This window comes from Diplotaxodon limnothrissa, linkage group LG13 (assembly GCF_057381915.1).
Source record: "Diplotaxodon limnothrissa isolate DT_005_m linkage group LG13, D_limnothrissa_male_GT1.1, whole genome shotgun sequence".
Taxonomy (NCBI): domain Eukaryota; kingdom Metazoa; phylum Chordata; class Actinopteri; order Cichliformes; family Cichlidae; genus Diplotaxodon; species Diplotaxodon limnothrissa.
The window spans coordinates 10,862,733-11,006,911 of NC_140608.1; the positions used below are offsets into that span (position 1 = coordinate 10,862,733).

General features: G+C 39.8%; 3 protein-coding genes across 4 annotated transcripts in view; 2 read left to right on the forward strand and 1 right to left on the reverse strand.

Moving 5' to 3' along the window:
• The first annotated feature begins 5,899 nt into the window (after positions 1 to 5,899).
• Positions 5,900 to 102,524, forward strand: LOC146619880 (cGMP-dependent protein kinase 1). Of its 2 annotated transcripts, none has more exons than XM_085369790.1 (18): positions 5,900 to 6,523; positions 17,817 to 17,983; positions 44,669 to 44,782; positions 70,867 to 70,972; positions 75,977 to 76,040; positions 80,622 to 80,699; positions 82,285 to 82,379; positions 90,650 to 90,715; positions 93,604 to 93,678; positions 98,018 to 98,114; positions 98,216 to 98,355; positions 99,436 to 99,525; positions 99,738 to 99,879; positions 100,342 to 100,505; positions 100,707 to 100,829; positions 100,918 to 100,980; positions 101,065 to 101,131; positions 101,224 to 102,524. In XM_085369790.1, exons 1-18 carry the CDS (start codon positions 6,267 to 6,269, stop codon positions 101,320 to 101,322), a joined length of 2,007 nt encoding a protein of 668 aa, XP_085225916.1. In that variant the 5' UTR covers positions 5,900 to 6,266; the 3' UTR covers positions 101,323 to 102,524. The 2 variants fall into 2 exon arrangements, with proteins under 2 accessions (XP_085225916.1, XP_085225915.1); XM_085369789.1 differs by lacking the exon at positions 5,900 to 6,523 and adding an exon at positions 9,883 to 10,396.
• Positions 102,525 to 105,962: 3,438 nt separating this feature from the next.
• Positions 105,963 to 107,160, forward strand: LOC146619881 (dickkopf-related protein 1-like). The gene is made up of 4 exons (XM_085369182.1): positions 105,963 to 106,178; positions 106,307 to 106,451; positions 106,634 to 106,768; positions 106,895 to 107,160. Exons 1-4 carry the CDS (start codon positions 105,963 to 105,965, stop codon positions 107,158 to 107,160), a joined length of 762 nt encoding a protein of 253 aa, XP_085225308.1.
• A 36,704-nt stretch (positions 107,161 to 143,864) lies between these two features.
• Positions 143,865 to 144,179, reverse strand: part of LOC146619882 (protocadherin-15-like) — a 222,817-nt gene continuing 222,502 nt past the window's right edge. The window contains exon 35 of the mRNA XM_085369792.1: positions 143,865 to 144,179. This exon is cut by the window's right edge and continues 383 nt beyond it. Coding sequence (XP_085225918.1) covers positions 143,948 to 144,179 — 232 coding nt within the window. The 3' untranslated portion in view covers positions 143,865 to 143,947.

The following is a 144,179-nucleotide window of genomic DNA, read 5'->3' on the forward strand; positions in this document are numbered from 1 at the left end:
TTAAGGCTCATTTACGTTGTATGAGAAAAATGCAAAAGGAGCCACATTCATAAGTCTCGTGTTTTTTTCCTTCTTTTTCTTTTCAAATAGAGACATGTCAGTGCTACAAGTGGGAATTATTGGAGAAGCAGAAAATAATCGTGTTTTGACTGAGTTAGCAGAGCAGCACAGCAAAGAGAGGCTGACAAAGGAGTCATTTCAAGTGGATTTGGTGAAATGGACCGGTGACAATAGCTGTCTGTATATTTGTATGTCTTCTCCTCGTACCGTCTGCCCACTCTGCTCAAGTGAACACTTGTAGAGCCACTTATTTATCACAACTAGAAAACCTAACAGACAGTAAGAGATTGTAACCAGAAGAAATTATTATTATTTTTAGCTTGATGTTTGCTAGTACCACTTCTCATAGATGATGCTCCACTGTCAAGAGGTTTAGGATAGAATCAGCAATGGTGCCCGATTGGCCTCAACAACAAGAAAGCAAATATGTGTGTAGCAAAACACATTTGTTACACTGTAGCTGCTGAGTGTGTTATTTCTGTGGTAACTTTTTTCCTTCATGACCTTGAAAACACTACACAGAAGTGCTTTTTTATCTTGCTCCTGTATGACAAAACTGTTACAAATCACTGCTAGTAATTGATTTTTTTTTCCCTTCGCAGCAGCAAAATTATGTATTTATCTTCCTGAAATGTTTTGGTACTTTGTTAAGTTTAACTTAACTGTCTGTCTTTGCGATTATAAACATACGTTTATGTTTCAGTGACACGTGGGGCCAACATTTAAAAACAAATGAGACTGCCTCTGATTATTTTAGGACCTCAGTGGGTTACTCAGTGTTATGCAGCACGTGTGATTGCTTTTCTCTCTTGTGTTTTACTACTTACAGCTGTTCTTTTCCCTCCTGAGCTTCTTCTCTGCAATATCAAACTGGAAATTATGTTTTCTTCATCTGTCTGTTTGGACAGTGCTTTTAAACTCTTAGAGTCATCATAAATGTGTCTGGGGTCATCAGTATTTACAGTGTTAGTCACCCAGCACACCTGGTAGATCTTGGGAATGCAGCATTCCAGCCAATAACTCCTGACCTGCTGTTCACCTCTCGTACACATTTTTTTCTGTCTTTTCACACCCAGCGCATTGTGACTGTCTTCATGTCAGCACTACAGTTACCTGTTTTTAACAGTTTTCAAACTTTATTGGTAGAGAGATCAGAAACAAACTGACAAGCGTAAGAATCTACAGTATGTGCGGATGTTTTGAACCACCCCTCGTTGCTTTATTTATGTTAATTACAAGGAGCTAGTCCTTGGATCGTCCATTTTCTGGGAATGTTTTTTTTCCTTCTGTTAAGTCATTTAGACTGACCTATGAATCATTCAAGCATAAAAAAGACACCTAACTCAAGGGATGAACCGGTGCTGCGTCTACACATAATGAGAAGACAACTTAAAGAATTATTTACATTTTAAATTGTACTTTGTTACTAAAAGCTGGTTGCAAAGACAGATGACTTGTTCTCATTTCTTTAGTTGGATATATGAAAAATGTCAAATATAACACATTTTGATGGGCATAAAATTGTATTTTTGCACAAACAAGGTGATTTCCAAAGAGCTATTAACAGAAAGCTTGGCGGATCTTAGCATGGTGTGACAGTCTGTCCTTAATTTGAGGAAAAGTGGAGAACAAAAAACGTGTTGGCATAAACAAATTAAAAGAAACTATCAGCAGGTGAAATGTATGCCAAAGTCATGTCCTTAAGAAATATCTGGCTAAGACCTGACATAGGAACCGAGAGATCCCTCTGGCCCTATCTATTGTGCACTGACACCACATCTCAGTGGAAGGGTGCCTATCCAAAAGCCATTCTGGAAGAAGGGAAATGCCAAATTACACAAGAACTGGACTGAAAATTGGAGTTAACAGTTCTGATGGAGTGATGAAGCCAAATTTGAACATTTTGGTTGTAAAAGTGTAAAAGGGAGGTTAGGGGAGGTACAACGGTGAGCGTCTACAGCCATCTGTAAAACGTGCTGGAAGCTCTGTCATAGTTTGGGCCTGTATTGCAGCCAGTGGTGTTGGCGGTCTTCTCAAAACTGCTTGAGTTATGAAGACAGAAAAGTAGCGTCAGATTTTGATCTAAAATGCAATACCATCTGGAAAGCTTCTGATTGGCAACAGCTTCATTTGCCAGGATGACAATGATCCCAAACACACTGCCAATGCAGTAAAAAGCATACCTGGATTGAAAAGCACACAATTGAGCACCATCAGTCATGGATTTGACATTATTAAAGTGGTGTGGGATCATCTTGACTGAGAATAAATGAAGAAACCGCCCACATCTAAAGAAGAGCTTCGAATGTCCTTCGAGAAGCCTGGAGAACTATTCCTGAAGACTACTTAAAGAAAGAAATTTAAGATAGTTCAAGCTGTGTTGAACAATAAAGGTGGTATTACCAAATATTGACTTCCAGGCTGGTAAGTATTGTACAAACTCTGTATTAAATAATATTAAATATTAAGTAGTGAGGAAATTTCACGACTGGACTTGTTGCACAGGTGGCATCCTATCACGGTACCAGGCTGGAATCCTCTGAGCTCCTGAGAGTGACCGCTCTTTCACAAATGTATCTGGAAAAAGTCTGCATGCCAAGGTGTTTAATTTTTTAGACCTGTGGCTATAGAAGTGATTGGAACATCTGAATTCAATGATTTGGATGGGTGAATGAATACTTTTAGCAACATAGTGTACTTTAAAAGATTAACTACACTATTATTTGACTGACAGGTTGATGTCAGAAGTCATTGGACTACTTAAACAAGTAACTGTTTTTTTCATCTCTGCACTGAAAAGAAGCTGTAGACACAACATGAACTATCTTTACCTATAAGGCTATTTTCAAACAATGATAAGGCACACTTATTCAACACTAGCACCCCATTATAGCTGTCTCTCTGTGCACACACAGAATATAAGCCTGGCTTTAACTCTCTGTAAACTCTGGCTGGTCATATCTGCCGTTTTGGTTGCTTCCTTTTGTGTTAGGAAGCAACTGTAAAATGCTCTTGTCTTGTGCTATTTCTCTGTGGGTTGATCACATGCAAGTAGTCATGTGATCCACTGTAAATATCAAGTACTGACTGTAACATCTTTAAGAATTTCTTAAACAAATCACTGCACCTGACTGAGTATACACTGACACACTGATCAATATTAAAAGTAGTCCTTATTTACAGACCTAGCAATGATACAAAAACACACAAGAAACACACCTTCTCACCTATCTGATTTTGACAGTACTAATGCAAGAAGGCAGGAAGGAAGTATCACTATTGCGTTTGCTAAGTCAATTTCCTGCGCTCTGGTTCAGTCCATTTCCAGTGTGAGCCGTGCGATCAATCTGCAGCTCTGGACATGATATCATGTTACATTGCGATACTACGTTGAATACAACATGAAGTTGCCATATTGCTGCTGAAGTGTATATTTGGCGGGGTATTTTACAGGCCTGGAGATGCTCAGAGAAAGATTGCTCCGGGCTAGAGCATCTCTCCTGTCCTCGGCCCATGATGTCTCACTGTCTTTTATCCTCTCCCTGAGCCTGTGCCACCTCTCACGGGACCGCAGACCCAGGCAGGCGGCCAGCTGGTGGAGGCTCACTGGGACCACCAGCAGAGACACGAACAGCATAAGGGGCTCAAGGGGGAAGACACTCCATGTAACAACACACTGCGCCTACCATTGCACTTAGTAATCACTTCTAAGGTTTCCATACAGGCTGCTGGCATGATCACTTTTGTGTGTCTGCAGGGATTTTAGCTTTGTGAATAGTTACATCAATCTTTTTGTGCAAACGTGTGTGTGCGGGTGATAATGATGTGAAAGCATATGTCTGGATATACCCAAGATGCCTCTTCTCTCGTATTCTTCAATGTGCAAACTGTGTGTGTGTGTGTGTGTGAGTGTGTGTGTGTGTGTGTGTGTGTGTGTGTGTGTGTGTGTGTGTGTGTGTGTGTGTGTGTGTGTGTGTGTGTGTGTGTGTGTGTGTGCGCACACGAGTGTATTACAGGAAAACAGTGACTAATGTCTGCCCTCTTCTCTTCCGTAAGCTGATCTGTCCCTGAGGCGGACAAGAGGGCACCGGATTTTCTCTTCCAAGAGACGCTATAGAAACGCTGCAAAGACAGAAGCACATGAACCCTTTATTACTGCGCGGGCACACTCAGCACTCATGAACTCAGTGACGCCCATGAGCGGCCGTTCTTGTGTGCCGTAAGAGCATCCATCTCCGAGTGCCTTAAGGTCAACTTGGCCTCCATTACCTAAGCCACAGCATCCAAGAGAGATGACCCATGTAGTGCTCAGACAACACAAGCTGAAACTGGTAATGCAGCATTGCTCCCCTCCATGTAAACATGGAAAAAGTGGCGTTGGGACAAACAAGAAAACCTACACAGTTCAGGCTGATGATGTCTATACACATTAGGTTATGGTAGCAGTATGAGATCAAAGACACTTTAATTAAAAACTAATTGATGATGCTCTGCATATTTCTTTATTTTCAAATGCATGAATGTCCTTTTTTGTGAATAGGAGGTCAGTAGCAGTCTTTCAGTGCAGTCATATTCTCCATTCAGGGGCACGGAAGGTAACACTTATTTTACCACTATTATAATGGACACAGTATCTGCTGCATACATAATTAATCGATCACTGTTTTCCACATTGATAACAGCATGACCCTGGTTCTCATCTCGTCTTTGCTGCTCACAATTACTGTGAAACATGTGACACACTCACAGAGCTTCAGAATCAGAAGTGCATCATATGTGCTTCGTGGTTAGAACCACTGCAATCGGGCCCGATAACTCTCAGGATAGTTATCAAGCCAGGCAGGACTTACGCGGTTTATCACAACTCTCATATGGATACATGAGGGTTTGCAACATGTTAATGTGGTTGTTATTCCGCTCCAAGACTCCTTTGAAGAGCTGCAGCTTAGATGGGAAAGTAATTTTTGAATAATGCGCAATAAAACTCCTCAAAAGGTTCTGCAGAGCCACACTTTCCAGCAACAAGCACTCTGCTATAGCCCCTAAGAGCCGTTTGGAATAATAAGAAGGCAAGCAATAGTCAAGGGTGAGACATGTTGAACTGCGCCGGCAAAGTGAAGATCTGTTCGCGCTATTTTTAACTCAGAATCTTAATGAAACAACCCCCTAGCACCCATGAGCTCCCCTCTTCTTTCCCACTCAATGAATCCATTCAGTTGAAACACGCTCAGGCAGTAAGATGAAAAATGGTGCTTAGAAATGGCTGTCCAGCTTCAGTGATTAATATTAGAGTGAGAGAAGTGATGATCTATTATTGAACTCCCAGTCTTCACAGTGCAACCAGGATAAAAGTGATAAGCAGTGGTGCCACAGTGTGTAATTACAGATTACTCTCATCATTAGAGCAACCCACTTTGGAATGTGTGTTGTAATTAACTTTAATTTAGGTGCAAACTCTTTAAAAAGCCTTTATTCATATCTAACATTGAATCAATTGCTATTTAGATAGATAGATAGATAGATAGATAGATAGATAGATAGATAGATAGATAGATAGATAGATAGATAGATAGATAGATAGATAGATAGATAGATAGATAGATAGATAGATAGATAGATAGATAGATAGATAGATCGATCATACCGGGTCCACTGTCCCGTGAAGCGAGTGTGGGACAATTGATTTTTGAAATAGGTTAGGTCAAGGAGGTGATGTGTGCGCTTTTGTCGCGCAAAGGGAGGGTCGGGGTTGTGCAGACAGATGGTAAACAAATATTTGACAGCAGCCAGCAGCAGCACTGGGCTTCCTCTGTGGTGTGTTTGCAGGGTGAGCGGGCTGAACTATACAGGAGTTGTCTCGGCTCTCCAGTGCCCAGTTCTGCGTCCTCTGAGAGGAAGAGCTGCTGTAATTGGTTTCTCAATGAAGGATCATCAGCAGCTCCCCGGAGGCTTGGTGGACTGTAGCGCAGCGCTGCTCCATCAATCGTCCGTTTCCCGGATTTGAACGCTGCTTTGCTCTTTTCTTCTGAAATAAACAAGTGCGCAGTGAAGGGGACTGTCGGAGCATCATCACCCTGCGCGCTTTAGACGGGGATCTTTTGTGATCTCTTTTTTTCCTCCCCCAAACCTGCTAAACGAGTATTGGGAGTTAATCGTTCTGTCCACCTCGGGGAGAATATCGACAAAGTTTAACGCAGATTTTCGCCATGAGTGATCTGGAGGACGACTTTGCCAAGATCCTGCTGCTAAAGGAGGAGAGAATAAGGGACTTGGAGAGGCGGCTTGCCGATCGGGAAGACGAGATTCAAGAACTGAAGAGAAAATTACACAAATGTCAGTCTGTTCTGCCAAGCGCTCAACTTATTGGACCCAGGACCCGCAGGGCGCAGGGCATCTCCGCGGAACCTCAAACGCACCAGGACCTGTCAAGGCAGGCGTTTCGAAAATACGCCAAGTCCGACTGGTAAGACAGTTTACGCAGGCGGTCGTACTTTATTGCTCTGTTATTGCGCCCATGTGTCTGCTTTGTGTCCCGTCTTAAACGATTTTCTGGGTGTTTTTCTTCTGAGTTTATTTTTTCTGGTCATAAAAACTATTCATCAGCATTTCGTTACGAGGATGTACAACTCTGTTTCGAGAGGAGAATACATGTGGCGACAAAAAACAAAAACTAGAGGCTCAGACACACACGGCTCACTGAGGCTCCTCTGTGCTTTGTCTCCACATAGTGTTTCTGTCTCTTTATGATCTTCTTTTTTTCTAAATGGGAGACTCAGAGTTTTGCCATGAATGGACGAGCACTTCCATTCTTGCGGGCCGATGACGCAGCTCCAAGGCAAGCTTTAGAAAGAGCTCCTAATTGATCAGATCCATCATGGCAGCCCCACGGGACACAGACAGGAGGAAGTGCGATGCATTATTGGCTTTTAGTAGCTGGACGCTGAGGACCCGAAGTGCATGTCTGAGGATATTTAATACTCCATTAGAAAACGCTTTGTTTGGCCATATGCTTCCTTCATCACCTTCAGGTGCTCGTTTTAGGTTCACAATCCTTATTTTGAGGATTTCATCTGAGGTATGATGTCTGTATAGATAAAAGAAACTGCATTTTTATTTAGTCCTACTCTGCTTAGTTTGGTTTTGCTGTGTTTACTCGAAAAACCAAAAAGTTAGCCAAAGAACTTTTTCTTTTAATTTATTCTCACCTCATTTTCTATCATCAGAACCCCATCAGAATAAATTACTTATTACACTGACATCACACACACGCACAAGCAGACATCAGCCTGTTGACTCGCTTAGTGCAAGAGACAATGGGGTTAATAATATTAACATGGCTAGACTATTTCCAATCTTCATTTGCATTAATAAACTGCAGGCAGGAAAGTCCTCATTTGCAGTCATCAACGGATGCTCGCTGCGCTTTCAAAGGCAAACAACCGCAGGCAAACAAACACAAGACAGCCCAACTTTAGAGGGATGAAAAAGTTGCAAACGAGCTACATTAAAGTTAAAAATAAAGTATCTCCATCAAATTGTCAGCCTTCCAGTGGAAGCATGGCTCGGTCTCAAAGTGATCAAATTATGAGTTTATTTTCAGCTGCTGAGTAACAGTAAGTGCCACAGTAAGGCTGCAGGAGTTGACAGACGGGAATGTGCCCATGCGCTCTGAGGATAAACCGGAAGTAAACCTAGAAAACGTGCAAAACGGCAGTGACATGAAGTCTTTGTGCTGCCGGGGTCTGGTGGAAGGCGCCCACATGAGCTGCTGGGGGTCTCTGACCCCTCTGTGCGCCGCAGAGGAGTAGGAGACGGTGTGACCCCCCTCATCCACCACCACCACACACGCGCACCCCACTGAATCAGGACGTGGCACCAGGCGGCGGCCCGCCCCGCTCCTCAGATTACTGCAGCATGGAGCTCCGGATCCTATTTCTATTGATCCGCATAGGAAAGGGGCTCACTTGAATGGCTAGAGAGGTGAAATTTAAAGCGCAGAGGTGCTTTGAAGGACAGTGGGAGGGCTTTTTGTTGATGGGAAGATGCGGGGCTCCAACATCGAACCTGAAATCTCCGGACGTCTGCAGTTTCAGGTGCTATGAAGCAAACTTTGCTGCTGCTTAAGCTCTGTGGTCTGCCCCCATCCCTTAACAAAGATAATATAAACCATGATTTTTTTTTAATTAGCTCAGAGAATACTGCGCTACATTGGATTATTTGTATGGTTTTCTTTTGTTGTGGTTCAATGAATGACTTAAACAGAAAGTTGGGTTTGCTGGTTGTTGAGCAGGTCTTCCTCTCATGTTCAACTTTCACAGATTACCTCTGTTGTGCTTTGTAGCTTGCGGTTCAGGTAGTAGAGCAGGAAGAGCAGGGTTCACGGTTCACTCCATGGCTTTTCATATCGAGCATCCAGACTATGCTTGGGTCTCGTGCTTTTACAAGGCACGAGACCCAAAGTTGCTCTCCATGGCAGGCGAGTTTAACAGCCTCTGTTTAGCAATTTAAGCACAGTCTGAAGAACATTTTTCATGCTACTATGCAGTTTCAATACATTTTCATTTGATCTTTGTAAACCCCGATTACCCATTAAAAATCACAGACCTACATGTTATTACTTTGAGTGATATTACTAATATCAATTCCTCCGATTAATCGCATACATCCCCCAAATCCTACATTTTAATGCTCTCATGATCCAGTATCACTCACTACATGCTGATTTAATGTCCACAATCATCCTCAGCCTGGAGAGCAGTGCCATGCCTCATTCTTGATTGTCTGCGTTGATCCTTTAAGCCGCCACAAGAGGGCAGCTGATATCTTTTTATTAGACCATCTGTCTCCATTTCGGTTTGTTTACATGTTTTTTGTCGGGAAAAATATGTCTTAAACCACCGCACCAAAAACACCTATCTCTGCAGTCCGAGAAATCTCCTCGCTTTTGTCCTCACTGTCAGCCGGTGACGCTTCATCCTCTCAGCACAGTAATTGCGATTTCAGCCCCAGTAAGTCCTCATCCTATCAGATTGTTCTTGGCACTTTGTCCTCTTCTGAATTTGTCCAGAGAGCAGGAGGCCAAATGCTGTTCGCTGAGCTTCGGATGAGTCATTGGGATAACGTGGACAGGCACCAGCGGCGCTCGGAGTGCATACAACACCAGATTAGATGAGAAACGCGGAGCTGCGCCTCATTAGCTCTGACATTTTTTTGTGTGTCTCTGCTGCTGCTGTTTGACACTTTTTTAAAAATATGAAATTTAGCAAACTGACTCCATTTTGCAACAAAATTTAATTCAGAAAAGGGTTTGGGGAAAGTTTAATTTTCTTCACACCCAACACAACATGAAAAACAACATTCAGGTTCAAATGAAATATTGAAAACATCTTCATTCATATTTTTACACCGAGGTTCATTAAGTTTTCCATCACCTTCAACTTCTATTAAGGCTCCTGTGCTCATCTATTTGTTACACGCAGCCTCAGGGTGAGATGCCGAGGTATGATGACATGGTTCTTAGAGCAGTGGCTTCATGGGAGACTCTCTCTCTCTCTCTCTCTCTCTCTCTCTCTCTCTCTCTCTCTCTCTCTCTCTCTCTCTCTCTCTCTCTCTCTCTCTCTCTCTCTGGAGTGGCAGACTGCACTGTGCTTCAGATTCCTGTAGGCGCCCTTCTCGCCATGCGCTCTCACCGGGTCGCAGCCTGACGCACTCGGGGAGGACGGTCCTCCGCTGTCACAGCACCGTGGGAGGGAGGGAGTGAGCGAGAGAGAGGGAGAGAGTAAACTTTGCATGATTGTGGCTGAGACGCTTTCTGTGCTTACCTTGACGATCGCGTGCCACGTTCTTTTTAATCCCCAAACATCTGCTTCTGACAGACAGAATCAGCCACAGCAGAGACAGGGGTTCCTTCCTCTCAAGCTTTTCATGACGAATAAAGTTTGTGAGCCGCGTGGCAGAGCAGAAAGGATAAAGACTCGGCTGCATACCTTGAGATAAACTTCCTGGGAAGTCGCTCATTGTCGCCGATTAAAATGGGCACCTTGCGCGACCTCCAGTACGCGCTCCAGGAGAAGATTGAGGAGCTGCGCCAAAGGGATGCCCTCATCGACGAGCTGGAGCTGGAGCTCGACCAGAAAGACGAGCTTATACAGAGACTACAGAACGAGCTGGACAAATACCGCTCCGTCATCAAACCGGCGACCCAGCAGGTCCACAAGCAGAACGACTTGCAAGAGCAGCAGCGAACGAAGAGGCAGGCAATTTCGGCCGAACCCACTGCCTTCGACATCCAGGATCTTAGCCATGTCACCCTACCGTTCTACCCCAAAAGCCAGCAGTAGGTGTTCAAATTCTACCCACAGTCTTTATATTTAATATGCTCGATATTTTTGCATTCACTGTCATGCTTCCGTCTGAATTGATTCAGTCTTTGTCACCTTTTCGATTCTTGTGCGTAATGATGCGTGTGGCGCAGCAGGTACTGTGGCGCAGCAGGTACTTCACCTGTAGCGCACACTGGGATAATGAGGCAGTGCTCTCCACGTACTCATGCGCGCGCACCAAGAACCCCCCCACACACACACACACACACAGCGGATGTTTTTGCAATGACACGATAAGTCTATCAAAATGAGACAAATATTAAATATTAAAACCTCAAGAATCCGTGAAGCTGTCCCTAGTGACGCCCATGAGCAGGATTATGAGCAACATAACGATCAAAAGTTGACTGTACATAAACTTGATCATAGTCAAATATGAGGGAGAATTTGCATGTCATCCCGGTTTGGAGAACTGGTGGTGGGGACTGTGTAATGTATCAGTGCCTGTTTTATACAAGCTGTGATCCTGTGACAGGCAGTTTTAACAGGCTCTCTGTGCATGTTTACCTTATGATTTCTGTCTTTCTCACTCCCTCTGTCTTTCCAAACTCTTACGCAAATACGGCTCTCCTGCTCGACGTGGTCTGAAACAGGAGGTCTGGATCTTAAATGTAGGCTGGCACTAAATTTGCCTTCTGTTGTGAAGTAATCCATCTCTCTGTTGGTTTAAAGGTTGAGCTATTATGAATCAACACTCCCCTGGTTGACAGGGAGAATATTTACCTAACATTTCTTTAAACATATTAAAAACTGCACATATTGAATTTAATGAAAAGAAAATATTGCCCTAAATGCTTAGCGGGATACTCGAGTTCCCAAAAATAAATAAAAGGGATCATTCCTATGGAAGTGATTGGAATATTACGAGTCCTGGAGCTAAGTTATCTTTTTCTATTCTCATATTGATTTTTTAAGCCTAAGAGGAAAAAAGATTACAGCCTTCAGATTTTACAGTGAGATCAGTCACGTCAGATACGAATGTCATTATTCGACTGACACGCAAACAAACTCAACAACAAAGATTTCATCAAAGAAGATTCAAAAAATGAAGGGATTTATTTATCTGAGCAGCAAAAAGCCATTAGTCTTTGTTATACCTGTCAGCTCCCTGGGTTTGTGAAAGCACACAAAACGCTCTTTTCTTATGTGTATTTTTTTGTTTGTCTGAGATCCTGAACACTGGTTTGGAAGGTTAGCTGAGGAAAACACCAGAGTGACCAATTCTTTTAATAACTGGCGTAATTCTGAGACTTCATTAAGTGATTTTCTTGAGACTCTTGTCAAGACTTTTAGCACTTTACTTCAAAAAGTGGTTGATTACCCCGTGATTTAATATTGGAACAGATCAGAGAGAATCTCCAGTTAAGAAAATATCAATTATGATGGGAAAAGACTATTTCAAGATTTCAAAAGAAAGAAAAGATGAGTGGCAGCGGTTTCTTAAATAATTTCTGATGATGATCCTCAAAGGAAAGCTAAAAATTAACTCATTACAATGAGGCTGTTTGAACTTCCATCAAGCCTCTCTCAGCGACAGCTTCAATTTTCCATTAAACGTCTGCCACACCTTTTCACACTCCTCATTTGTTAGAGAATGGCATTTTCTCTAATATTGCTCTTCTAATAAGCATAGAGATGAAAAAAATAATAATTGAAAAACAGCCAGTGTTGAATGCAAATGACTGTAGTGTGTTTTTGCGCTTGTTCTCTTATTAGTTGAGCACTGTTCTTATCTTACTCAGGCAAAGATGTCCAAACTGGTTGGACATCTTTGCCTGAGTAATTTGGAGAAGTTTATATTTTTCTGTAGAAAAGCAGTTCATTTAGATTGAGTTTGTTGTTGTTGTTTTTTTGTGCATGTTAATTTATACTGTGGGCTAAAACAAGTTCACTAACTCTTTATTTTCCTTTGTTACTGAAGTTTACTGATAATATCTGTTAGATCTGGCTAAGTGTTTGTGTTTTTCTTTCATTCTCCCCGCTCTTTATCTTCTTTACAAGGCCCATAGAGCACTCTTTACTCGTATGCTATCCATTCTTTTCCCTCTTTCTGACTTTTATTTCTCCTGGCCTCTCCCACTTTTCTGCCATGCCTTTTTTTTCCTCCTTAAAGAGCATAGTTTCTCCTTTTAAGGAAGACTGAACTTGCTCAGTCTAAACTTCTGTAGTGGATGAAAGAAAATATATCGCTCTCACAAAGGAGACGGAGGCAGATGTTTTCATAAGGGTTGGATTTGGAAGATGTTGCTCAAGAATGGCCACGATCATGTCTGGTGTAAATCGAACAGAAATAGGGTCAATGAGGCACATTTCCAGTGGACTGGAGGTCAGCCTTGGAAAAAAAAAAGATTTCCAGCTAGTTCCTGTTGAGCCTTTTTCACACATGTACTGCAGGCCTGGACTTTTGTAGATGGTAGATGTAACTGACATACACTACAAGTTAAAAGTTTGGACACACCTTCTCATATAATGGTTCTTTATTTTAATGATGATTTATGGTGTAGATTCTCACTGAAGGCATCAAAACTATGAATGAATACATATGCAGTTATGTAGCAAACAAAAAAGTGTGAAATAACTCAAAACATGTTTTATATGTTAGATTCTTCAAAATAGCCACCCTTTACTTTGATTACTACTTTGCACGTTCTTGGCATTCTCTCGATGAGCTTCATGAGGTAGTCACCTGAAATGGTTTTCCAACAGTCTTGAAGGAGTTCCTTGAGTTGCTGAGAACTTGTTGGCCCTTTTGCCTTTACTCTGAGGTCCATCTCATCCCCAACCATCTCGATTGGGTTTAGGTCAGGTTACTGTGGAGGCCAGGTCATCTGGCGCAGCACTCCATCACTTTCCTTCATCGTCAAATAGCCCTTACACAGCCTGGAGGTGTGTTTGGGGTCACTGTCCTGTTGAAAAATAAATGATGGTCCAACTAAAAGCAAACCGAATGGGATGGCATCTCGCTGCAGGATGCTGTGGTAGCCATGCTGGTTCAGTGTGGACTCATCAAACCAAAGCTCAGATTTCCACTTGTCTAATGTCCATTCCTTGTGTTTCTTGGCCCAAACAAATCTCTTCTGCTGTTGCTTTTTCTTAGTCGTGGTTTTGTAGCAGCTATTTGACCATAAAGGCCTCCTCTGAACAGCTGATGTACAGATGTGTCTGCTAATGGAACTTTGTGTGACATTTATCTAGCCTCTCATCTGAGGTGCTGTTAACTTGGTATTTCTGAGGCTGTTGACTCCATGAATTTATCCTCAGTTTTCAGATTGACTGACCTTCAGTTCTTAAAGTAATGATGAACTGTTGTCTGTCTTTACTTAGCTGATTGGTTCTTGCCATACTATGAATTCTAACAGTTGTTAGCTGTGTACTAACCTGACTTCTGCACAACACAACTGATGGTCCCAACCCCATTAACAAGGAAGGAAATTCCAATAATGAACCCTGACAAAGCTCACCTGTGAAGTGAAAACCATTTCAGGTGACTGCACCATGAAGCTCATTGAGAGAAGGCCAAGGGTTTGCAGTGCTGTCAACAAAGCAAAGAGTGGCTACTTTGAGGAATCTAAAATATAAGACATATTTACAATTATTTATCATTTTTTGTATGCTACATAATTCCATATACTGTATTTTGCCTCATATGTTTATGTCTTCAGCATCTATCTACAATGTAGAAAGTAGTAAATGAGAAAGTGTGTCCAAACTTTTGACAGGTAAGTGCAGTTGTATGTGTGAGTGAAAATGTCAGATTCAGACCTCAAGTGGTCTCTACCAGCTCACAAAGGCCATGTAGCGTCTAATTGCTCCCAGGTGAGAATAGCTCAGGTCATAGTGAAACCACTGTCATTTGTCATATGTCCTGCCACCTGCGCACCCTACTCATGCAGCATCCTCACCTAATACAAAGGAGTGCTGCCAGCTCTGAGAAGCAGATCATCTTCTGTTGCACGCTACACGTGAGCTGGACAATATCCTGGCTCGATTCTCCTAAAATTGTTTAAGTTAGTCTGTGAAAATGCCTCGAGTTAATTATGCGTAAAGTGTGCTGTCTTTTCATAAAATGAAATCTATTATGAAATATCAGTCCAAAAAAACTGCGCTTCACACCATTACTATGCTCCTTTCAAACTAATGAGATCTTCTCTTCCTGCAGACAACTCCCCCCCAAAAAAATTACAACTCAAGGAGCAAGGAGTCAGATCTGAACATAGATTGTGGAGTGGGAATAAAAAATAAGTGCAACACCTCAATCCTCCCTGTTTAAAATTCGCACAGCAGCATGTTTAGACTCTCAAGGGCAGAAACAACTTCTTTATAATCCAGGTTGCTCAGTTAGAGCAGCTCCATTTACGATTCAAGTCTATTAAAAAATCCAGTGGATTTGGAAGCTTGTTAGCCTGAAGCCTCTCGCGTTGGTTGGTTGCTCTTGTTATTCTGTAAATGATCTAAAATTTGAGAAGAGATGACACGTATAGGGATCGTGGAACATCTATAGGAATGCACATACATGATCTTTGTCTTTAAGATTATAGAAATCCAGAGGCCACATGTGAGAATTAAGGTTCTTTTGTGTGCTTTCAAAAAACCCCAAAACGTTATTTGGGTTTTCCAGTGAAATACGACACGTAGCTAATGTTGTTCTCTGGTAATTTAGTTTCTCACGTTTATATGCGAGTGTGAAAAGCATCGCTGGTCGGAATCCACAGGCTTCAGACCCTAATTTGGTATTCATGGTCATGAATGAAAAGCACAATTTATTAGAGCCCCGCTAATAATTCAGCTGGTGTAAAAACAGTGCAATAAAATGTGCAGATGTTGGTGAAAGCTCAAATGGTAGCTGCTTCTGAGAAGAGACTGGCATCGCTCTTTTAAGTGTTTTGGCATTTAAAAAAAGAAAAGAAATTTGAAACAGCACCACTGTCTCATCCCAGACTCAATAATGTGTTTGAGGATTTATTGAAGAAGCGTTTGAGTGACCTTAAAAGTTCAGCATAAAGAGAAATAAAACACTCATTGTGCAGTGAAACATGGCCTCATATACACTTGAATCTGCAGAGGAGGTTTGTAGAGTTTGCTGTTCCAAAATAACAGACAGGTTGAAAAACATAAATCTGAAAGAAGTAAAAAAAAAAGGGCACTGTTGATGTTGTAATTTGAAGTTTTGTTTATGCACTTTTGTTCCTTGGCGAGGACTTTGCTGCAGGCTGGCAGTGGAGAAGAGAAGCCTGCGTGTTGTGGGAGCACTGATTCATAAATGCCTTCTAGGTTATTTGCCCTTTTAGCAATGAGCTCTCCAGGTGATCAACAATGCACTAAGAAATCCGTTTCTGAAAAGGGCACTGAGCACAAAAAGGCAAGAGGCAGTTCCCCAGTGCCTTTGAATACTACTTGCGGGGCATAGTGGGCTGCTTTTGTGGATTTTTTTTATGAATTAGGATATTGGCCTCTCTTCTCAGTGTGAGAGGTCTCTTTAATGGTTTAACCCTGGTACTAGAGCTGGGCGATATATCGAGTTTTTAAAACATATCGATATATTTTTACACGAGATATAAGATGTGACAATATCCTTTATATCGATATAGTCTATGTTACGTTATAATTATAGTTGTGGAGCCGCAAGTTTGCCTCTCTTTCGTCCACTTTTGTCTCTACACAACGTTACTCCGCCTCGCCTTCACTGAAGACAACTCCCCCTCCTACCCCATCGCTTCACGTGCAGGCAGCGACAAGACGGACACGGCAAATCTCCGTTAACGAGTTACTGCGCATCGCCCCATGCGTGGGGCTGGACGGCGTCAACGTGCTAACGAGCTAAACATGCTAACGAGCTAACCGCGCTAACGAGCTAACAGCGCTAACCCTAAAATCCTTTCATTCTCTCAAAAGTTGATAGCGCGCCTTATGTATGAATTCTGGTTGTGCTTGATGGCCGCGAACCGATTTTATGTAGTACACGGCGCTCAGCAATCTGTCAAAAATGTTTGAGTACGACTTTGGTAAGCTAAGGAGCTGCACCGCTTGATAGATTGTCGGCGCATTACGGCTACCGAAGAGCTTCGCGGAGTGATATGTACTGTGCATCAACGTAATATTACCGTATTGTGTGTGTATAAGGACCATAAATGGCACCTGTAAGAGACGTGGTTATGAAGCGGATTTCAAACTCCAGGCTATCAGTCACACAGTAAAACTTGGGAACAGAGCAGCTGTGAAATCTGTCTTTGTTATTACGCTCAGCGTCTTTTAGTTTACATTTTGACTGCACAATTGTGAGCTCTTTGTTTAGCACAAAAACAACCTTGTTTTCTTTTATTTATGGAGCATTATTATTTAATGAATGCTCATAATTTAATTTTGAGTAATTTTTCATGTACATCTGTGCTGTATGTTAATAAAAGTGCCTGTGTGACATCTGGGACACAGCTTTGACTTAGAACTCTCTTTTTGTTCTTACTTTATGGCTTAAAAAAAATATATCGAGATATATATCTTATATCGCCATCCAGCTAAAAAATATCGAGATATGAATTTTGGGTCATATCGCCCAGCCCTACCTGGTACATAACCTCATTCATTTAGCTGCCAGAGAAGCACATACACAGCGTGCAGCTGAGCAAATGGAACTGTGGCGATGCTTCGGTGAATGAGTGATCTTGACTCGTTCGCGATCTGGCCCGCGTCAGACTTCTTTCAACGCGTCTACCTTTCTCAGACAGTCACACTGATGCTTGCTTTCAGGTTTCAGATTTGCTATCACCTGTTGAACAAATATCTCTACTCTCCTCTGGCGCTGCATCCACTGCATGCTGCTAGATTTAGAAGATAATTTATCAGGTCTCCTTTCATAATGTCGCCTGCCTCTCCGTTTGCCCTGTGTTTCCTTTCAGCCCACCTGACAAGCACTCTTGCACCTTGACAACCACGCGTTAGCTTTGCACTTTATTACCTTTTCTCCCGACAGTTGCATAGTTAATGCAGAAACTATTTACCTGCGGAATGCCCTAATGACTCTGCAAACCGAAAGCCGAGTTGGCTTTCAGAAGTAAATCCCTGAATGGAAATAATCTGCATCCATTAGGCATTGATTTTGCTATTTATTGACTTTCCTCAGAATTTTCAGGGGAGGGAGGCGGGTGAGATGGTTTCACCTTGACATATTTGAATTGAGGGTATGTTTTTGAAAAGGCGCTGAGCCGTTAAAGCTAGAATGAAATAGCCTTGGAAATAAGAGACATGCTGAACAGTTTTTATTTGAGATGTGCGCCTGCAAAACCTCTTATTGTGTCTCATTTTGTCCTTCTGCAATGAAGAATGCACAAGTCAGTGCTTGTACAGTGACTGTCTCACATTGCTTGGCTTTGCCTCCAGGTCCAAGGAACTGATAAAGGAGGCCATCTTGGACAATGACTTCATGAAGAACCTGGAGCTGTCGCAGATCCAAGAGATCGTGGACTGCATGTATCCTGTCGAGTACGGGAAGGACAGCTGCATCATTAAGGAGGGTGATGTAGGCTCGCTGGTGTACGTCATGGAAGGTAAACGCACACATGCACGCTGCTAAAACGGGTATTCTTAAAATACTGTGAAACCACAGGTACAATGATTTTAAAAAGACCGTTATTATAAAACTTTGCCTAATCTATGAAGAAGTGTACATCTTATAAACCATTATAGCATTCACAGAGGATAAATGAAAGGGACTTATGTTGCATGATTCACTCATGTCACATCGATGTCATTTTGTGTGCTCTGGTGTGCTTGCCGAGTCCGTTTAATTAGGTTCTTTTTAGTAGTACTGACCAGCATGTGGTTCTTTTTTTTCTTTCATAAAACTAAGAGTTGGTGACAACAACAGCAACACAGCGTCCACTGTGGCGCTGATGGGATTTGTGAAAGGGCAAGCGATTCAGCGGTGAAACGTTCAGGGAGCCATCATCCTTTACAATAGAGTTGACCTCAGGGAAAACGGCCTCAGTTAGTGCCTGCCCAATATAATTCATTCCAATGCAGAGGTAAATCTGGACATTCAAAGGCTGAACTATAGAATGAATATATTAGTATTTAACCGCTCGACTCCTTGTAACTTCACTTTAAAACTCGGCTGAGCAGTGAGAAGCGAGGCAGTAACCAAGAGGCAGTGAGCATGAGTCTTGTGGGCTTGTGCGGACTGTGGCATTTAAAGGATAATATTTAACTATGAAGAATGAATCTAGAAAATTGATTGTTTGCTCTATTGTGGGCCACCGACTTTTATAATTGTGCTAGAGAAACATTTCCCGGATTCCCATTCGGCCAAACATTGTTAAAAATAGATTTGTGGGAAAGGAGGACTAAAATAAGAAGGCGGTATTTCAAAGAAGGAATTATGGAAAAGAATTCAATTATGCCACAAATCTATAATTCTGCTTGTTTGTCTCAAAACTCAGGCAGGTGGGATTTGTCATGTCAGGAAGAAATACCTCAGCTTTTACAGAACTTTCCCTCTGTTTCCCACAAATAAAACCCTACTTACTTCATTCAACCTAAACTAAACTGATTCTCTTTGTATATGATTCTGATAATAGCTGTGTACTGTCCAAAGTTTTATATGGTGACTTCAACATAAAATAGAGTATTTTTTCACTGATGCCGAGCTTACATAAATGATCGGAGTACTTCCTCTATCCTAGCTCACACCCCCGTCATGAGAAAAAAAACACCACTTGTTGCCCTTATCTGTATCTCTGATATGTAAAGAGTCATACAAAACATATGCAAAACCCAACAGTGGACTATACACTGGTAACCAGAAATAACAGTGGTGCTGGGAAAGGGCTGGGTTGCTGTAACAACATTAGGAATTGTATTTTTTCATCTCTCTTACCTTTAATAAAAGAAACTATATGTGTGATAAACCACTGTGGCCTTGCTGAACACAGGTCTACAAAAGTCTGCGGTCACAGTCAGTAGATTTCACTCTGTCCCTGACGAATGCTGCGTGCCAAAGGTGTGAGGTCACAAATGAGCAAGCGCCACACTGACTTGATGAATAGGTTCCTGTCGAGCACAACTGAAAAAAAAAAAAGAAAGATACAAATCTGTAAGGGGCTTTGTGGGTTCCTCTTTGACAGCGATAGAGGCGAAAGCTGCGATGTAATTGGTAGAAGGGCTTCAGTTCAGCGGTGTCACACTAATATTACATGTTATTTAATTAATTAATTAAATTATTTTGCATTTTTGAATCCTTAGGGTAGGCTCAACATATTTATCTTTAGTGAACATTACTGCCTCTCTCTGACTTCCGTTCTGCTCTATGATCGCCTTTCTGTTCCCCTCTCTCGTGTCCCAGCGAGTCCTTTGCCAGCAGCTTTCACCCCGACTGTCCCTGTCCTTGATCTATTTTGCATAAAAGCAAATGTTGAAACCAATAGCTCAAGGCGGACGACTTTGTACCAAGGTCTGTAGAAGCCCGTAACGGTTGGTGACATTTTAATCCACGCTGACGGGATGTCGGTGTCTTATGTCAAACACATAGCTGCATCCACTCAGCGCTGTTCGTCATTTTCCTGGCAAATGAAGTGTTCGCCGCTCAGGCAGTTGTGTCATTTATTATTGAAAGTTGGCAGGGTAGTCGTTAATGTTTTGCCACAGGGCTGACATATCCATTATGCATCATATAGGGATATGAGGCACAAGTAAACAACTCTTATGCCAATAATAACAATAATAACAGTGGTAATATGAATGATGCATTTAAACGTCACTCCTAGTTTATAGTTGCTTTAACTATGAGGGCGCATAACTTGTTTCGCCTACTAGTTATAGATTGAAATTGCAGACAGTTTCACAGCTTCCCAGCTGAAACAACAACAGGACAGTTATCTGTTGTTGCAGATGCACCTGATAATTTGAGATGAGACGAAAATAATAAGAGCTGCAGACACAGAATGAATCCTGGCATTGGCTTGCCTCTATGATGAGTCTGCCTGCTTAGCAATGGCTGCCTTCATGAATGTTTGTTGCGCTCAGCTCACATCTACCGGGCTATAATTGACATCAGTTCTCTTTTAAAAGCAGTGATTGCAACAGAGACAAAAGCTCGTGTTTCCATGGAGATGGGATAGATTTTTGATTGGCTGTGTCACCCGCAAAGACCCACACAGGTGGATTGTAATGATAATAACTCGCACAATCACGTCCAATTACTATGAAGTATTTACTTGAGAGGGGGAAAAAAAGCCATTTGAGTTCTTTCATAGATTTCATTCATCTTAATCTAATGACTATGTGTTTGCTGCAGTAGGAAGCAGTGTTAAGTAGGTTCTTGCATTGCCGTTTTGTCTGTCTTTTTATTAGGTGGAGACGTGGAAACTTTTAAACAGGTGCAGATCAAGGACTTCAAGTATCGCCTAATGCAAAATGGAACAGAGTCTAGTCTCTAGTTTCCAGAATAGAGATTGAATCATTAAAAGCATTTTATTCCCACATTATCAGATACTGTCAGATGGTGGGCGAGGTGACGGCCCTCTTTTAAGGGACCAAGAACACTCCAGCGCATGTTTCGTAGTCTAACTTTGATTGAGACTGGGCACAAAAAAAGACTTGTGTTGTTTTTGCTTTGTTGTGTAATTTTTGGGGTTAAAATGTGGTTCTGGCTTACTGACAAATGATGCTTTTGTGGGACGTGTCTAAATATAACTCCAATGGGTCCTTTACAAGGATTGCTAAAAGACAAGATGAAATCTACATCACCAAAAACTTTAAAAAAGTGACATTTTGTACAATTTCGAGAATACAATTGTTAAATTAAACAGTTGAATAGTGGGCCACAGCAAAACTAAAGCAAAGACTATTAAGATCACATGACTGGCTTACAATGTGAATATTGATTACTTCAGCTGCCAGGTGAGGGATTCTTCAAAGTGACATAGTAAATGGTTTTGTGTTGTTCACCAAAGGTCACACATGAATCACGAGAAGTTGCAAACCTGCCAAATCTGAAGGTTACCTGTGGTTTCTAAGATTAAAGATATTTTCAGGGCTGCAAGTAATGATTTTTTTTTCATTTATTGACTAACCTGTCAGATCTGGTCTCAATCTGTCATTCGGGCCACAAAAGGTGACATAAAGTCCAATCTCACCACTGGTCCAAAAATCTGTAGACTTGCAAAGAATAGCTAAAAGAAGACATTAATTATCAAATTTGTTGCAGATCTCTGTTGAACAGGTGCGCTAGTTTAGATATAAGTCTTAACATGGTTACATTTAATGGTTTGGTGCTTAATGGAATGGTAAAGAATTGTGTTTTTCTTCTGTGATTGCACATAATTACTATTTGAATTGAATTACAAACCAGAACAAGTTTCCTCCACTTGGCAGCTTTTATTAAGACAACAAAATATATTCAACCTCTCCTTACTACGTTTCATCTTGCCAACTTTGCATTTATATTTGAATATTACTTAACATTCCTTCTTGGTCTTGCATCTTTCACCCTGTCTGAGAAACAAGCGCATCCAAGGAAAAAAAATGAAAAAAGAGAACGAAGAAACATTGAAACATACGTGGCAAAGAATCTGAATTATGTATTTTTTTTCCTCTATCTGTCATCTTTTAGGTACAACTAGATGACTGCCCTTGCTGTATATTTTATTAGTTTTACTGAGTGTTCATGGATCGCAGACAGAAAAGTGAGGAAAGTGAGGGGAGAGGTAACGTTACAGTAGACTCAGCTCCAAACCTGGAGTGCTCATGGTACGCTGACAGCTACTTTGACAAGCTAACATAGTCAAGGCAGCACTTGATGCACCGTGTGCCATTTTATTCAGGTGGATGTGTTCAGGGGATTTCACAGCGCACCCAGGATTTGACATTTTCTCTACACAAATACGTTACGCTCCCAATTATTTTATTTGACCTGCTGTTAGGCGAGGCAAGTAGAATATCCTGACAGATCAAGAAAAAAAGAATGTGTTTAAGTTTAAGTGGCATACTTGAAAGCCTGAATAAGACAGAAATGAACAATGTGCTGTTTTGAAGCTTATACCGAACCACTTCTGACAGTCACTTCTTTTTCTTCTGCTTTTACTGAGCTATACCTCAGAATAACAATGAACAGAAATGTTTACTGCTATGGCGAGACACTAGTTTCTCTCTACAGTAGAAGCATCTGATGCTTTATCACTCCTTATGACGTGACATTGGAAATCGATCTGTTTGCATGTAGCGTTAATGAAACATTAGCAGCATAGAAAAATGAGAGACACAGGTTTCTGTCTGCATTTTAATTTTATGGCATATTTTATCCTCCCTTCAGCTTCTACTGACACCTTATCGCCTCTCTGGCACACTAGCTCACATGCTGTGTTTTTGAAACACGACGTGAAAACATATCACATATCTCAACATCTGTTTCATAACTCGTAAAATCATAGCATCACGTGTGCCTGTTAACCTAATAATCGTCTTTAATTAACTATTTAGCTGACTAATTAACCACAAGTCAAAATGATAATAATTGATTGAAGTGCTTTGGCAGGCAAGCAGAAGAAACAGCATGACCAAATTGAAGCAAAATTGGGCTAAAGATAAGTTAAACGTAAACAAGAGTAATAATAATGACCAACAAGAAAAAGAACAAGAAAAAAAGCACATCTGTTGTGAGAATCTGCTGGCCAATTTCTGTAGGACTCTCAATTAATTATTATTGCTGTCTGAAAGTTAGACAGATGTTACGGTTTAGGTGACTTTATGCTGCGCGATAGCCAGCGGTCCTCAAAGAGCTGCTCTCTGTTCTAACTGACCAATGAGGCAGAGATGAGGGAGATGGACTCCTTTCATTTTGAGCAGGGCTTAGAGACGTAATCACCAGGGGCACCTGAGTGTGACTCAGTGTCACAGGTGTGAGAGGACACAAGATCTAGGGCAAATACTTTCAGTATTACCACTGCTTTCAGTGCTTTCCCTACAACTGCCAATACCTTCAGTAATGACTAAAGAGGCTACTTCTGGTCATTTTAATTATTTGCATATTAATGACGTAATGTGAAAATACCAAATGCATTTGGTCACAGAAACACAAGTGCACAAAGCCATTGCACTGCATTGTTGCCTGGCAACTTAAATAATGCAGACTTAAAATTGTTGCCGCTGTTGCTGTCAGTGCATCTTGAGGGAGGGCAGCTCAGCCAAGTAAAATGTGGAGGAGCACAAATTTTGGTTTGATTGCCCCCTGAGAATACAGCATGAAGCTAATATTTGATGCAACAACTGCTACACTGAAAAGCAGCCAGTAGTAGGTTAATAATCAAACATAACACACTGCTGAGGCTCGTGCTACTCTTCACCCCTTCTGTCCATCTTACCTTATTTTCATTCAGCCATTCCCTCTATATTCTCTGGGTTTTTTGTTATCTTTCCGATTAGTCTGTAAAAGCCTTTGTTTTTTTCTCCCTACTTAGAATAGGAATTGATCCTCATTTTAACTCCGCTGAGGCCGATGAATCCAGCTCAGAGAAAGAATTAGTGAATAATTTGTGGATGATCTCTGAGCCTTTATCCCCTTTGTGGCCAACCCCGCTTCGAGTGTTCCTCATCTGGAAAGACGATGAAAGCAGAGTCTGTGTGTGACATAAGAGAAGCAGAGAAGGAACCAGGTGGTACTGACAGAGACAGGGAGGAAAAAGGGCTTGAAAGCCTCCGATGAGATGAATATTATGCAAGTGCTTGAAATTACATTCATGTTGGGAAAAGGAAGGCAGAGTACTGTAAACTTGTTGCTGTAAAAGGATGTCCATGTTTGAGAGTGCATGGGGAGGTGGTGGTCATCAATGATGGAAGAAGCATGTGGAGCTTTAAATAAAAGTGAGAGCAGAAGTACTGCGATTTAAGCAAACGTATTACCATCAAGTACTTCAAGTAAGACTTTAATAGTTATTTAAACTTTATTGAGATGGTTATAAAGTTTGAACGTTTGCCTGCATAATCATGGTTTTCTTATAATTTTACCATCTCAGTCTAAAAGTTCCAAAACGTTGCCACAAAAAGCAAAAACCTTGCTTTATTTAATAGCTGTGGCTCTCCTCCACATTGGTAGGAGACATCTGACTAAGATGTTTCCTGGGTGCTTCCTAAATGAAGTCTTCAGGGCATGTTCTACTGTGGCAGACCAGGACATGCTATAGAGATTTTATTTCAGGTGGCTTGGGAATGCCTCCCAAGGCATGTGAATTCCAGCCATTCAAATAGATGGATGGATGGATGGATGGATGATAGATTGATTGACGGATTGATGGACTGATTGAATAACTGCTACCCCCTTCAGGGCTGTGTCCCTGTGCACCTCTGGACTGCTTCTGTCTGGATTGTTTCCTGGAAGCCCTTTTCTGACTAATTGCAGTAGTTGATTTGCCTTTTTACTACAGCTATAAAAGAGCTAACAGAGAGAAATATTAACTTATGTGTCAAACTTTCCCAGACTTGATGTGGAGGGTTTATCACTGGTGTTAAGATCCAGGTCTCCCACACAGCAAACAGTAGATCAAACAGCATTCTTCAATATGAAAGCCTGTTTCGTCCCTGCCTAAAGGAGTGAAATCTGAAGATTACTTGTAGTAGTCGTTGTTGGTGGGTTTTTTTTTTACTTTGGCATTGCACATTATGAATTTGTCTCCAGGGTAAGCTTGGTGAGCTGTCCAAGGTGTATATGACCCCTCACACTGCAAAAGCGGAGACATGATCCAGTCTTGTTGCAGCCGTGGATAAAAGGTTAGGAAAATGGATTTATAGATTGACAGAGTACAATACTACTGTAATGTTCTTCGGCTTCTCAGAAAGAATATTTGCTGCAAACCTTACTTGTGATGCAGATTCTTATTCCATCGCTTGTGCTCACTCACAGTGAAGTTTTTTGGGCTGACAAAGCAATCATCGATTTCCACCCACTTACTCGAGTTGGCTCTCTCCGACTATCTTCACCAACACAGAATTCAGTTTGTAGGAGTTGCAAGTCCAGAAGTAAACCATAAAGAAAGCAGTTTAGATTTTTAGACATTTTATGGATGAAATCAATCAACACAACTGTTTTGGATTATTGATATCAGTTCAGTGTTACTGATAGAGCTAATTTTAATCACTTCATATACTTATGGGTAGCTTCAATAATAATATTGAGGATTTAGTAAGACGTTTTAGTAGAAGAACACATTGGCATAACGTGGAAAACTTTAAATATGACTACATCAGAGTTTTTATTTATGTACCGTACTCAAGTAAATGTATTTAGTTACATTTCACCGCTGGTGGTCTTGGAGTAATGCTGAGTGTGACAGGATAAGCTGTGTTTGTCGAGGTTTAGAATCAGGTTACAAAGTGGGGCACCAGTAATCTGCTCTGCTACAGTGACAGAGTAATCCTTCCATCACCCCGAGACTAACACATGCACACACATGGGTGTCTCTGTGAGTACACACACATCCACACTGAAGAAAATAGAAAAGGCTCTCTCCGACTGTCAACCATATTGCCACCTGTGGATTGTATCACTCTCTAGTGTGTCATTGTTAACTCACCTACATGAAGAAGCCTGTGAGTTTAGGAAAGGCAGATTCATCAGTCGGTATTGGTGGAGTCAAGGTTCAGAGGACTTAGAGTAAAGGGTTTATTAAAATTTTGGTTCACTGCAAACTTTTTTTTATTGATTCCCCTGAGTTAAAATTTATTTCTTTGTTCTCCTTTTGATCTTTGATTGCTTTTGCCAATTACCCTCTGCCTCGACGTGGGAATTCCCAGTGGTTTTCTGCAAGGTACAAAGCAGTGTTACAAACCAGCTTTGTGTGTATTCTGTCTGTTTGTGAGCTTTAATGTTCTGTACGATAGAAGCAAATGGCAGTTTCTCAAAAAAAAGCCTAGTTTTAAACTTGAATACAAAGCATTTTTGTAGATTATCTAAGATGTTTTCAAAGTATTTTATCAGCCAAGGAGGTTAGACAATTCACAGCTCATCAAATGCCATTTAATCTTTTAATAACCAGATAAAAATCTGTTCGTCCACCACTTTGGTCGAGAAAAATCTTAGTAAGTGCCACCCAACAGACAACAGGCACCATCTAAAAGTGTAAATACAAACAGAATCCAATGATCTGCAAAATATTTTAAACCCCACAATCAACCAATTACATCGAATGCTGGCGAATATGTGGCTGTGATATCAGTAATTTGTTTGAAGAAACTCTGACTGGGGTGCAAAAGGCTGTTAAAATTATGTAATAAAAACATAGAATACAAAAAAAGCACTTTAATCCGTAACATGACTGGATATTAAGAGTAAAAATAGTCTCCTGGAGAGGCTGAGTCTTTACTAGGGACAGAATATGGAGAAATCTCTGCACACAAGGTCCAAAGCTGAAATACAACACTGAACAGCCATGACCTTCAGGCAGCACTGCAATAAAAACAGAAATGATTTTGAAGTGAAAATCAATGCACGGGCTCTGGAACACTTCTAAAAACTATTGTCATTGAACACAATCACTGAATCCACCTGATCAACATCCAGAATTCAAGCCACCTTCACTGGCCCTGATCTGCTTTGAGCTCTAGCAGTAATAAACTGGGCTTTGTTCTGCATATTTAAACTGTCTGAAAAATTACAGAGAGCGCCTCCAACTTGGCTAACAAGAGGAGCACATGGGAACACAAGAACGAGTTATCCGCACATCTGCAAAGTCACCATTAATGCTGAACAATGGAGTCGCATGTGCTCCATCTCCTGTTTGTACAAATTTTAACTGCATTTTTTACTGTAATAAAATACTCTCTGTAAACTGGCCACACAGCAGTCCAGACAGATAACAGAGGTCTTCATCAGTCATGCAAAACCAAGAAAGACTAGGTTTGCATAGACTGATAAAGACCAAGATTTGCATTCCCTACAGGTTCCAGGTCAGGCAAAAATAAAAGTGGTTTCATGTTTTTAACCAGTCACAGTTTAAGAACCGGACATTTAGGTTGATTTCAGAAGTGTGCTGCCAGGCGGGAGAAAAAGAGGAAGACCCTAAAGACGATTCATGGATGTAGTGAAGAAGAACATGTGGAGGTTGGTGTGACAGAGGACGATGCTAAGGATAGGGTGAGATGGAGACGATCTGCTGTGGCAAACCCTAAAGGGAACAGCTAAAAGAAAAGGTGTGTATTACTTATGCAGTTTTCTAACAAAAGAGTTAAACAACAGACATAGGGAATACGTCACAGCCAGGCAGAGTGGAGAAAACTACTTATGTTACTCAGGCTGAGTTTTGATTCGACAACTTGTTAATTAACATTAAATTCTGAATAGCAGTGAGCCATGAAATTGATGCTATTGAGTCAGTTATTTTCTTTCTCTCTCAGTAATGGTGGTTTTTGGATTTGGTCATAAATTTTACAACACATAAAGGCCTCCATCTGTTATCCACTGAAAAAACCTTTGGTGCACCATGGCACCAGAAAAATAGGATCACATAAAGCAGCAATGGGAAAACATTTTTTTTCAAGGCTACACTGATTGGTGTCCTCAGATTCTAAATGCTGGCAGAAATTTGTTCAAGGAAGAGACAAGCCCCATGTTCCAACTTTTTTGAAACTTCAGGTGTTTTGCAAAACAGCAAAGTTTATGTCACGGCTGGAATGTTTGAGGAGCATGGACCCAAAAGCACATACACGAGGACTAAAGTTTAACAAAAAGCAAGCTGTTTACTTTGGCTGATAACTAGCCCAAAAACAAAAGCACAGACGAACAAAGGTGAAAAACTAAACATTAACCTAAACTGGGGAAAAACTAACGCAGGATATGGAAAAACTCTGTTGATAAACCTAAACATGACCAGAACATGAGAAAACTGAGACGAGAAAAACATGACATCCATGGAACATGAGGTGAACAGACGACCTGACACTGAACTGAGGGAGACAGAGGACTTAAATATACAGAACGGTAATGAGGGAAGTGAAAACACCTGGGGAAAAAGAGCTGATACAAATAAACCTTAACGCCACAGGGGAAGTACAACTAAACACACTGAACAAGGAACGCAAGACCTTTCAAAATAAAACAGGAAACATAATGGAAGGTAGACATGACAACACAAGTTTGACACAAGAGACAGACAGAGGGAGGGAGGGAGGGAGAGAGGGAGAGGAACATAGAGGAGAGAGACACAAGGGGAACCTACAAAAACAAGGAGGCATAGAAGAAACATAAACCAAACTCAACTATTCATTCACTCTCGCATTCACACACTGGTGGAGCTACGGTTGTAGCCACAGCTGCCCTGGGGCAGACTGACAGAAGCACAGATGAGCCTACCAGTAGGCAGTAGGGTAAAGTGTCTTGCCCAAGGACACAACAACCAGGATGTCAAGCCCGGGGATTGAACCGGCAACCTTCTGGTTACAGATGCGCTTCCCAACCCCCTAAGCCACGGTCACCCAAATAGCAGAACTTAACATTATCACATAAGTAATACACAATACAAAATAACTCAACTATGCCCTCACCTTAAGAATACCACATGAATTTAACATAATATTAACATGAGAAATCAACAATACAAACTAACACAAAATGCAGCCCCTGACAATTTATCTGTGGCAAAAGACATGGGGTCTTTGTAAAATAAAGCATATTTATCTTTGTACCATCACCCATGTCAGGTTTCAGGTTTTTATGCACGTGTACATGTGGCGATACAGTATGTGTAATTTGGTTAAGCATTTGTGTGTCTAACACCCAAATGAGACTTACAATGAATCCACATTAAATAGCTTGTGTCTCCTGTCTGGTGAAACGGCAAGCTACTGAAATGAGAGCATACCGTGGAAATGAAAAGGGCCCAGTATTGTAGCAGTTTGCATGCCATATTAATCTGTATTCCGCTGTCAGAGTTGTCTAATTAAGTCCAGTCTGCATAAAAGAAATGCTACAGTATATTCACACGGCAAGGATGCTAACTGCTAATTACAAGGCGGTGATTTGGTGTGTGAATATAGAATGATCATTGTCACTAACCCCTGCTTTCAATCAGCTTGTCAACATAGTTGCAATAATCTCAGTTTGATGAGTAGAAGAGTAGCAGGGATGGAACCAGGGCTATTATGTTTTAATGAAAACACAGAAGGGGGCTCCAGACAAGTGGATTTAACTGTCATATCTGAGCTCACATTTCCCATTATTACCGCTGAATAAAAGTAACTTTCAGTGTGAGACTGCAAGATTAAGAAAGTAGACATGTGGCATTACAGTATGTTCTTGCAGAATCTCCGTCTCCAAGGTAAAATGATGTAAAAAGGGTGAAACCAACTGTCCTCCATGTCATGCTGGCAACACACTTTTTAGTGGCTTTAGGCCTCTTAGTCGAATATAAAATTGCAGTGTAATTTTCAGCAAAAAATACTAAATGCACTCCAAATTATATTGTTATGTCCTGACATTTACAATGTACTTCTTCCGAATGCTTGAGGTGCAATATCCTCATGTGATTCAGTAACTATAATATACTCAAAAGCATCCAACTGGTCCTTAAATGTAGGTAACACAGAATAAGCAGGATTCAGCACTGGTGACTGGGGGATCTTTCACTTGGGGTAGAAGGTCTGAAATGTTTTAAAAACTTTTAGGTTCCTGCTCATGTTCAAAGATTTCTGTATGTTCAAAAACATACCTTATGTTTTCATATTTTTAGAGAAACAACCCCCCACCTAGTGCCAGTCTTTCTCCCGTGCTGTGCCTCTGTTTTCTCCTGCTTTCTTTGTGTTTGCCTTCTTACATTCTCAACCAACTCTCTCTGCTCCCCCCTCTCCATTTGTCATTTCCTTTTGTTCTTCTTGTTGCAAAAATCGTGTAGGTTGTAGAGATGGACCGATCCGATATTACGTATCGGTATCGGTCCGATACTGACCTAAATTACTGGATCGGATATCGGAGAAAAATAAAAAATGTAATCCGATCCATTAAATATCACGAAAGCACCTCACAAAACTTGCAACACGCCGTAACTCGCCTCAGAACGTTAGCACGTCGGGGCAGTATGCATCACGTGATAGAGCGGCTGTGGCATGCGGGACCTGTCGGTGGTCTGGATAGCATTTGGAGCTTCGCTAGCAACCCGGCATTTCATCTCCGACAAAGTTATCCCGAGAGAAGTAAAGCAAGTGTGTAAGTCCATCTCTGAATGTTTGTAAAGCATTCCTGCATTAAGCTTAACAAACGATATATGGAGCGACTGCCTCTTCTTGCTGCTACTTCAATCATGAAACTGCTTAACGATCAGCTGATCGGCTTTTCTGTCGCGAGTCCGTCTCTCTGGTTTGTTTTTGGCCCACTTTGCACCAGAAAGAGGAAACAAGCGGCTGAACAACAGCAGCACGTTTAAGCTTGATAAGCTGTTGTTAGAATTTATTTAATATTACTTTCTACTCGAGGATCTTTTTCTACGTAGCTGACGCTGGTAACTGTGCAGGGGCGGATCTAGCAAAGTTTAGCCAGGGGGGCCGATAGGGCATTAACAGGGAAAAGGGGGCACAAAGACATACTTTTCTTTCTTATTCTCATTTAAAATGTCTAGCTTTTAATAAATAATTATCTGACACCCAAAGTTTTAATTTGATGCAAAATAAATAGAAGTCCATTACTGTATATAGTAACTATTAAGTCTAATATATATACCCTAGTAAGCTATAGTACTTTTTCCTTTGGGAAGGTACCATCTGTGCAGTCTGCAATTTTGTTGAAGAAAGATGTTGAATCTATTTAATATTTCTTGAAAAATAATTGATTTCTGTGCATTTTTTTTCACACTGCATCAAATTAAGGTTGATTACGTCGATTAAGCATCATGAGGTGGAGCGTGAGGGGTGGTTCCCTATTTTTTATTTATTTATTTTTGTTGTTGCTGGGAGTTGGAACCCTATTAGTTAGGCTGCTTAATATTTATGCTAAGTACTCTTTAAAATACCAGAATAGGGAGGATGGTGTAGGTTTAAGTTTATTAGATTGATCAGTATTGCTGAACTATGAAATATTTTTTTTTGCATACAGGTATAACAGAATAGCTTTAGTGTAGTTGTTGTTTTAAACTTGAGTATGAACTTATACAAAATGCAGCAAGATATTTAAAAAAAAACAGTTTTGTTGATTAAAAAACACTATATCGGATTCATATCGGTATCGGCAGATATCCAAATTTATGATATCGGTATCGGTATCGGACATAAAAAAGTGGTATCGTGCCATCTCTAGTAGGTTGTACCCAAATATGATCCAAATAGCAGTGCAAAGCTGTTAACTAATGCATCATGAAGGTGATGAATAAAAATGAAGGTGAACTGAGTGTACTTCAGCCTCAACAGCTGCGAGTTAGTCAGCAGAGCTTTGATTTAACTTTACTTGAAATTTCTTTTTACCTATTTAGCTAATTTCAAGAGAACGGAGAACAAGGAAGTCTTGAAGTAAAACACCTTATGCAACTAGATTTGTGATTTTCAAAGCGTCTCAAATCAGGGCTGATTTTGGCATCACCTCCTACAACAACAGCATTAGTGGATTGCTATCTGCAATCTCCACCCTCCGCTTTCAAAGCTAAGGCTTCCAAAGCTGCAGAAGGAAACCGCAGCACGAGTTTGCTGAAAGAAGGCTGATAATAATCAACACGCGTCGTTTGTGTCGATGATGTAGTTTCCAAAGAAGGCTGTAGGATTCAGGGCAAGCTTTTTAGACGTGACAGCTGGAGGCAATGACAGAGAGAGGGCAGTTGACAGGCTGTTTAAAGGTGTTGTCAGAGTTGAACTGTATTAAAGATTTACTGCACATTTCTAGCTTACAGCATGGTAGAAAGAAATTCTAGCAATATTTAATAAGCTGTATTCCTCATGTAAGGCGTCATGCTTGACTTTAATATTGCTTTTTGAAATCTGTAGAATAAAATCGGAAAGAAATATACATCCAAGAGTCAAAATGTTTGAAATGGTGGCACAGTGGTGTGGTGTGATGGCAGGTTGGTTCTCATGTGTGGGTTCCCCGCAGATACTCAGAGTATCTTTCACTCTTTCACAGTTCAAACACATGGATTTTAGATTCTTGGTGATTCTAAATTTGTCGCCAGTGTGACCGCCTCTCTATGTTAGCTCTGTGAAATACTGGTGACCTCTTTAGGGTATACCCCACCTCTCGCACTATGACAGCTGGGATAGGTTTGATCCCCACCTTGACCCTGAACAACTATCTTATATAATGCCTCTCTGACCAGCATGAGGAATGAAAGTAGACAAGTGAGCAAGCAAGAAAAAGAAAGGGAAAACTTTATCTCTAAATTGCCCGCAGTTTGTGGTTAAGAAAAAAAAAACCCTTTGCCAACATACAACCAAAAGCTGATGGTGTAGCAGGTTTGAAATACTTCCAAAGTACTGAACATTTCTTCAGCGTATAAGATATTTTAGCTGTCCTGATACCCTTATACTGCCAGCCATTCACAGTTTCTTCAGCTACAACCTCTTTTATTTAGCTTCAGGATGCGATTGGAGTGGATCCCAGCAGGATCTATTTGGCCACATGTTAGTAAGGTCAAGCATAAAGCTTCAGCCAAGCTGCAAAAAACAAGGCATAGAGTCTGGACCCCTATAAATACCACTGAGGATCGCTAAGTGCTTTGCAATCTTCTCTCATTACATACTTATTTTAATACGTTTCCACAGGTGGTTGTGATATCATTAGATAAATCCACTCCCTGTCTATGTGATGGCATTAGTATTGAGTAAATTTTCATAATTAGGTAAATATTAGGCCCTAAAGAGGGGCATATGTGGGGATGGGACTGGTCTGATTGACAAGCCTTTTTTTTCCCCTTTCCTTTCGCATGTTTTCATTAGATCAGTTGTGATGTAATGACAGTTGTTATCTTTTGTGAGTGGAATAGGCAGAGAGAATTTTGATGCTTGTTAGCATGTTTAATGAATTCTCTGTTTACCAAAATTATGTTGTACTTTTCAAAGCTGGACTATCAACTCTTCAGACCATTCTAATATTATTATTTCTTTTTATGTTTTTTTAAATGTTTGTTTATTCTCATACTGGATTCAAACCAATTTCAGTTGAGTTATTTTCCAATTTAGATTTATTTATGTAGCACCAGATCTCAACAACAAAAAGAGAAACCATACAGTTTGACATTGTTAGCTATTTCCGAGTCCAAAACTCCTATCACTTTTTAAAATCAAACAAACTCTGAGGCACTACCTAGAAATTGTTTCACCTCCAGTACAATGACCAGTGTGGCTGTTATCTCACGTGTTACAATAAAGTTTAATGTCCAGGCATGCGTGAAAAAAAATATTTACATTTAGCAAAGTTACAAATCAGCAGGAAATTAGCTAGTTTAGCTAATTTAGCTAAGCTAGTTTTGACTTAGAATGATAAAAAATGTTCTGACGGAAGAATTTGTAAAAAAAGCAAAAGCAAAACTAAAATGTACAGCTCTACTACGACTGACATAAAGAAAGATGAAAGGCTAATAAACAGCAATGTTTGGAGGGCTGTTGTAGTAAGTAAACGTCTTTCCTGTGGTTAGGCTAATATAAATACATTAGCATGTAGGCTTTGATCCCAAGCTTAATGTCGAAGTGAAGTGTTCTTTTCTGAAGACATCAAATAAATATTTTGTATCCAGGACACTGTGAGTACATGTGCTATAGTCAACAACAGGCCTTTAAAAACTTTACTTAAGGATATGTCACAAATGAACAGTGCAGATAAATTCTATTATTATTTATTCTGTTAAATAAAACAACACACAGAGGATTAAAAAAAACATTAAAACAGTCTCAATCATCAGATTTTTGGATCCAGAAACAGGGTTGATGTGTCATCACTTGACAAGTGGCTAGAGAAATAACAATCCACATGTCACCATATGAGCAAGAAGGCCTAGTTGGCAATAATGGAGAGATTAAATTTTTATTTATTTATGTATTTTTTACCAGGGTAAAAGATAGAACCGGGCTACCTGACCAGTTTAAAGTGTCAATCCCCTACTTCTCTCCACTACTCAAATTGAATAGGTCCTGATTCCAACCAGAAAAAGGTTTCTATAGGGCTTGAAGCCCTATAGTAGAAACTCAATGTAAGAAAAGTAAAAACACCCGCGACACATACGGTATGAAATGAAACAAATTTGAATACTGTTATTTGCAGTTAGGCTAAGTGCATGAATATAATTATGAAATTTGGACTTTTCATGTGGACTTTGCTTACATGCATATCTGTATCACAGGCACAGATGGAAGTAAATTACTGGGAAAAATAACAAAAACAATGAGGAGTCCACTAAGATTGTGGTTACTAGCTAAAAATAAGTGAAAACAGGCTTGGGTTGGGAGATATAGAACGAGCCATATTCCAGTAAATCAAAGTCACAGTGGTGTCCTCTTAGAATAAGTCAACACAGTGTGCTACTTTCACAAAATAGCTTTAATAAACTGACAAGCAAGGGCTGTAGACTAGTTATCAATGGAAATGGAGTTTCTTGGATAACTCAAACAGTGTGAAGGACATACAGAACGTCAGCTTCTATTGATGGCATCCAAGAAAAAAAAACAACAAAAACCTTGCTCTTCGGCACAAAGCTGCAAAAGAACATGAAAGGAAGCAGAATGTTAAGTGGATCATTGCTTTCACATAGGTCAAACATGTTTGGCATAAACCTGGCTGAGACTACCACAGTAAATGCATCGTCTTTAAAGTGAACCACGGAGGTTTGTGTGTGATGATACGGGGCTGCATGAGAGGGAAAGGTGCTGGGGAGATGAAATTGATAGAGGACAGCATGAATGCTTGCGGATGTTCCAAAATACTGGCAAACAAACTGAGTCGCAGTCTCCAGAAGCCTGGCAGGAGAGTAATATTGGAGCCTGATAGCGATCCAAAAACACAAGACTGCCAAAATCAAACAAGGAGGAAAAAAAGTGAAAAATAGGACCTGGCAAGTGTGCCGGCTGGCTGAATCTAATAGAGCACTCTTTGGTATTTTAAAAAGAAATAGTAGAGTAACAAACCCCATCCAAAGGAAAGCAGCTGAAAAAAATGGCAGAACATCCTTCCAGAAGTCTGTGGTGTCCTCTGTGCCGAGGAGGTATGAGTCTGTCATCAGAAAAGAAAAAGCTGATCATACACAGTAGTGAATAATAAAAAAAAAAAACCTTTGGAGTGCTGATTTTCTACTGTGAATCATGTGTTTAATATGTCTAAGCTGTTTTAACTGATAAACAGTACTGGAATTTCATTTTTAGGATATATTGTACAGGGGTGTGCGCAGACCTCTTGTACACTCTGTATCTACAGATAAGCCACAGTGTTAAACCCACCTGCCTACCTCCTGCTGCCAAAACAGCTGGCACTGACACAGGATATCTGAGTATGTCCTGTGGTGTCTGGCAACGAGGTGATGGCACCGGTTCTTTTGGGTTCGATGGGTTGTGGGCAGAATCAGGCTTGAGCTGGTCCATTCTGCAGATTATCGGCTGGATTGGGATCTCATGAATTTGATGGATGAACAGCTGGAGCCTTTTATCGTGTTTCTCTAGTCACATTGTCCTGCCGGGTGAGGCTGCTGCCATCGGGAAATGTGTTTGGCATGAGGCTGTTCTGGTATGCAACAAGGCTGACAGGTGGATGTACCTGACAAAGTAGCATCCAAACATTTTCCAGCATTGTGGAACCTGTGGTTGCAGCTTGCTCATTAATCAGAATACAGCACTACAACATCACCAGGTGGAAGGCACAGTTAACCACTCATTTTTTGAAAAACATCTTAACATTTACAAAAACAGCATCTTTCTTTCTACCTCCTGCATTGTTGTTTTTGGCACTCGCTCTGTATCATCCCGTTGCTTGTATTCTTTCAGCGACAGTTATACACGCAGCGATTTTCCGAAACAAAGCTTACGCTTGTTATTTCTTAATTAATTAGGCCTGCTATTAATTAGCTTTTAAAGCAAACACAATAACTTTAACTTGTAGCTTTTTCTCTTGGAACAGAGCTTTAGTAATGAAGTCCATTTCTTGCATTTCTCTATTTTCCGATTGATTTTTTTGTCTTATTTTTCACAAGAAGGCATTTGGTGTTTTTTTTTTTTTAAGATTTCAGGATACGGGCTTAAAGTAAAATAAATAAATAAAAAAACCAAGGTGAAAATAAATAACTCAGAGCTGACGCACTACTAAAGGCTACCATTTCAGGCCGTTTCAGTGAACTGCAAATTATGAACTTTTTCCAAATAGAAAGCAGATGGTGATGTCTTTTAAAAACCTGGAATTTTCTAAACCTCTTTCATTCTCTGTTGAATACATCCCAAGCTTGACCAAAAAAGAGAGCTTTTCGCTTTAGTCCTGTTTCTCCCGCGGCTGTTTCTTTACCAGACCATTAAAACCGTCAGGCACATGGTGGCTGTTTTTCATTATTGCCCAGCTGAAGACCGAAGTGACAACTTGAGTGTTGTACCACCTGAAACTAGTCTTAGTGCTCCTCCATTGCTCTAATGGACAGGCAAGCACTGTGTAATTTGACCCATAAGCAAAGCCGGAAGAACAAGGCCCATCATGACAGGATGGTGGTTGTATGCTGTTTTCACTGGGATTTGAACTCCCTCACATCCTGTTTCTTAATGTCCGCTCTGCGTGGCTTGAAAAAAAAAAAAAGTCAAGCGGTATCCTGCGCCTGACCCCTGAAACTCAACGTTATTTTTGTCCTCGGTGTGAAAAACTCCATGTGAAAACAATCACATGTTCATTTTCTTCAGTGTCCTCGAGTAAATGCTGTAATAGAGAAGTGTGTGCGATGTGTTTTCTACAGGTGCACAGGCAAGTCAGCTTATTACAGAAATGCATTTATCTTTCGCCAAAAGACACATTTCTTAATATAAATGGTCTATAATTTGGTCAGATATTTTTGCAGACCACAGGGGACAATTTAAATCACTCCTGTTAGAGGGTTCGTAGGAGCACATTCATGCTGTTTTTTTTTCTTTTTTTATCTGTGAGGTCTTCGTCACCAGAGTGAGATAAAGTCAGTCTAAAAGATGGGGCACCTTTTTAATTTGAAAAGCAGCCAGAATCCCATCTGATCTTGAGCCAGAGGGAAGTGTGCTCCTAGGTCTGTCCTCATGCCCTGCTATGTGGAGCGCACTGCTGTGTGCATTCAAATGAACAACCATTACCACAGCTACAGAGCCTTAAGGGAAGAAGACATGCTGCGATAAATCGATTGTTGTGCTCAAAGTAAGTTTAAAATGATGATCCAAATGCTGATCTGAGACAAGAAGGTAAGAAAAAAAGGGCTGAAATAAAAAATGTCCAGATTTGCCAGAAGAAAAAAGAAAAATATGCACATAAACACCCCAGACTGAATAAACATGTCCAAGCTGAACTAGTTTAGGGTTTGGAAAGCAGAGTTTTCGTAAACCGATCAAAAGAAAAATTGCACTCTGGATTCAGCCTTCCCTAATTGCACTGGTCGTTCCAAAATTGGCAGCTTCCAAGCCAAACAGGTCCTCTGCTGCAGAGAGTTTGTTTGTAATAAACATAATTAAGAGCGAGACAAAAAGACAACAAGATATCAATTTGCAGGAAGCTGATTAAACTTGTGCCAAACAGAAACAGAGATCTGTTGAAGAAGACGGGCGAAGCACATATTTGCCACTTTTACGCGCTGTGCTGCTCCGATTAATTTCGTTAGCACGTGTAAATGCCAGACCGTATTAAATCAGCTCCCATGTAAACAGCTGACTCGAAGTCAATGGTTTCAGTCGCATAGTTCAAGTAAGAAAAGTCAAGCAAATGTCCAACAGATGTAAAAACAGCAAAATTAATGATAAAAAAAAACTTCTGCGATGTGCAAAGGGACACGAAGAGACATGCATGGAAGGAGGCTGAAAAGCAGACTTGCTGACGTCTAACAAGGAAAAAGAGGATATAAATAAAAACACACACACACGGAAACTGGTTAACAAGCTCAAACAGGAAGTTACTGTAACAGAGAGAGAGAGACACAACATAAACATAAATAAATGGAGATGCAGATAAGAAAGCACAGACAACACTCGGGGGAAACCTAATGATAGTTAACTCATTGTCCACTCATGCCATATTTGATTGCCTTTCCACACAGCACACTGGATCAATGAATGTCAACAAGTATGTTGACATTGTGGAGTACCACATTGATATGATATTGCCAGTCTGGTGGGAGAGTGTATTTGCATGTGGTGTTATTTGATTGAGGTTTGAGTAGCACTTGCATGAGAAAGGTGAATTTCAAGTGTATTTGGAGCTGCTGTGAAAGAGCAGTGTGATAAGACAAGTTTTTACTACGCACAAATGCAGGGAGTTAGCTGGACAGTGTGCTTGTCTGTGCACACTGGGATGCAAGGGGCCCCTTGGAACGAAAGGTTTCTTAGAATAAATCATTTGTGTATTTCCAATAAATGAATAATTGAATTACTTAATTTTGTAGCAAGTCCCTCACAGCCTCACTTATTGAGCTGTCCAAAATAAACGCTGTGTTTCACTGCTCATCCTTCTCAGGAATTAATTACATGGTTCTTCACAGGAAATTATTAGATTTATCCTTAGTGGAGGTTTTGCTACCTGACGTATGCTTGTCTTTGTCCTTACATGCACTACTCAATAAAAGACGTGCACACAGATTGCCCATATTTGCACTTAATAAAGTTCTGTGTCTTACATCCTTTTATTCAGAGCACTAGTTATCTGTACAGGTGCACCTATTACATCATTTTCTCCCTATACACGTCTGCAGACACTTTCTTTGTTTGCACTCCAGCACAGAGTGTCTTCCCACTGAACTCCATTAGCCTCCTCTACTGCTGATGGATCAAAAACCAGGGGATTTTTCTTCACGTATTGTCGTGTGGCAAGGCTCAATAGATACTTTAAAAGGTGTGTGCGGTTAATAACAGACAGATCCCTCCTTCGCTCAGAGACCAAGATAAGCTGTTTCTATGATAAGATAGAGGTAACAAACACAGTGTTGCCTTTGGTCTTCCCTTACGTTTCTCAAATTCGAAAGACATGGCAGCTGCTGTGAAACTATTAGCAGTTTTCTTCTAAAGTATTCCTCTTCCATTTTCTTATCTCTGACACCCAGGTATAATAAGGGCTTAGGAGTTTTGAGAGGTGACAAGTCATCGTTACCTCAGCACAGTTCACTGATTAGTCTGGCACAGTTTTGTTAAGCTCGGTTGATCCTCAGTGGCTTTATTCCAGACGTAACTCTTACACAGAAACAAGCACATTATTTGTGGTCTTTATAGACTTTGTAGGGCTAGATTGACACTACAAACACTTATTTCAGCCAAATTAAGTTAATAAATGTTTACTGCGAGTTTCTAAGTTCGTGGGATGAATCCTCAATTCTCCAGGGTTTTTTTTGAAGGTCTTTCAAAGTTTTTCTTCGGCCATTGGCTGCTTTTGCACTCATTTTTAGCCCAGTCCCTATAAGTGACCATTTTCAGAGGAATGTTTTACGTTTTTCAAGCCACTTAACACCGACCTATGACTCATTCAGGCATTAGAAAGGCACTTAAATTGAGGGTAAACTATTGCTGTGATGACGCATAACAGAAAAAAATGTATCTTTATGCATTTTCTTTCCAGTTCTTTAGGTTAATTTAAAAAAATGCCAAATATAGCACAGTATGACTGACATAAACTATTTTTGTACCATTTCTTGAGATATTAGACAAAAACTTGGCATGGTGTGCAGTATGTCCTCAACAAATGTAAGGAAATTGGACAAGTGGAGGACAAAAGAAGCAATGGGAGACCTAAACACTACAGACCTAAAACTCTACAACAAATTAAAAGTAGCTGTATTTCATGTCCTTAAGAAATAGGGGGAAAAAATTGAGTCTGGCTGTCAGTAAGATGTTCTTAAGGAAACAGAGAGAGCAGGATGAGGTTTGCCCAGTTACATAAGAACTGGACTGAAATCAGTGGCAGCAGGTCTGAGGGAGTGACAAATCCAAATTTGAACATTTTCAGAAGAAAGGTACAACAGTGAGTGTGTAAAGCATCTGTAAAATGCAATGCTGTATGTCAGCTCTGGGCTGCATTTTGTCAAAAATTATCGAGTTGTGTAGAAAAGTACCATCAGAATTTGGATCTGCCATGCAATACTATCTGGAAATGGCTTCATTTACAAGTATGACAGTGATCCCAAACACACTGCCCCTGCAGTAAGTGCATACCTGGATAGAAAAAACACACAACACTATCAGTCATGGATTGGGGTCAAAGGAGCTTGCAAAGAAAAGCGTCTGGACTTCTTTAAGTTGCTTGAAGATGTTTCACCTCTCATCCAAGAAGCTTCTTCAGTTCTAAGGTCAAATGGTGGGGAGTCCCAGATTTAAACCTAGTGGGAGTGTCCCCCCACAGAGGGACAAAAGGACCCCCTGATGGTGTGAAACTGGGTGTGGGTCCCAATCAGCCAGGGTTTCAGGTGAGCTCTTTGTGAAACCTGGCCCCACCTTATCATGCGAATTCCTGAGGTCAGTCATGGATTGGCTTTCCCAAAGCCCAGGCCTCAGTATTATTGAAGAAGTGTGGGATCATCTTTATTGGGAACAGAATAAATGGCAGCCAACATCGAAAGAAGAGCTCTGAATGTCCTTTAAGAAGCCTTGAGTACTATTCTTGAAGACTTTGTAAGAAATTTCACTTGCCTGTGAAAAACACTTACCTAATGGAATTCAGACTGGTTGAAGAATAAAGGTTGTGATACCAAATACTTTTCTTTCGAGCTTGTTAGAATCGCACAAACTCAGATTTTGCCAGTGTTTGAGTAAATCGCTACAGCTATTTCCTGTTTTCCTACTAAAATATAAAGAAACGAGCAGTGGCTCTAGAGTTTTGCACAGTACTTTAGAAGCAGTCGTTTCTTTCATGTGTGCTAACTGGGGAGCACAGTTATCACTATCACTGTCACTTCACACTCTCACAAAAAGGAGATTCTGGGGTCAAAACAGGTTTTTTATTCTCTCTCTTGGTGCTCCAGTCCAAACACATGCATGCTAGGTTGATTGTGTGTTTCTGTATCTCACCTCTTGCCCATGTCAGCTGGAATAGGCGCCAGCCGCTCCGTGACCCTGAATTTAGATAGGTAGCTAAGGAAATGAGTAGATGTGTGCTGAGAATCAGATTTCAAAAGTCTGGCAGTGAGCAACATTACTTTGACACCATTTGTACAAAACATTTTTAAGCAAATCCAAGCAATTTTTTGATCAGGCAGTCGGCTTAATATCAAAAATTGTGCCTGCTACTCTCTGTGAAATTCACAGTTTATACATTTAGGAAAATGAGAAGTACAGGAAGTAGATCATGAATTCACTCTGAAAAAGAAACTCTGCACATTTGTTTTTCAGTCAGTCTAAGAATCCTCTTATGAATTCTTAAGCTGCTTATAATGAAGCATTGCACTGTTAAAAAATATAAATGTGGCTTTAAAAGCAAGATGTCATTTTTTTCCCCCCATTTCGAGCTGTTTCTTCTTTTGAATGGAAAACAAGGAGGGTGCTACTGCAAGCTCTGACTGAAAAAATAAGGCTGTTAAACAGGGACACTGGAAATAGCAGGGGAGCAGGCATTAAGATGGCATTTTAAGAGCTAAAGATTTTCTCTCCGTGTAGTTTCATGCTGGGTGTTAATGGTTAATGTATTGTTAGCCATAGTGAAAATGTGTGCTATAGTACCAATAAGACAGGAATAAGTACAAAATGAAAAAAAGAATGAGCCCTGGAATAATGAGAGGTGTTTTTTGAGGCCTTTTGTCAAATGCGGTCATGGCCCGCTAACAAGATAACGTGTCAAATGGTTATCTTTGTGCTTGCTCTCATCGTCATGCTGTATTTCATCAGTTGCCTAGAGCAGACTTTAGATGTTTTCTCTGGGCTTTTGCTCTGTGAATCAGAGTTATGGTCCTGCTGGAATGCTGAGTTTTTTCAGGAAAACATACATCCTTGATGAGGCTTGTCTAAACACAGAAGCAGGAGCAAACCCCTCCAGTCACAGAGGCACAGAGGCTCTTACAGTGCGAAAGAAAAATGTGTTCACTTATCTGAAGCTGGTAGTTATGTCTCCTGTTGTCTAGAAATCTTTATTTGATACAGTTAAAGCAATAGGGTGCTATTAATTTTCATGATAATGTTAGTTTAAAACATGCATTTGTTTTGTAATATACAGCATTTGGCATTTTGTGTAAGTTACTTCCTGTTTTATTTTAAAATGCATGACAATTCAGTCATTGCTCTGTGCATATATACTCCCCTGCTTCGCTTTTTTCCATGTGCAGTTGAATGTTCCAGTTAGCTACAAGTTTATGAGTGTTCTTTGTGAATTAATATATATAGTTTTTTCATATTTTCAGACTTTCTTCAAATGTGGACATACGGTTTTGCACTTTTACCTTCCCCAACAATACTTTTTTAAATTAAGTGGCTAGAAAAATCTGAAGCTCACTGGTGTCACTCGAACTGGTCTCTTAAACAGGACCTACTAAGGAGCTACTGAGTGAAGGGTTGGGTCATGGAGTAATGGTGTAGATCAGAGTGCTGACACTTAAATAATGCTGTTTATACACCATGAAAAATGTCTTGGACATTGGAAATGTAGTGTTCCTGTGTTTTGGACCCAATGTTTTGTGGGGTGTTTTCTTGCCTCTGAATTTTGGTTTATTATTACCATTTTATATTTTGGTTGTACTCTATTAGTTAATGTTTGGAATTCCTGGTTTTTAGGGGTGTCTTTTCTTTTGTATACATAATATGCCTCTATGCTTTGCCTTGTTACTTTTGTATCCTGAGTTTTGTTGTTATTTATGTTTCTTTTTACTCAGAGTTAATCTAGCCTCCTTGTATCTTGTCACCTACTCTTTGTGTAAGTGTTAGGTATAGAAAGTTTCCCTTTTATGTTACTTCCTGTGTTATTTTACCACTCTCTTGTGTCTAGTATTTAGTTTTTCTCCTCCTGTCTTGTTCTTGATTTTTTTCAGCAGTGTCTTGTTACCCTGATGATTCCACTTCCTTTTATTGCCTCATGTGTGTATTAAATAGCCCGACTTTGCTTTTTTCTGAGCGACTCTGTCATTCTTGTGCGAACCTGCAATTTCTCTGTTATTTTGCCTTACAATCTTTGTACTCTTTGAACTCTTTTGTACTACAATTAACCGCCATTATCTTGCCTGTTTTTGAGTCCTTGTGTTTTGGTCTTTTTGTCCTGTGAACTGTGATAGTGAAGTGACTTTGTGGGTCTTTCCATGAAGCCTGTGCCACTCATGTAGAAAAGTATGTGTTCACAGAAAACTACCAAATCCAAATTTTTTTTGCATGCAGCCAGCAAGCATTTTTCTCATTATTACTAAAACAAATCAATGCAAATAGTAGGAAGCAGAGCTACATTTAGCAAACCTTAGTGTAAACAGATCAAAAGGAATTCAGGAAACTGAAATCAATTTTTATTGCAACAGTTTAACCAAACCTCTGCATTTGAAATGAACTTGATAGAATCATGTTCATGGTCAATCTTTAACATGCTGGAGAATGAGACAATAGTGTGATTAGCAGTAACATCATGTTTGTTGATTAATTTCCTTTGCTCTGGCAGAACACTTGTTCACAGAACACAGTACTAAGCAAAACTACAGGATGAGATACAGTATACACCTAAAATTTAATAGAAAAACAGAAAGCTTTGTAGCCAACCATGCAACCATTGTTTAATTAACCATTAATCCTACTAGATGAGAGGTCAGATTTGGACAATGATCATACTAATCCTTACATACAGGATTATTTGTGATTCTGTTAGTGGTGGTAACATAAGCTGACAGGTTTGTAGAGTTTTTTGTTTTTGTTCATCCACAGGCTCTGGCATGAGTCCGGGAGTAGTTTGAGATGCATGCACTGCAAAATAATCATATTTTTTTTCTAGCCGAGTGAGCATTCAGCCTGGTTGCCCCTAAAAAATGTGATAAAAACCCTTAGACATCTATCAGCCACTCCATTTCATCACTGAATCGCTATTTGCAGCACATATTTAATGTAGTATTGGACTTACAGATTTGGGTAGTCAGGCAAGAAAATAAGTGTCAAATTTGAATATCATTGTTACTAATGGTTTATTTCCATTTTTGTGCATGTTTCAGATGGGAAGGTGGAGGTGACGAAGGAGAGCCTGAAGCTCTGCACCATGGGGCCAGGAAAGGTGTTTGGAGAGCTGGCTATTCTGTACAACTGCACCAGGACTGCTACTGTCAAGAGTGAGTCTCCACAGACACCCGTAAAAACAGCCAAAGTGCTTGAACGTGTCTGTGTTCAGTGTACACCTGTTGCCCAGGTGACAGATAATATCCCGTGTTCTCACACAAATACACGCATCTACACACATCCACTGAAATCTGTTTGCTTGTTCTAGAGGATTAGGGATCTTTCTGCTTCCAGCTGTCATTCCTCTGTTGAAATATAGACAGGTATCACACTGTCACGATATGAATGAATGTTTGGAACACAGCAACAGCATTGTGCCTTGTTTACAGTGAAATATCAGCAGTGGGTTTTTTTCACAATACTCCAGTGAAGTTTCTTGTGAAGCAGGTGAAGTGAAATGTCAGGGTTTACCGAGCCTGCTCTTTCATGTGTCAAAGCTCCAGCTATGAGGGATGCACAGGGGGTGAGTAGGTGGTCTATCAGACTCGTGATTGAAATTTCAGTTTAAAAGAGTAAAGACTGGTGTCTGAGAGAAGACAGGATAGATGGTTTAATCACATTTGAGAATTAGTGTGTTATAAAAGTGTGTCAGGATGAATTGTGTGTTTAAGTAGGGTAGGAAACAGATTATTATAGATTATTAAAATTTGATTTGAGATCTTGTTATAAGTTGTATTTGAATGATGGACGTAGCCTCTGAGGCTGAAAAATGAACCCATTCCAGGAATTCCTTAAACCTTGATTCTTTCTCATGGCCAGCAGGGGGTGTATCTTCTTGGTACAAAAGGGTAACTTTGGATAGTGCCCAAACTTGATTCTCCCAACAATGTGCAGAGCTGAAGTGAAAAAGTACATTTGAGAAAACAACCCATCTGCTCACTTAGTCTATGACCTCAGTAAACAGTTTCCTAATGAGTTTCTCAGAAACAGTTTAAAGCCTAGACTAAAACAGGCAATAAAGTAGTGTATGCTGTCAGGCATGTTTTCTTAACTTTGACAAGGTGCTACTACATGAGCATGCAGTGTTCTCAGTTTCTGAGTCACTTCTTCACTTCTTACTCATGAGCTGTTCCTATGCACAGTCCTCCAATTTCAGAGGCCCAAAACTAAATCGACTGGCAAGCAGTTTAATGGCCTGGTGAGACCTGTTCCCTGATTATTACAAGACAAATCAAGAAGATAAAAGATTCGGGAGTTTATTCCAAGTGTTGAACTTGTATTTTGTATCTGTCCCCTGGAATTCTTAATTTATATGATATGAGGTCCAATAAGATGTCAATCCAAGTGAAGGAGACTGAAAACCCCAACAAACAACAAATAAGCTTTATCATTTGTCTTACCACTACTCTATCCAGCTGCTCAGATAAGCCTATCACAGTGAGAGAGTAAAATGTTAGGAGTGGCCAAATCAATATAATCTTAAAAAGAATAAATGCACCTGGCAGCACAGTTACACTAAAGTCTAGAATACCCAGAAGACAATTAAAGTGGAGGATCACAGAATTCTTTCTATGGTTAAGGAAATTCGCTCAAAACATTGAGCCAAGTGAAGCATATTCTGGAGCATGGAGGTCTTTTAGTGTCAAAGACTACAACTAAAACATGCACATGAATGGAAATATACAAGGTTTAGAAGAAGACTTTTCCAGAAAACATCTTAAAGAGCCTACATAGTTCTGGAAAAACTTTGGATAGCTGAAACCATTTTTAACTTGTATCAGGCTGATGGGAAGAAAAAAGGAGAGAGAGAAACAACTCCTGATTTAAAGCATATCACGTTTTCTGTCAAAACTGGCGAAGACCATGTTATGTTATGTATGGCTGGTAGTGGAAGCTGATGACTAGCATTTATTGATGATATGACTGAAGTAGCAGGGTAATTTTGAAGTGTACAGGACTATACTCTCTTTTCAGATATAGCTGCAAAACTGATCAGACTTTGCTTCACAGCAGATATGGTTAATGACCCAAGGCACATTCTAAAAGCAACCCAAGAGTTTCTCAAGGCAAAGGAAACAGGCTGATAAAGAGCTTAATTTGTCATGGAATAATAAGGGAACAGGCCTCACTTAGCCATGAAACTGCTTGTCAGTCAATTTTGCAATTACCTTTGAGCCTCTGAAAATACGGGACTATGCATAAAAATGTCTGTAATTCTTAAGCGGTTAACACGACAATTTTATTAAACCCCTTGAATTAAAGCTGAAGGTCTACACTTCAATCAGATCCTGAAAGTTTGATTTAAAAGCCATAATGGTGGAAGCAAAATTACAAGTTTCCAAACGAACCTAACTGTATTTACCGTTTATGGGCCTGGTAGTTAAAGTTAGCGTCCACATAAAGACGGTTTAAATTTAAATAAATAAATATAAGACAGTGTATAGTTGCTTTATCTAGCAAAAAGGAATATAGTGTATTATTGCTCAGATATGGTAAATCATTTTATTTACCTTGAAAATGCAGTAATTGTAGTAATTGCAGGCTAGCTGATGTTTCCCTGTGCATTTATTTATGAATGAATGAATGAATACAAGGGTTTACTCAGGCTTGTACTTGAGAGTTCAAGTGTGAAGGAAAGAAGGTTGACGATGGTGGCTACTAGGTTGCACGCCCTGTGCTGACCCCTCTTATGTCCCGTGATCCCCTATTTCTAACCAGCCAACCTGATGAAACTCCCAGCTCCTGTTGCTATGGGAACAAGTGCCCATAGCAAGATGAGCCATCTCTTACGGGTTAAAATATTCCCCTTCCTGCTGGCGACAGAGTGTCTGCTTTTTTTCCTTTTGTATATATTCTCTTGCCCACCGGACTGTACTTCCTGCCACGATCTTAAGAGATGTACGTCAGTGCTGCTCAATAAAAACTCACACATGGAACAAATGATGTAATTGTCTACATAGACAGAAGTGTGTTTACAGTCTAACAGGGTCATTGGTACTGTCTCTGAGAGTTGCTGTCTTTGTTTTAATATATGTCACTACGCATGAATGTAGTGAGGAATTCAGCTGCCACACTGGCTATTAGAGCCGACAGACTCGACTGGAAATCGTGCACCTGCTAGTGCGCATGGAGATCCCGCTTCCAATCAGCAGATTTAATTTCATCATTGCATGGAACCCAGTAGGAGGATAAATCCTTGAAGCAATTTCAGTTTACGTTGCTTGGTCTCCTAAGTCATATGCATGATTAATTACTTCTTAACAGAATTTATCTGAGGAACCTGTTAATGTTGACTCATGGGAGCTCATCCATGAATTGTCTACACCTCTTTCCTTTTACTGTTACTGCTAACTCACAAAATAATGACACCATTGCCAACTGTGATAATGAAGAGATTCCCAGAGTCTGGCACCTATTAAGAATTTCAGAAACAATTAAGAGCCATTAGGTGCAATGATTCGTTTACAGAAAATGTGTGCAATTATGACAGTTCTTTCATCACAGTCAGACTTGTCAAGATAAACCCAAGGATTGCTTAAGATCGCTGACATAATAAATTATTGCACATGTTTTATTCAGGAATTTAGCTGCATTTAGTTTTGCATGAGTTTCCAATAAAACTGACACGTGTTTAAATTTCACTTGAATTTCAATTCGGAATTGAGAATAAAACTTCAAAATACCTTTTGGGCTTTTTTCTTAAGCCTATTTACATACACTCATAGGAGCAAATCAGTAATACTCAGTAAAATCAATGGGACAGGTTTTATTCATTGCCTTTTATTTAAAGAAAAAAATATATAAAAATATGAGGGGAAGTGACGTTAATTGGCAGCCATTTGTGCAGTTATGGATAATTATATGGATCTATTGCTAAATCTGGACAATATTGTAAGCGTATCCAAGTAATAGCATTGTTTATTTTGTTTTTATTGCTGTATGATCATGATTACATATTCCCGGAAGGGCCAATGAGGACATTTCCATCAGTCCTCCTGCATCTTTAGGTGATTTCATTTCTGATCACTCAGTGGCACTCTCACCCACCCCTACAAAAAAATAAAAAATAAAAAATGGATCCTGTAAACTGAGCATTTCAAGTAGCACTTACTCCCAGGCTTTGTAGTGCCCCAATGAACTGCTAAAATCAATATGTTATGTATACTTTCAGGATACAGACACTTATGTGTGGAGCTATGGCCACATTTGGGGTTTGGCTCTGCCAGTCAGGACAAATGAGGTGGGATTTCACATGCAGCCTGAGAGAAAAAATGTTGCCTGAGAATTTTTTTATGAAACAGTCCTCTTGCAATCAACTCTATATCACATTTAAAAAAAAAATTATATATATATATATATATATATATAACAGCAGCTGGGCCAAGGCTGGCTGACAAAGAAATAGAGGAAGAAAGGGTTAGGAGTGAGAGAATAGACAGGTGATAAACGCAGGGCAGCAGTGACAGTAAAATGAGGGAACCACTTCAAGGAGGCTAGACAAATTCTCATCTTGTGTCTGCAGACAGGAGAGAGGAATTGGAAAAAAATGTTTATAGCATAACAATGTAAGTGTTTCTTGAAGACAGCATAACAGAACACCATTCACCATGGTTTGGCATAAAACAATTGAGCAAATTGCAGAGCTCAACAGTACAGCACTGAAAAGAAGAGGAGGCAAACTCAGGAGGAAAATTGTTATGATTCTCAGATAAATGAAAATGCGTAATTAATCTGTAATATTCAAAACTGGATGCCTGAAAACGATGTCAAAATATTTTGATAATAAGACTGCAACAAAAAGCTATGCTTAGTATTGATTAATATGTCTCAATCTTTCTCAACTGATTGCAGAGTTCAAGGTGACATCGAATGTTTTGCTGTTTGCAACCCCAAAAATTCAGTTTACGATGATATGAAACAAAAAAAAGCTTCAGATTTTCACAGGAGTTTTTACATTCTGTTTAGCATGATTTCAGGAATAGCTTAGTTAAAGTTTATTTGTTGTGTTGTTGATTTTCAGTAGAAAAAAAAAGCCAAAAGTGCTCTATATTCAGGCTCTAAAAGACTATTGGGAATCTTGAAATTGATTCAGACCAGTCATCTGAAAGAGTGAGGTCACTACTAACATAATCAGTGTGACTGATTATCTGTATGCTCCATCTTAATGACACTGGTGGAAAAGGCCGTATCAGACGTCATCTCAAAGACTCAGCTGTGCTCTCCACTTACAGTTATAACGCACATGAATGCTTTTGCATAACACTGGATAATATCATTCTTTTCAAATAACAGTTATATAATAACTAATTTTGAGAAGTATCAGGGTGCATAAATCATTTAAAGGGTGCAGAACAATGCATGTGTGCAAGGAACGATACGTACAGTGGTGCGTATTTGCCGCCATAGTATATGTCTTTCTAAAATACCTCATGCAAATATAATTAATATAAATATTAAATATAAATAATATCTCAAACATGGCACTGCCATTTTTACATTGGCTCTGCCTTCCTTTTTGCTTCTTCTTAATGTTTGAGAAATAATAATTTAAAGATACAACTAAATAAATTCCATCAATCCATCTTCTTACACTTATCCGGGCCCGGGACGCGGGGGCAGCAGCCTAAGCAGAGAAGCCCAGACCTCCCTCTCCCCAGCCACCTCCTCCAGCTTGTCCTGGGGGAACACCGAGGCGTTCCCAGGCCAGCCGAGAGATATAATTTCTTCAGCGTGTCCTGGGTCTGCCCCGGGGCCTCCTCCCAGTGGGACATGCCCGGAACACCTCACCCAGGAGGCGCCCAGGAGGCAGCACCAATCCGTCTGTCGATCTCTCGCTTCCTTCTTCCGTCACTCATGAACAAGACCCCAAGATACTTAACCTCCCCCACTTGGGGCAAAACCTTGTCCTCGACCCGGAGTGGGCACACCACCCTTTTTCAGCTGAGGACCATGGCCTCACATTTGGAGGTGCTGATTCTCATTTCCACTGCTTCACACTCTGCTGCGAGCCATTCCGGTGAGAGCTGGAGGCCATCGCCTGATTAAGCCAACAGAACCACATCATCCATGAAAAGGAGAGATGAGATTCTGAGACCACTGAAGTGAAAGCCTTCTGTCACTTGGCTGTGCCTAGAAATTCTGTACATAAAAATTATGAACAGAATCGGGGACAAAGGGCACTCCTGGCAAAGCCCATCACCTACGAGGAACAAGTCCAACTTATTGCTTTTGACTAGGGCTGGGCCATATCATAATGTTGGGCAACGATAAGAAAATGAAATATCGCGATAGAACATGGGTAAAACGCGCATGCGCAGTGCCTTTGTTTTCATACGCACATGGTGGAAAAAGCGTGCCAGCGACAGAGAATGAGAAGAGAGAAAGCGGATCGTTGAATGAAACAGATGAACCAGAATTGGTTTGTAAAAATGCTTTAGTGGTGTGGAACTGGTTTAGCTTTCGTCCGTCAGATACACAACAAAGCACTATTTTTGGTAGCGCATGCTAGCGGGCCATCGTTATTACCGTGTTTATTGGAAAATATGGCACACTTAAAATCAATCCTTTGATTTTTCTGAAAATCGACAGTGCCCCTTATAATCCCGTGTGCCTTATGTATGAATTCTGGTTATGTTTTCTGACCTTGAAATGATTTTATGTGGTACACAGCGCTCGAAAATCTGTCAAATGTTTTAGTACGACTTTGCTAAGCTACGAACCTGCACCGCTTGATGGATTGTCAGAGCATTACGGCTACCATAGTCAGGAGCCTCGCGGAGTGATATGTACTGTGCTTCAGCATAGTATTACAGTATTGTGTGTGTGTATATGTCATGGTCCGTGATTTTCCCGGGTCGCCTTTTGTTGTTATAATAAAGTGTCATTTTCTGCTAACACTTGAGTCTGCGTTTGGATCCTTTTGTGCGCGCGCGCCGCGGCGCATGACAGTATAACCTCTTTTTACGTTTTGTGGATATTATACATGGTTATGCTGAGGATATGTCGGCCAATTTCCGCTGGAAACGCGTTGTGGTTAAACTGTCAGCAAGGAATTTGCATTTGCACTGTTAAATCTTTATATAACTTTAATGCACATAAAAAACTGTTTAAGTGAAAATACGTTGATGCTTTTTTTTTGCACTAATAAAGTTGTGGAGTTGTAAAGTATTTTGTCTAGTGTCAATTATATCGTCAGTTATATCGTTATCGCAAATTTTCAAATGTATATCGTGATAAATATTTTTGGTCATATTGCCCTGCTCTACTTTCGGCAAGCTCTTGCAACTGTTGTATAAGGATCGAATGGCCCGTAGCAATGGGCCAAACACCCGATTGGGGCCCGGAGCACCTCCTACAGGACACTCCGAGGGATACGGTCAAATGCCTTCTCCAATTCCACAAAACACATGTGGACTGTTGAGCAAACTCCCATACACCCTCAAGTATCCTTGAGAGGGTAAAGAGCTGGTCCAGTATTTCATGACCAGGACAAAATCTGCATTGTTCCTCCTTTATCTGAGGTTCGACTAACGGACGAACTGTCTTTTCCAACACCTTGGCATAGACTTTCCCAGTGAGGCTGAACTAAATAAATTTAAAGACTAAATATATAGGCCTCATGTTTGCCATCAAGCGGGTAACTGTACACAGCAAATTCAAAAGTGTTAAATTTTTTGGTGTTAATAGTCTCCTTGCAAAAGTAGAGTTAATTTTACTCTAAGTAGAGTCACATTCTTTTAATGTAACTCTGAGGTGTAAAATGATAGTAGTTAAAATCGAGTGTTAAAAATGAGTGTTTCTCTGTCAAATCTGGAGGTGTTAAAATGGAAACATTAACTCTTGACCTCTTAACTCTGAACTCCTAGAGGGGCTATGACACCAATAGAGTAAATTCGCAGACTCCGCCCTCAGCACGGCTCCAATCGAAGCTGAAGTGAAGCCGTTTCAGAACATTTACTCTACATATTTGAGTTGTTTGCCATGCTTGGTAAGTCATTTTTTCAAAGATTGTTTCAATTGTTATGAGCTTTTACTTCTGTGGCTCTTTGGAGTTGAGACAAAGCTGTGTGAAAGGCATTAGCCATGTTGCTCGCTGATAGCATAATATTCTGTTTTAGCTAGCTGAAAGGTATTGTTTGCGGGCAAATACCACAGCCTTGAAAAAAAGCTTGCATGTGAATTTTCAGTCAAATCTTTGGTCAAATACACCTAAAACAATGTCTAGAATGTGAAATGTTGGTATAATGAAAACGATCGCCCATAAAAAAAAAAAAAACGAGCAAACAGCAGTAGCAGATGTCCTGACTGGATTCTACGTTAGCATAGATCCCTCCAGAGTTTTGTGCACACGGTTTAGGTAAAAATTAAAAAGGTTGAGGTTTTACATTTAGTTCAGTATTACCTGTTGCCTGTGTCCTTGTCTTTTGGGAAAATACTTTACACAAGTAATGGCTCAAAGAGGATTCCTTTTTTTTTTTACTGTGCTGCAATTGTTTACTGGATTATTTGTGCCATTAATTAGTCTCAACTAATTTTTATTCGATCTCCGCACAGGATATGCTTGTGAAGATGGAATATGGGGGAGAGCAGAAGTGCGTTGAAGTTCCACAAAGTGATGAATGAAGGACATGCATATTGTATTGAAGAAATAAGTGTTGAGAATGCTGTTATTTGCATTTACCATGTCAGACCTTTTTGATAAACAAAATTCTAATGAAAGTGAGAACATGTATACTGTTACGTCTTTCAGAAAATGTTTTGAAATTGTGGTGCACAGTTCAGAATAAATGTTTTTCAAAAACCATTGCATCTTTTTAGTAAATGTTTATTTCCAAAAGAAATTTCTAGAAGTTCAGAACAGTAAAATTCCCGCTTTTTAGAATGAATTAGAAGATAACTCTTACGTAGTTAAACTAAAATACTCTTTGAGAGTTAATATATAAACTCTTAACACCAAGTGTTAAATTATCAACTCCAGACAGATTTGGTGTTTAACACTAAATCAGAGTTAACGTACCAACTCTCCAAAAAGAGTTAAATTAACACTCTCTGGTGTGGACCCATATAGACACTTTAATAGTGTTGAAATCAAATCCGACAGTGTTAATTTGGACATGCTGGATTTGCTGTGTACCCCAGTGGATATTTTCACAGTTACAAGACAGTACTTTAATGTTTAAACTAATGCTTAGAAAATTTAAAAACAAACAGAGTAATGTGACTGTATATATATCCACAATAACAGAGTAACTAGCAGTACTGGTGTGCGGATCGATATTGAAATATTGATTCTTCCGATACCAGTAATTTATGTTCTAGAATTGACTCTCATATTAAAATATAGATATTTTAGTACTTTGGGGTAAATTTGTAGTTTTTCATTAACAGAAACACCGTGGAAAGAAACTATATCATTCGGATCGTCTAAATTGGAAGGAACTACTTCCTCTTACGCCTTTCACATTCATATGCGAAATATAAATGTATAAATGTGTCGCAGCCCCTGGCATGCGCACTCACAACAATGGCTGAGTGTGAACGGAGTCATGTGAGTCATATGACCGTTTTTTTTTAATTTCTACATGATAATTCTACATTATTAAGCAATATGAACAAGTAGTCTGATGTCCTGTAATCATTATGAAGCTATATTATTACGATTACATAATACAATTATATACAAATACAATGAAACATTAAGTTTTTGTACAGAGTATCGCTATCGGATCAATATCGTCAATACCACTCTGAATTTTACTTGGTATCGGATCGGAAAGGAAATCAGTGGTGTCGCACATCACTAACTAGCAGCCATGATAAAGTGTCAGAGCTTTGGCCTGATACATCTACATGGTGAACTACATATTAAAATAGGCGTGCAAAAAGTTAAAAATAGACATTCATAAGAAAGAGGATACACTTTTGAAATACTCAGCTGCTACCGCTTCAAGTGCTTGTAGTTTAAGCTCTAATTTGAAACAGAGCATGGACATCAGTAACTCCGGGCAGAGTTGTAGCCTGACATTTTTTATAGAGGTGACCAGGCTGAGACATCACTACCTTCGGGGATGACACATGAAATGGATGTGTTGTTATTTTTTTTTTCTTTCTGTCTGACAAACCCCTCTAGGTAAAATTGCTGTCTTTTGGTGACTCAATCCTGTCGTTTCAATTGAATTAAACAGCAAGGAGCTTTATATTGTAAGTTAAAGAGCTGCAATATTAGAGCGAAAACCCCAACGATAAGACAATCCCTTATGAGCAAGCACTTAGCTAAACTGTCTTTGAAGAGGAAGAGACCTTAGTTATTATGTGCTTATGTAGGCGTGACTGACATTTAATGTACTGATGTTGGCTATAGTTATTTAAATACTATATTAAGTGCTGTTAAAATGTGCCCAAGCAGGGGCAGATCCAAAAGGGGGGCACAGGGGGGTATCAACCCTATAGAAATATAATTGTCCCTCCTGCCCACCAGGCAGAGTACCTTTAGACTTAAAACCTGAGTATTTTATTCTGGTTTAATTTATTCATACTTTAAGTATTCCAACGTTATTCCTTTGCTCATCTATATTTTACAAACACCATTACAAGAAAATCCAGCCACTTTAAAATAAGACTGCTTATTATCATTTCAAAAGAACACATAATGAAGACTTATACTGAAAGGCTCATCTGAAGCAGCTGTGGCATTAGAGTAAAAGGATTAATAACCACTGATGCACTCTGCCTTTCTAATGTATAAATGTATTACATGCATATGTGTAGATTATATGCCGGGCTTTAGATATTCATCTCAAAGTGACATTTCTTTTCACTTAATCTTCATTAGCTGATTTTTTCCTCTTCCCGGCTAATGTGGATATGAAAAAATAAAAATAAAAGCACAAATCATAATATGATAAAAGATTTTCATTCCTCATGAATGACAGCCAAGCCTGAATCTGTCCTTTAAGATTAAAGGCTCAGTTTTCACATGTCTGTGTGTTGGGTTTGTGGGTCTTTGATTGTTTTTTTCTCACCAATAACTTCTGAATGTAGAACTCCAGTGATCTTACTGCTAGGTGTTTAAGCCTGTTTACATGTCCTTGATCATTTTATTTTTCAGCAACAAGTGGATGAATTATACTCTGTGGGGTTCATCTCTGTGTGCAGACCTTCTGAAAGCCACTTTAAACACATAAAAAAGCACAGAGTTGCCTAACAGTGTACTCAGTGGTGTTCAAATTCTAGTGTGCATTTTTACAGGTGCTGTGTTAGAGGTCAAACTGTCTGCACACAATACAGACGAAACAAGACAGTCAGCAGGGGATTAATAATTAGCGATTTTTGTACCCGTTTTATGTGTAGTGCTAAAAACAGCACATGATAATGGAATTACATATAAAATATTAGGGGGCAATTTTCTAGAGACTTCTGAGAATCTTGTGAAAGAGTGATAGCTTAGCTGTATAACAGCCCTTCCTTCCGCCTCGAGTGAGCAAACAGTTGTCCTTCTAATCAGTCTGCATGTGAGTGTGTGTGTTTATTAGACTGTGCCTGCACAGTCTCAGGAATCACCCTCTCCAAGGTGAGTGATTCTTGTTTTGGCAGAATGAGATAGCTTACAGTGTGTGAGTATTTTGACTTCTTCTGTAATTGTTTCCTGTGTTTTTCGTCTCATATTTCCACACCATTTCTTTTTGTGCACCACAGAGAAATACCAACAATGCTTTCGCTGCATTTAAACATTTCCCACATGGCACGGAATATTAAGCGTGGCATCACTTGTTTTCATTTCGTCTTTATTCAGTGTGTTTTCGTTGTGATTAAAATCAACTGGAGGCAGGATTTAAAAGCACCCGTGCAACAGAAATCGTTACTGGTGTGCATTTTGAGAGCAAGAGTGAGAGTGCTTTCATGTATGGTAATTTTTCTGTAAGTCCTGTTTAATTCTAAAACACTGACACAGCTGTGATCAGTCGACTCGGCAAGTATGTTTGCATGCTAATACAAAGATTATGTTGGACCAAGTGTTAGCGTTGGCTTTTCAATAATTCTTACAAATGTTAACAGCATTAGCCATATTTGGCATCTAAGTGAATAGCTTTGTCTTTCTGGGGATATATTACAAGCATAGTCATTAGTTTTTAGAAGTAGTAGCACATAGCTTCTCTCTTATTCCCTTTCCCAAATGTTTATAAGGCAGATGTAAGTGCTACTCTGTTCTCCGTAGTGAGCTAGACAGGTTTCGATGCAGGACAAACTATAACCTCATTCATCTGTGCGGATGTTTAGACACAGCTAGCTGTTATAGTCTTTGCTATCGAGGCTGCCTATTTTTAGTAGTTGCTTGTATCTAGTAACCAGTGAGGTTATGATTCTGTTGTGTAAGATAAAGAAACACAGTTAACTGAGAGGGCTAAGTGTTTGGTTTTTTTTCTCTTAAAATGTTTGTCTTATGTAGCCATGATTTTAAATTTGACATATCATTATGGTTTAAATATAATTTCCAAATATGATAATAGATTAGTTGCAATAAAGCTCAGAAGATGCAAGAAGCAGAGGAAGTGAACGTGGATGAGTTTAAATACCTGGGTCAAAACATCCAAAGCAACAGTGTGCAAGAGAGGTGAAGAAGAGAGTGCGGGCAGGGTGGAGATGAGTGTCGGGGGCGGTTTGTGACAGAAGGGTCACAGCGTGAGTGAAAAGGAAGATGTTGGTGAGACCTGCCTATGATGTGTGGTTTGGGGAGGTTGGCAATAACAAAAAGGCAGGAGGCAGAGCTGAAGTTTCTTTGATTTTCATTGGGATGGACAAAATTACACATGAGTGTGGCATCAGAGGGACCACTCAGGTTGAGGAGTTTGGAGCCAGAATTAAAAAGACACAAGATTGAGATGGTTTGGATGTTGAAGGAGGGATAGTGGATATATTTGTTAAAGGAAGTTGAAGATGGAGCTGCCAGGCAGGAGGAAATGATGAAGACGTTAATGGGGTTTGTGGATTTATTGCAGGAGGACAGGCATCCTCTGCATGTTTATGTGGTGGCACGCATTAGGAAACTAAACATGAAGCTTTAATCACTTCCAGCTTCACACTTTTATCCGTGGCCTCTGCTTCAACAACTTTTCATGATAAAAGTTTGAAATAATCCTTTCTCTTATGCTGGGCCTTGGTGCAACCCCTCCATTTATCCACTGTCTGAAACAAGCTGTTTTAGCTTCTCCCCCTTTAAGGACACATTTCCCTTTGAGGCAACTTTCTGAAATTGAAGGTTTGAACAGCATGTGGGATGGGTTGCATTGCTCATAGCCATAGCTGGTTCATATGTGCATCAAACAGAACTGAGAGTAGAAAAAAAATTTGGAAGAGAGTGTTTAAAGTGTTTAGTATAAAAATTCAGCTTTTGGCTCCCAGGGATTGAGCATATATAAGCTGACCTCAGTATTTCGGGCTTTGGTTATGTTTAATATAAGCACACACAATATATACACTACACCTCAGCAAGGTTAGGCGATGTTGAGACGCATAATGTGCAGAGGTCACCGACTTTCTGCAGAGTCAATTGCTACAGACCTCCAAACTTCATGTGGCCTTCAGATTTGCTCAAGAACAGTTCATATAGAGCTTTATGGAATAGGTTTCCATGGCTGAGCCGCTGTATCCAAGCCTTACATCATCAAGTGCAATGCAGAGCGTAAAGCATGCCGCCACTGGACTCTGGAGCAGACGTGATGGCAACCTGATGGAGAAGTCGACACTGTGACAAGTGTAAAGTTTGGTGGAGGTAGGGTTATAGTGTAAGCTTGTTCTTTAGGACTTGGGCAGGGCCCTTAGTTGCAGTGAAAGGAACTCTTAGTGCTTCAGCATACCAAGACATTTTGGACAATTTCATGCTCCTAACTTTGTGGGAACAGTTTGGGGATGGCCCCTTCCTGTTCCAGCATGACTCTGCACCGCTGCACAAAGCAATGTCCATAAAGACATGGATGAACGAATTTGGTGTGGGAAAAATTGACTGGCCTGCACAGTCCTGGCCTCAATCTGAGAAAATAACTTTGGGATGAGTTAGAGTGGAAACTGCAAGCCAGGCCTTTTCATCCAACATCAGTGTTTGACCTCACAAATGCACTTGTAGAAGAACACTGAAAAACCCCATAGACACACTCCTAAACCCTGTGGAAAGCCTTCGCAGAAGAGTTGAAGCTGTTTTAACTACAAAGGGTCAGCCAACATCTTATTAAACCCTATGACTTAAGAACGCAGTGTCAGTCAAGTTCAAAAGACGATTGAATACTTTTGGCAATATAATGTATTTGACGGAACATGAGGATACTGTTGAATTAGTTAAATATGACCTGTTATCTTGTTTTGAAGAGGCTCTTGGGATTTTTTAAAAAATAGATTGTGATGTAAAGTTTGTTAAAATATGTTGCTCCACATTGTTTTCTGAGGCAGAGTGTCGCTTTGAGGTTATGTATCCTATAGTGCACCGAAATATGGGGTAAAATATGGACCTGGTCCACTGCCAAGTTATTTCACACTTTAGTATTTGAAATTGGAAAGTGAGGAGAGACACACATTTGCTGAAGATGCTACACGCTGCGTTGAATACAGAGGTGACCTCAGAGAGCAATAGAAGTATGTTTATATGCATTCAATCTATAACATGAAGAATTGCTACACCTCTTAAGAGGAACAACAAACGGGGAGGGTGTTGAGCCTGAGCACCATCATTAGGCATGGCTGGAAAGAGAAGGATGGATAACAAGGGTCCTTTGAATCAGGACAGCAAGTGAGCACGTTCTTAACAAGGAACGCAGAAGTGCCATCTATTGTGCTGCTGTTTTTCCTGTCTTCTGTGCTTCAGAGTACTAATTAAAGGTGCATCCATTGACAAAGGCATATAAATCAAAATAAAAACGTGAAATGTAAAAAGAAATGGTAAATGACCGGTATAATTTATGCAGGCATGTGGAAAGCAATTAGACAGGCAGAAAAACGTAACACAAATAATTGTGACTGGCAATTAATAATGAAATGAAAGGGGGTAAGACTGACATGTTCATAATAACGTCAAGCAAATTATTTTTTCTGTAAAAGTTAAGGCGCTATCATCTCATGGCAATGTATGCAGGCCACACTGTGCTGGGATAAAGCATTTCATTGGATAAATGAAAGAAAAGGAAGAAATGGGGACACTGAGAAGAAGATGGAAAGAATGGCTTTGGCAGATAAAATTCCTGTGGGACTGTGTGGGGAAAAATCTTCTCTGTTTCCATGGCTGCCATGGTAACACTGTTGCCAGAGTGCAGCAAGAAACGTGATGGTGAAATGGTGAGGCTGGCTGGGAAGTCCCCGCCTACCTGTTTGAGATCACAGTTGCTGCGATGGGCGCTGTGTGCAGTTTTACCCTGACGTCTGTATCCAAAACTTGACAGCGTGACTTCTTTCAGTTGAATGAAGCCCTCTGAATTTTGACGTACAGTGTGTTAATGGACGCCCGGAGTTTGTGGTTGTTTTTATGTGTGTTTTGATTATGGGCCCCTGCTGGTGTTGTTTTCCTGACTCTCTGTTGGAGCGCAGGTGTGAGCCCGGAGCTAGATGCTCTTCTTGGGTTCTAGATGGCTTAAAAGGTTAAAACGCCCAGAGAGGAAACCTCAGACAGCAGCATTTAGTCAGAAAGAAAACAGCTCTGCAGGTGTGACTTCAGACAGCTGCTTTTCTTGAACATTTTTATCCTAATAGTCTCCTGTGACATTATAGGCAGGCGGCGTCAGTGTTGCTTCCAGGGAATTTTGGCTGATTGAGGACAGCTTCTACTTGTTTTGCGTTATCCAGGTCACATTTGCATCACTTCTCTTTATTATACAAAGAACTAATTTGATTTACCAAATTAGTTATTTGCTGCTGAAGTTGTATGACAGTGTAAGTTCTAAAAATGGCATTTTGAAAAGTTTCTTCAGATGGATTATCAGCACAGAAAATCACAGCACAGATCAGATTTATAAGCTGCTGCTTTTATTTCTCTGCACAAAACTTAGGGAAACCTAAAAGCTAATTGTTCTCAGAGCAAACCAAAGCATATGACTCATGCCCTTGCTTATGTTATGGTCTAAGTAGTTCTATGAGCATGTTGTCTATGGAAAATAAATTTTAAAAGAAAATAATAAATGCGGTCTACAAAATAAAAGCCGACCAGTGTGGAGCAAAAATTCTGCTTTTAAAGGTGATTTATGCAGAGAGGGAAAAACATTTTGGAAATGACAAAGTGAATGACCTAAATTTGAATATATGTATCTGCCCAGATTAAACACAACCATCAAAAAGAGAGGATGCATCTGTTGCCCCCGTGTGCTGCCAACCTGTGGAGTTAAGCTATATGGGTTTCCCCTGGGTGATGCATTATCCTCCCACAGTCCAAAGACTAACTGATGATTCTTAATTGGGTGTAGGTGTGTTTCTCTCTGTGTTAACCCTGTGATGGACTGCCAGCTTGACTGCCAGCTTAATTTGCTCATTAGATTTTATTCCATGTAAACAGGCATAGCCAACATGTCTTCTCCAGCAAGCTTCAATCAATTTATATTTTAAGGAATTTTATATCTTTTCTAATTAGGCAAATGATTATGTATGTTATGTAATGATTAACATTTAGTTGGAAATTTGGCTCATTTGGCCCAAATATATTTCATGTGAAAAGTGCTGCTAATAATCCATCCATACATACATCCATCCATTCTTTACTACTACAGATATCCATCTCTCTATAACAGAGCTTACTGGGTTATTTTTTTTCAATGGCAGGTAAACAAGTGCATTTAAAGAGGGCGATTAATCAGAAATACAACAAAACAGTGTAAGAACTAAAGCTGCCCTGGCTGCTACTAGCATCGCAATAAACCTAACCAGAGGGATAATACATCTTATGAGTTTACCAGTATGTTTGAAATAGCAGCGCAAATGGAGTGTGCAAAGGACTGAGGGCAAGATAATTACACACACAGAGTTGTAGAGAGTAAAGCTGTCATTTAAATGTTTAGATGTTATAACAGTTAAAACAACGATAATTGTTTTTGTTTTTTTCAGATAGGCTGCCCAAACAGAGAAAGACATTTATAATCTTAAGGCAGCTCATTAGTTTGGCTAATGTTTGTATGATTATACTTTTCCCCCTATAATGAACAACTTCTTCAGAGATTTTACAGGACGTGAGCAGGACTCCTGCAGAGTAAAGACTCTGCTTATCAAAATAATTGCAGTTTCATCCAGAAAAAAAAGGAGGACGAATGGTTTCACAAATACACAAGGCAGACTGCGCACACACTTTCTGCCATTCAGGCAGTCTCTCACACACAAACACATACAAGTACTCATCACAACATTCAGTCAAAGAAGGAGGGGTGGGTTTTGAGAGGGGTGGGGGGATTATCACTTGGTATTTTTTTCGATTGATATTTTTGGGTGCAGGGAGTCGATGTTCCTGCCTCAGTGGGATGCAAAACATCAGGCTCGACTGACAGAAAGCCTTATGAATTCCTTGTTGTTGTCAGAGCTAATGTAATAATTTTTGTGTACATTCTAAAATTGTAACTCATTCAGTGGGAAATTATACTGTGTTGTAAAATGACTAAAATAGTTATTGTTATGTCTTTCTCTCAGGATATTTTGCTGCCTGGAAAAAAAAAATGATATTCCATTGTGCAGTTCAGAGAACTAGCTATATAGAGAAAAGTGTCTGATACAACCTGGACAACTGCCTAAAAATAACTTGCTGATGAATAGCAAACACACTTCATTTCCTCCATTTGATTTTCTGCAGCGGGGCCGACTGAAATTTATCAGGTTATTCAAACTGATTTCCTCTGCGGCGAATAATTTATGGTTGATTGTCTGTAATGACGAAGGCAACAAACAATTAAAATTTATATCGCGAACGAACGAAAAAGCAATTTACACAGAAAAGGTTGTTTCCTTTTATCGGCGTTCAGAGTGAGGGAATGAAAATAAATATGTATGCAGTGACATCTGCAACTTATGTAACAGCACTTGTGTCATCATGAGAAATCTGTGTAGAAAAGAGGCGATGAAGTTATTTTAAAGAATGTGTATGAGACAGCAGACAGATCTTAAATTTGATGGGGTTTTTCATCTCTTATGTGAGATACTTCATTTTTGCATTTTCTGAAGGCACTGCTTCCTCCTCACTGCAGGCTTAAGGTTACTGCATGTTTGTTCGGCCTCCACCGTGCACACCTGCCACCAGTGATGTTTGTCAGCACAGCTCAAGCATATGACTCATATCATCACTTTCATCCCATAGTAAGCTCCTCTAAAATCCTCTCACTTTGTCTAGTATATGCAGGTAGCCCTTTAAGTAGTTCCAGCATCTCTGTGATGATCTGACTTCCATCCGTCAATCCATTGCCAGTCCATTGCAAGGCTTATACAGAGAGACAGACAACCATTCACATTCACTTTCACCAATTTACGGTGACCAGTTAAACTCACTTGCATGTCTGTGGACTGTGGTTCTGTAGTCAGAGAGAAAGTTTCTTCATTAACTTGTTAAATATTTAGAAAATTCAAAAGTCAACCATAAGGAAAGACACAAATTCAGGTATAGCTACTAGCAGTTATGTTCCAAAGCCTTCAGTGATCCCTGACCTTTTCCTTATTACAAACATTTATGCATTAATGGAAATATTATCTTGACAGCTTTGGAAGTTGTTCTGCCTTTGTTTCTGACGAGGAAGTAGTAACCTTTTCTCTCAACTTTTTATCTAGAGCTATCGCGTGGTTAAGGTTTATATTGGCCAATACTATGCTCTATTACCAAATACCCTCAAAATCAGTGAAACATTATAGCTGCTAGATGGGCAGAACAAAATGCCAAGTGCTCACAGAGCTCTTGGAACAAATATAGACTTCTTTTCCTCTGATTAATCTAAACATGGTTTGGAAATAGTAAGGAATGACAGTGTCATCCGTCATGACTGACTGTCCACATATACAGCACAGCCCATCTAGAAGCTGTAATACGTCTTTCAAAGAGTATGATGAGGTGATGAGATCACAGGCTTCCAGTTTAAGATGTCAAAGTTTTTAGTGTATGTACCAGAAGGTTTACTGCTTCGCTTCAGGCACAAATACCAAGAAGCCTGCAAAAAGAGAGACAACTTTAAAATGATATAACAGAATACTTAAAGTGAAGAAACGCCAGTCATTTTAATTTAAATGATAAACAAACGTGATCAGTTGTGCCTGAGGATTAAAGCTTGGAGGTGAGGTTTGTTATGAAGATGAAGTGGTAAATGTTTTCTCTGTAAAACAGAGAAAGATAAAGTCACGCTTTTAAGAATACTCCTCTTCAATATCATGACTCCCACATGTTTAGGTGCCAGACGTACTTTTTATCTTAATAAAAGACAGAGATAGCTCTGGTTTCTATACAGCATGGGGTGAGTGAACATTGTGGGTGGATGGCAGGTGGAATGAGCTCAATATTTCTCAAGCAGCTGCTGCTCCAAGTCTATAGACTCCCACATGACGCGACTATTGGCAGAATTGGCAGCTGGAGGTCGCCAAGCCAGTCAGTTTTCTGTGTTGAGATTCATTGAAAACACAGTGTCAGCCTGCAGTACAGACACACAGTACTCCTGCTTCTCCTGCACTGCTGTGTTCCTTTATGCCACTGTAGTGATAACTAGGATTTTAACCATAATTATGAGTAGAATTCCTCTAATATTTTCTTATTCCCTAGGCTCAGTGACATTGTCTGGCATAAATGACCTGTCCTGTTTTCTCACGCTCTAAAGAGCTCATCTAGATGTAATCAGACTCGGCTGATGTTATTAATGACTTGGGGGGGAAAGAGATTACACTCTTCCACCCTGAAGCCTTAACAGCATTACTCTCGTAAGACTTGTAGGAAGACATAAGCAGTAGACCTTACGTCATGTTGGGATTTTAACTGTGCCTGTGACTACGTGTGAGTCAGTGAAAAGAAAATCATTAATCTGCATGTTTGGGTACGCAAAGACAGGGAGTTAAGGAGAAAATGTCAATGACAGAAGCATTTTTAGAGTCATGGTGAAAACCAATTCGATTGCCCTCAAACCCAAACATTACCACAGCATTCCTGCGTGGAAATTCTTATGGTGGGTGCTCTCGCTAATTAGTTTAGAGACACCGCTTATTCTCTCAGAGCGGTATAACCCCAGGTTGATTATCTACAAGTGCTAAAATGACACATCGCAGGCGAGCACGCCCTAATATCCCACATGGAAGCAAAACCATATTATGATTATTATCTCCCAGGTTTTCCAACACAGTTTCTTTGCAGTGTGACAATAAATTGATTATAGGTATGGTAGCGATGTGAAACTGCAAGAAGGACAAGCAAACAAATCTGTGTCTGTGTATACATGAGCGTTGTGTCAAAATACACATCATCATCATCTGTCCTGATCTTAATATGGCTAGAAAGTGTAGATTATAAATGCAGATTTAACACAAAAAAGAAAGAAATAGAAAGACAGAAAGAGAAAGAAAGAAAGAAAGCTAATTTTAGCTCTTTTTCTGTCCAGTGCTGTTTACATGGCCCTTTACATTGAGCAGTGCTTTCTGCAGATATATTTCCTGTCACACTTCACTGCTTGAAACTCTGGTCTAATCTTTAAGTACCACTTTCTTATAGTCCTGAGGTGCTTTTGGACAGGAATGTGGATTTTCTGCAGTGCCAATAGCTAATGCTTTATACTTGATACTAAAACAATTCAAGACTACATTCACAGAAATGGAGAGTTCTGATTTTCCCAAACCCTAGACTGTCTGGCTATGGATTGGTCAGATTCATGACCAGATTTCTCATCATATGTTTATGTATAATTTAATGAGGCAAAAAAAAAAAAAAGATTACCCAAACAAACACACATGGAGCATTTGCATAATGCCCCAGGCTGAAATTCAGTTACATTGAATTATGGCTATGCCAAGTGAATGAGTCTCTCCGCTGCTTATGTGCTTTCTCTTCTATCTTACTGGCGGTATCCATACATGTGTTGTTTCTCAGAGTTTTCAAGCACAGATCCACCTTTTTGGGATTATGCATGCCAGAGGAGGTAGTTAGCCAGTTTTGCAAATCTTCACAATCAAAACTGTTCATCTGTTATCACAAATAATTGAAGGGTGTGGGATTACAATCACTCCATCAAAGAACAGGAAGGAAAGGAGGAGCATGATCGGATGATAACGTCCTCAGCTGTGGGCCAGGAGGGGCGTAAATGGTCATCCTTTATTCTGAGGTCGGATTGCATTCAGCTTAGAAGAGCTTTGAAGGGCAAAGGGAGATATGTGTTCAGCAATATTCAACAGTATATTATACTGAGGTTAGCAGTTTAGTTTAATAATAAAAAATATAGAATCTAAAATCTTTTAATTCAAAAAATTATCAATACATACAAAAGCCAGCTACTGTATAATTTTAGATACAGTGCAACACAAATCAGCTGTATATTACATATATGTGATCTGCACCAGCAAATATGTCTTTTTCCCCCCTGTGTAAACCCACACACTGGCAGATTTCAGGTTTGTGCATGTTGAGAGGCCACTTCCACAGTGTTGACAGGACTCAGTTTTTCACAAAAGCAGCAATTTTACCACACTTGATCCCCACATCCGCATATCCTGGAAACTGTGCCTCCACTGTCTGCATGACAGCATGTGTGCTCTGGGTGTCAATTGACACACATGAAATAGTCCACAAACACCGCCTTTGTGGTGTATTGAAGACAATGTTTTCAGTGCTTTTTTTTTGGATGCTTAGACACCATATTTTAAACTTCTCAGAACTATATCCACTGCAAACTAGAAGAGAACAGACGGGGATTTCACAGATGTTGATATAATCCAAGACTATGATCACAATAAGTGGGCCAGATGACATAACAGCAATGCATTGACTGTAGCAACAGGCTTTTATGATGTACAGTCTAAATTTACCTATAGGCAGTCATTTTTGTCAGGTCAGAGAACTGAATTGAATTCAGCTGTCCACCTCTTGAATAAACACTGCTGAAGCCATGGTGAGCTGCGGCTAAACTCCTCTAAACAATTCCCAGATATCATCCTTGCATGTCTCCAGTACAGCCTGGGGAGCTTTGTGCATCCAGAAAGCGGTGAAGCTAATGGTCGACAACCCATGAGCATTAAGACATTCATCTTCACCCTGAGTACAGGATAACTAGCTCCCTCAGTCTCACCGCAATTTAGCCAAGCCTTCAAATAATAAGTTTACCTACTGCAGTCTGCTGCGGGCCTCTTACATATCTTATTTCCCAGTGCCCTATACTCCCACTTACTGCAAAACCACTCTATTGCACAGTGGGCAATGATTTCAGACTTCCCACTCTTGCTGCTGCTTATGGGTCAGATTAGAAGGCTATTCTAATAATTTCTCTTTTGACCTATTTCCATATGCCAGATTTGACCCATTTGCGGTCTGCTTTGGAGGCATTTGTCCCCACCTCATGAGCACATTACCATCTGGATAAGACACAGTTTCTTCCAAATATGGTTAAAATGTTATATAGTGACACCTTTCTTCTTACAAGAAGAATCGCAGTGCTGTGAAAAAATTCTGTTTATATTTTGCCATCAAGGATTAAATCCACGATGCCAAAAATTTATCGAAGTGTACGTGTTTATGTGAGTGTGTTTGCATCTATGTGAACAGTACTGCATTTGTGTATGTGTATTAATAAATAGACATACCTGTGTGTTTCTTTGAGTATATACATCTTAGGTTTAATCTGTTCTTGCACAGTATGGTTACATAATTATAGACATGTGTTTCTATATATATTTTTTTATTTCACGCTGTGTGTTTAGGAGGGTTCTACTTGTAGAAACAGTTTCTAAGTCTCGAAGTAAAACAGTGTCAGGCTCTGTAATGAGGGCACCTCTCCTGTGGTTTGGCCCGATTTTAAATGGCTGCTAAACTCCTGGTTTGCAGATTGGTGGTGAATGTGAGAGTTTATACATTTGTGTATATATGGTAAATAATAAATGGACAGATACTTACATATTGACTTGCCTCTCTAGCAGAGCAGTCAAATCACTTTCCATTACACAACTTGGTCGCCCGTTGGCACACAAATGAAGACAGGCTTTTTCCTTTGAGAGCTTTGTGTAACATTCACACTCTGATCTGATGGATGGATCAGGGACGACCTGGGGTTCAGCATCTTGCCGAAGGACATTTTGAAATGCAGACTGGATGGGCCAGGGATCAAACTAGTGACCTCTCAATTGGTGTCTAATGTTAATGAGAGAAATTAAGGTGTGAGGAGCAGTCAACTCTCTCTCTCTCTCTCTCTCTCTCTCTCTCTCACACACACACGCACACACACACACACAATCGTGTTTTAATTTCTTAGTAGAGACAGCTAATCGACATAATGCTTTCCCAAGCTGCTTCCCCTCAAAAATAAAAATGAATGCCTGATGCTAACCCTTGGCCTAAACCTAACCATAACCTAATTGTAAGTCTGACACTAAAACCCCACTGTGAGTCCCACAAATGCCTTCAAACTCATGGGGAGAGGCATTTTGTCCCCATAACGCTGTTGGTCCCCACAAGTACACACACACACACACACACACACACACACACACACACACACACACACACACACACACACACACAAAGAGATGCCCTAACTAAAGTAACATTATTGATTATTACCCAAATTATTTTTCATCTTTCCCTAATGGTTAATCCACCAGTGAGCTCTTTAATTGAAATTATATTTTTGATGCAAAAACATCGTCATTGTTGCTATTCATTAAAAAAAGCAGAAAAAACAGTTAATACATTATTATTTTTTGATTAATATGTAAATTGACAGTGATTTTCTTCCATTCTTGAACAGACAAATTAATTTTAGTTAAAGGTTATGCTTTATTAATTTCTAATTTGTTAGAGAAGTCCAGTATGCTAGCTCGAATGTGGGTATAAAAATCTGAATTTGGGTCAGTAAATTCATAAACTTACATGTTTTTATCACTTACAGTTCAACAGCAGTGCAAAGATTGATGTTGTATTGCTGCAAGTGCCTTTGTACTGAAGTCACTTTTTTTCATCATCCTAATAATCTCAGCCATTCTCAGCAGTTCTTGCCTAACTTGTGATGTGTACCCTAGCAATTTTCCTCATATAAAAACACTAAAATCTATAAAATATTCCCCTAAAAAAGCACACTGTTTTGTTGACACAAAACGTTAGTTTCCTGTGTGTGTGTGTCTGTGTGACTGTGTGTGTGAGTGAATGCATATCACATTTATTAAGTGTCACACATACACTGTACGTGTTAAACTACTCCTGCAGTGACACGTTGAATCCTTATTAGCTGCAGACGCGCTGTTCTGCAGCTAAGCCTGCACACTGACTTCTCTGTTAGTGCCAGTAAGTGAAAAGTATTTTGTCTCTAATCAATAAACACAACACCGTTATTAACAAAACTTGATCTTATATCTTTAAATCTCTGCACAGAAGGGTCACACTGCATTTTCAGGCACACACATACACACTGATAAAATACTAAGCCGATTGTTATCTGATGTATTCTTTTCTAATGTTACCACATGTCCCTGTGGCCGGAGGGCTCCCTGGAGATTTACACTATTTCTGGATGGGCCAGATTGTGGATTTCTTTCTCTGTAGTGCTCATAATCAATTGCACAGCTGCACAATTGAAGCACTGAAGTCTTTTCTTGCAGAAGATAATGATACTTGCAATCATGAGAAACCAGTTGTGAAATAATTATCAGGAACTGCTATTTACAAAATGAAGTATTGAATCCTGAGAGTGACTGCACAATGTGGCCAAGCTAGATGAAATCTGTGTTTTTTGGGGGTTTTTTTTTTAGTTTTTGTTATTAATTTTCTGGCCCAACAATTCATTTCTTCTGTGAAACGGGTCTGAATGGTAAAATATAATGACATTCATTGGGTTAGAGGTCCATTGCTGTGATGAAATCCCTCATGGCCTGGTTTTCAACAGAGACTCCTCTTCATGACAGGGATCTGTTGAAGTAAAACATATTCAGATCAAAAGTGTCTACAAAGGACTTCAGAGAAAGAAGCGTTGAAGCTCAAAGCACTGAAAATGTCAATGACAGGAATGGTGAAAGACCCAGGCCTCAATCAATCAACGGCCAGGAATAAACATGGAAAAAGTGGAGAAAAATTCAATTTGATGCTACTTTTGCTTTTTGAAGGTCTAGATATTCTGCAAAAGTTCTGTCAGGTTGCATGTATTATTCAAAAAAGTGTCAAAAAGCATTGCATTGTACTGCATTTGTGCCATCTCTTACACACATCAGAGTACCCATGGAAAGATAAAACAGCTGAAACCACTGCCATCCAAAGACAAATCATCTTAGCTCACCTTATCCTAGTCTCAGAAGAGCTGGATTCTCTGTGGAACAGAGCTCTGTGGTCAAATGAGGCATATTTCTAAAGTTTTTAAGAAAAAACTGCATGCCAACATGTCACCTTCACTCCATGCATTGAAGCCTCAGGGCTTGCGCATATTGCAATCATTTCGGAAACAATTAATTGAGTCTAAACTGTTTCGGTAGGAAGGGTATTGGGATAGCTGCTTGTAATTTCAAAGTTGTAACTTTTGTTTTACAGTTTGATAATTGCCCTTAACACAAAGAGCAATCAGTAACTCTTAAAGTAAAAAAAAAAAAGGGCATTCACATTCCTGACCTTAAACCAATTAAATTCCTGCAGCATGACATCAAGCAAGCCATGCATGTGAGGCATTCCAAAAATACCAATTAACTCCAAATTGCTGAGTAAAGAGTAATTGTGCAGAATAGCTGCTATTTGCTGTTTCTAGATTAGAGGTTAGATAAAACATTTGGATGAAGATTATTTCCACTAAGGTAACTAAGCTTAACAACCGATAAATTGCTATAGCTAGTTAAAATTCACCAACACATACCTCAACACACCTACATTTCCTTCCTCATTTCAAGTGAATACAACATTTGTGATAATCATGTTGCACGCACAGAGCATGAAGCTTTTGCAGGCCTTGCATTATGTGTGCTGTTTTATTATTCTAATTGCTGGAGGACGAAAACTGTCTGCCACGACATTGCTAATGTTCATTTTAATCATGTGTGTTCTTCTTTCCAGCTCTAACAAATGTGAAATTGTGGGCCATTGACCGACAATGTTTTCAGACGATCATGATGAGGACGGGTTTAATCAAGCACACAGAGTATATGGAGTTTCTGAAAAGGTAAGGAAGCAAGGCAAATTTTCCAGCAGCGGCAGAAGAGTGGAACAGGTCTTTGATCTGCAAAGCAATGAATGAATTACCAAAATGAATTCAGGAAAATGTGTGTGAGCTGTTTCGCAGATGATCCCTTACTCCTCCATTTTGCCAATAATTATATAACTCAGCAATTATTTCTAGTGCAGCATAGGGAATGTCATTCAACATACTAGAAAAATATCTTGTAACTGTATCACCATCATCGTTTTCAGTACTTATCTGTATCAGAGGGCCCTGACCAATAATCACTTCTCTATTGCCAAACCTATTAACACTTAAAAGACCTGCGCATGCTTTTTCGGGGTCCTGCATGAGGTATAGGATAAAAGGAAGAGGCATCAAAAGACAGCCAATGATCAAAATGCATGAGATGCAATTGCCTTTTAAATATCTCTCACTCTCTCTGCATTCAGCTTCTTTTTTACTGTCATCCACTTTGAGCTTCATCAACCCAGTTATTAAAATTATATCATACCTTCACTCTGCTGCGTGCACCCCACACTATTTTTTGTTTTTTTATCATGACTTTTTTGGCAGAGTCGGTATTTGATCTGTGTCCTCTCATCCATTCACTCTGCCACAATTTTGTATAAATCTTCCAAATCACGAAGGCACATGTTCTCTCTAAAAGACTTTTCTCCCGAGGAAACCTTGTGAATCACTGTGATCATGATCAGGTTCTGTCAGTCCTGAGAGAGATGCAGTACGAGCTATTTTAAGTATTGGGCACAGTGCACAGGAAGGAAGCTTTTTACAAGGTATTTCTAACAAGTGCAAAGCAAGTTGTATGTCAGTATGTTCCAAAACAATCAATTCTGCTATTGTAGAATTTACTCAACTATGACTGTGCAACTTCACAGTGTACAGTAATGGAAGTATAGTTACTTTAAATATAATCTTTAGCTAAGGCTCAATGTTTTGGATAAAAACAAACAAATTTTTTTTTTTTAAAAAGGTAGAAAATGTTGTCTTTAACAAATTTAATTAGATGCAAATTTTGCAACATAGACACAATGCTGGTATACATTCAGGTTATTTAAAGCATATTTTCCTCAGTGAATAATTATTTGAAGAAATCTTTTTTTAAATTTTAGTTTAAAATGTAATTTTTGAACAGGAAGTCTCTTTGATAGTTTCAGTTAAACCAAAAACATTTTGCAGCTTAACTGTAACGACTGCTTTTTTTCCCTGCTTAAAATAGGACAGTCAGTATCCCTGCAGTCACAAAGATATTGCAAGTCAGCAAAGCTTTTGAAGAGCATGACTTTTTTTCTTTTTTTAAGGACAGTCTCCCGCTGGTCACTCAGAATAAATTCATTTCTTATCTGGAGTGCAGTTTCATGATAAAGCCAGACTTTAAGACAAACACAACCAAGAATCTATTTTAACCACATATGGAGCCCTATTAATATTTCATCTAAGATGTAATCTATTTTAGTGATATCGTTTACTAATAAAGACCGCAAACATTTGCAGTCCCTCTGCTGAGTATATTAGCACACACTGTTCAGTATAACAGCTCTTGCCTGTCAGGAGGACTTATGTAACAGTCCGACTGATAGACTAAGTAAATATTTAATAGGTGTACGTACTGGTTGTTTTGGGATCCCTTGGTGTGTTTGGTTTGTAAAGGGATACCTGGGGGGAGAAATCTGAGATTTATAACAGTGTTTGCAAACTCACAGCACACAGATAATTATGTTCCTGTTTAATTTCCTAGAAACAGATCTAATGAAAGTAATAAACACATATTGGTCACCGTGAGTTTTGTGCCCACCCGTTTAACTGCTGTGAAATTATAGAATTATTCTGACAAACAGAGAAGAAGAAAAACGGGCAAAGAAAGCCCCACGTTGTGCACGGGGGAATTGAGCGCGCTTGTGAAGATTGTTTTATTATTTTTTCTTTACATGTACAGACAGGTGACAAATGAAAGGAAAAACAAAATGATATGTTTAAGTAAGATGATGAGCCAAAAGCTTAAATCTGCATTGATAATGATTCTGAACAACTCTGAATCTCTGGTACTTTACTGAAGGGATGAGCTGCATTTTTTCAGAAGATAATTCCTTTTGATGTTTTAATAATAATGCTATAGAGAGCATTGTCTAACATATTAGTCTCTGTGGATAGTCTGGTAACTATGAAGTGCATAGTACATTAATTATTTTTATTCCCATCAAACCATTTAGTGTTTTTGTATTTCTCAACCTAAGTGAGTTTGTCCTTTAATTCGTTACCTGCCTGTGTTTTAAGTTTCTTATTGAGTCGCTCCAGGAAAAGTAATTTCAAAGCTTAGCTTTTTTGAAAAACTCGCCCAGCTTTAGAAAATGCACATTTCTATGAACTGATGTATTGTGGGCTTTTATTGAGATCTCTGTCCCCTTTCACTTCAGATAAAAGTCCAGCTATCAGGAAAACAGTACCTATTTGTAGGTGTTTACAGGATTCTAATAGAAAATTGTTTAAAATGGTATGCTTTATAACTGCACAGTCCCTAAAGCATGGCAGATCCACGCTTCCCCACAGGCCTTGTGTAATTACTCAGCTGTAACATAATTAAGCTGTTGAATCAGAAATTTACTGCGACAGACGCCTTTTGTTTGTGTCAACAGCTTCTCAGCTCGGGGGATTGAAACTCTCTCTGTTGCATGTACAGTAAGTGTCATGTGTTCATTGCTGAGCTGGTTAACTAGTGCCTTTGTCAGGGAAGCAGTAACACAAGGATCAGCACAGTGGCCGTGACAAGATGGTTTAGATTACTGGAATAAAGCATGGAAAATTAAGGGGGAGGGGAGATGGAGAAACAGAGAGGCAGAGCGAGAGAGTGAGACGATACGGGGAGATAAGCCCTTTGTTCACCAACGCGGGGTTATTTTCTCTCCTCCTTGATAAACATTAGGCTAGTTTTATTTAGCAGGGTTGATAGCAGGCAGCATTCATTCAGGCTGCCAGGAAGTAATGGAACAAACACTACGGGCTCATACTGGCGTATTCAACCGTAGGATGTGATGCCCAGCTGTGTAACTACTCATGCTGCCCATTTATGCTGGAAAATAGTACTAAAATACAGGCCATACAATAGAAAAATACAGATTTTGAGTGTTCCTGCTGCCTATATCTGAATTTGTTTGTTGGTTCTCAGATCAAAGTCATGCTGTGATTGAACAAAGTATGTCTAAAAATAGGATGAAAAAAATAATGATACCACACAGGAAGCAATAAAAAGCAAAAACTTGACAGTCACATGATAGCATTTAGCCAATAGAATAAAACATTAAAAAATATGCTGACAACTAACAATTTTAGAGCCTTTATTTGAGTGCATGTTTTGTGTTGGACCAATGCAGCTGTTTTATGTTCTGCTTAAAGTGGTGGAAAAACTAGCAGAAATAAAAGCAATTCTTTCCAGGAAAACTAACATCTAGTTGATGGCTTGTATAACAAGATGGATTTTTGTTTTTGTTTTTCTAGGTTAAACCGAATCATGCCATGAGAATGAAGACATTTTGATGCTTAGTTGAAAGAGAGTGTCTCTGAGCTCTTTGATTGCTTATGTGTATCCTATCCAAAGGGCACCTCAAACAAAAACAGTCTGAATCCTGGAAGTACTCCTACTCAAATCCTCTATTTCTGGTGAACTTTTGTTGATATCCACTGTTGAAACAATATGACATATTTGGAGAACAAACATTTGACAAGGAGCCTACAGATAAAATGAAATACTTAACACTAATAGAACATTTAGCTTTGGCAACAAGTCATATTTATAATTTGTAATACTGTGGCCAAGGAAGTACACCCTTGGCCTAAGAAGTATTACAATAGTTTCTTCTTAAACAGAAATAACTCATTTAAGTAGGCGTTTTTTTGTGTGCATGCACCAGAATCAAGACACCCACAATTGATCTTTCACTGAGGCTCTCCATAACTCACCTTTTCTTTGGTGAATATGCTAGCGTGCTTAGGATAAGCATCCTCTTGAAAAGGGCAGTTTCAGCTTCAACTTTTGGACAGATGGCCTAGCACATTATCTTAAAGCACTCTTTCATTTGATGCAAAACTGAATCAGTGAATCAATCCCTGGAGCAGCAAAGCAAATCATAACAATTTCAACACTGTGCTTGAAAGATGATAGACAGCTTTTCTCTGTGAACATTCTAGGGCTGCATGACACGTATCCACTGTACCCAAACACCTGCACTCTTTTTCAATCCCCTTACAGCATATGAATGTGTCACCTTCATGTCTGAATGAGCACCCTGGCCACTTTTCTGTAAAAGTCAGGAGAGCAGTTCAACTTTTTCACACTTTGTGTCCCTTTCAGCATGTCTGAACAGCACATAATCACCTTAAATGATGAATATGAGTTGCACAGCTCACTAAAAACGTCATTGTTCAAATTCTTTGTAGCTTGTGATAAAAGTAAGAGATTTTCAAGGCCCCAAGTGCAAGTTGTCTTTTGTACATTTAGCAAATATTGCCCTTATAGGAGATCCCAGGTGCTCTTCCTGACTGTGTAGGTATGTCTGAATGAGCCCGAATAAACCTTTCAGGAACATTAAGTTAAAGTGACTTTTCTCTCTAATGTTATTTATGTTAATGCAAATTTATGCAGACTCATTGTGATTGTAGGCACATGCAACCAACAAACCTGTCAAATGTTTCATGAAATTTTTGAGTTCTTGCTTTTTTAAAAGACATGTAAAATATGAAAATGACAACTTTATGTTTCAGGGGGGTTTTTTTCAATGAGGATCAAGATTTTTCAAATTTATTATTTATTTTTGCTCACAGCTTCCAAAAGGATATGCTTTCTTCCCTCAGCTTTATACTAAGCCTCCAGCTACACTGCTTCCTACAACTTTTTTTTTTATCTAGAAAAAAACAGAGGGCTAATTAGTAATATTCACTATGCGTGAAGCTGTGTATTCTCTCATATAAAAGCCCTTCTTTTTTCTTCTGCAGCGTCCCCTCATTCCACGGCCTACAGGAAGATATTCTGAGCAAGCTCGCTGATGTCCTTGAGGAGGTAAGTACCTTGTTGTGTGTGACATCTGCAGCCTACTTCTGACATGTCAAATGATTTTCATACATTCAGACTCTCCTATTGTGGTGAGAGGGGGGGAGGTGAAAATGATTCTAGAGGATGTGCACAATAGAGATTATTTTGGGTGCTAGGTGGGACAACCTGTACACAGCTGGGACTTCAGAGTACTGCTGCTCTTTGGTACCTGCTCGGTGTGAGATGACTATCTAAATTTTTCACTTACTAGGGGAGGAATTTCTGGAAATCAGTCCAGTAGAAACCATTTCAGTCTTCTCACATGAAGACATATATATATATGAGAAGGATAGGAGGATCCAAGGATCGTTGAGTGCGAGAGGAGCTGACCTGAAGGATAGGATCATGGCCAAGCTTGAAACCTGGATCCCCCATAGCCGGTTACCAAGACTACGTGAAGTACCCTCAGAAGGTCTGCTAGATGATGTTAATGCAGCACTTCGGACGATACCTACAGCTACCATTACCGAGACTAACAAGTTGATCTACAATACGGCAGCAGTGATCAGTGAGATGCTTGGCTACAAGTTGAACAGCCACAAGGGGCAGTACCCTCCATGGAGAGTGAGGCTAGAGGCTAAGATCAAGGTAGCACAGAGGGAGGTTCGCCAACTATTGGAGTTGCAGAAAGGTGCGATGAAGAAGGTGTGTAAGAAGTACAGGAAACTGTCCATACCTGAGGCCTTGGAAACTGCCAAGCAACGACTCATAGTCTTTGCCAGCCGCTTAAAGAGGTACAACAGACAGATAGAAGGCAGGAGAATAAACCAGCTGTTCCCACAGAACCAGCCGAGGTGTACTCTCAGTGGCAGGGGAACAATATGAGAACAGCACCACCAAGGCGGGAGACGGAACAATACTGGAACAGCATTTGGGAGAAGGATGCAACACATAACGGCAATGCTCAGTGGCTAGTGGATCTGAGGGCAGACCACAGCAACCTCCCTGAACAGGGTCCAGTAAACATCACAGTGGCAGATATCCAAGAAAGGGTCTCCAATATGAAGAGTTGGACATCACCAGGCCCCGACATGGTTCATGCCTACTGGCTGAAGAAGCTGACTGCACTCCACGAGCGTCTGGCAGCACAAATGAAACAGCTGCTAGTTGACGAGAGACACCCAGAATGGCTAACCGAAGGTCGGACGGTCCTGATCCCCAAGGACCCCAAGAAGGGACCGGTCCCCTCCAACTACCGACCAATAACCTGCCTCAGCACCACGTGGAAGCTCCTGTCAGGCATCATAGCGGCTAAGATGAACAGGCACATGGGTCAATACATGAGTGGGGCACAGAAAGGGATGGGCAAGAATTTTTTGGAGTTTTTAGTAGAGTTTTTAGTTGGGTAGCATCCAAAAGCTGACAATTATACATTTGTTTATGAAGTCTAGAAATTAGTTCCAATCAACATGACAAGCAATCATCCATGTAGCGCTGCACACAGACTAATTTTTGTTTAAACCCGTGTTTAATTGCTGTCAAACACTGAACTACTTTTAATATCAGTGTCAATTTATTGTTTCGTACCATTTGAAATTCACTAAAAATAACAAACATAACAAATAAACAGTGCATTGTATTTATTTTGAAGCCTCCACTTCATTTGTAATTATAGTCATTGTTGTTATTACTTAAAATGTAAATGTTTGCAAATATTATGCAGAAACGCAAAATTATCATACAGTAGATAATATGCCTTAATATATGCGACAACAAGCTAAGAATAATAAGAATAATTAATATTTTTTAAATATATAGCAACAATTACGAAAATAAAATACAGTATATAACTGTTTGTAGGTATGTGTGTTGATAACAGAAATATTAGTTCATGCATCTCAGCTGATAGCTGTTCAGTAGAAATGATATTTGTTGCTATAGCTGAAACATGAACAACATTGCCCTGCAAAGCAGTTACAAAGCAAATATTAACAGATGGGATAAAAATCATTCCAGAATTTATAACCTCTAAACCTAAAACTGACCTCTACAAGTGAGAAATGTAGGAAAATAAAGATGTAGAGACGATGAGATGAGAATGCACCTGTGAGTTAACATTAACATCAGCGATATTTTCCTTCACTTTAATATATCTCATGAATAAAAAAAACATAAAATAGATATTCATGTAATAAATAATAAGAACCTCCAGTTTCCAAAATAAAGAAACCGGTGGGATATATGACTCTGAATGGATTGTAGTCCTAACAAAACATTTCTGGAGGTTCAGAAATATGTGGAGAGTAACGGGAAAAGATTCTCCGAAACAATATCACAAGATGAAAGGCAGGGATAAATTAAACTCTAATAAAGAGTAAGGAGACAGTTTGTCTACGACAGCAAAGTCAATAAGAAATATTGCACGAATTTATAGTTTACAAGAAAAAAAAGATGGAAAAATTGAAAATATCAAGGTCCAGTACGGTTTTGAGTTTTCTTCCCTTGTGACTGCAGCTGTTGACTTTACAAATGTTTTGCTAATAAAATTTTAGGTTTGGCACTGATTTTTATACCAGACACCCCTCCTGATGCTATCTATTAATCTGGCCTGCACCAGCAGTCAGAGCACACTGTTTGTGAACTTGGGACCTTTTATGTGCTAGCTAAACATTCTAACTATCAAAATACATTCAACTTTCACGTCTATTTATGCTGCTATATTTTTGTCTAAGGAATGCTGGATAAATAAAATGGTGAGGAAACCTGTGAAAGTTGGCAAAAACATTGTGTGCTTCCATAGTGTAAAAGGTTAGCATGTTCACCTCATAAGCAAAAGGTATGATTCACAGTTGGGAGGAAGTACAAAGCCAACTTTGTGCAGGGGGTAACAAGCTAGTGTACAACCCAGGCTGTCCCAAGCCTGGATAAATGGGAGGGTTTCATCTGGTGTAAAAATATGTGCCAAATCAAATATGCAGATCAGCCTGCTGCTGGAAATAAAAAAGCACATGGAAAGACGTTTCTGCTTGTTGATACAGAATTTTATGGCTAACCTCGCAGGAATGTTGTACTTAGGTGAACAATAAAAAAAATCAGGTTCTAAAGCAAAGCTAGCAACAAGTTAAGAAAGCTCGAAATTCTATTGAATCATATCAACTTAATATTTTGTGTTTTATTTATTTATTTTTACAGTGTACAGTGTATAAACAGAAAGAAATGCTGCTAGGATTAACGCTACAGACAGCAGTCTTGATTTGATCAAGAATAACTATTTTGAAATGTAGTTATTTACACCATATTTAAATTGAAAACCAAGCCTATGTGGTGACAGGTGGCACATCTGTGGTGATCCACGCAGCCTTGTCAAAGAACCTTTCCATCTCTTTGATCAAATCACAACTATGTAACAGGCACAAACTGTCTTGCTACCATTTTAAATTATGTGTCATATTTCATTTGGCCCATTCAGGCCAAAGCAAATATCATATTTCACTGGGTCACATATTGATTAAATCAATTATCCTGCCCTACCGCTTAGACTAGTTATGAAAGATTGTTTTGGTTCATGACTGAGCTTTGGTTATTTGGATCTATTTCTTTTTTTCATCTCAACAATAATAAATAAACCTGAACTAACCGACGCATAACGACTTCAACATGCTGCGGACTACAAACTGTTTTCAAATGACACACGGCAGACAGGAATGTCTCTTCCTTAAATAATACACAGCAGACAGGAATGTCGCTGCTTAGTGTAAGGCGTTAGGCACCTTTCCTGGGTAAAATTGTGTGAGAATGAAAATCTGGCAAATGTCAGTCCCACTGTGGAGTCTATTTATGATCTAACAGGAACTATTGAGCTCTGTCTTTTGTCTAGACTTGTGGCCAGATGTGCAGCATTGTGTGTATTTTGCTGGAGAAACAGTTTATTGTCCTTCTGTTATTGTTCTGGATCATACAGCAAACATCATAATTTGATATTCAATTATTTCCATGATGCCAACTGTTATATAAAGTATTTAGTATAACCTAAGAAACTGGCCTTGGAGAAGAAGCATTATCTTCCTCTAGAGGTTTTCAACACAAGCCATGTGTGAGATGGAGCCTACTCAGTTCATGCTGCAACCATTCCAGCACCCACAACCCTGAATAGGATTACCAGGTGTAGAAAAAATGTGATTAATGGACGGATATTCTGTATTAATTTTTTTCTCAGGAAGGAAATGTGATTTCCCTTCATATTCACTGCAGAAACATTCATTTATTCATTCATTTTCTTTACCTGCTTTTTCATATTCAAGGTCACAGAGCATATCCAAGCAAGTAGTGGGTGGAAAGAAGCAAAATACCCTGGATAGTTTGCCAATCTGTGATTTTTAACAAGAAAAAAAGATATCTAATTGTGATTTATATCACTGCACCCAATTCAGGTTTTCCTCCTCTGAAGAGTACTTTTTGTCTCTGGTGAGAGTGTTTCACTTCCAGTATAAGAAAAGAGACAAATTAATTACATTGAACCTGAACTTCACTTCACTTCTCTTCTCTTCTCTTCTCTTCTCTTCTCTTCTCTTCTCTTCTCTTCTCTTCTCTTCTCTTCTCTTCTGACAGACACATTATGAAGACGGAGAGTACATCATCAGACAGGGGGCCAGAGGAGACACCTTCTTCATCATCAGTAAAGGAAAGGTAAGGACAGTGCGGTCCAGACTACCACCAAAACAATCATCAGCTGACATCACAATGCAGGGCATCGTGGTACATGGAGAATAAAAGACCCCTATTTTTTGATAGAATGGGGTGGAATTTTTGGGTGGAAGTTGGCTGTCATCAATCACCATAGGTTAAAGGAGAAGTCAGAAAGAAGCGCTGCCTCTTTCATCATCTCTTTCAGCAGCGACGGGGGTATCTTGGAAGGAGAATGGAGTCATTTGACTCCACTTTTCAGTAATCAGCACTGAGTTTCACACTGAGCACTGTCCTGTCTGGCTTCAACACTGTTGGAGTGCTTTCACATACTTTTCGTGAACATGTTTTGATGCCAGGATGGCTGCAAGTCTCCCTCCTCATTTTCTCTCTGCTTGTTGTCTTCATCTTCTCCATTCATTTCCTGTGCTTCCTTCACAGCTTGTTTCCTGTCTGTTACATCCACAAGCTCGCATGCTGTTTGTTTTCAGCAGGTATGACCACAAATTGATCAATCAGTGACACCTGACAGGGTTTTATAATGCTCGTCCAACAGTTCGCGTCCTCTAACCCCTACTATCACCTTGTTTTTTGGTTCGATTAATAATTTGGTAGAATTTGTTTTATCCAATTATGTTTCCTTCGTCTGGTCCCTTACATCCACAAAATGTAGATGGTACATGGTTTGTAATCTCACCTATACATCATTTGTATCATTTATAAATTGGGTAATGCTGTAATAAGAATGTGTTAGTAATATTTTAGTGCTTTATAATCCTAGTATTTTCCAGTAGTTCACATATGTGAGATGTGAGTGCTTTTGTTCCGTCCTGTTTTGTGTCCTTTTTCTTTGTACCTTACTTTGGCAGTAAACAAAAGCTGTAAATTTCACAAGGTCAGTAAAGTCACGTTGCACAACAGTATGGTCATGGATGTGTGGGTGCAGGAATGAACTCACATACATACATACACACCTGACCTTGTCAATGCTTTCTGCTTAGTTATTTCCACATCGCTCACTTTGGCTCTGTGTAGTCTACTTTACCTATAGGACTTTCATCCAGATTGGACGTCACCCAGCGCGCACACAATCACACTTTGTACCTCCTGTACTTCCTTTCTTTGTTTTGTGCCTGCTCCCACGTGAATAATTACGCTGTCACTCAGGTGTAGACAGTGCGCCGGTGCAGGATTTGCTGCTACATCTGTGCTGACTAATGGATGAAGACAAGATCCTTCAATTGACGAAACAATCGCCTTCATTCCCTTCCTCTAAAATCTACTCAGCTGCCATCACTTTGATTTGTAAAGTTTTCCGGCCCAGCAGAGCCCCATCACTCATGTTTCTTCTTGCTCGTGGCGCTTCCCAGATTCTTCATGGTGATGACAGTTACCTGTTTGAAACAGACTTGCGTTACAGTAGTGCTTCCTTTTTGTTTGTAGCAATGTGATGAACCTGACATTTTAAGACATGATTCCCTGTCTTGTCTTTAAATTAAAATGTTATCCATCTTTTTTTCTTGCTACACATCTACATGACATACATTTTCACTATTCTTCTCCTTAACTTTCCTTTCTGTTTTGCTAGGTTAATGTAACCAGAGAAGACTTGCCCAACGGAGAGCCTGTCTACCTCCGCAGCCTCGGAAAAGGAGACTGGTTTGGAGAGAAAGCACTGCAAGGGTAAGAGTGTTCCTAATAATTCTGCCGCTTCCAATTTATATCTCCCGTCTTCCATTCTTTCACTGCTTTCCTTCTAATTTTCACTCCCAACCTGTCTTTTATATCTTTTGTCTTAGTGTTAACTTGGCACTTAGCCTCCAACTCCTATCAATCTCCTTTCTTTCCGCAACTCACTCTTTTGAACAGCCTTGATAACTTGGCAAATGTTTGGAATTGCTTAAAGCTAGGCCATATTATGATAATTGATTTACTCTAGCTGTTCAAGGCAAATTTTCCACGCATGAAAGAAGAATTATTTCTCTGGACCGAAGGAAGCTTGTTAAATATGATATGAGAAAGAGTTTAAATCCACATGTCTTTTTTTATGCATTTCAGTCTATATTAAGGCGCGTTTTGATCCACAGTTGCTACTGTGAGCATTCTAATTTGTTTGGTTATGTAATAATTTTCCCATCTGCGTAAACAGCAACAACTATCTGCAGATGCAGCTATTTCACCTCCAGCCCCTTTTTTGAAGACCGTATAAATAAGGACATGCAGTGACTGTGGCACATTCATGTTTCTCAAGTTCTATTTTTGCCTAAATCGAGAAGGGGGTATGTTTAAGTGACAGCGGAGATCCCTCACAACAACACCGAGTGACAGCCTGTCTGTGCTATTTTGCACACACTGATGTCACTCAGAAAAACAACAGGGAAAAATCATTTATTGGGAGTAGGGTGGTGTTTGTCACAAAAGTATGCACTACCAATTCAAGTCTCATTTCATTTGAACAGTATTATCTAGCTTCTTTTCCTCTCCATTCTGTTATCAAGGATATCTCCATGATGTCCTTGGCTGTATTAATGAATTTCTGCACTCTTTCGTGAACATTTGCTATTAGCAGCTGTAATTCACACAGTGTATGTCGACTTGGAACAAACAGATATAAAACGAGATTACACACTTCTAACATTACACCACTTTGTACGTTATAAGTCTGAACCAGCAGTGTGGATTCTAGCTGTGAAGATGTCCCACAGGTCAGTTTTAAGTAACTATATTTAAAAATGATTCATGTCTGTTTCTAACATTTGGTTTGCTCAAAGTGCTCAAATACTTTCACTGTAGACACTTAGATGTTATAACAGTATTTTATAAACCTGGCGTCAAGACCGTTGTGCTGAAGTGATATTTTTACCCTGCTGTTTGCTCTTCCTTGTCAGGATTGCACCTCTCCATGGACAATGGATTATTTAACATCAGGGAGTGAAAAGATGGAAAATAGTCTGAAGTGTATTATGTCTATGAGGGTCAGGTAGAAACAGAGAAGATATGCATTCATGCATGCACATTTGAGTGTGTCCATACTTAGACAGCAGAGTTAGAAAAATAATGAAGATGTCGCCATCTTGTGGCTGCTGAATGTGAAAGCCACATAAAAATCAGCGCTCAGACTCATCGGCACTTGAAAACACAGACCGAATCAAAGCAGCGTGCTGTGGAAAAGAGATTTTATGTCAAAATAATAAATATAATGTTTATTATTAAAAGAAATAATTTCAATCAGGTTTTGATGAGTTTTGATGGTGTGCCAACATATAAAGATAAGGGGGTTTTCCTGACTGCACACATTTGTCATTTGTTTCTATCGTGGCTAGAACAGAGGAGTTAAAATTGAAGATGCCTTGATCCCGTGCTTTATCAAAGTATCACATGACCTGTGAATAAATTAATGTAAACTTAAATTTAAATGAAAAGTCTTTTCTTTTAGACATATAACAAGTTAACAAGGGTTGTCATTGGCCTCCAGGCTGCACTTTGAGAACACTGGCTGCTGGATGATATTCAGACAGCAGCTTGAATTGCACAGATGGTTGGGCTTTCCCTAAATGTAAAAGCTAATGACTAAAAGATAAAAGATGACAGAGCATTAAAATGCATGTGGGACATGTTAGGCATGGAAAGCTTGATTTCTTAGGGGAGGGACACGTCTGTTGTTGTTTTGAAGTAGACATTTTTTAATGTTTTACGCACATGCATTAAAGCTAAAAGTGCTGTTTGTTGAGTAAGAATCAAACACAAAGCTCTAACACATCATGAATGTAGCAGCTATTCTGATTTTGAGGAATTCGGCGACTTCTTTTAAGTGCTGCTAAAATTATGTAATGGAAAAAAAAAAGTTTAATCACCCTGATGATTTTCACCATTTAATAATTAGTTATTATTAATCTCTGGGTCTCTGGCACAGCGTGTCTTTTGTCCCGTCTCCTCGCCTCAACCCCAAACAGTCGCAGTCAATGGCTTCGCTTGCCTGATCCTGGTTCTGTTGGAGAGTTTTTCCTTTTAAAAGGAAGTTTTTCCTTCCCACTTGTCACGGTACTGGGTCGTGTGACCCAGTGTTTGAGTTTTATTTATTTTTTTGTATTCATTTTCAATCTAGTTAAATTCTAGGTTGCTGTTCAGACCTTATTTCTTAGTTATTTCTGTCATCTCTGCCTGTACTCAGTCTCCGTGGTTCCTGCGTCTATGTTTCATGTCTATGTGGTTATGTTAAGTTCATGTCATGTTTTATCTCCATGTCTATGTCTCCGTGTTTCCTGTTTTATTTTGTAAGAGTCTGGTGTTCTTTGTTCATTGTAGTTAGTGTTACTCTCCCCTGTGTGTTCTCATGTGTCTCCACTTCCCCTGATCACCTCATGTGTGTATTTAAGTCCTCAGTCTTCCTTTGTTCGTTGTCGTGTCGTCTGTGTACCTCCCCTCTGGTCAAGTTAGGTGTTTTTCAGGAGTCTGTGCAGTTCATGTTTGCCATTTGGTTTATGTTGTTTTTCATGCAGCCGCATGATGAGGTTCCGTGCAGGTCATGTTCATGTCTGTTTTCGTCACGCCATTTGGTTCACAGTTTCCATGCATCTGCACAGCGTTCTGTTCACGGTGGTCATAGTTTTTCCTTTCAGTCAGGTTAGTGTTTTTCCAGTTTAGGTTTTTGGTTAGTTGCAGTCTCTCCCTGTTATGTTTTGTCTACTCCATTCTGCATCAGCCCAAATAAAGGCTCGCTTTCAGTTTAAGTTCACTCCCGTCTCCTCGCCTGTGTTCGCGCCTGGGTCCACCACACACACTCTCCACACGGTCTGCCCCCGCTGGCCGTGACACCACTGTCACCAAGTGCTTGCTCATAGGGAGCTGTCTGATTGTTGGGGTTTTCTCTCTATTATTATAGGGTCTTTACTTTACAATATAAAGCACCTTGAGGTGACTGTTGATGTAACTTTAAATTAATTTAACAGGATTTAATTGAAGTGCAGCATATGCTTAGCATTAATATTATCCATGATTCATTACTCATATCACTCATTTGTTGGGAGTGAGGGTTTTGCACATGGACTATACAGCAGGATAAATAGTCAGTGGTTATCACAATATACTTTGAAATGTTGTGCAGTTTTGAAAGCTCTTCAAAGCATGCTTAAGAGCATCTTGTGCTTTGTTTAATCAAGAGAAACACTTTTGTTCAACAAACTGCTATCTCCGGCTCACTGTCTCTTGTTATAAACACCTTTTGTCTTAGAGTGTCTTGAGCTGGAGAAGCTTATTTGACTATACCTTTGATGGTCAAGGGTGTCTCGCGAATTGAAAGGATGGAGATGCTGGCCATCTTGGAACTAGGCTTTTGATCAGAGGGCTCTTCTGCTGGGCTTTCTAATCTTTCTAATTAGGAGTTAACTGTGCATGTCCTTGCTCATGAAACTCAATAGCCTATACTCAAAGGCTACTCTGTCCATCTGAAGACGTTGCCTTTGATCTGTGAGAACAACATATTTACAAATCAAAGTCAGTTCCCCTGCCAGCTATAATGGTTTGCGAGAGCTTGTGTGAGTGCTGGCGTGAGATGTGTATACGTTAAGGCAGTAGAACAAATATCAAATTATTCTCTAAGGGGCTTGCACATCTATAGGCCCTGAATGACTACAATATATATGTACCTCTTCGCAGTGATGGATGTTCCGGGAAGAGACGCACTTCGAGGGTGATATGTTGTTTGTACTTAAGGAGAACATATCTGATATCACATTCCTCATGTCACTGTGATGTGTTAACTTTCATTGGAGGAGTTGGACCATCACCTGCATAGACAATGTGTGACCTGACCTCCAACTCCTGAGTGTATTTTGTGTGGGTATGGTTGTGGGAATGTTCCAGCTGAAGGTGCTATTTAAAAAAAGAAGTCTGATGTAACTGGGAGAAGTTTGATTGGTATCGGTGTCAGAACACCTTCAGTCCAACAATAGCGCTCTGATAATTCACTGTGAGAGTTTGTAATAGTGTGGATATGTTGCCACTATTGCACAAAATCATCACTTTCCCTTCACTCCAAGCCTCATTCTATTAATAGATTTCCCCCGAGTCACCGCTTTAGCTTCTATCATTCATTTAGTATTAACTACAATTCTGAATATTTTACATTGCTTTGTCTACGTTCTCTCAAATTTTTCACATTTTGGTAACTATACTATATACCCAGTATTTGTTGTTGATTTGGAAGCAGACACATTCATATGTATATGTTTCGATTTATTCACAATGTTCTGTCTGACCACTGATACAGGTATTTGTGTGATTTTGTGTTTCTTTTTAATTTAAATCGGTACAGACAGCTGTTGTGGTAAAGAGGGAGCTGAGCGCAAAGGAAAGGCTGACAATTTATTTATCAATCCACGTTCCTCCCCTCACTTATGACTATGGACTGCAGGAGGTGACCAAAAGAATAAGATTTAACAATATAATTGGCAGACACCCTTTGGAACTTGCTCCAGGGTGACAAGCTTGATCTTTCGGGTAGAGACACTTTTCACATCAAAAGAACCAACTGAAGTGGTTTAGGCACCTGGCTGGGATGCCTCCTGGATGCCTCCAAGGTGATGTGTTTCATGCATGTCAAAGCCCCAGGACCACACCCACCAGGGGAGAGAGAGGTCTAGGTATCTCTGCTTAGATTGCTCTCCCCAGATTAGAGGTATGTGGATAAATAGATGCTGTATTTGGCCTGCCACTTGTTCTGCCTGACTCCTCTGCAAAAGAAGTTGCTACTTTAATCTCAGTGAGACTTTTTATTATTCGAATAAAATCTATTTTTTAACTTTAATAGACACACACACACACACACACACACACACACACACACACACACACACACACACACACACACACATATATATATATATATATATATATATATATATATATATATATATATATATATTGGTTTAAATATTGGTTTAAAATATGTCGCTCATAGGGGGTCATATGATTGCTGGGTTTTTCTCTGTATCTATTATTGTAGGATGTACTGCACAATATAAAGCGCCTTGAGGCGACTGATTTGGCACTGTATAAATAAAATAAAATTGAATTGAATTAAAATAGATATATATAAATATATCTCAAAAAATACCTCAGCCACAGAAATTAAAGCCTGAACCATTAAATAATTGTCACAAAATTCTCATTTTATGAATCTGGAGTGTTTATTGAACATTCTGACAGTGTTTTTTTTTTCTTTTAGAGAAGGCATTAAATTTTATTCTGCATGTATGACTTTTAATTTAAGTCATTTTTACTACATGTATTTTTGTGCAATTTATTGTTTAAACATTTATTCAGGTTTTTCACTAAAAGAAACACACACACACTGATGTTGTAGAGGTCTTACTTGGAACATTTGGTGTTGCAGGGTTAAGCACAAACCAGTGCCTGCATCCTCCACAGTCACCTCTAATTCTTGACCCAGTCTTAACCTGGCTTTTATTCTCCCCCACCCTGCCCATAGCTACTGCCCCACTCTATGCCTCCAACCATAAATTATTTTCATAACCCCTTTCCCAGGACACCAGATCACTGTCCAATTACCATGTTCATTTCAACTGTCTACTGGAAATCAACACCACAGGCTCTTGTGTAAGTCCAAAGGACATTCCAGACACAGCATGCAGCTGCTTTTAGTGTGACACTACTTGTGGAAATGTGTGTGTGTGGCTGCTTTCCAGTGCATTTCTTCTTGTGCCACAATTAACAAGTACTGAGCCATCTTTGGCTTAGGCTCAGCTTAGGCTCAGCAGTGTGAATCACACTGACAGATATTGTTTAGGGATTGTGTTTCAAATAGAACATTGCCAGTATCACTACCATGGCGCACAAAGTTGTTTTCCTCAGCTATAGTCGAGCAGCAGGGGACAGGTGTAAAATGCTTCGTCTAATATGAAACCCTTGAGGTCTCTGAAGGATGATTCATGCTTACATAAACACTTTTTTTTAATATAGCCCGTGGCGTTATGTTGTTTCGTTGTATCACCAAGGTTAGTGAATGACGCATACATTGTACACTTCCTTTTATGAGACAAGCCTTTGTAAAACATTGTGTACAGTTGCTCGTTATAACTGCTGAATTGTGTGTAATTCTAATGAGTTGACCTCATTTATCTTACCTTGACTTCATCCACTCAGGTTTCTCTTCATTTTTGCTCATGCTCTTGTTAAACTGCTTGTGATTGGCTCGTCTTCTCAAACAGAAGGTTTGAACACTAGGTGGGTGGGGCTTTTGTGTTCTAAGGTAGAGCAGAGAGCACTGAGAAAGCCATACTAAGGATACATGTTCAGAAACTGTGTTTAGACAAGTTTGAAGCTGGAGCTTGCTCACAGGGACTACTTGCACAGACGCTGACCTCATTATTTGAAACTTTGGTCATGTTTAATATTAGCATCAATCTTTGTAGCACTATGACAGAAAGATCAAATGTTTTAAAGACAAAGTTGGATATAATGGACAAAGTTCGTTGAATATGGAGGTGCCAAGCAGGAAGAAAACAGGAAATACATGGATGTGATGAAGGAGGACATGCAGAGGGTTGGTGTGATAGAAGAGGATGCTAGGGATAGGGGGAGGTGGCAGATGATCCACTGTGGTGACCCCTTAAAGGGAGCAGACAGAAGAAGAAGAAGAAAATAATTATACTTTCAAGGTTTTCAAATCATTGGCGGTTTGAGTTACAGACCACTATTCTTTTACCCATTAAACTGCTTGCTAATACTGCAAGTATGTCTATGTCAATTGTTTTGAAAAGTGTTGGGGGCAAGCAGGAGAACAGGTGGAGAAGTGTTGGCCAGGGTATTGCATTAAGAGCATGGATGGAGGTCCTTGGAGCTTAACAGAGGTGAATGAAATTCTGTAACACAGCTAGCTTGAGAGCCTCAGTTCTCGTCTGTTAATATATCCCTAGCCTCCCTTCTCCTCTGTAGTCCTCACCTTTCAGTGTTTTTTTGTTCTTCCACCAGCTGTGACCTTTATTCAGACGGGTCAGCAGCAAGAGCGAGGCAGAGTGTGTGTGAACATGTGCGTGAGCATGTGTGTTGGGCGAGGGGGGGTTGTGGATGTGTGTGTTTGGACGAGGGAAGGCAGCAGTGGGAGTTCACATGGCACGAGGAGGAATTGTCACCTCACTTCATTGAAATAGGTTGCCATATGTCTTTGAGTTCAGACCAGGCACAGACAGTGTTTGTCCCAGGCTAGCTTCTGTTAGTGCCCCAGCTAAAATGAATCGACTCTTTTTAAATCTAGAAAGTAGACAGTTTTTGGCTTTTGATTTGCTCCCTTCTGGGATATTATAACAATCTTATAACCAAATCTTCAAATCTTCTTTCTATTTTATTTTATTACTTTTTTTACTTATGGATACAGTTTGAACTAATCTGCTTATGGGAAACCACCCGAAGAATTTTTCACCTGGTTTACATTTTTTAGTTTGTACTGAAGTGGATAACACTATCCTCAAATTGGAAACTTTTACAGAATTACTACACAGGTGTCCTTTGTTAGGGGGGTGCCCTGGGCAGTGCACTGGTTCAGATTTAGAGCTAATCCCTGTGGGGCTCGGTGTGGAAAAGAATTTTCACAGTAAAGGATGGAGTCTTGGGATACGGACTCAGAGGATTCGTGCGACTGGGGTGACTCGTCCGAAGAAGGACTGTCATCAGAGGAAGATGAGCTTGATGTCAAATATGATATAGAGTAATGCAAATTCTGCAGTGATATGTTTCCTGACAGTGAATTTAATGTATTTTTATTATGTGTCAAGTTTGCATATGAAGTGATATGACAGATTTCAATCACCTCCATGATATGGTCTTTAAAATGAATGAAAATATTATTTTATAACTGCAACACACTTTTTTAGGATTTGATCAAAGTTTTAGTTTTGAAGTTGTGCCTGATTGTGTTGTGTGTTCATTTTCTCCAGGGAGGACATCAGGACAGCCAGTGTCATTGCTGCGGGCGCAGTCACCTGTCTAGTCATCGATCGAGAGTGAGTATCAATAAAATCAATCCTCAAGGGAACTAGTGACTTTTCTACACCGTCTGTACTCATTTACATAAAAAAATGGAAGCAGCAATGAAACAAACCTACAAATTTTGATTTTGCTGAAACATCAATCTGAGGCCACTTCTCCTCATTTGTGAGTGACCACGGCAGACGTACGCTTGATTTAGACCAGTGGTTCTTAACCTGGGTTCGATCGAACCCTAGGGGTTCAGTGAGTCGGTCTCAGGGGTTTGGCAGAGCCTCCACCATGACATGCATAGCTCATTTTGTGCACCAGTAAAAAAATCACATTTTATTTTCAGTAAAGAGGGGTTCAGTGAATGCGCATATGAAGCTGGTGGGGTTCGGTACCTCCAACAAGGTTAAGAACCACTGATTTAGACTTTAGATTGCAATGAATCTTTGCAGTGCCAATTGACGTAACCGTAAGCGGCTGACATCGTCATCAACATTTATGGTTGTGTTTCTGGTGCATTATGCACAATTCAATAAATTTGAGAAAGAGGTTGTGTATTGGGTCATGACTCAAGTTAATTAGCGTATCAACCTTTACAAGTGGCCACGACACATTTAGTTGGTGTTTGGCTCAAAACATCAAGGCTTTCCAAAATTCAATAAATTCAATAAATGTGTAAAAAGGTCCTATACTAGGTCATGAGTCAGCCTAATTGGTATCTCTTTTATATTTTAGAGCTTAAAAGGTGGATTTAAACGACAAACATTAAATTATACATTTACAAACTTTAATATATTCAGAGGGTGTGCTGTTGCAGCCATATTTGGTTTGGTATGACCAGTTTATGTTAGCTGGTGTTACATAATGCAAGCATTTGTATTCTGTAATACAAATGTTATTGCTTAAGATTGCTAACTTCATGAGTCTTCCTTTCTTGTTTTATTGCATTACACTGCAATCCAAAATGTACGATTTTAGTCTCTACAGGCACTGCATGTCAGCCGATGTTAAATAGTTCTGCTCTACATTAAATTTTAGAGATGATAAAAGTTACAAAAATGTAATCACGCCATCATCTAAGCCTGTTCAGTTTCTATGTTCAGGGCTCAGCTTGATTGTCATGTAAATATTTTCCACACACAGAACAAAGAAATTAACTTATTTGCATTTGCTTTGTTCAGTTATGCTGGAAAATCAGGTGTAACGTGTCCAGAATCCAAGAATTTAAATATATGCTAGATGCAGGAATGACTAACAGCTGCTATTTTCTCCACTGATTTTTACCTAATCACCCCACAGCACAACTATGTTTGTCTGAGCTCAAACATTTGCTATTTTCCCCCAGTTGCAATAATGCAATTTGACATTTAATTACAGTGTTTATAATGTTTAATAATAAGATTAAGCTATTGTATATCTGAAAAAGTTCATAACCGCTTACTTTGTAAGGAAACAGCCTGTCTAGTAGCATCGCTGTCTCTTGCATTAAAAAGAGACAGGCTGTGTGGGGAGAGGAAATGGTATCAGCTTTCCAAGGGGCTCCCTGTTGCCTTAGGGAACACAGCAGGCACAAATGGGCCATCCTCAAAGCTAGCAGAGGGGATAGTGAGTGAGTCATCCAGTGCAGGTGATTACTGCTGCCTTTCATGCAAGCAGCTAATGCTGCCACGGCCCACAACAAAAGTGGTTCAGTGTGTGTGTTTGTGTCCCTCAATCAGGCTGGTTTTGGTGCAGAATATTTGTTTTTGAATCTTTTGGTATTCTGTGCCCTTCTGTTTATTTTCTTGATAGCCGTGCATGTATGACGCTTAGAAATCAAACAGTGTGCACGCTAAGAGGTAAAATAAGGATAATTACAGGAGCCGTGGGAAAGCGAGAGAGAATAAAAAAAGAAGCAGCAGGGATTTACTGGCTCAGTCCAATAGACACTGTAAGCAGCAAAAAATTTAGAGAAAAGCTCAGCTCAGAAACAGCCCTAGCTAGCAGGCATTATGGTCTCAACAGGAGAAAACACCAGATGCAGTGCATCTTCTAGCTGACAGCTTGATGAGCCCTGCTTGAAAAGTGTCAGCTAGTTGTTCTTCCAGGATGTTTGGAATCGTTATTTTGCATAGAAACCCATACTTCAGGGAGAAATGAGGCGAAACACGGGAGTTATTTTTCATGTACCAAACCTCTCAAGAAATTTGGAGGATTTTATTTCAGCAAGTTATTATGCTGTGAAGCTTATTGTTCTGTAGATCCATCTAATATGCTCTAACTTATTCTTTAACTTTCAGAATTTGCACTTTTCTTCTTATCATAATTAGAAATACAGAGGAATAAAAATATGTTGTTGCTCTGCTTCTATCACCTAAATCACATAACGGATTTATTTAGTACTGAAAAAGATATAAAATATTGTCATGGGAGGAGTTTTACCTTGCATAATATCAAATGATTTCTTTATCACTCAACACAGTGCATTTTAAATTTTTTATTTATTCTCTAAATATTCATGCAAAGCGTCTACTTTTGTCTCAAAAATCTCTCTCACCCACCATCTGCTATCACACTGTTTTACACCTCTTTGGGGTAGATGTGTCTTCTCATCTGTCTCCTCGTCTGCGATTTTTAGAGGCTTGTCTCTAAAAGCAGACTGATGAATATTTAATACTAACTGGGAGTGTGTATGGCAGATTGGTCATACTGTGTGCCAGCTTCTTATACAGATATAAGGTGCTTTGTTCCCTGTAACATAAGCTAACAGTAACAGATTCATATATTCTCATAGAACGAATCAGAATATATGTATCTTTGTTCCTTACACTTATGCTCTGTTACTTAGACCTGCATTGTCTGTAGATTTTCAAGCAAAACAGTGTCAAAAATTCTTCACCAGGTGCTGTTTTAACTGTTACTGTCTGTGTTTCAGTTCATTCAAGCACCTGATTGGGAGTTTGGAGGATGTATCCAGCAAAGGCCATGAGGATGCTGATGCCAAAGCCAAGTAAGACAAAGAAAAAAATCATTTATACTCAATGTGACTGCCTAGCGCCTGCAGTGTTTTGCAAAGAGACATGCTGGCCGGCTGTTAATGCTTCATGCCGTTACTTCTGTTATATAATAATGCAACACTCTGTGGGAAACAGAAAGAATGTGCTATAACCTTCACCTCTATTTCTGGAGGAATTAATATGTACTTTATCTTCACTATGGGAATAAGAGAATGGCTCTATAGAAGGCACTTTGGCATTGAGGTGGGAATCTAGAGGTTCTTTTAGCCATCTCTTGGCATAATCTGATACCCCACTGATTCAGCGCTATGTTGAGAGTCAAGGTGAGTAGAAACAAGAACCCAGTAATGACAGTTTACAGGGAGCCAGAGAGCAGGAACAGCTTATCCCATATGTAGATAGATTTAGAGAGACAGAGAGAACAAGAGGGTGACAAAACAGACTAGACGTCTGCCCGGTGCTGTGGATTTCTAGCTGAGAGTGCCAGTGATCTTTTGCAAGTCAGTGGCATGTTATCAGCAGAGCAGTCAAGAGCAAAACATACCACCCGGGTTGGAAAGAGGCAACAAGAAACCGATGGGTATAACAGGGGGCGTATAGTGCCCTACCTCTGGCTTTCGGCCCTGGCCAGATCTACTTTATGGCTCCACTGATGATTGTTTGGCCTGCCAGTAGATCTATGATAATATGATAACATAATATCCAGTGGCTGTCAGCATGAAATGATGATCAACAAAATATTGTTGTGTTGTATTAGCAGAAGCCTTGGTTTTACGATCCAAGCCTTTACAATGACCCACCATGAAGGGTACGGCATCTTGTGTGGCAAAATAAAAAGATAGGAGAGAATTACAGTGTTCTACATTATCATTCTATCACCTAGATAAGGTACCCGAGTTAATTAGGTCTATGTCACACAGTGCGACTTGCAGACAGCTTAAAAGATTCCTTAAGCAAGTTAGATTTTATGCAAAGGAGTAACAAGTTGTACTTTTGCATGACAAATGTTTATAACTTTATCATCGAGCCAGAACTTTAACTCAAATTAGACCCACTCACCTTCTCTGCTCTCTCAAATCTGTCTCATCACCCTGATTAGGGCAGCTTTCCCTGCTGCGTGCTGTGTTGTCTCTTGCTGGCACTCCCCACTCAGCAGAGCACGTTTGCTTCTTGTTGAGGAAAGCCTGAGTCAGGATCCCTCTGAGATGGAAACTGTCTCTAATTGGTCACAGTGGATAAGCACATTTCAGTAGTGCTGTTGCTGTACAGGAAATTACAGCTGCTCTCTGCGGGGCTGACAGGTCTTTTCTTCAAAGACTAGCTCCCTGTCACATGCTACTGTATATGCACACATTGTTTTTGATCAAGGCCTTGTTTCTCTGAGAAGGAGATGCTACATTCTGCACACTGCTACTGCATTCATAAAAACTTTTATGTATTCTGAGGTGAGGGGAGAATTTAAAGATAAGACAAAGTAAAAGAAAAAAGCTGATTTTCTCCAGCGATGCAGACTTAACAGAAAATGTCTTATAGAGAAATCTGAAATTATGTTGCCTGTATATCCTGAAGCTTTATGTTTACCCTTTATTTTTAAAGGAATAAAATCATCTAAAAATAATCTTCTGCTTCTTGTCGTTAAAATTATATTCGTCATTTAAATGCACCAGTTTTATTCCCCACTCTTTGCTATTAAAATGTTCTAATTGCCCTTTCAAGCAGCTATTTTCACTTACCTTTAATCAGCAATTTGGGCCCTTCTGGTGAAAAAACCCTGAATAACTAAAAATCTATGAGAAAATATGACCCACTATGACTCAGTGGGTCCTGTGTCTTTTGGGAGTGTAGATGTTCAATAAACAGGAATCACCCATAAATAAAAGTGACATTTAAGTCTGGTTTAAGGTCAGAAGTGCTTTCTTCTCCTCTTTCTGCTCCCCTGAGTCAGTCTGATGAAGAAGAACTGGGGCAAAGTAAATGAGGATAATCGTACACACACTCCCACACAAATACTGACACACACTTTAGACACACGGGGATTGCATCATTTTTATGACCTCATTCGTTCAGTGATACAGATTATCACCCACTGGGGTGCTACTTGACCTGCATAGGAACACTTTGTAATGCTGAGCTTGTAATGGATTTTCATGTTAGCAGTTATAAGTAACATCTTATTGCAACCTCATAATGCATATGCTGTCCAGGAAACTGTGTCAGATGCTGCTAAGCTCTCTGTGTTCACTTTTATTCAAGGTCATGGTTTAGACATCTATTTAAGGTGGATGTATGGTTTCAGTCTCACTGGATCTTCTCTCTGGTATCATATTCCAGTTTCCAGCATATCATGGCTCAGTTATAGCGACAGACGAGTGTAGTTTTCTGCTTATCTGAAAAAAACTGTATTGTGTGTCGCTGCTTTAGTGAATATCTCCACCATTCATTGATTCCTACAGAGACTGTGTGTCCTTGATTGAGACATTGTGTTTTGCCTGTGACAAAATTATTCATTACATTGCAAAGTAGCTTAATGGTTTTGTATTGTTACCCGCTTGAAGAAATGTTCATCATCTGTAGAGAATAGAAGAGACATTTATTCTTTCATTGCTTATCTAATAGAAAAGGGGCTCGTTTTGTGCTTCGGCTGTGAATAGCACAGTTTTTGTTCGTCAGCGCTTTGATACTGACTCCTTATAATGAAGCAACACTGCCATCTGCTGGTTGTATGTTTCTATTACTAGTCAACCGTTTTAGCAAGTGTAAAATTCTAAAGTGTAAAATTATATCCTTACTCTCATTTCTTCTATATCTTGACAGAATTTGCAAAACACTCCTTAATTAACTGCAACCAGACACATCCTAGTGTGTCATATTTGATGCGTGCAGTTTTTTGTGGGTTTTTGAGACGTCTATATCATCAGAGTGATCCCCCCCCACCTGAAAAACCTAAATAAATTGTACATTTTTAAGCAATTTTTCAAAAAGCCAGATAAAAAAGCAACTACAATACAAATTAAAATTCATATACTGAAATTAAAATGTAATAATTTTTCAAACAAATTTGTCAAATGGTTCAATAAACTCTTTAATTTTGAAAAATTTGTAATTTTCCTGCAATTATTTTCTATTTCAGGCTTTAAAGGGTTAACAATACTGCACCACACACACTAAACATGTAATCTTGGTTACTTGTCTCCTTTTCTTAAGCAGCACTTATTTTAGGATTTGGAGTTTTTCTGGGCCTGCATCCAGGTCAGGGTCGGGGAGAAAAGATGAAAGGATAACCTGCAAATCTCCCATGATAGTGATAGTGTATACATATACACAAATAAACCATGAGTGTCCTGGTAACCTGATGTGTTTCTGAGAAACATCGTGCTCAGTAACCTGCCAACACGTGCCACCAAAGTGTCCACTGCTGCGTAGCTTAGGGAAAAGGTTTCCAGTGTAACTGATCTGAAACAAGTACAGTTAGGTTGGTTTTTTAACACTTGGAATAGCCAGATAAGCTAGAATGGCATAAAGCAAACATAATTTGACATTTTACTGATTACATTCAAACCTGGAACAGTTTTTTCTGAAAGTGTTTAACCTACATTTTTGTAAATAATCTTAATCCCTGCAGCTCTGCGAAAGAAGGCTGCTGACTTATCTAAACACGTCTTCTGTGGAGGTGTTTTTTGATAAGACGCTGTCTACATAAACATACAGCTGAAATATTTTTGAGAGAGAAGAGGCCTGACGTCGAGGCGATAGTCTGTTATGAGTGACCCAGAAAGGCCTATCCAGGCTTGGATCTGTCCTAAGCCCACTGATCCAGAAACTGAGCTGATGAAACTCTGTCTGGATCAAACAATAACCAAAGAAGACACGGGGCATCTGGGGATAAGGGGTGGACACGTGGAAACAATCTCTACTGCCAGCATGCTGGCATGTTGTGGAGTTCAGTGGCAGAGCCAAGGCATGTCTTCTGAGCCAACTGAGTAGTGAGTAGCCTGTGTCACGGATGTCCCATCTTTGTTCTTTCCTATAAAGAATGGGGACAAGCTGGGGACAGTTAGTCTGTGATCAAAGAGAGGTCAAAGTAATTTGCCAGAAGACTAAACTCAAAAACATCCTGTTCATGTGCTCATATTTATACTCCACATCCTCAACAACATCCTTGATAGATTACTATGAGTTAAATCCTCTAAGATTTGCAAACAAATGAGCTCAAGGAGAGACGGATATTTTGTCTCAGGTTGTTGAAAGTGGATTATGTTTTCTTTCATCCTTCATCTCATCTCTAATCCTGTTCCCCTTCGTTCTTTCCTCCCCTTTTTCCTGGCCCCACAGGTATGAAGCAGAGAATGCGTTTTTCTTCAATCTAAACCTAGCTGACTTTAACATCATCGACACTCTGGGGGTTGGTGGCTTTGGACGCGTTGAGCTGGTATGAAGCGCTGCAGTGTGACATTAACATCAATATTCTGGACTTGTCTGACAAGCTGCACACGTTGCTATTTGAATCTCTCTCTTTCCCTATCACTGCAGGTTCAGCTCAAGAGTGATGAGAACAAAACATTTGCCATGAAAATCCTCAAGAAGCGGCACATCGTCGACACGAGACAGCAAGAGCACATTCGCTCAGAAAAGCTCATCATGCAAGAGGCCCACTCGGACTTCATTGTTAGGTAGCTTCTTAACATTAGCTTCCTTCAAATGCTCAATAAAGTTTGCTTATCTTACTAAATGTTTAATTCTGGTGATCAAAGTAAGAGTTATTAAAAATGACATTCCCTATTAAGACTTATTTAATGAACGTGGCCACAAAAAGAGCCTGTCATCATCACGGCTTTCTCATTTTGGCTTGGTTTGTATGTAATATGGCGTGGCTTAACAATAATAAAGAACTGCCTGAACAAGAATAAAGATGGGTGATACAAGCATCAGCAGGCTAACAAAACACAGCTGCAGCAGTAGTTAGGAGATTTAGGGAAACTGTGCTACCAATAACAGATGGTTCAATAGTCACCCTTGAATAATGAGGGCACGCACAATTTGCTTTCTATTAAGTACTTCTGACTTGGCACAGAGACTATCTGTGGAAGTGTTTCAGAAGTCATTTTTCTGATGATGTGGCACAAGACTGCACAGTTAAAACATGAAAAGGAGCATGACAAACACTGGCAGGGCAATCTTTAGTTGGATGAAATACATTTATTTATGCCAATTTCGGTCCAGCTTCATTGGTGTGCTTGTGGCCAGGAGCACCCTGGTACTGGCTATAAAACATGAAGGTGGGAGAGCGCTGATAAGGCGATACAAACAGTTCAGGAAGGTTTTAATAGAGACGAATGCTAATTTGTGTGCTGGAATACTGAATGACAAGATAACTCACAGGCTTGAGATGCGTGGCCCGGGAGACGTTTAGCAACATGACAATTTAAAAAACACTTTGTTTGGAGAGGTTTGTCCCCTCACTTGAATCCAATTAAACACTGTGGGAGTGTTTTGCTGTACACCGTTTATTGTGGTTTACTAAAATTATTTATGTATATTTTAACAAACGGTTTAAATACTGAATTATATCAAAGGAAATCCCTGGCCAACAACAGACTGCTTTATTTCAGTATTATCATGTGTTCAAAATAGATTATAGGATTTTTGGTTAAGAAGATGAATTCATTGCTTTTTTTTTCTGCCAAATAATAATTGTGTGGTTATGAATTTTACAGCAGTTTGTCATAACAAACACTTCTGTGTGTTTTCAGACTGTACAGAACCTTCAAGGACAGCAAATACCTCTACATGTTGATGGAAGCATGTTTAGGCGGAGAACTGTGGACCATTCTTAGAGATCGGTAAACTCATAAAGGATTAATGTCACACACACACACAATTATATGGCAAAGAAAGGTGTGGCAGTTAAGTTAATTCTGGTAAAATGATATTTGAGTCCCGCTTTGACCAACATATCTAGTGATTTTATAGCTACATTATAGGAAGTGTATCACATTTTACTATTTGATGTAAGTTACAATTTTCATCTTCTTTTGTCCTGCTGTGTTTACAGGGGTTCATTTGAGGACTCGACCACCAGGTTTTACACAGCCTGTGTAGTTGAGGCTTTTGCTTACCTGCATTCCAAAGGCATTATCTACAGAGACCTTAAACCAGAGAACCTTATATTGGACCACAGGGGTTATGCCAAACTGGTAAGAGATCAACATGGAAACACAGAAACCTCTAACTTGGATGTTTGTGTGTTTTTGAGAGATGATGCAAGAAAAGACAAATGCCATCTTTCTCTGATGTATGTGAAATGTCAAAAATCATTTTGAATACTGCCACACAATGGCTTTAAATACAAGAGTAATCACAGTGTGAAGAGAAGTATAACTAAGGCTATGCTAGGTTTTGTTTTTTGAGGTACACCAACATTCCCTTTTCTCATCATGGAGAAACCAGCTTGTCTCTTTTGGCAGAGCAGCCAGCAGCTACTCAGCTCAGCTCCAAACCCACCAATGCCACTATTTCCACCATTTTCATTCCACCATTAGTATGCATAAGAGTGAACATGATCTGATAGGAACCAAAATACCATGAGAAGGATTTTAAGTCAAATTTTTCTTTGCCTGATTATTACAATCTGACAACAAAATCGTTGTTTTCTTTAGGTGGACTTTGGCTTTGCCAAGAAGATTGGGTTTGGGAAGAAAACGTGGACCTTCTGTGGGACACCAGAGTATGTAGCACCAGAGATCATTCTGAACAAGGGCCACGACATCTCAGCTGACTACTGGTCTCTAGGAATCCTTATGTTTGAGCTCTTAACTGGCAGGTACTCACAGGCCCGGGCTTGTCCTTAACAAACTTGTTTATGAAGTTTTTGCGGTAATACATGCAAAACTTTTTGGAAATGTTGAGTCACCTGGTGAAAATTAAAATGTGTCAGCTCATTGCACAATTTATACAGATTACATAATTGTCCACACTTAAGCACGTTTTACTTCAAAGTAATATGTTGGCCTCTGTTGTGTAGTCCTCCATTCTCTGGCCCTGATCCTATGAAAACCTACAACATCATCTTGAGAGGAATCGACATGATTGAGTTTCCAAAGAAAATTACCAAAAATGCTGCCAACCTAATCAAAAAGCTATGCAGGTAAGTGTTTGTGCCTGTAGACATTTATACATAGTAATTCATTTAAGTGGTCTGCGTGCTGAATCATACATTATTTTTTCTACTTCAGGGATAATCCTTCTGAAAGACTGGGAAACTTGAAAAACGGTGTCAAAGACATCCAAAAGCACAAGTGAGAAAACGCATTACTCAGTCCAGACATTTGTATTAATTTGCTCGCTGCACAATGATGAAGTAATGCTATTTTTTCTTTTAGATGGTTTGAGGGCTTTAACTGGGAAGGTTTGAAGAAGGGGACACTGACACCACCTATTATCCCTAATGTAAGTGCACGCTGTGCCCGTTTTGTTTTGTTTTATAGCCACTCAGTTGTTGCTTATTCTTTATGTGAAAGATTATTTTGTGTTTCTACCAGGTCACATCAGCAGTTGACACAAGTAATTTTGACAGCTTCCCAGAGGACAATGAAGACCCACCTCCTGATGACAACTCCGGCTGGGACGTTGATTTTTGAAGTCCTTCTCTTCTCTTGAAACCAGAAGAAACTCTTCTTTTGTTGGCTTTTAATGGTTTGGAGGTCATTAATGGAGGACATGGCTGTGTTGTAAAAAACAAAACTGCATTAAAAATGAAAGAGAAGATATGGAAAAGAAGATTAATAGTTGGATGGCAAACCCTCTGGGTCACCGATATGCCTTTATTTCACTGTGGCTCTGGATCAAGCATTTATAACGGGACTGCTGTAGCACTTCTCCGGTGTTGTTTTACACTTGGGTCTAAAAGGCAAAGAAAGTGCAGGGATACAAACACACACATACACACACAAATACAACAGAGGCTGATAACGGAGCCAGGTTTTCCCATGTATCATGAAGAGATGCTTAGTGGATGGATGAATGTTTTAAAGTTTGTCGAAGTTTTGCTTCGACGACTAGAAAAAGGAACTATATGTTGACAACCGCTCAAAAGAGGAAGGGGATGGTTATTGGTTTTTCTTTTTTTATAGATTCATTTTTCCGCTATAGTTAGTGAAATATTTGGTGGACTCTGGGAGGGGATATGATGATACTGCAGTTGGTCCCTGGTTATCAACATGCAGCTGCTTTCTGCAATCTGTAATGCTTTGTAGACATCTACACACTACAGATGGCAAGTGCAACTGGTACCAAGTGCTCACGACTAATCTGAATGTCACAGATTTTTCTTCTTATTGAAAAAACACAATATGAATGGTACATAGTATTTGAATTTACGAGATCTATTGTCACACATGAACGTTACCGGGCTGAAATCAAATACTTAGTACAATTTATGTGAGATTAATCTACCTTGAAAAGCACAAACACAGTGCATTCAGTGGAAAGAGATGTGACTCTTAAAGTGCCCTCCTTAAAATTTTAATGAATCACACACCGGCACACGTGAAATGTCAGCTAGTATTTCCATGAAGCAATGTGTCCTTATGCACTTCAGACCATTAACTGAGAAAATCCACAGTTATAGCTCATTTTAAGCTTAAGTCGAGGTCACACTTTTCTGTTCTATAATAGGCTTTAAAAAAAATCATGCATACGAATGCTTCTCTGCCTACATCCATCTTCAGTTTGTTTTTCAGTCACTTCTTGAATCCACCCAAACCGGATGTCCTCTCCTGTATAGTACTGACATAACTGTGAACATGGTTTTGATGTCTTTGGTGCTGTTGATAAATTATAATAAGCGATGTTGAGATGACAGTACTGGTTCTTTGTTTTTGTATTGTGATTTCTTTTGTGCTTGATTACTTTGTAACGTACTTGACAGCATTCTTTAGAGAAAATTGGAGACTTGTATAAATTTGTGAACTTGATCGATGATTTATCACTTGTGGTATTGTCGAGGTTTTTAAACAGGTTTCACCAGTTTGAGTTCAGCCATGGAAAAAAAAAAAATCATCCTTCTGTTTATTTGGAACTCAGATTTACCACATTTGCATTATCATAAGACTATCTTGACTTAACATAATCGTGTGGGAATCTTGACGTGTCTCCTAGAGGCAAAAAGAAGCTAAATAAATAAGGTTATATTTTGTGAAATCTCAACTTTGATCACCATGATCTCTCGCCCAGCTCGTCACCTCTTGCGTCCAAAAATCAGAACATGAAGTCAAAAGGAATGTAAGTGCCTTAAGTCAATGGCATATAAAATTTACATCACAAGACCTTTTCGATGCTGCATGAACACATATACACCTCAAAAACGTATGTGTCCTCTTAGATGGCTGCTTTTCATCCTTTCTTATATCTAATAAATACATTAATCACCACAAAGAATTTCTAGTCATTTGATGGCTGACAAAATATATGAAATAAATTTCCTGCTTACGCCTTTGATTTATGTCACGGGAACATTTAAAATGATTAAAAGCTATCCTACCTGATATAGCTGCAATGACATGCTTTTCTCCACATATCTAATGTGATCCTTTGAAGTCAATCACTACTGGCCTGATACAAAACACCAGTGAGCATTAACCATGGCTCAGAAAGACCATCCATCACTTGTTTCAGTCAGTAAATTTGAGCTTTTAGAGACGGCAAGAATGATTTGCAGTTATGAATATTTTGCCAATACAAATATGGAAATATTTTTATCACTGTTGACAGTCTTTGACAGAATGTCAGCATTAATCATATCTCATCACGATTCAAATTCTCTTTTCACTGTTTGGCTCAAAAGCTCAAGTCACATTTCACCCCACTAGCAGGAGAAGTTTGCCTTTCAAAAGCTTTCTTATCCGTTGTAGTTTACGGTCATTGTTTGCTTGTGTCTAGGCAGCAAATCTATGTGGTAAAGCTTGAAGAAACAGTTAAAATTCATCCTTTTGATGATATTAAACATGTATTGCAAAGCCTTTCTAGGCAGAAAGTTCTGAAGGCAAAATTCTCCTATGTGCATTCACCCCAGGAAGCCAAACATACATATTATATGAATCTATTGATGGAGAACTAAACACAAGAAGAAATCTTAATTCTAAACCATAAGTGTTTTACTGTGTCGGGGGAGGGTGGGGCGGTATGTTTTCACAAAGCCTTATGTATGTCATATCTTACCAAACCACTGGTTTTCAGTTTTTATTGACTGCCTTCTGCAAAGTTACCTGATATTTGCCTTGTGTTGTTATTTTTCTGCTGTAAGTTATTTTGCAGAGTGCCACGTGTACGATTTTTAAAATTATAGAGTAAAAACAATACTTTTGAGTCGTGTGTGCTGTGTTCTTTCAAACTTGTGCTGTGCAGAGTTCGCTGTAGTTGCCACAAGGGGGAGCTAATGGTAAGACTAAAACGTCCCTTCACGCAAGTGCCTCAGCCTCATGTGAACCGCTTAAAGTTCCCAGATATCTAATAATCACTCCAAGAGTTTAATGTCATCCACTTAGTGGTAAGTGCGGATGATTCAGCTTTTCTGGCCTCCGTGTTGTTCGCACAACAAATCTGTTTGGGGCACAGCGAAATGGCTTCAGCCATAACAACAGGGTGACACTTCTGTAAGATCAAAGGGGATCAAAGTGCATCAAAGGAGCTCACCTTACCAGTACTGACATTCAGTAAAGTGGAGATAAAAGCTCTACTTCAAAAGATATGCAGCAATTCAAATGCGCAAAGTGCTAGTGTGTTTGTCAGGTGTCTATGGCGCATCGCTTATTCTACATACGCAGACACATTCTCACATTCAAACTTCGGATAAAGGCTCCGTGACCAGCAGATGACGTCCAAGTGCTAAAATATCTACAAGGAGAAACTTAAGTTCTTGTTTTTTATTACGCACTTCAGCATCTGAAGGGAGCTCTTCTTGCACAGCGAAAACTGACTATTCACACACAGAGTGCAAAAAGTTTTGAAATCAGTGTCACTAAAGGTTTAAGGTGAATAAATAAATCATAAGAGCTCACGTCTCTCAGGAAAGGGACGAGAGATAACAACTTAAGGACAAACACGGAGACAAGTCTACTGCGACGTGGGGTTATCAGCAGATTCACGTGGAAAAACAACATTGAGACTTAATTTGAATATTCTCAAATACATTTCTCCTTCTAGAAGTGGTGGAGCCTAAAGGGTCAAAGAGCAGGGTAGATCAGAGTCCCCTTTAATCTCAAAGTGCCAGTCAACCCTGAAAGGCCTCTCCACGGAAGTCCATTAATTCGGCAAAGTTTTCACACCCCTTAATGGTCTGCATATCCTACACATTGATGTCCGCAACTGGTGTAATCAAGCACACGTTGGGGGATAATTGCCCCCTTTGCAATCAGAGGGATCAAATGAAGTAGTTAATCGACTTAAGTAACTTCAATCGCTGTATTCACACAGCCAAAGGGCAGCCAAAGGATGTCATAGAAACTGGAATAAGCAAACGGCTTCTACAAAGATGCGCAGGTAAGTTGTCAACAGCAAATCAAATGTGCTACACATTTAGAAAAACGTCATTGTTTTTATTTTCTAAAAGTATACCTATAATAGTTTGAAAAATATACTACCCGCCTATTTTGATAACTTCACAGTAATTGCGAAAATTAAAATAAGTGATCAATAAAATGGAGAAAAAAACTCTTCCCGATGTGTGATTTATGTGTTTAAAATATATTTTTTTATTTTGTCAAATGTTGTTGAGTGATTGTTTAAACAAAGAGTGATGAATTTATGAGTAATATTTTTAAAACACATCGAAAAAATATTAAAGAAAACATTATTTGTCATCTGTATTTTTTATGTTTTTATTTATTTATTTTATACTGACTGGATAGAGTAAGTACTGACTGGTGGTGGTGGGGTGTGTGATGGGTATTCAGACAGACTTTGTCATTATCATCACAAACACTGAAACGTTGTCCTGTGCAGGGAGCAGAGATGGCCATTTCCGTACAGTGGGTCTCTGTTTGAAATTCCACCCCTCCGCCTTTGTAGTGCACAGCGAGGGGCGGGAAGACAAACAGGTCCACATGTATAAAGAGAGATCACCCCAGGACTGCGAGTCAGGAGACCTCCAAACATCGTTCCGAAACTCTCTGGAAACTTTAGGATTCTGGATTCAAGGCCGTTTTGGACTTTGTCACTCTTCTTCTCAAAACAAAAGGAACATTCTTATCGTGTGTTTGCCGGAGAATTTAAGAAAGGAATCATGAAGATGCCTTCAGTCCGCGGCTTCTTGGCTGTGTATCTCACGCTGTTTGGATACCTTGGGGACGTTTACGCGGGCACAGTCCTGACGAACTCCAACGCGATCAAAAACCTGCCCGGCGCCCCGATTGTTAAAGATACCGATAGTGTCAGTCCGAGTCCTCGAACATCACCTTCTGGTAGCATGGGACACAAATTACCCGCAGACACCTTGCAGGTAATTAACTCAGCCGTGCGTAAAAGTCAAGTCTGTGCACCACAATAGTGGTTCGCTTGTATACGTTGTCACAGAAATCATAGCAATATACTTCCTGAAATAATATTTTTGTTTTTAATCATATATAGACCTCAAATGTTTGCACGGATGATGAAGAGTGCGGAGGTGAGGAATTCTGCAACGATGCTCGAGGCGTCTGCCTACCCTGCCGTAAGAACCGAAAGCGTTGCGCAAGGGACTCGATGTGCTGTGCAGGAAACCGCTGCAGCAACGGTGAGCTCATTTCAAATCAGTAATGACTTTTGGTTTTCTTTTAGTCATCTTGTATCTGTATTTTTGTTTTTAATTTCACTTTTTACTTATTATTTATATCTTAATTAACTAAGGGCTTTTTTCTGTAGTGTTAATTGCAAACCCTTAATGCAGTTATTTATTTTCCTCTTTTACCTTTTCAGGTGTTTGCCAGGCAAATGACTTAGATGTCGCAGATGTAGCCCTCACAACTGGCTGGCACACACACAACAGTACCATGGAGCATCGAGCCAAGAAGCCTCCCACTGCCCATAGCAACCAGCCTCATGCTGTCAAAGGTAAGTGTGCTGTTAAAAATCACTGGTCTTATCTGTTGGGTTCAAGTAGCAGCAGTAGGAAGTTTTCAGGGAGGTCTGTTCCATGTAACATATTTTCACTTTGTTCTCTCCCCCCCTCATCTTCAGGCCAAGAGGGAGATGCCTGCCTGAGATCTGCAGACTGCTCCGAGGGTCTTTGCTGTGCCAGACACTTCTGGTCTCGCATTTGTAAGCCTGTTCTGACAGAGGGCCAGGTGTGTACGCGCCACCGCAGGAAAGGCAACCATGGCTTGGAGCTGTTCCAGCGTTGTGACTGCGGCGAAGGGCTGGCCTGCCGACCAGAGAAAGGAGAGCGAGATCACACTGTCAGCAGGACTGCAGCCCGGAACCTACACACCTGTCAGAGACGCTGACATGAACGAGTGGACGCACACAGAAAGAGAAACCTGCACATTCACACGCCCAGCAAAACCCACAACTCAGTCACAGACACTGACAAACACTTGCATACACAAGAGATGCTGACACACACGCACACACACATGCACACAGACACCTAAGACTTTCTTTCCTGCCAAAGTTGTTGACAAAAACACATCAGCCGAAAGGGTAGACATGATTCCTGGAAAAGTGATACACCCAGAGGGATACAAGAGTGCAAGATGGACTGAATCAATTCCCTTTCAGCAGATGAGGAGTCGGAAGTTAGGAAGTGACATTTCAGAAGTATTAGGAAGATCAATGCATGTCATTGGTAATGGCAGAGCTGTTTTGTTTCTCTTTTTATGGAACTTCATGCCACGGTTATTGCAGTAAATTACTGTATTGTACATATTTCCCTGGATGTGGCACTTAAATGAGCTATTACATTCTGTCAACACCAGTATTATAAAGACATGGTGCTGCATGCATTGTAAATGTGTTATATATAAAGTTTTATAAGAAATGTTATCTATTGAAAATTTGAATATATTTGTTTTATTAAATGTCACGTGATAATCTTAACGCAGTCTTTATATTCCTCTTTTTTATATTTGAATCTACTGCAGTAAAAAAAAAGGGGGGGGGGGGGAGGCTTTATGTAGGATTTGTAGAGGTTTCTTGCAAAAGTTAAAAAATAAATGATTTAGTCTTCATATAGTAGCTGGTACACAGAAAAGTAACAACTGTCCCCTTCTGAAAAGCAAAAGTTGTTTGAAGGATGTCTGCGGTGCTTAACCTGGCCCAGGATCACTAAACACAGTTGTTACAGGAAGAAATACACAGACCCAAAAAGACTTACAACAAACATACAACTGTAATGAGTTACTACTGGAGCCTCAACACGTCAGGTCCTGCTGTGAAAGCAGAGAATGGTCAATCAAGGCTATATCATCAGATGAAGGCAACCCACCATATCAAATGATGCCTACAAAGAGGTAATAACTAAGTATCTGTGTCCTGACGAATGTGTTTGCCACCTACACCTTTGGTGTTGGCTAGTTTCTAATTATGATGCTCCTGCCTTCATGTGCAGCAGAGCAGATAGCTGGCTATCCAAGTTAAAGCCTTTAATTATTTCATCTTACTCAATCTACACAAGGCTTCATGAAATGAGGTGCACCACAGCACTTTTTCTGTGATGCAACAACAACAAAAAAAGTTCTCAGTCTCTCCAATTGCACAGCACACCCCATTTCCTGGCTGTTGCGCAATAGATGTGCTCTAATATGTAGGCTATGAATCCACTCAAATACACCTTGGTACCTGTAATTAGACATGTTTAGATTAGAAGATGGTGAGGAAATTACTATACTTTTTGTTTGATTCTCTTGTCAGATCAAAAGACGCACAAGACACTCTTGATATCTGACCGAGCCAGATAACCTCTTCATCTGTTTACATCCACAGACATTAGCTTGAAGTTTGTCCAAAGAAGACAAGGTGAGGTTTACTCTGGCTGTCATTGAAGATTAGTGGTGGAAAAACAAAACCATGGGCTCAAATCTTGCACTAAGGTATTTGTGTGGCTCGCTCTAGTTATTTACTTTAATTTTAATTTAGATTTACCTCAACCTTTTGGAAAACAGCTTTTTATGTATTTAAAAAAACATCAGAAAACACGAGAAAGCTCTCATTTTGATGGAAATTAATAATAGTAAGATAGTATAACAGAGCCAGAAGCCACTTTCCCAGCATAACGAGAACAGTGTTTATAATCCTACCTACTAACTACACTACTCACATTTTCTATGATTAGGGTATAGTAACTTTGTGGTGCTGCCATTTTTGCTGAAGTAAAGGATCTGGGTATTTGTTCCACCACTGCTGAGGATAGGCACATTGACCAAGAGGCAGCCAGACTTTCAGAGAGACACACTCCATTTAAATAATTTAGCGTCCATTCGTGAGAGTAATTAAGAATAATGGTAGCATTGTCAGCAGCACAATATACCATGCAGGCTCAGCCAAGTCATGTTTGTGGGGGTCCTGGAATCTGTGAGTATGTGTGTGAGCCTGTCATCATTACACCAACCACAGACTTACACAGGCCACAGGCATGTGCCCTAACTCAAGGAAGGCCAGGTTGTGTGTGTTTGTTTGTGTGTGTGTTCACTTTACACAGGCAGCTAAGGAACATTTAGTGGAGTCCGGAGAAACAAACTCAACGTCAGCAGCGCTGAGACACTGTCACACACAAACACACACGCACACACAGTCATGTCCCCACATGCAGCTGAACAGTTTGTACACATTTACAGCAGCGCACATGTACACACAGACTCGCAAAACCTTGTAGGGGTGAAATTGTAGCAGCACACTCGCCCACGCCGCAGCATCCTAACCAACAACATTTGCTGTTGTCATACCACAAGAATGAATCAGCACGTCCACTGGCATGCGTTTTCATGCTACTGTATGCTTCCAAAAACTGGAAACAAGTAACTACAGTAAACATTTATCTTAACAGAACAAATCCAGGCTGCAATTCATGAAAATACTGATTAACACTTTTCATTTCTGTTTACGCGTTCCTGTGTGTTTGCACAACCCAAACATAAAGCGAACTCGAGCATGATCTAGGCAGATAGACATTCTTCAAGTCTTTTAATAAAACTTCATGGGCAATAAAAACAGAAATGATTTGCTTATCTACCGTCACAATCTAAAAAGTATGAAAAGCTTTTATCTGCCTGAGTATTTGGTATATCAACCATTGTTATTCTAGCTCTGCTGCCAAACACCATCGACAGACATCCCCGAGTTAACAAACTCATGAGTGAACCGTCAAGAGATGAAAGGGTAAAGAAATGAAGCAGAGTACACAGACGGAATGCATGTTATTTTGTCAGATGAAAGAGATGGCATACTTCTGGAATGAGCATTCGGATCAAACCCAAGCTCTTATGTAAACAACATTTCACAGGGAGGTGTCAAACTTCTGGGTGCTGGCACTGATCACTTCATAGGAGAGAAGCACAATGCTCACTATTCATCTTTGTGGGATGACAATCAGCCGAGTTGAGCAATAAGTGGAAATCTCCCTGTCCTTGGGAAATAATAATTAAACAAAAGACAACTCATTCAGCACAATGTGGTGAGTGTGTGAATGCAGGTGGAGAGCAGGTTTGTTCCACTTATTTAACTCCTAGTTGATGTCAACACAGCAGGGGAAACAAGGGTTTTCACAGAGTGAGTTGATGACATGCTGTTCTTTGATTGGGTTTCATGTTACGTTCCAGGTAATTTACCGGAGACAATTGTTCTCGCTCACTTATTTATATATTGCGTTTCACCTCTCTTAGCCGATCTTCCCCGTGGCATGGATTTGAACCTAATTTAAAAGCATAAGCATTGTTTCAGAGAGTGAGATGAAAAGGTCACCATTACTCACGTTGCTATGTTAATGTTCAGTGAGGATCTGATTTGCTCAGTCTGTATAATGGCTCAGTCCAGCTGGAGTAAAAGTAAGACACTGACTATCTTACGACTAGGAAAAATTGGTGGTTGCTGTACTTTTTGTTTTTCCATTGAAGACCAAATGCAGATTCCCAGGATGTTGCAGTCAATCCTAATCTTAATCCATGAGCCTCTCTTTGCAGCAGGAGACAACAACTCAACTGGTTCCTAATTAGTTATATTACTATATAAAAGCAAGGTTGCAGTGTGCCTATGTCTTTTTAGGTTAAATTCACGTCCTGCAGCTTGTATGTCCCTATTTTTCAATTCAATTCAGTATTACTTGAACTGAAGTTTTCTGTGTATGGAGTTGTGATTTGCAATTTTTTGCAGATTTATTACAAATATTAACATTATTACACAAGCAGATTTACTTTTCTTTGTTATTTTAATTCAGTTCAATTCCCCATTCAATTGCAAACTCAAAGCAGATCCATCACAAACTTAGTCCATCTTATTCCCATTTTATTGGTGTTTTGATCCACTAAAATTGTTGTGAAGGCTGACTGTACTGCAGACCTTATCCATGTCTTCAAAGCAAACCTTTTGAAGACACCAAGATCATACGTTCTTTGCACATGGTCACAAGACTTTTGGTCGTGCTGCCGTTTCCAACTACTCTTTTCCCTAGAGTCACTGTAGCATGCGTGGATGCAAGGGAACCAGTTAGCCTGTGTCTGTCTACAGAGCAGAAAGCTTTTCTCTTTTTTTTTAATACATATATATAAATGTAGGAACAGTTATGTGTTCATCCAAATTTTAATTGCTTATTCATTCAGTTATTCTTGGCAGTGTTAAAGACTATAGTGTAATTTTCCAGATAGAACACAGATTTTTTTTCTGGTCTTTGAACAAGCACTGTGGGCCTAAATTTGGTATTGTGGTGACTTCATAAAGTTCTGCACAGTTGGCATATAACAGTGAGAAAAACAAAGCAGAACACAGGATTTCAAACGGCTGTTTTGTTAAATATAAAAAGTTAAATACTCAAATATCAAGGTTTTTGAGCCATTTTAAAACTCACCCTAGCCTCTCAGGCCTTCAGTCTTTATGCTAAGCTAGGCTAAATCCTAGCTCTACACCAAAAGTCATAATTTCACATTTTTTGAAGTAGGTTCATTAGCTATCTTCCGATGATGCAGATGAGAAGATCAACTTCACTGCCATGATGTAGCCTACTTTTAGATACCTGCCTACTATGCTTCCCCATGCTGGTCTTACATAAGCTAACCAGATAGTTGCAGCCTTTCAGAAAGAAACATTGGTTTGAAACAAGGTTCTCTTAGGGTAGGGACATATTTTTAGCTGAATTATTCATTTGTAATATCTTTGTTATGCTTATTTTTACTTTATTCAGAGATCTGCGTAGGCAAGTGTATGTGGTGACACCAAGGCGCCTGTTTCTTACTGCTGTGAGAGACAGTGTACTCACCAGGGAGGCTAATGGATGACTAGTTTGATCCATCTTGGTGTTCCTTCCATCTGCTACTGCTGCTGTGGTCTCAGGTCCTTCTGTGATGAAGTCATACTACTTTTGAGTCCGTCATTTACCACATGAAGGTAACCTCTCTCCTTTGACTTCAGCTATAAAGGCCTAAAATCTGTAAGTGTGTTGGGCTGAACCAGAAACAAGTGGCTGTGTTACATTGCTGTCTGTAACTGTAACACTACATGAAAGAATCAAAGCAAGAAGAGACATACCTGACCACAATACCCAGTGTTTTTGCTTGGCTCTACTGCCTTCTGGACCTACGCACATGTTTATTTTCCCCTTGCTACTGGCTGTTTAATAAAGAACAGTGGTTCCTCGACCACCTGTCTCTTTCAGATGTATTCTCTCACTCTCCATTCTCCCCATGCGCAGCATATCCACAGCTTGCGCAGCTGTGACCACTTCAGTGTAAACAAATAATCTGCCCATTGTTTTTACAAATTATATCCCAATATGTAATATCTACCCACTTTGCCAGACAAGCAGGCGGTGAACAGATGCACCAGGAGGGGGGTAGAATTGCAGCTGGGGATAAAAATGCCTACTCTTCATTATGGTTGGTCCAGAGGCTTGCTGCTGGCGGCCTGGGGCTGGGACTAGGACAAGGGCCAGGGCCAGAGCTGGCTCAGCTCCTGGCTGCTGTGTACAGTCTGCCTCAGTCACAACCACACTGTGCAAAGCTGCTTCACACATATAATTTACTCATTATTTACAAAGTTTTTAAAGAATTCAGAAAAAAAAGTATTGCAGTTGAGTGAGCTGGTGGAAAATTAATGCAGACTGAGTTGCCATTCAGTGAAGAATAAAATTATATCTAGTTATATAACGCTGAAATATGGCAGGCTTATGGAGTCACAGTCAATTAGCACAGCTGATTGAATGAAGGTAACCACAGAAACCCCATACTTTGAAAAATGAATTACAGTACTGAGGAGAGATAGTTTAACCAGTGACTGGCATACCGAAGTACTAGGGTAACTGTAGGTACTGCTGGTGACCGTGTCTAATCCAGTATGCGCACAGCAGACAGACATTTATGAGGGGCAGGAAATAGATGTCTCTCATCCCTCAGTTCATTCCATAAAGAATCTTCAAGTAGGGAACAGTATGTCTTTATGAGTCCTGAAAAAATATCTCTGTACCCAAGCAGGAGCATCAAAAGCCTCGGTTGTTTTGTAATGGCATGCTTTTGCTCAACGGGGAAGCATCTTATCAGACAAAGGCACAATAATGACCCCAGTGGTTCAACCATTGTCCCTTTAACAGTCGCCAGGCCTTACTCAGAGCTTTTTGCCACTCGCCACCTCCTTTCATACCACCCTGGCTCCCCCAGTCAATCTCATTTGCTTCAACACCCAAAGTCTTTAACGTCCCTGCTTGTTCTCCATCCTTTCAAAAAACTCTGCCTTCAACCCCACCAAAGACAAAGGCCGATGCACAATTTAATTTGTGTAGAGACTTCTCAAAGGTGGAGTCCCTGGTAATAGATAAAGATGTGGAGGAGGTACAGACTTTGATCTCTCTAGGGGGCAAATGGATTGGATTGTCTTGCCTCTCTGTTGGTGGGGCTAAGCTGGTGACAGAGTGAATGGCAGGGGGCCATATCAAAGGTAGTTATCTTCAGACACTCTTCTCAGCAGCACATTAGTACGCTATCTAAATGTTGATTTGTTTACACCAACATCTAAGGACACCTAAATGGTCTAACAAAAGGAAACACCAAACAAATGTAAATGAGCAAACTAGTTAAGTACACTTTACTCTGTAGATGTGACAACTCTTCCCTTCCACATTGCAAGGTTTTACTATTAAAACTGTCCAGAGTGGAGAAGTTAAAAAGACCCAGTGTTAATTTGAAACATTAAAATTTCCATAATTTACACCCTGCCTCAAATATGCTTTATTTTGTTATTTATTGCCTGGTTCCTCCATTCATAGAACCAAATCTTAAGAGTACAGCATGCTCATTGTCTATGTTGTGGGCAAGGAAATGATTGGGAACACCCTATAGATATAGCAAACAACCATGTTGAGGTTGCTGACTGTGTGTGTTCCTCCGTTGTGGGTGGGAAACATCATATTACTGTCACTCTCACAGCTGACTTTAAGAGAAAGGTATAAATCATAGACATACAAACACCCTAGCGCCCACTCCCAGCCGCAGCTAAAGACGAAGAGTTAAATTTAGCATGTGTGACATCTTTTCCCCTAATTTGATGAACAGGGAATATTTAAGAGAAAATACAGATCAAACAACCTGGTATTTTACTCACCGTATAACACAGAAAACATAAAATGCTTAAACTGAGAAAATGCACCATTTAAGAAATAAATGGAGCTGGAAATGTAAGTGGTACTAAAAAGAAATAGCTGGAGGAACATTTAGTAACTAATTAGGTTAATTGGTAACAGGTCAGTAACATGATTGGGTATAAAAAGATAATTTTGGAAAGGCAGAGAAGTAAAGGTTACTATTCAGCAAAAAAACAAAACAACAACAACAACAAACACCAGTTCTACAAATTGTGAATAAATTCAGAATAATGTATCCTAATATAAAATGTGAATATCTCATAATGTCATTGTAAGATGTGCACAAAGGACAAGACCTGGCTCTCTGATAGTATGAGGATGTATTAGTGCTTATGCAAATGGGAGCTTGCACATCAGAGTACAGGAGTCTGGGTGTTGAGCTGACCTGCCTGCAGTCCAGACCGTTCAACATTTGGCACATCATGAAGCAAAAATACAACAAAGAAGACCCGGTACGTCTGAGCAGCTAGAATCAAGAACAAGGGAGGTTACACAGGGGTAAACATGCTTGTGTCTTGACTTTTCTGAGACGTGTTGCTGCCATCAACTCAAAATGTTAGTTAAAAATTAGTTTAAACATATGTTTTCTGTGGGCTACTGTGAATAAAATATTGCATTCTGTTTTTATATGTTAAAAAAAAACAACTGTGGCAAACTGTGCTTGGTGTCACAGTTTGCCACTCTCTGTACACATGGCCCACGTGCGGTATTGCAAATAAGCATCTCTATTTTTAGGGACTTTAAAAGCAGTGGCACCCTTTTGGGTCATTCCATATCCTTAGAAAGAGCTCCAGAGATTAACAAATTCTCCTGGCACTCAGATGTGATCCCATTTCTCAAGTCTGTAGTACTGTGAAACCAAAACCAAGCGTAAAACCTCCCTCTATCCTTGGTGTTATTTTTGAAACTCTGCTAAAATTCGGGTTGACATGTTGATTGAAAATGCACAATATTTTGGTTATCTTGCGCATCAAAGGTCCAACTCAGCACATTCCCAAGGGGCTTGAATTGTGCTCAGAAGCCTCAGTCTAGCCTCCTGTTTCTGAAATGTACATTTCAGCCCTTCTCTATGCACATTTCCCATTCTAGCTGTCTCTTTGGCTTGTTTTTCCGCTTGTCATTGGGTGTTGGTAAATATTTGGTGGACAGATATTGCATTCTGAATTGGTACCCCTTTGCATAATAGTTGTTGTGAAGGCATCTCATTGTGTCTCATTTAAGCTGACCACAGTGTATTTTGGTGACGTCGGCAAAGGTTGGTTCTCCACCACTCTAATTAGCATTCCTTCCAGATTAAACAATGATCACTTGACTACGAGTAAGCTAAGGTTGCAGGAAGTGATTTAAAGAGCTGATAGGAACCCATGATTACAAAGCCAATCCTCCATGCATAATGTTTTAATTCAGCATAAACCCCATCACCCCATTTTGTCCCATCACTAATCTTGTCTTAGGTTATCTTCAAACTACCACTTTGCCCTGCAGCTACAGACCTTATCAATTATTGATTATGTCTCTTAGATTAAAGGACCTGCTTTCATTTCCACAAGAATGTGCCCCGCTCTTTGTGTCCACATGGAAGCATTTGCTGGACAGATGGGGTATTTTTCCCCTCTAGACAAGGTCCCACTGGTCAGAAAGGGATTCACAGGGACACGGTAAGTAATGGTGTTGTTGATATCCAATTGTTGCTCTCTTTGAAGTCCAACTACCAGGTGATCTGTATTTGACCATTGATGAGAGATAGAGCGACAGATGGGTAAAAAGGAAGAGAGAGCAGTGAAACACACACACACAAAGAAAAACATGAAAAAGTCATTGCAGTAACCCAGCTGGAACTTCTAACATTAATCACAGAAGCATGTTTTACAACAAGTCATCTTAATTCCTCCAGACAATCCAGGGCTGTCAAATGGCTGCATAATACTACCTCAACCCTCCCCTCCAAGCCTCCCAGACATAATTCCATGTGCTGAGAAGCTGAATTGCCTGAATGTGGGTTACACACAAATGACGGACATTTTGTCTTGGGGTAATTACTAATATGCCACTGTTGTTGCCCAGGCTGCCTGTATCTGGGTTTTGGTTTAAATGTTGGGTTTACTCTCCCTGGGCTGTGTGGCTTGCAGCAGCTTAATCACAAAGCCACAAGCATCTCAGCCATTTTGATAGGAGCCAAACTGGGAATGGCTTCATATGCAACGCTGTTTTTGTTCGTCCTACATATAGCAGCATTTTCTGCAGCATCAGCAGGGCAGCTAAATTGACATATTTCATGTTGACAAGCTGAAAATGTGCATATAAAATGAAAATAAACTCAATTCAGTTGTGGACTTTAAAGTATTAGAAAAAGTAATTCTACTTAACAAGTTTTATTTTTCTTGTGCAAAAAAAAGGGAAAAAGCTCTTTTTTAATCTGCTTGAAGAGACTATAATAGATTTGTTGTTTTCATATTTGTCATCATTATCACACAGTTTCCTGTAGTTTTCCGGTTTTCACTGACAATAGCTGAGGGCATTTGGAGAGAGTTTCCAGACCAGTTTCAAGTTTGGATGAGAGGATGAGTAAGAAACCAAAGCCTTGCAAAAAAGATGAAAGAGTATTAAGTGATGAAAGATCTTCAAATGGACATTAAGAACCACAAGCTTGTGTGAGATAACACAGATCACCAGTCTGTGAGCAAACACATGGGCAGCATTACTCTTATCAGCCAAGGACAGACTCTTCAGCATCAAGTGTCCTGCTCCCATACAATATTTCCCAGCACACAGGTGTTAACAATCGTTTTCAAACGGCCTTGTTTACAAAAACACCAGCATTAAAAAAAAAAAAGGATTCAGCGTTACAAGCGACGAGGCAATTAACGCCTGTGTACTGCGTTGAGCGCCTCAGCTCACTGCTAATGGTTTGAGGCCAAGTACCAAGCCTGCTTTTTATTGAGCCTTCTGCTTGTGAAGCGTCCAAATTTTGCCTCAAGAGAGGTGTGGAAACTTTGGCTCGCTGGAGACGAGAGGCATTTTTGTTGTGCTGTATGTGTAATTTACAATCAAGCTGATATACGAAGAAAACTTGCTACTGTTGACTCCTGCAGTGCAATCACATAAAGGTTCATTCTCATTTCATTTCCTTTCTCACGTTTTACTTTGCATCAAGTCCTCTGATCTGAATGAGGTGACCTACGAGTTCACATCACATATTTTTACAAAGAAACAGTTTTTCTAGTTTGGCTTCTTTACATCACCACAGCTGATTTTAAACAAACAATGAAGGTGTGATTGAAGTGCAAAGTTTCAGCTTTAATTATAAGGGATTTAACAAAAGTATTAACTTAACTCTTTAAGAATTACATACATTTTATATCTATTTTATATATGAACATCACCAAAAGCTGAGGTTCCTCCCTTGAGATGCTCTGCAAGGCTGTTACTGCAGCTGCCTTCAGTTGTTGCTTGTATGTGGCTCTGTTTGCCTTCAGTTTAGTCTCCAGTAACTGAAAAGCATGCTGTCTTTGACTGAGTTCAGGTGATTGACTTGGCCGTTGAAGAGTACCCCATTTCTGTGCCTTTAGAGACTCTTGAGTTGCTTTAGTAGTATGCTTCGGGTTATTGCACTGTGAAGACTGATCTTCATGTTTTGCAGCATTTGTCTGAATCTGAGCACAGCGTATAGCTTTGTGCACTTCAGAATTCATCCTGCTGCTTCTATTTGCAGTCACGCTATCAATAAACACTAGTGACCTGGTTCCGCTTGCAGCCATATATGGTCATGCTATAGCATTGCCTCCATGTTTGACAGACAATGTGGTGTGCTTAAAGTCATGTTTTCCTTTTCACTTCATTCAGGTATAAGTTAAACTTTGTTTAATCTGGCCAACGATGAATCCAAGCCTGAAGTATGCAGGATCTCTTAGATTCTTTCATTCTAATCTGACCTTCCTACTCCTGAATCTACTCCTGGTTTTGTGCCTTGTTGTGAACCCTTGGTATTTAAATTCATGAAGGTGTTGATTGCAGACTTTGACAATAACATACCTACCTCCTCACCAGTATTCTTGACTTAGTTTGGTGTTGTGTTGTAAAGGTATTTTTTATTTATTTATTTTTTTGGCCAAGGAAAGAATTCTGTCGTTATCCACTTTAATTGTCTTACACGTTCCTCTGGGACTTCCGGTGTTGCTAAGTTGGAGTTGCAGTGCATTCCTTCTTTTTAAGAATGTTTCAGACTGTTGATTTGATTAGAGAGCTTTAGCTATCTCTCTAATAGGATTATTTTGGTCTTTTAGCCTAATGATGAACTTCACTTGCATCAGCAGCTCTTTGGATCCCATACTGAGAGCTTCAGCAAACAGCTACAAACCAGTTCACAAAAATGACGGCAATTCTTAAACAAATACTGCAATACCTTTGTTAAACTGTTGAATTAAAGCTAACTCTCCACTTCTGTCATATCTTGATTGATTGATTGATTTAAAATCAAAGGGTGCACAGAGGCCAAATTCCAAAAATGTTTCAATAATATGTTGAGATGAGCTGCAAATGGAGCGAGCGGAGTGTATTTTTGTGAAAATAGTCTCTTATGTTAAAGTCAGTGTTTTGCCAGCCCATCAATCCACACTGACCTCCCCCATACAAGCATGTAATCTTCCTAGTTTGCTTCAGTCAAACTTACTTTCTTATTAAGGGAGGACAGTCTCTTATATTTATACAAGTCTGTCCTCAGAAACCAATATTTCAAGTTTCTGTCCCTCATTTTACCACTTGTATTTTGCGGTTCAGTCCTTTAAAAAAAAGAAAGGAAAAAGTTGAGTTGTTCCTCTCATCATCCCATGCCTTTTCCTTTTCTTCTTCCGCTTCACTTTCCCTCTGATCTGTCACAGAAATTGCAAGGAAGTGAACCCCAGCTCCTCAGAGATCCTTGAGGACATTGTCAGGAATGTGTGTCCTTCCTGACATTACAACACTCTTTATCAACTAACAAGAGGAGTAGGAAGAGAGCAGGGAGGAAGAGAGAAGGATGTCAAGATGTTAGGAGCAGTTAGAAGTCGGGGGGAAAAAAGGGAGCTCTTTGTGGTTGCTTATCTGACAGGATATGAAGCAACCCAATGGCTTTGGCATTTGACAAAATAGCTTCCTTCAATGGGCATTCAGTAGAAGAAGCATCCCTTGACATGAGGCCACATAAGTCTGAGCAGCTGACGGAGGGACAAAGAAAGAACAGGAGAGTTTCAGGAAGAAAAAAGACAGCCGGAGGGTGTTTTAGAAGTTCCGTATTTTGTTAATTGCCCAGATAAGATGTAGCAATTTGCCAGTAGTTGTGATGATTATCAATGGCAGCAATTTAACAGATGTTAGTGCACATTTAGAGCTTTTAAACACATCAGTCTTTCCAGCACAGACTAAAGGGCACTTCTAACAAATTTATAAATCCAGGAGCAGAAGATCAACCCTCCAAAAGATACTTAAAGTTCGTGCATGCACGAATGCACACAGAGCATCAGACACTTGCACACACATGCACAACTGCTTGAATATTATTTTTGTTAATGGGATCTAAGGGGACATCATTCTCCTGATGTGGTGTAATTGAAGCTGCTGTATTAAAGGGTTGTGTTCCTCTCCTGCTGTTGAGACACAAAGTACTGCAAACCTCATCCCAGTTATTAACCCAGGAAGTCCGCACGGTGCCTGCACTCTAATGAAAGAGGTCAGAACGCATTATATTTATTTATTTCATTTAGACGTTGCCCTTTTGACCGAAGCGAAGCTATCCGGTCCTCTGTGTTCAAATCTCTGATGGTTCTGTTATCATAATTTTTGATTATTTTCTCTCTAATCATACCAGTGGATAAAAACAGGAAAATTACACTGTCAGTTTTTCATTCATTCATGCATGCTGTAGTAAATCTACCCTTTTTTTCCTACTTTTGGGAGAGTAAATAAAGTAATGGAAAGAAAATAAAAGAGAGATTTCAGCGCAGGCTTCCGAGGGAACTATCACCTGATCGGGAGCATTACCTTTTGAACTTCATGAGAAAGATACACAATAGATTTGCTGTCATTAGGATTAGCCATGTCTTCCCCAAAGAAACATTTAAACCATCTCATTATGTGGTTAAACCATGCATTTGTATCACAGGCTGTCCCCATTCTGTCATCTAGTTACTCTTTAATATTGAAATTGTACATATTTCTTTGCTTTCCTTCTCTTTAGCCACAGCATTTTTAATCAATTCTGTCTGTGTGTTTGCTTTTTTTTTTTTTTTTTAATCAACTGCGCACAGATATTTTCCATTCATTATGAACTGATGTTTTCATCTGCCAACATTTGCAGATAAATCTAATTTGCCCTGTCCACACCCCATTCTTAACACAATAGGCCTTCTTCTCACAATACAACAGCTCCTTGTCTTTAAACAAATGAACAGTAATGCATCTTAATGGGGTTGAAATTACAACCCCTTGTTGCCAGAGGGCAATTTCTGACAGGGACTTGTTATTCTGGATCTAACCAAACATCTGGAGTTTCCCATAATGCACTTTTTATTGGTCCTCTAGCTCTATCTCTATTTTTCACCTGATTGGACGTGTTTCTTAAGTGTATCTCCCGAGGAATGCCATCCTTGTTGTGTATCCAAAGATGAGATTAAGTCTTCAGCTCTCAAAACACTCCTGATTTTCTCACACAGGGCAAAAACCAGTCACAATTGCATTGTTTCCTTTCCTTTGATGTAGGATTTGAGCCCTGACGGACGTTTAATATCATTAACAGTCAAAATCAGGGGTGGTCTTTCCTGATGTTAACAGCTCACCCTGCTTTTTGTCTCGCTGATTCCAAAAGACCAGATTTTTCCCAGGCTGTTGAACATTCACTGAATGGTTTAATTGCAAGCAGACTCAAAGAGATGGATATTTGAATCATGCTGAATAAAATATGTCTCCATCTGGATTCGATAAGTCCATAGATGAACACCATCTGATGCTTTACACTTCAAACAATTACATTAATTCCAGGGCACCTACTATACTTTAAGGCGCTAATCATAGAGCAGGCACTTGGTTAGAAAATATGCAGTTTCATGTTATGAATACTTCACGTTGCATCAGCCCAGAGGAGGGAAAAAAACACAATGTACTTGTTAAGAATAGCAAAATACATGAAACAAATTGGCCTCTTGATGAGTGAGAACTATTAGATTTTATCGCATGCATGGATAGTCTCCTCTGAGACAAGGGATTGAAGGGTTTCCACTTTTTAATACCAAAACAGTTTTTAAGAATGTTTGGAAACAACACAAACATTTGCCAAAAGATCTGCTGCAATCCCTGACTCAATAACATTTACACACCAATAGCTCTGATCACAAGAGTTCACAAAATATGTGTCAAAACAGGTCGCAGAGGAAGCATGAATCTATAATTATATAGATGGTATAATTATGAATCAAGCGCATATACAATTCATGGTATAATTATGAACCTCTGCAGCTATAAGCCACTAATGGGAACTGGGAGTGTGGAGTTATTCAACATGCAGACAGCTAATTACTGTGTAGGCCTCGTTAATTGGTTATGCCCCCTGTTTAGAACGGGAGTGTGATCAGGTTGGCAGATTTATGGAGTGGCACGACACAACACTGATGTTTTGAAGAAGCATTTTTTTGGGGCCATCTTTCAACTGCATTTACCAGAATATGTGTGAGTAGCGTGTATTACAGGGGCTGAACAGATAGATTTGTTTGCACTGAGGACATTTGATCTTGCCTTTAAAACAAATGGGGATGTGACATCTGCCACTGTTTGTGTGATACTGAGACTTTCACACGTGATAAAGATGAAAAGGGAAAAAAAGCAGGCTTGCAGAAGCATCCAAACGATTAGCTTTGTGGTAGTAAAAAAGAGAGAGAAAGCATTTAGATCACCAAAGCAGCTTGGTTTTGTATGGAAACAACTGCGGCTGGATGTTTGGTTCTCATGGAAGCCACATGACAGGGAGGTCATGAGAAAGACAGCAGGCCAGGCGCTGTGTGTGATCCCACCATACTCGTTCTCCACCACACTTTTGATGTTTCTCTCCTCAACTTTTATCATTGCTCCATGAGAGACCCTTACTCTCACTGTCAGTGAGAGCAGACACTCACGCACACACACACACTCCCTCTGCTCTTTCTCCATCTAAGTAGAAGCTTGGCTACTGCCGCCCATTTCCAGCTTCACACAACTATTTTAACAAGCACAGAAATCATTTAGCGGACACTTTCCTGGATCATAAAACACCAAATGATGGCTTTGGGATCCTTAGCTTTTATTGATCTGTGATCTCCGATCAAATGTATATAACCTGGGCCAAGTCTAGTCAGCTTTGAGGAGAGGAAATGGGGGGTGTAGGACGAGGATAAGGGAAATGAAGAAGGGGGGCTGTTCATGTGAGGCTGAAATGTGATATGGAGCCTGTGTCGCATTAGCCTTAACGGGCCGTGTGGCAGACGCACTGGCACCACGGAGTGGAGAAGACGGGTGGAGGAGGAGGACTCAGAGGAAGATGAGGGAGGCCAACCGGCCGACGGTCTGACGCAGGAGGACTATATGGAGCTTATGCAGCAGGAAGGAATGTCATCATCCCCACTGGATTTTCTGGCACCTCCCCAAACAAAGACACAAGAGAGAGGGAGCATGATGCTTATCCCTGGATCTAAGTCACCTTTGTACCCACAGCACACACATCATCACACATCTCCTGTCAGCCTGTCATCCCGCAGGGTCACGGTCAAGCTGGCGCTCCATCTCTGTGTGTCATGTTGTCTCTCTCCTGCTCTGTAATTTCCTCTTTTTTTTTCCTCTCCTCTTTCCCGGAAAGAATGTGCCTCCTGTTCCTCTACCAGTTAGTGTCGGGGGGCAAAACAACCCATTTCAGTGTCTGACTCAGCTACAGACTCTCAGAGGTGCCTGAAGGATTCCAAGAATTCCAGCATTTGCACCCACAACTGTGACGCTACCTGAGGGAATGCCATACAGATCATACCAGACACTTCCTGTGCATACTCATGGCTTATCTTCCCGCAGTTTCATCTTCAGATGTCAGAATTTAAGATCAGGGGTGAAAAGAAAGTAATTGCACTTGAAGCTGAGTGGATTATTGCACAAAACATTCTTTCTGTGCACATTGCATGACAATGAATGGAAGGAAGAGTGATGATGACAGAGAGGATAAAGGAGAAACAGAGGCAAAGAGAGCAACAGAGAAAAGGAGAGACAGAGCCAGAGTGAGATGAGTGGAGGGGTAATGACTAGGTCTGCTCAGGACAGAGGAGGCGGCAGAGGGGGAAGCGTCTCCGATCGTCTCCTCGTGGCTCCTCTTTGGCGTCTGTGATCCTCGGACCCTTCACGCAATCTCCCTTATTACAAGGCTTCCCCTCTCCACACGGGCACCACTACAAAATGGAGCAATTACATTTAATTAGGCTGCAGAGGGTAGCTAGCCTGCCCCATCCCAAAACCTCAGAGAAGTGCAGACTTCAGGTAACACAACGGTCGGGGAGGACTTCAAAGAGATGCAAAATTACAGCGCCATTAGTGGAGCCACCACAGAACTGCTGTGAAGCCAGGGAATCATTTGACCCAGAGAGGTAGATTCAAAGGAGTTAAACTGAAAAGCAGGCCAGTGGAAAAAAAAACCCATCTCAACAGCAAAGATTAAGGGACAGACCAAGCACTTTTTTAAACATTGTTTGTCTTGCATGAGAGACTTTAAAAATAAAGAGTCTTTACAACAACTATTAGTTTCCCTCATACCTACAAAGGTATCTTTGTAGCCTCTCTGGAAGGATGCTCATTTGGGCCATGTCAAACATTTTGTGGTTTAAAAAAAAAAAAGAAAATTCATTTTGCTCCAAAACAAACAAATCAAAAGTAAGTGACCCGTTCTAGGCTCTCCTGGAAAGATGATATTCAAAGCTATGCCACTTTATCTGGCTTCTGCTTGTAGCCCTGGGGTTCGGTTCACACAGGGCATGATTACCCTAAAAATGTTATTGATGCTGACTCACATGGTCTCCAACCAGAATGGAAAATTCTGACTTGAATGCTATTAGGCATGCTTTGGAAACAGGAACACTGCTGTTTAAAGACACAACAGCCACACAGGTGAAGTAAGAAACAAAAATGACTCATCCAGCATTTTTTCCAATTTTTCTTGTTGCTTGTAGTGCAATTAAGTGGACTTAGTCTAGTAATGGATTGTGGTTTTTTGCAGCAAATTAAAGGACAGCTTATGTTCCACTATAAATGAGTGGTGGAACATAACAAATGGTGCTTGTTAGACGTCTGGGAAAAAAAAAGAATCACTTCACTGCACCTTTCAGTGTCTCATGTTGTCTTCACTTCCATCAGTCTTTTCTAGTAGGGATGCAAATGCACAAGAAAGTCCAACATTCATGTCATATTTCTGCATCTTTTAAAGCTCTAACACATAGCTGCACTATTTGTGCAGGCAATTGGGATTTTTTTTGTGCCTCCACTGGATAGATGATAATGAAAAGACAGGACACAATCAGAGATAAAGGAGGGTATATGTAGCAAAGGTCCCAAACTGGGCTAAACCACAGTGGTCACCAGCACCAGACAGGGGATAAAACCTTAAAGCAATTACTGATCCAGATTTAAATAAGGTGAGACAATGCCTTTTAGAAGACTAATTTGTCTTTTAGGAATTATAGAAGCTGAAGCTAATTTTGCATCTTAAACTACCACACTACCCAATGGAGTCGCCGCATGGAGCTGCTTGTCTTAATCTGTTGCCCATATTTCATAAACACAAACAATAGTAAATTTTTATTTTCATTTTCATGCCTTGCCTTGGTGCTTACTAAACCGTTCTTTTGCACATGTTAATGTGTCTTTTGTAGTTGACTGTGACTCCATAAAGGACGGCCAGTTCTCTCTTTTTTTTTTCCCACCACAAATTAGTTTCATGCTGCGTCATGATTTACTGTCTCCGTTATAGTAATCACAACCAGATCTGCGCTCACCGTAGACTTCTGCAAACTGCTGGAAACGTTGACAGCCAGCCAGTCATACCGTTGTCGCCTGAGCCGCCAGTGCTCTGAGCGTGCAAGGAACACTAGACATACTTCAGGGACTGGGCTGATGGTGGACTGTAGTGTTCGAGTGTATCCACCCACTGGATTTTCTTTTGTTGTTGTTTTATTTAGTATACTATGTGGTTAGCAATTATAATACTATCCCCTATAAAATGCAGATACAAAAATAAATTCTGTTGAAGAAAAAAACGGAGAAATACAAGCAGTATGCTAGAACATTCGACTGAATGTTGAGTGCATGTCATAGGAAAAATGCCTTGATTATATCCTTAAAATGCACGACATTTTAAATGCATACGTAGCTCACATACTGGATCAGGAACCAGGAAACCAACAGGAGTCTACATCCAATTACAAAAGAAAAAAGACTTAGTTGTTCTCACAAGGGCTTCTTGCATGTGATAAAGTGTTTATATATGCAGCACGACGACTTCACATACAGTAAGCTATTGAAGAAGACAGTGTGTCTCGCTCCTACATCCTGAACTTGGTCTGCTGTGGTTGGATCTTGATGACAACATGATAAGACCAAAAGCATTCCAGCGTTCATCAACTGCTATCTGAACAAAGCCTGTCTCTACTTTAGACAGCATGCATCTCTTTAAAGGGACGTCGAACTTAAATGCAGCGTCTGATGATGGTCGCAGCCTGGAGATACAGATACTAATGTAAGTCTCAGGATAAGAGTGAGCAGCACTAATACTGTCTAGATAAAAGCACTTCACTTGTTTGACATTTTATGAAAAGCACATTCCAATAAAACAAGAATGGCACATTAAAGTGTCATCGTATTTTCACCAGCAGAAGCTTTGTGTCTTTCATGACAGAAAGATACGGCATGCTGCACCAAGCTTTCACCGCAGCCGCATGTGGAATCACTCCCTCTTCATCTGGTTTTCAGCGAGTCCTAGGGTAAGGTGACTGACTTAACCTGTCAAAAATATTTTCATCTAGTTACTTTCCTGTTTTATCATCGTCCTGCTGGTCATTGAAGTGTCCTGTGTCTTTTTGACAAAACTGACTGAATCTCAGCACACGCTCACATCTCTCCATTCACTGTGTTGCTTCTGTCCGCAATGAGGTCTTCATTAAATGCCAGCGTTCCACACACATAAGCATCACCACTATATTTGACAGATGAGGCGGTGCTCAGGGTCTCAAACTGCAGTCCTTTCCACATATTTTGTTCTTTCCATCATTTCTATTTTCATAAGTTGGTGGCAGAACCCCACCTGTTTCTTTTATGTTTGTTTGTTTTGGGGTTTTTTGCAAACTGCTGTGTGGCCTTTCTGTTTTTTGGGCTTATCACTGGTTTGCAGCTTGTTCTGTATAATCCAAGGTTCTGTTAAGTCTGTTTTTCTTCTTCTTCTTCTTAACAGTGCCAGTTAATTCATTTTGGTTCGGTCATCATATGACTCATTTTCTTCAATCTATAAAGTGGTTTGCCCTTTTCCAAGCTGTGTTTTACTATGAACCTCATTATTATCTTGTTCTCTTACATGGTCACCTTTTACCTCATCATAATGACAGCCAGGCACAGTCAAATCTAAACAGAAACTCTCACTACACGGCGAGCCACATGTGACCTCTTTTTGAACAAAATCACTAACCTAGCATATTTTAATTTGCAATTTGACCACTGTGTGTAAAAATGCTAATATGTTTCAAGCAATTCTATCAGTACTGATATTAACTTACTCCTATTAAAGCCTTTCAAACTGAATTTACTGAAGCACATGCCCAAAACAACAAAAAGTTAAGTAAATAAATAAATAAAAAAGTGCAAATATCCATACACTTGCAGTCTGGACTGGACTGCTCAGTGAAGTGAAATTAAGTGGGAAGCAATATCTTGTCTCTGAATGGTTCAGAGAACGCGGATATGAGGCATGTGGTGCACAGCTGTGTTTAGCCTGAAGCAAGTCCAAACTTTCCTAGAAATATATATTACTGCAACAAAGGTGTTCCTCGAGCTCTTCTATCAGGATGTACTCACATTCAGCTGTATAAATTTAGCAAAATCTACACAACAGACGCTTACGATGAATATAGCTACTGCATGATATGTAACATTTAAAAAAAATAAACAACTTTGTCAGAGATTCAAATGCGAGATAAACTAAAACATTTTGTAAACACATTCTATATTTTATAGAAAAATTGCTCCTCCAAGCTTCCATATGTCATGCTTTATTCCCAAACCCACACATCCAAACAATGTCTGGCACGAGCCTCGCACATTACTGGGTCAGACAGTGCGCTTGTCCTTACTTATCTATGCAAGCATGTCATTGGTCACATGTGCATGGCATTAACAAAGACATAAACAAGGCAGGGGTGTACCACAGCCCTATGATTAAGCTGATTTATGAAGATGTCAAAATGCACTCCGCAAAAAATTTGATCCACTTTCCCTAAAAAGCAGAATGGATGAGCATTTAATGTAGCGGCCTTTCTTGGTGACATCAAATTGCAAAATGCTCTGAATTATGGCCGCCACAACATTCTTTAATAAGTAGGAAAGCTTAAATTTGAGAGGAACTCATATTTAAATATACACAAACAACAAATCACAAAGGCCACTGAGGTTGTAAAACTTTGCGAATCATCATCACCGCTGGAGTTCCCTAACAATGACATCCCAGCTCTGAAAAACAGGCCTGACTACAGCATCTCCGTCTCAGGAGCAATCAGTGAATTCTGAACAGACACTGTACAAAATGCACTGTGGGCAACATTTCTGCAACGTCCTACTGTATCATAAATTACTTGTTAGACCACCATGCTACCAAACCATAAGCAACTCCTAAAGGGATCAAACTTATGTTCAAACTCCTTTAACTGATAAAGAGCTGAAGCCATGAGTGACATTATACTTGTTTCTACCCCACTGTCAGCGATTTCTTGTAAAATTACTTTCTCGAAGACGTCCAGAATAAATTTTTACCTGCCCAACACTTTGAAATCTCACTTTTATTTCCAGAAAAACTACAGCTCAGAAATGTACAGTTTGGTTTCCTATCATTAACCATAATTTCAAGATAATATTTATAATATAAATCCTAATCCTGCACGCCTCTGCTGTTCCTGCCTGTACACTTGGAGAGGGTGATTGGTCAAATTTAGCTGCTGTACTCCACGGGAAAATGGACCATACAGGTTGCAAAACTCTCCCTCTTGAGAGGTCTCTCTCCATTTCTTTTTCTCCCTTGTCCTCCTTTCAGTAAACACCTCTACTTTGAGACGAGTGGCAATTTTCATCTCACTGATTGAAGAGTAAAGCTGCTGCTGGTCCGCCACACAGACTCCTGTCCTGCCCTGCCTTGCTCGCTCTCTCTGTGCTATCAGTCATTTGAAGTACCTCCCCCATAATCTTAATCCTTCAAGTCTCAAGGCCCCTTAGGGACTGAGTCTGAGCCCTCGGTGTCTGGTTTGTTTTCATTTGCTCTTCAGACACTAAGCTGCAAAAGTGACGAAATTTTAACTTCGAAAAAAAAAACAACTCTTTTTTTTCAGTATTGTGGCTTTGTGCATACATTTACATGTGCAAGCTTTTAAGTATGTTAAGACGCACGGACAACAAACAAAACTTCCCTAACTCCCAGCCATTAATGAGTCAACTGCTTATAATAACACAAAAAGCCACTTCATTTCTCCTGCCTTAATCTGCCAGTAGCCTGTCCCATTAATAGCGCTGCTTAATTGTAATGACTGTGTTTGTCTTGGGATGAACGAAGCTCTTGGATGGAAGGGAGGCGGCAGCCCTAGACCACATCAGCAAGGCTGGGCAGTGGTGACGACTAACAGCTCATCAGTATTGGAGACGGAGGCCACCTCATCAAAGACTAAATCAACTAAAGTGTCCCCCCACAGATTAGAACCACGAGCGGCTGAAGCCTCAAAGCAATAGGATAATCTGAACCTCAACTAATAAGAAGAGAAAACACTAAACTAACCACAGATTGTGTCTAGACAGAGCCTTAATCAACTCTGATGACTTATTCTAAGGACTTGCAAACGAGTGTACTGACATCACTGGGTGTAGTTTCATAAGTATATAATGCCGAGAGGCACACATATGTTTGAATGGGGAAAAAACTGTTTATTTGGATCGCAAAGTTAAAAATATTAGACAAGTAGGGAAAAAACACTATCTGACAACAAAAACAAATGTTGACAATAAAAATGAACAGTTTTCAGAAGAAAACGGTTGTTTGTTTGTTTTTACACACGTTCAGCTTTGAGCTCTGCAAGCAGTTAATTTAAAAGACGTGCAGCAGAGATTATATGTTGTTTTAAATCTAGTGGCTATTAAAGGTGTGCCTCAGGACCCTCAAGCTTTTTGATATGGCATGTGTCAGAACTACACAGACCTCAAAGCTGATTCTCAAGTTCTCAACTGAGCCGACTGCGCAGTGATTTTCCATAAATGACATCTGCTTTCAAACAATTACAAATTTCTAGGTCATGCTGGATAATTAATTCTTTTTTTCTTCTTTTATTAAAACAATTTGTACCTCAAAATCAGCAAGGGCCTGCATCAAAGTGGTTACATTTAATAAGTCACAAAAGTATAGAAGATATTAATATTAATTCTTATTATTAAAATATATTATTATTAATATAAGATTGTTATTAACTCATTTGACTTTAATGTGTCACTTAAATAATTAATCTAAGCAAAAGTAAATTGTTAATAGACTGACATATGGTAAGGGTGATAAAAACTGTAATGAAAAAACAAACTAAAAAACTACTCAGCATTTCTCCACCCCTGCACGCTGGAATCCCACAAAATATTAGAAGTTATGTACAAACTTCAGTGAGGCCCGATTATTGAGATTATAATATTATTCCAGTATTTCACATTGAGCTGTTATAATACCATCTATTAGATGTACATATACTGGCCCTTGAGTCATATGTTGTGTGCAATATTTGCAATATTGAAGAAGTGGAATGAAAACCGCTTTCCTTTAAATACTGTACTTGTTTAGATGGACAGGAGAGCACCTGCAAAATAATAATTAGCTCCGAGGATAACTCCAGACTGCAGCATGTGATGATAACACTATGCTTGATGAGAGGCACAAAACAACATGCCTTCTTTGCATTTCTCTCACTGCCTCAGTTGATGTTCCTGCATGATGAAAGCATCCCATAATCCCGCTGGAATGGCAGTGGACAAAACACGGATAAGAGCAGGGAGGAAATTGCAGTACAAACAGCCTGATGAGTGCCAGAGACACGGCCCAATGAGTATGGTCTGGTCTATGTTTGCACAGGACCGAAACATGTAGATTGAAGCTCAAAGCCTCTCTCTCCCCCCTCTCTTTCTCTTTCCCTATGTGTGTGTATGCATTGAGCAACACACTGAGGTTGGTGTACTAACAGAGAGCCAGGGCAACAGGTGATTCAGTAGACACTTCTGCAGAAGTGGATTCCCATGGGATTTGTGGCCAATTTTTTTCCACTCTGCCTGTTTCCTCTCCCAGATCCCAGAGGTGTGATCAGAATGACTTTAGCTAAGATCTGTTGTGGATTATTGACAGGCAAAATCTGACTCACAATAAACATCTCTCCCTTTTTCACATGAATTGAGCAAGGCACAAGGTTTTGGATGATAATCTTTTCTTCCTCTCAGAAAGCATCTAATTGCATTGGCTGGTAAGCCCACACAGAATGGTATGCAGTTATGAATGGTGTGTTTACGCAGGTCGTTTTCATGTGAAGTGTATGTTTGCTCTCATATTGCATATAATTTGCCCAATAACACTCACATCTGCTATTAACTTACCACAGAGTTACTTCAGGCAAAAACACAAGGGCTTGATGCTTTGTGTTGTAGTCTGGACGGCAAAAACAACAACAACAGCAACACAGCGCTGCAGTTTTTGTGCCCGAAAATTTCAATTGTAGGTTTAGAATTATAAAATTCAGCTCCCGTGGAACGCAGACATCCAAAACATCATATTAAATAGTTGTTTTCGTTAACTCTATATATAACCAGCCGCGCAGTGGCGACATATGCAGATATTAAAAAGACATCAACATCCAAAATCATTGTTAGAGCAGCATGAAATAGGGGGATAGTGCCATATTCGCATTGTCCCTCCACACACAACCATAGCTAAATCAGTGGCGCCACAGCCACAGAAGCAGGTAGTAATAAGGCTCTGGATGGTGGCCCATAGATGTGTTAGCTGATGTGTTACTCAGAGGGCCCCTATGAAAAGACCCCAGGCGCCTATCCCAGTGCCTGTCTCCACAGCACTAAGCGACCATTAGGCTGGATTTAAAGGGCAAGACATTTAGGCTGCTGTCATCTTGTGTCAGTCCACCACAGGGACCGCGCCGTGGTTAAACGGGCTCGTAAATAAACACCACAGGCATACAGGCAGGGAGCTGAGCTGTGGTGCTGCTGCTGCTAGTAGTGGGGGAGTTGACCGCAGGTTTGGACCAGAACTCTTTTCAACGCCCCTCTCCCCCACCCCCGCCAGCATCTCCATGATTGCCAGACGTAACCTTCAACTTCATAAGTCATCGACTAGACTGACAGCTCCCCACACAGTCGCTTTGTCCCCGTCTTGCTTTCTCTTCTCCATCTTTCTTTCTCCTCTTCTCCCACGCACACATTTTGCATCTGCCTCACACTGTCCCCGGGCTCTGCTCAGAGACAACACCACCACCATGGTGGTGGCGACAGCAGTGATGGAAAAACTGAGGGCTTCTTTCTGAACAGCCCTGGGGTCCCACAACCCCTCCCCATCTCCTCTTCCTCTCCCTCTGTCTCTCCCCTGTCTGTCTTCTTCTGGAGTGAGGACCACACAGATGTTCCAAACCACATCCAAGCAGTCTGGCTGTGATGAGCACATTTGCACACATAGTGTAAGCTAACAATCTGCCAACAGCTAAAATGTGTCTGAATATGTCCTAGCACTAATCTTTGTCTAAGACAACGGCCACTGGAACTAAAATTGAAGCTGCTTACGTAATTCTGGTAGACTTACTGGGAGACACACACTTATAATGGCAAATTATCACATGGAATACAGGATGAGCTGTTGCTTTGGAAACAGGGCGAACAACTTAATACCTCATGGATGCCTGCTGAAGACTCTCAGCAGTAATGTTTTGATCATCAGAAATAAGACCAAGTATAACAATGTTTGCAGAAAGGCTTGTGGCTGAAATCACTCAAGAAATGAGTGTACTGAGCAAGAAAGCCATGGATTAAGAATGTATTACTGTCAGGAACAGCTTAAATGATGCGATTCAGTCAAACTCCACTGAATAAAAAGGAATATAACAAGAGTTACTGAATGCCACGTCCTCTTTGAGTAATCAGCCATCTTTACCAGCCTTGCAGACATCAATGCAAGTATGTCTCAGCCCCTGTCATTTAAGACAGCTACTGTTTTAATGCACCAAAAACTATTCAAACCCCTCAATTACTCTTCATGTGAATACTCGGTGTGTGTGTGTGTCTGTGTGTGTGTGTCTGTGTGTGTGCTGATCTGAAGTCTGTGGTTTGGTATGGTTTGGCGGGTGTGGGAAAGTGTGGTTAGAGCTACACTCACACAAATAGCGGTTTTCTGTGTGAGCAGACAGTGAAATTCTCATTTTAAGACAACAACACAGTGTGTACCTCGAGGCTCGCCAGTGGCCAAACCACACGATGTTTAAATCATTTTGGCTTAATTGCTTTTTAACAAGGCTCCCTCCTGCGTTGACATTATACATTAACACTGTGGGTGCTGAAAGCTCGCAGTCTGACAAGTTTAGCCACGTTCAAATACGTCTGATTCACAATAACAAAAGGGAGACTTTTTTTGTGAAAACTCCATTATGTGCCTTTTCCAGAAATACCAACAATAAAAGCAGAAAAAGCCTCCAAACTGCATTAGAATCCACTCCTGTGTCTCAAGATCTATCAAAAACACATTTAAATCGTTACTTTGTGTCCACGAATGATGTCCAAGTGTGGCATAGACATTGATCAGAGGTAGCTGGCATATATAGGATGTGATCTGACCTTGTATCCAGTGATAGAGCAGCGCATGATACATGGTACAAACACAGGACTGCCACTCATAAACCCCTTCATTAGTAGAGCCAGACAGTGTGGAGCATGTATTTTACTACACACCCAACATTTCAGAGAGAATATAACCTTTGGGCGGGATGTCATAGGACCGGACTCACTGAGCTGCACTGTGTGTATGTGTGTGTGTGACCTGTCTGTCAGTTAAACCTTACTTTGGGTTTTGAGTACATTTCCAAAATAACAATGTGCAGCACAGAAATTATAAAGCACTCAAGATGTACAATATATAGTTATGGAAACCAAAAAGCATTCGAGATGACTTCTGAAATGGCATTAAATCAGATGGCACACGCTTTGCGCACACAACGGCCGACCAAGGTATAGAAAAGTCAAAACAAAACGGAGACATCCTAATATCCTTGAATTATTTTGAAAGCACATCCCCAGATAGCTCTGACTGCGGTCATTGGGCACCTATTTTGGAGAGGCACAGTCTTAAATAGCTTCAGGAAATGAGGAGATGATGATGGACTTCTACTCTCTGCCTAAGCGCTGCTCGCTGAAAATAGGAGTGATGTGTTGTTTTCTACATGTCAGAAAGAAGGGAGCAGAAAATGATCAGTATAAAAGAAATGTTTACCAATTAGGTAGGCGCTGGAAGCAAAAAGCCACTGATCCACACAATAATAATATACCATATTTATACAGAGCAAAGCAAAAAAAAAACACGTAATTTTAATACACCAAAATGCAAGGACATTAAAAAACCATCAAAAGATGAGAAAAGATGTGACTTTGTCAAGTTAAACAACAACTTTCATTTCTATTTTGGTCAAATTTGCAGCACTTGTTCACTTAGTGAAATACTACCCCACACAAGATAAATAACCAGTCATGCTGCAGGGCCTCTAACGTCCAGAGACCATAACAGTGAATTGCATTATGTATAATTTCCACCCTATCAGCCACATTGGAAACATTTTTTATCACTTCATTTGCCTTGTCATTTCAAAGGCAGATGTCAAGCCCCAGCTGTGAGTTCCAGGCGCCATCTTGTGGCTATTTGCGTACAACATCTGGGATCACTTGAGGCCAAAAACACGCAATGAATTAAACATTTTCAGAGCACTTAGAGTTATTTAACGTTACAACAAAGAGCCAATCTTTCTTATGGTTTTATATAATATGAGGTTCAATAAAGGCTTAATATTTATGTGCATCGTCACATGACTTCTAAATGCATAGCTTTCATCCAAAATGAATTCTAGTCCATGAGATAATGACTAAGGTGTAAGGAAGTAAAAGGCATCATATTTATAAGTCATTACAATGTCACGTCTTTGTCTTGCTTTCATTTTTAATATAATATTTTACAGTATTTGATTTATTGTGAAAATCAAATATTATGTGTGTATGAGTGTCAACAACAATTAACATTTAATAACGTTGGCATGTATTAAAATTTAATAACTTGCACAATCTAAAAGAAGAGAAATGATGAAAGAAAAAAATACTGGTGAATCCTTGGAAATTTTGCAGCGCTGAACTCTGGCAGATTAACTTCGAGTACATTCAGATAAATTATCAGACACTTACAAGCTTTCCATACCTTTTATCCATCAGACTGATAATAAAGTTATTTATTGATTGTGATCCCTTGTCAGAGACACTTACAGCTCTGACTACTCCTACGACTGCTACTTGTCTGCTTGTATAATCTGCCTCTGTATTTCACGAGTTTACAAACATGATATATTTTGTGCAGTTGCATGACTGATACAATCTATTCATAGGTAGGCACCTGCCAAACTACTCAAAACTGCCTCAGTGGTAATTCCCAAGTCTCAGACATAGAAGTTAATTATTAATTTTGAGTAGTTTTGTAAACTTTGATGGGTCACAGATGGATTCCAAAAGTTATTATCAGCTGAGTTCTTTTAAAATCTCTCCAATCAGTTTTGACTTTACTCCACTCCACAGGAAATATAAACAGTAAGCAGTAATGTGCTGAAATGTGAAGAGGTCAGTGTTATCTTAACAGGCAGATGAGCTGCAAGGCATAACTGAAAAGGTGAGAGCCAATTTGATCAGCAGGAAAATGACCGGCTTCTGTGTTGCCCTGCAGGGAGTTTACAGGATGTTTATGAATTGCGCTTAAGTGCTGTTAATCAAGTTATAGCCGATGGGAAAGCTTTGATGAATTTAGCATTGATCAGGAAAGGCCAGAGCTTCTACAATACCATCACTTGTCAGCTGGAGTAATGAAAGCAAGGAGAGCTGCACCAACATCAGAACTCGATAAGTGTTTCAGCTGTGTAAGCAATATAGAAAAGGGCAGGAGAAAAACACAGCGGAATAACTTCAACTGCTACAAAAGAAGCAAATAGAAATATAGTGAGATGCATTTTCGTTCCTGCTGTGTGCAACTAGTTTAATGTTTCTTTTCAAATAAAAAGGTACACCAACAGGAGCAGCTGCCTCTGAATTCTTGTTGGCATAGGAAATCTAGATGTTAGGTTTTGCATTTTGAATGTACCAAAGTAAACCTGTTAGCAATCAACACCTGCTGCATGCTATATATGTATTCATCGCTAGCACCAAGAGTTATGTACATTACTTTGCAAAAGTCTTGAGCCATTCTTTATTTCTTCATGTTTTGCTTCCAAGGAGCCAGACTTGTAATATTTTAAAGTGGTTTGAGCAACAGTGCTCCAAGGATTTCCAAAGTGTGTCAATGTTTCTCTTTGGACATTGGCTACTTTTTCACTCATTTTTAGTACCTGACCATTTTTAGAGGGATATTTTCTGTTTTTTAAGCTGCTTAACTCTAACCTATGACTCATCGAAGCATAGAAAAACACGAAACTCAAGGGATAAACCAGTGTTATTTATAGACATAACTGATAACTTTGCAAAGCACCAATTTCTTTAGTTGAATGTTTGAAAAATGCCAACAATAACACAGTGTGACAGAAGTTTGGTAGTTTGGTACCAAGGTTATGTGCCAAGGCTTTATACAGAGCTATTGTGTCCTTAAAAAATTGAGGAAACTGGGCAGGAGAAGGACAAAAGAAGAAGCGACAGACCTAGAAAACTATCTACAGCAGATGAAGAGTATCTGAAAGTAATTTCCTTAAAAAATAGAAAAAAATCCAGCAAGACCCAACACAGGATCTGAGAGAGGCATCTGGACCTTCAGATGATGAATCTACTGTTAACTAAAGCCTCATCAAAAATGATCTTAGGGGAGGGATGGCTGTCAAAAAGCCATTCATAAAGAAGGAAAACGGAGAGAAAATGCTGAGGTATGCCAAATTACTGGAACTGGACTGAAAATCAGTAGCAAGAGTGTGGTGTGATGTGAGTGATGAGTCTAGATTTGAAAAAATCTGGTTCAAATCATTCACGCACACTATACTTAAGGACGAGGTCAGCAGAGAGGCATGACAGTGAGTGTTTACAGCCATCTATAAAACACAGTGGAAGCTCTGTCATGTTTTGGTGCTGAATTTCAGCCACTGGTGTTGGGATCTGGTCAAAATTATGTTTTCCAGATGTAACACCATCTGGACAGCATCTGATTGGAAATGGCTTTAATTTTCCAGCATGGCAGTGATGCCAAAAACACACACATACTTGCCTTCACAGAGCCTAGACCCCAGTGGTAAGCAGTTTATGATCATCTTAAAACAAAGGGCAACTGACATTGAACAAAAGAGCTTTGAAGGTTCTTCAAGAAACCTGAAGAATTATTACTCACTAAATTACTAAAATCTTACCTAAGAGAGTTCAGGCTGTGTTGAAAAATAAAGGTGGTAATACTGAATATTAACTTTTAAGCTTATAAACTTATGAATTTAGATTTTGCCATATAAATCGTATTTTTATGTATGTTTCCACATTAATTGCTAATTTCCATTTTTTCCAGCAAAATATAAAGAAATGAGCGTTAGTTCAAGACTTTTGCACAATACCATATATAAAAAGTGAAGACTGGAAAAAAGTCTAAAATATTATTTTATGTGATATTTTCATTCCTTATCCTCTTAAACCCTTAGATAACACTTTAAAATGACTTTTTAAGCTCCTTTGGAGAGAGCCTGGGATAATTCTTATATAACCAATGATGGTTGTTGGGCTATCTATATTTTAAATGTAATCAATTCAGTCATTATTCTACTATATAAAAATAATTTAGGGCACTATGAATAGCCAAGCATTTGCAAATTATAACTGATGGCAGCACTGGGTGAGCTAGACTCTCCAGGAACACCACGCCATCAAACTTGTTTACCCGAGTAAAAAACGAATTCAAGCTATAAACCAAAACAAACAAAAACAGCAGCAATAACAGCAGTTTCGGTGTTTATCAAAGAAATGACCCTTACACCAGATGGTGTATGCTTGGTATAAACACCATTGCACAGCACCATCTAATGTGACTTCACTGAACCAACATTCAACCAGCCCCAATCTGCCCTGCAGCTTGCAACAGGGACAGATGGGAATAGTTTAGTGCTGCAGGGCAGACATGATCTAGTTTAATGAGTAAAAATGCCAGAGTTCACAGAATAACAAAAATAATGACAACGGATTCTTGGCATATGATGTAATTGCTCCAGTACCTGTGATATGTGGTCACCGCCTCTGCATTTTGTTTCGGGATTACAGAATATGTGGTAACGTGACCCTTTTGTTGTAACATTAGTCATGAAATAAATCATTATATTTTGGCGTCAGGATCTGGAGGAAATGCAGAGTCCCACCCTCCAGGTCTGAGCATGCAATAAGCAATGGTGACGGATAGGTATTATGAGGAGTTTCCTCCTGCCTCCGTTAGGGATTTGCAATAATCTCCTTTAGAATGAGTCACTGGTAGATTACCATATTGCCTGCTGTAGGCCAGGATATCCTATATAGGCTATGCTAATAGGTGAAACAGGAGGTTCACTGGTGGACTTGGAATAGCTACAGTGCTAACCTGTGCCTGGGAAGCACTTTCCTCTGCACTATTAATGTATTAGATACTCCTGCTGTGCACACAGAAAGCCATACCTGCATGCTTATGAAATGGCTGCTGTTAAAAAAAAAGGACAGAAAATCTCTTTATGCATTTATGACAAGCAGTATTTACTGTGACGATCAGGATGATCTTTTTCACACACACTCGGGAGCAAAGATCAGCAAATATACCCATAGAGATTTATACAGCAATTTGAATACCATGTCTTCTCTGTGCACAGACCATGCATTCTTTATGGGGACCATTGTTTCATATTGTACAATTATCAGTGCGTGTTTCACTATACATAGATAGCGTTAGCTAAGTTTGGAAGCTTTTTTGATCATCGGTGTTTTTGAAATTGAAGCCTCGTTATAACTGGTGTGCTGATTCTATTTTTCCAGAGCAGATTGTCTGTGCAGCAAATAAAATGATCCACAACCCCGAGAGCGTCTTAGTTCCTCATGTGGATTAGGTTATTATACATTAGTCATATATGTTATAGTCATTGTCATGATTGTGTAAGGGTTTGTTTTTAATTACGCTTATATATCTCAATCATTTGTAAACAAGATTGGCTAGTGAAATATGCACTAAAAATCTAAATCCAATTTATGAATTATAAATATAGAGTTTCTACTCCTATTTTTCCATTTACTATGGATATTTGATTACAGGGTAATTTCAAGTAGAATCTTTTCTGTGAAGTTTCCTCCGCTTCTTTCAGTAAGACTGAATGCAAAAAAAATCTGCAGCTATGTGGCACTACCTACTCTGCAGTGACACTACATTCTCAGCAAGCTAATGCATTTACTACACTTGCTTAAGAGGCGTCAGGAGTGTCTGAAGCTCTTTGCACTGATTAAACTAAAGGCCAGAAACAAGGCCTCAAAAGGGCAATTAGAATAAGCATGCTGCCACAAGCTAGCATACAGACAGAGCATGACCCTGTACATTTGTTTGGCGCATACATAGCACTTCTAGCTTTGCAGACTCCCTGGTGTATGAATAATTACCATGCATAAAACCTTTAAAGATTTATGAATCTGTGTGAAGCACAGCAGTATTTCTGTATCATGATTCACATCCGCAGGTCTATTACAGAATTACTGCTGCAGAAAATGACTTCACATAAACACAGACTTTGGCAGAACCTGTTTTGGAGGATATATAAATACATTTAAATGAACCCTGAGGTTAAGATTATACGATGCAGGTCTATAGAAATACTGCTTACAACTTCTGTGATCCTTTCTGTAACTGAATTTCTACATATCTGGTTTACTGAGAAGGCAGTAACATTTACAGAAATAAACATTTAGGAAATTGTAAATTATAGTAAAATTGTGCATTGTAGTACTGCAACCTTAAGTGTTCACGAAAGGTCACAAGAACATGAATTAAAACAAGACTGAAAGACTACAGGCGTGAAGGTTTAAGTTAAACCTGCCGCAGGTACACTCACCAGATGGTTTATTAACACCTGTTGTGTCAGGAACTGATTGTCTGTCAAAAAGCGATTAAATATGGCCTGTATAGCGCTTTACTAGTCCCTAAGGACCCCAAAGCGCTTTACACAACCAGTCATCCACCCATTCACACACACATTCACACACAGGTGATGGCAAGCTACATTGTAGCCACAGCCACTCTGGGGCGCACTGACAGAGGCGAGGCTGCCGGACACTGGCGCCACCGGGTCCTCTGACCACCACCAGTAGGCAACGGGTGAAGTGTCTCGCCCAAGGACACAACGACCGAGACTGTCCAAGCCGGGGCTCGAACCGACAACCTTCCAATTACAAGGCGAACTCCCAACTCTTGAGCCACAATCGCCACAATAACATTAAGATTCATGATTTATTGGCTTGTAATATGTGAAACATATGCCAAATGTATCCATCATGGATGACATCAAGCCATCTACAGCAGCAAACAATATTCCTGTCACAAGGTAGAAGCTGTTTTATATATCCAATATTTATCCAGTTAAAGAGTATCAGTGACATTAAAAATGTCTTCTTTAAGAGGGATTTTGTCAAGAGGGTAGGAGAAATTGGAATAAATATAACATAACAGTTCTATAGAGGTTTTTAAAGTCTGGTTGGTTATAGTGTTGGTACTGTATTACAGAGTCATAAAGATACTAGCAAAACATGTAATTTATTTTGTAATTTTATATATAACCCCTTTGTAAATCCTGCTGAGTACAGTCTATTTACCAATATCAACAAAGACATTACACATAAAAAAAAACACTAGATGCACATCTGTGATGCGACTCTCCCGGCAACTCAAAGTTTGGGATGATCTCAAAGAGCGTTGCTATATGGTACGTCCTGATCTTTTGATACAAGGAAAGGTGGATCAATGATCAGGCAACATTTTTCCAATATTCTGTTGTCTAGTGAGCTGGTGTGAATTATAGCCTCAGTTTCCTGTTCATGGCTGACAGGAGTGGCACCCAGTGTAGTCCTCCGTTGTTGCAGCCCATCTGCTTCAAGGTTTAATGTATTTTGCATTTGTCTTTTGAGCTGCTCAAGAGAAACTAGCTTGCTACTTATTGAATATTTTCTCATTTTCAGACAATTCTTTTAAACGGTCCCTAGATACGGTTGTGCAAGAAATCAGCAGCAGTTATGGCGGCATGATTACCAGAGTCACAAAGACTCATCCTCTTTTTGCCGTTACTTTACAAAACCTTCCAATTGATTAATCTATCAGCTCACTGATGAGAAACTTCAGTAATGGTAAATGGCCTGCATTTGTATAGCGCTTTTCTAGTCCCTAAGGACCCCAAAGCGCTTCACACTACATTCAGTCATCCACCCATTCACACACACATTCACACACTGGTGATGGCAAGCTACATTGTAGCCACAGCTGCCCTGGGGCGCACTGACAGAGGCGAGGCTGCCGGACACTGGCGCCACCGGGCCCTCTGACCACCACCAGTAATAATCATGGTGGCAAACTAGCATGAATCATTGCTTTCCCCCCCCCTTTTTTTTTTTTTTGCAAATGCTACAAATGTCTGCCATTTTTTCAAACCTTTACACATTTTTGTACTTTAAATAATAAATATAAATGGCAAGTAAATCCCGTTTGAGACTGAATTGCGGGTATGCTCAAGCTTAACCTTCTTTTAAAGAGAATTGTCTATTCTTAATGCTGTAATTTAATCTACTAAGTGAAATGATCAGGGTGAGGAGTGAAGCAAAAAAAGGTTTTGGACATAATCCTGTGACAAACGGAAACGCTTAGTAGAAATGCTTCCATTATTCATTGGGCCAGCTTTAATCCAATTCATTAGGAGAATTTCACAAAAGGTGATCGGTGAAGTCCTCTTATGTCCTTTTTTTTTTCTTTTCTTGTTAAGATGAAATACATCTGTGCCCCCCTCATATCCAAAGAAAATTAATTTGCATTCTTGTTAGGAATGCTCCTGTTTCATATTAGTACGGTATACACATAGAATAAAATTTTATACAAGAATTGGCAAAAAACAGTGCATAATATTGTACCCAAGAGCAGCACTGTGCACTGAGCTGACAGGAGTGCTGTTCTCCTGTCAGCTGTGAAGGTTCCTGTGAATGTGCATGCAGAGTGGACTAGCAAAGAAACCAGGTGGCTGTTGAGACACAGTAAACACAACATACACGTGAAAATTAAACAACCTCATCTTTATGCTTTTGGGTTGGTCTTGCTTCTATGTATGCATTTTTTTCTTTTTCCCAGTGCAGAGATCAGTTTGGATCCTTAAATACACCGGGCTTGTTGTTGTAGGAACAAGGTTTCCTCCTGACCTATTTATGGAGCATCTTTTCAAGCCGTTTCACTCGCATTCAGCTGCTGCTCTTTCTGAACATGAGCCGATGTAAAGAATTTGACTGACATTCTCATGGTGTGAATGAGTGCAAAACACTTATTGTTAATGCTATTCTGGATGTGGTAGATGTGCAACGCTATGATAAACCAACAATCAAACCAAGGATGTTATTAAGATTTCCATTTACAATTTTCATTTTGCCTTTTTTTCCCCTCTAAGCAGGTTGTGCTGATAGTTGAGAAAGTAGGCTCAGTGCTGTCAGTTTCTTGCAGTTCCAGTCATACTTCCCACAGCTTTTCAGAAATACAGTAGCTATCCACAACCCCATATTTGGTGACCTGTCATTGCTCTCCTTTAAAGTGAAAGCCCACTCGACAGAGAAAGCATCATTCTGAAAGCCCTCTTTCTGCAGATGCTATATTGTTTTGAGATTACTGCAGAGTTCTGCTACTTTCCTCCTCATTATACAATTGAAGGCTGTCTTTATAACCTCAAACAGTATCATAAAGGCATGCAATGATGTAGTTTCATGTTTGAATAAGACCCAGCTGCTATTAACATAATCCTTGTTGCTAAAAAACCTTCATGTTGAGCATAGGGCAACGTGGCAGAAACGATAAATGCCAGAAATTATGCTTCACAAACCAATAAAATAGGCAGAGCTTTATTGTTGAATGTGATACATGTTTTTGGTTTTCCTTCCACTGTCACGACATGATCAGACTGAACCTGCATCATGTAAAGGGACTGAAAATATCACATTCTGTAGGTACAAATGTCCATATAAAAACACTATGATCACACCGTCATATTCCACTGTTGAAATACAGCAATGACAGTCATGTGGCTATTATGTCTTTAATGTCATATGTTAGACTCTTCATATCTGTTAGATAGAAAATAGACAAAAATAATTTCATATATTTTTCATAAATTCTCAAAAACATCACTGAGTGATCACAACATAAAATAATCAGTAACAATTTGAATTATTCGCAAGTACAACCCCATTAGCAAAATAACTTTCTTTTCCCACATCACAAACTACATTACCACCATTTCTTCATATTTCTTTAAAGTACCTTTTTAACAGCATAGTGTAATGGACAATTTGTTTCAGAAAAAAAAGATAAACGGATGCAAAAAAAGGATTCACTCCATAAAATAAGTCCATCTTCTGTGCTGAATAAAATTAAAAGTACACTCAAGCACTCAATCACATATAATTTCATATTTCTTTGAGGCACTCATTGCCTTTCAGCTCAATGTTCCCACCTGTAACGGCCCTGTTGGTGATAAAAACTTGTTACAATAAGCTTTAACATATTAGGACTAAATAAAATGTGACTATAAGGGCAATCACCCATCTGTGATTGAAGCTTATCCAGCTTAGGCACACATTTTTATGACCAAGAAAAAAAAACACTTGATAGAGAATGGAAAACAACCAAAAAAGGGGGATCAATTTTTCAGCATGGCCAGTCAGAGTTTTGTCATTGGTATGTGCAGGTTGTTCCAAGGTCCCATCCACAATTCCTCCTCATCTGATAATGTGTGGTCACTGTGGGACTCCAGTGTCTCCCTACTGTTCTTGTGGTTGTCAACTGAAGTCTCTTGCTGCTCAGTGACACACGGGCCACTGCTGTTTCTGTCAATTGTGGCCTTAGCAATATTGGTTTTGGACCCAAAACTTTTAAGCTCTTTAATGGTGGAA

Coding starts and splice junctions, on each gene's coding strand:
- LOC146619880 (XM_085369789.1), top strand. CDS start 10,092: ATGGGCACCTTGCGCGACCTCCAGTACGCGCTCCAGGAGAAGATTGAG. Junction 90,716..93,603: donor TGTCTAGTCATCGATCGAGA/GTGAGTATCAAT, acceptor TCTGTGTTTCAG/TTCATTCAAGCACCTGATTG. Junction 101,132..101,223: donor CACCACCTATTATCCCTAAT/GTAAGTGCACGC, acceptor TGTTTCTACCAG/GTCACATCAGCAGTTGACAC.
- LOC146619881 (XM_085369182.1), top strand. CDS start 105,963: ATGAAGATGCCTTCAGTCCGCGGCTTCTTGGCTGTGTATCTCACGCTG. Junction 106,179..106,306: donor TACCCGCAGACACCTTGCAG/GTAATTAACTCA, acceptor AATCATATATAG/ACCTCAAATGTTTGCACGGA. Junction 106,769..106,894: donor CCAGCCTCATGCTGTCAAAG/GTAAGTGTGCTG, acceptor CCTCATCTTCAG/GCCAAGAGGGAGATGCCTGC.